The sequence below is a fragment of the Castanea sativa genome, chromosome 1, assembly GCF_040712315.1.
Source record: "Castanea sativa cultivar Marrone di Chiusa Pesio chromosome 1, ASM4071231v1".
NCBI classification, from domain to species: Eukaryota; Viridiplantae; Streptophyta; class Magnoliopsida; order Fagales; family Fagaceae; genus Castanea; species Castanea sativa.
The window spans coordinates 14,724,943-14,869,121 of NC_134013.1; the positions used below are offsets into that span (position 1 = coordinate 14,724,943).

The 144,179-nt window shown below is 34.8% G+C and overlaps 9 protein-coding genes and 1 long non-coding RNA gene across 12 annotated transcripts; 5 read left to right on the forward strand and 5 right to left on the reverse strand.

Annotated features, from left to right (window-relative positions):
- Positions 1 to 857: 857 nt before the first annotated feature.
- LOC142616924 (catalase isozyme 3-like) lies at positions 858 to 7,367 on the forward strand. The gene is made up of 8 exons (XM_075789667.1): positions 858 to 994; positions 1,241 to 1,337; positions 5,010 to 5,287; positions 5,504 to 6,280; positions 6,474 to 6,563; positions 6,779 to 6,846; positions 6,956 to 7,049; positions 7,143 to 7,367. The coding sequence occupies exons 1-8, from the start codon at positions 980 to 982 to the stop codon at positions 7,200 to 7,202; spliced, it is 1,479 nt and encodes a 492-aa protein (XP_075645782.1). The 5' UTR covers positions 858 to 979; the 3' UTR covers positions 7,203 to 7,367.
- A 924-nt stretch (positions 7,368 to 8,291) lies between these two features.
- LOC142616938 (uncharacterized) lies at positions 8,292 to 11,119 on the reverse strand. The gene is made up of 3 exons (XR_012840893.1): positions 10,639 to 11,119; positions 9,544 to 10,586; positions 8,292 to 9,403 (listed from the first exon to the last, which is right to left on the reverse strand). It is a non-coding gene; the product is annotated as an uncharacterized LOC142616938 (long non-coding RNA).
- A 6,346-nt stretch (positions 11,120 to 17,465) lies between these two features.
- LOC142616931 (catalase isozyme 1) lies at positions 17,466 to 22,381 on the forward strand. The gene is made up of 8 exons (XM_075789672.1): positions 17,466 to 17,733; positions 17,986 to 18,082; positions 19,531 to 19,808; positions 20,313 to 21,089; positions 21,252 to 21,341; positions 21,730 to 21,797; positions 21,901 to 21,994; positions 22,121 to 22,381. Exons 1-8 carry the CDS (start codon positions 17,719 to 17,721, stop codon positions 22,178 to 22,180), a joined length of 1,479 nt encoding a protein of 492 aa, XP_075645787.1. The 5' UTR covers positions 17,466 to 17,718; the 3' UTR covers positions 22,181 to 22,381.
- An 8,936-nt stretch (positions 22,382 to 31,317) lies between these two features.
- On the forward strand, positions 31,318 to 37,267 carry LOC142642091 (protein NLP5-like). Of its 2 annotated transcripts, none has more exons than XM_075816448.1 (5): positions 31,318 to 31,443; positions 32,329 to 33,268; positions 34,783 to 34,830; positions 34,918 to 35,746; positions 36,268 to 37,267. In XM_075816448.1, exons 2-5 carry the CDS (start codon positions 32,384 to 32,386, stop codon positions 37,083 to 37,085), a joined length of 2,580 nt encoding a protein of 859 aa, XP_075672563.1. In that variant the 5' UTR covers positions 31,318 to 31,443; positions 32,329 to 32,383; the 3' UTR covers positions 37,086 to 37,267. The 2 variants fall into 2 exon arrangements, with proteins under 2 accessions (XP_075672563.1, XP_075672568.1); XM_075816453.1 differs by lacking the exon at positions 31,318 to 31,443 and adding an exon at positions 31,671 to 31,732.
- Positions 37,268 to 47,591: 10,324 nt separating this feature from the next.
- On the reverse strand, positions 47,592 to 72,255 carry LOC142613607 (uncharacterized). Its single transcript, XM_075786034.1, has 39 exons — positions 72,072 to 72,255; positions 71,443 to 71,519; positions 70,943 to 71,042; positions 70,293 to 70,400; positions 69,602 to 69,718; positions 68,720 to 68,870; positions 66,905 to 67,152; positions 66,552 to 66,740; positions 65,639 to 65,715; positions 65,443 to 65,560; positions 64,481 to 64,564; positions 63,327 to 63,422; positions 63,014 to 63,115; positions 62,297 to 62,365; positions 61,120 to 61,215; positions 60,896 to 61,003; positions 58,282 to 58,395; positions 57,972 to 58,055; positions 57,675 to 57,803; positions 57,125 to 57,323; positions 56,864 to 57,007; positions 56,631 to 56,674; positions 54,847 to 54,930; positions 54,652 to 54,720; positions 54,486 to 54,562; positions 54,060 to 54,129; positions 53,696 to 53,845; positions 53,190 to 53,255; positions 52,896 to 53,040; positions 52,699 to 52,763; positions 52,543 to 52,608; positions 52,219 to 52,312; positions 50,199 to 50,235; positions 50,015 to 50,072; positions 49,776 to 49,886; positions 49,248 to 49,315; positions 48,877 to 48,943; positions 48,728 to 48,796; positions 47,592 to 48,003 (listed from the first exon to the last, which is right to left on the reverse strand). The coding sequence occupies exons 1-39, from the start codon at positions 72,156 to 72,158 to the stop codon at positions 47,926 to 47,928; spliced, it is 3,915 nt and encodes a 1,304-aa protein (XP_075642149.1). The 5' UTR covers positions 72,159 to 72,255; the 3' UTR covers positions 47,592 to 47,925.
- A 12,083-nt stretch (positions 72,256 to 84,338) lies between these two features.
- On the forward strand, positions 84,339 to 84,743 carry LOC142617142 (uncharacterized). The gene has a single exon (XM_075789895.1). The coding sequence runs from the start codon at positions 84,339 to 84,341 to the stop codon at positions 84,741 to 84,743; it is 405 nt and encodes a 134-aa protein (XP_075646010.1).
- A 455-nt stretch (positions 84,744 to 85,198) lies between these two features.
- LOC142617200 (uncharacterized) lies at positions 85,199 to 86,859 on the forward strand. The gene is made up of 2 exons (XM_075790000.1): positions 85,199 to 85,868; positions 86,063 to 86,859. The coding sequence occupies exons 1-2, from the start codon at positions 85,199 to 85,201 to the stop codon at positions 86,857 to 86,859; spliced, it is 1,467 nt and encodes a 488-aa protein (XP_075646115.1).
- Positions 86,860 to 110,319: 23,460 nt separating this feature from the next.
- On the reverse strand, positions 110,320 to 111,006 carry LOC142617289 (uncharacterized). The gene has a single exon (XM_075790103.1). The coding sequence runs from the start codon at positions 111,004 to 111,006 to the stop codon at positions 110,320 to 110,322; it is 687 nt and encodes a 228-aa protein (XP_075646218.1).
- Positions 111,007 to 114,839: 3,833 nt separating this feature from the next.
- Positions 114,840 to 119,264, reverse strand: LOC142625485 (putative serine/threonine-protein kinase PIX13). 2 transcript variants are annotated; one of them, XM_075799132.1, is made up of 6 exons: positions 119,059 to 119,264; positions 118,297 to 118,679; positions 116,988 to 117,123; positions 116,647 to 116,783; positions 116,347 to 116,470; positions 114,840 to 115,557 (listed from the first exon to the last, which is right to left on the reverse strand). In XM_075799132.1, the coding sequence occupies exons 1-6, from the start codon at positions 119,126 to 119,128 to the stop codon at positions 115,115 to 115,117; spliced, it is 1,293 nt and encodes a 430-aa protein (XP_075655247.1). In that variant the 5' UTR covers positions 119,129 to 119,264; the 3' UTR covers positions 114,840 to 115,114. The 2 variants fall into 2 exon arrangements, with proteins under 2 accessions (XP_075655247.1, XP_075655252.1); XM_075799137.1 differs by having other exon boundaries at positions 118,297 to 118,676; positions 119,059 to 119,263.
- A 9,106-nt stretch (positions 119,265 to 128,370) lies between these two features.
- Positions 128,371 to 133,391, reverse strand: LOC142612534 (pre-mRNA-splicing factor SLU7-A-like). Its single transcript, XM_075784616.1, has 10 exons — positions 133,208 to 133,391; positions 132,476 to 132,639; positions 132,226 to 132,338; positions 131,486 to 131,917; positions 131,184 to 131,319; positions 130,773 to 131,072; positions 129,968 to 130,184; positions 129,707 to 129,810; positions 128,914 to 128,982; positions 128,371 to 128,792 (listed from the first exon to the last, which is right to left on the reverse strand). The coding sequence occupies exons 1-10, from the start codon at positions 133,221 to 133,223 to the stop codon at positions 128,712 to 128,714; spliced, it is 1,632 nt and encodes a 543-aa protein (XP_075640731.1). The 5' UTR covers positions 133,224 to 133,391; the 3' UTR covers positions 128,371 to 128,711.
- Between the last annotated feature and the right edge of the window lie 10,788 nt (positions 133,392 to 144,179).

Below are 144,179 nucleotides of genomic sequence, written 5' to 3' on the forward strand. Positions count from 1 at the left end.
TCACTTTAACAAATATAATTTGGAATTGAGCAAGACTTAGGTACAGTATTTAGATGTTGTTCGTTAAGTTCATTTTTTAAGATTCTGCTATGTGAATTTTTTCTTATGCTATGAAAGAATATTTTTTTTATTAAGTAGCCACATGACTGAATCTTAAGAGGGGAACTTAAAGAACAACATATAAGGAACAGCACATAAGGTACTGTACCTAAATTTTGTCTTTTGAAATTTACATTGTTTTATGAATTTTACTAACGTGTGTCCTTAAGATATACATTAGTAAACAATTTTAGAAAATTTATTATGGGAAAATGAAATAGTAATTAACTATTTTGACAGATTTTTCAATTTCTCATAAATTTTTTTCAAAAATGAATGGTTAATGTATGTCTTTAATATATGACTTAAGGACATACATTAACTTGACCTTTTTTTATTTATTATTTCTTTTATAAAACTTATGTATTTTTTCAATTATTTAAGGGAGGTTAGAGCAAATAGTTTAACATTTTAAGGGTTAATCATTTATATTCATCTGAAGAAAGGTAGGTGTAGTAACAAAATAATAATAATAATTAACATTTATTTGTTCAAGGGTGGAGAATATTTTGAGATATGCCCAAAAAAAAATTGACAAACGTAGAATGTACATTGTAGAGAGAGGCAGAGACATTTTAAATTTTAATTTTAACTACTCGTGACGTAGCGAGACGCTGATTTCTCGGACCGGATTTTTCATTTGTCGGTGATGGAGAAGGATAAATGAAAGACTTATTTTTTATATTTTATTTTTATAAAAAAAAAAAAGTAAAAGTAAAAGAAATAGTAAAAGAAAGTTCAACCCCACTGCCACGGGGTTTGATACTTTGATTATAAATTCCAAATCAAGAACCAGCAGTGATCACACCCTCACTTCCACTCTCAAAAGTACCCCCACTTCTCTATTCTCTTTCTCTCTCTATTTCTCTTTCATATCCCCATGGATCCCTACAAGGTACTCTCATTCATTTGTAATTCCAGTTTCTTATACTAGTTTCTCTGTGATCTTTGTTTCCCAACAAGATCCATGAAAAAATATAACCTTATAGGATAATTTATGAAGTGTTTTCAGGATCTTTGAACATTTCTCATGTATTTTTAAGTAGAAAAGTGTGCAATTATGATCATTATAATGGTAGGGCTTTTGAGCTAACAGTTTGCTAAATATGGTGTCTACTTTTTCATGGTGATGATGATGCAGTATCGTCCCTCAAGTGCTTATGATACACCGTACTGGACAACAAACTCGGGTCTTCCAGTTTCAAACAACACCTCGGCTTTGACCGTTGGATCCAGAGGTATTTTAGAGACTCTATATATTTATAATGTTTGTCTATCTCACTATTTTTGTGCAACTATGTTGCATCTAGCTAAAAGCATAAATTGCGAGAGATCGATGAAGTGGTAAGCAGCCTCCGACAAAATAAGGGTGTACAAAAAAACAGGCGAGAAGGTCATTGTATTTATTAATGTACAAATGAATCCATACAACGTCGTCTCGTGTAATTGAAGCAATTAAAAACGAATCGTATCACATCATTAAAATTAAAAAAAAAAAAAAAAACCAAACTCAAACTCAACAACGTGATTTAATTCAAACAATTAAAAACCCATCACATCAATAATACGGTAACTCCCAACGTCTTTTTGTTTTTCTTCCCAAACTTTTTCTCTTATGTTATTTGATAATCTATATATAATTCACGTGATATTATTCCAAACTAATAAAAAATATATATATAAGTGATTTTTTTTTATAGTAAAAAATATAAGTGATTTAGTATTGTTTTGCAAAAATACATACACCTTTCTTTTTGGCCCGTGAAATAGACTGATTATTATTCAGAGCCTTTCTGTCACTTTGATGGACCTATTTGAGATACGATGGTTAGTGATCAAACTTAAAATTTATAACATTCATAGGAATTCAGACCGAAGTTAGATCAAATGTGAGATTATTATTTGTTTTTGGTTTTGTTTTTGTTTTTTTGAACGACTTTTTGTTTTTTCGTTTTTGATAAGGATAAAGTTTTTGATCTAAAATAACTGGGTATGTTTCTGGTTTTTTTTTAGAGAAAAGATAACTGAGATTATAAAGGTATTCATTTATGAAATATTTTTTGAAAATTTTTTATATGAAAAGAAAAAAAATTAATTTTTTAATTTTTTATATTTTTATAAAATTACTATCAAATTTTTTAAAATAATTTATTAACAATTACCTAAAAACCCTTAAACTAGACCATTATTTTTTATTTACTATTATTAGTTTTTTCTATATCTTATTGACAGTTATTGATTTTCTAAACTTAAATATTCACTTTAGTTATAATTTGTAACATCACATCTTTTTGATCTTTCTGGAGACATCAAGATCGGAAATCTTCATTCTAAGTAATCTTAAAGACAACATTTTTTACACTAGTTGAGTAAATAAGTTTTTAATCGCTATTATTTAGATCGGCTACTAACATAATTTTATATTTACCATTAAAAATTTACCACCTTAACAATAATATATTTTTTGAAAATCTCTGTTAAAAGTTATCATTATTTAAAACTTAAAAGTGAGATTAAAAGTTAAATTCAATTTTCATCTCACCTTTAAGCAAATAAATCTCTCAAACGTTCATCTCTAGTAAGTTTGAAGGGAGAATAAATGAGAAAGTAAGAGAGAGAAAATTATATATAGAGATTATATAAGACAATTATACTTTTTTATGGCGTTAAATTTAAGCATATATATATAAATATAAAAAGAAATATTGTTACTTATGGGTTGGGATGAAATTGACTAATAGTAATAACACTTACAACTTTAGATAAAATATGTGGTATTAAGCTGAATATATGTAAGGATTCTCAACAAAAAAAAAAAGTTGAATATATGTGAGGGATTTTTTCAGTTTGACTATCTTACGCCTTACTTTTTAAATTTAATTTCAATTTCTTGTTTAATTATTTGTCAAAAAAATTTCCTTAAATTTTTTTTTGGTTGAGAAAATCAATTTGAACTAAATAGTAAGGGCAGTTTTGGACATGTTGAAAAATTGTGCACCAAAATTCCTATTGTAGTTATATAAGGAGATTATTTATAAAAGATGATTATACATTTTTTATGGGTTAAATTTACAAATACATATTTAATATAAGATATAATATTATTTATGATTGGGTTCACAACCGCTTCAATATTATAATACTTTTTTTTTTTTTTTTTGAGGGGGCAATATTATAATACTTAATAATTTATTGTTGTTGAATAAGAGGTTTGATATTTGAACTTTGTCTAAATCAAAAACCAATTTATGTGTTAACTTAATGATAAAGAGTAATCATGGATGCCATAACCAATAAGTTAAAAGTTTATCATATCTTTGTTTTTTTCAAGAAAGTTCCTATAGAATGATTTTTTTTTCCAAACCCATAATCGAATTATTTTGATTTTTTACACTATTCATGCCTGCAAAATATTAAGATAATCAAAGATAAAATGACTGTTTCATTTAGATATGTTTAAGTTTCAATTTTTTTTAATATTTATTCAAAAGAAATGTATTTATGAATCTAATAATAAATAATATATGTATTTATATAAATTTTGGTATAAACAAAAAGAATATATAATCTAATAGTATTATTTTTAAAATATTAATTCAACACAACGTAATTAAGTGACATAACATTAACCAATAGTTAGATTAAACATTAGAATTACTTGATCCATAATTCCATACTCATTATTTAGTGAAATAACAAGATTAAAATTGTTGAACTAAAAGGAAACGTTTTTGGACTTTTCCGTTAAAGCGAAACATGTCATTTGTAATGGGCCGCAGCCCAAGCATCTTGGCTCCAAAGTTCAATCTTAATAAATCTTTCTTCTGGCCTAGTTCAAGTTCAATCCAAATCTAGCCTAGATTAGTTAAGTACAACTAGTGTCTATTTGGGCGCAGATTCAACTTTCTATTGCTGATTTATTTATTTAGTATTTGTTGGAAGTTAGTTATAAATATAATTGTACTTAGAAAAGCAAGACTTTAAAAAGTAGAACACACACGTTGGGATCATTGTCAGGGATTCATTCATGTAATTATTTGACATGTTTGGGATGGGGGACTCCACACATACTAAAGAATAGTCTTCTTTTGTTATGGTTTATAAATTAATTTACAAAAATTATGGGACAATTTTTAAGGTTTTACATTTGTTTTTTAAGTTACAGTTTAATCATACCCATATTATTTTTATCTCATCAAAATAAGTTATACAGTAAAATTATAATTTAAGTGATAGTCGAACAATGATATTATTTCTTATAGTGTATTATGTCATTGATTTGAGCCTCACTTCCCCCTACCCAACTATCTACTTATCAAAAAAATATGATAACATTCACCGACCAATAACCATGACTATTATGTTGGGGAATTCATAACGGATTTTAAAATTTTAAAATTAAGATTTAGTTGTTAGCTGTTGGGTAAAAGGAAAAATAAAAAAGATTAATTGAAATAAAATTTCCATTCCTCCAAATTTCCCAATTTGAAGGGATTGAAAATGGGAGATTGAAAAATTGGAGGAATAATTAAGTTCAATTTCCTCCGATTCCCATCTCTTAAAAAAAAAAAAAAGGATTTGCGAAGATGAGGTTAGACAAAAGGATGAGTTTAATAATGATGGAAAGCCAAAGCCATGTTGTATAATTTAACAGGCAAATGGCCCTGAATAGAACACAATGGACCCAAATGGTTAGAACAGAGATTTTTAGTTTTGGAGTTGATAATTGACATTACTTTTTTCGTTTCTTATTGGGGATTCATTTCTGTGTACTTTCTTTTTGTTCTTAAAAGGCATAACAAATTGAATATCTTAGGATGTTGTAAAATATATAGATTAGTTTAGAGAAGCTAGTATTGTATGCAACTATGCATTAATTTAGAATTGTGTTTCTGTTTTGTATTTGACAGGTCCAATTCTCCTTGAGGACTATCATTTAATTGAGAAACTTGCCAACTTTGAGAGGGAGAGGATCCCAGAACGTGTTGTCCATGCTAGGGGAGCTAGTGCAAAGGGTTTCTTTGAGGTCACCCATGATGTTACTCACCTCACCTGTGCTGATTTCCTCCGAGCCCCCGGGGTTCAAACACCTGTCATTGTTCGTTTCTCTACTGTTATCCATGAGCGTGGTAGCCCTGAAACCCTGAGGGATCCTCGTGGTTTTGCAACCAAGTTCTACACCAGAGAGGTGAATTCATGATTTCACTATATATATATACACACACACGTGACAATTAACATGATTAGTAGTATAACTACCGCCAATAACATAATAGATAAAAGGCTGAGATGTCAGTTTATAAGATTTATGTAGTAAAATTTGTAATAACAGAAATATTACTATTGTTCATAATATCTATCTTGACATGGTGGTTGCTTTTTTCCTTGTGCACTCAATGATCAGGGTAATTTTGATCTTGTGGGGAACAATTTCCCAGTCTTTTTTATGCGTGATGCAATGCAATTTCCAGATGTGGTCCATGCATTCAAGCCCAACCCAAAGACTAACATCCAAGAGATGTGGAGGATTCTTGACTACTGCTCTCACCTCCCAGAAAGTTTGAACACATTCACCTACTTTTTTGATGATGTGGGTATTCCACAAGACTACAGGCACATGGATGGCTCCAGTGTCAACACCTATACTTTGATCAACAAGGCTGGGAAGGTGCTATATGTGAAATTTCACTGGAGACCAACTTGTGGAGTCAAGTGTTTGACGCAGGAAGAAGCTATTAGGATTGGAGGAACGAATCACAGCCATGCCACCAAGGATCTCGTTGATTCAATTGCAGCTGGAAACTTTCCTGAATGGAAACTTTATGTCCAGACAATGGATCCTGATCATGAGGATAGATATGACTTTGACCCACTTGATGGAACCAAGACCTGGCCTGAGGACCTTTTGCCCTTGCAACCAGTTGGTCGCATGGTGTTGAACAAGAACATTGATAACTTCTTTGCAGAAAATGAACAACTTGCTTTTAACCCTGCCTATGTGGTTCCTGGTATCTACTACTCCAATGATAAGGTGCTCCAGGGTCGTATCTTTGCCTATGGTGATACCCAAAGGCACCGTCTTGGACCAAACTACATGCAGATCCCAGTTAATGCTCCCAAATGTGCTCACCACAACAATCACCACGAGGGTTTCATGAATATCATGCACAGGGATGAGGAGGTACTAATTATTATAAGCTACTTACTTCATCTTTTATTCAGACTTGCATTGCAAGACCTTTAGTACCTTGTACAGTTGTACCCCACAAATGAAATCTTGTAATTAAGATGCATGCTAAGGTGGTATTGCAATTTTATTCTTGTTTGATTTATGTAAAATAATCCTGATTAGTAATTGTGATCATAATTTTTAGGTCAATTACTACCCTTCGAGGTTTGATTCTGCTCGTCCTGCTGAAAGGTTCCCCATTAATTCTGCTATCATTACTGGAAGGCGTGACAGGGTAAGTCTCCACCAATTGAATCCTCTTTTTTTGTCACAATGTAAATTTTTCTATGGGGTTGTGGAATGGATTCAACATATGTGTGAACCATATACCTTATTATCAAATTTCATGAATTTTGTGGCATAAGTTAAGTAGGTGGTTTGCCAAATAAACATGACAAAGATGCATAAAAATGAACTGGAACTCAAAACATAATTTGTTGGTTTATGCAGCGCGTTATTGAGAAAGAGAACAACTTTAAGGAACCAGGAGAGAGATACAGATCGTGGGCACCAGACAGGTACTTGTATTGCTCCATTGTTATAAAATATATGGATGACATATATGTATCATGCATGTCATTTTTAAAGTATTGTTTCTTTTGCATTTCTCTTGTGATATTTTCCCAGGCAAGAAAGATTCATTCGCATATGGGCTGAGGCTTTATCTGATCCTCGTGTCACCTATGAGATTCGCAGCATCTGGATCTCATACTTGTCTCAGGTGAGCCTGTTTCTCTATTGTTTCCATTTGAATGGTAACATTGAAATTGTGATAGTGTGCTGATTTAATTATCTGTGTTGGAATTTACTACAGGCGGACAGATCTCTAGGTCAGAAGGTAGCATCTCGTGTTAATGTGAGGCCAACCATGTGAAGGGTGATGCAAACTGGATCTTTGAGTTGAAGAGAGTATATGTGAGATATGGAAATGAGAAATCAGTGCTATTCCAATAATTACTGTGTAATATCATATCTTGATACTTTGGTGTTATGTGGCTCTTAAACTTCATGCTTCAATCTAATAAATCCCGTTTGTATATTTTTAACTTGTAAGTTCTATTTATGATTTATTGAGTTGAATTGCTCTATCAATTTTACTTGTATGCTGTGATGTAATCAAAGGTGCTTGGGCACCTTTCAATAAGTTAATGGTTACAACATTTTTCACAAACCTTTTCACGACTGCTGACATGGCCTGTTGTGATTGGTGCATAATAAAAATGGTGTCAGTGGTGAATTTAGATAAAAGTGATGTTACTATAACAATCACAACAGGCCATGTCAGCAGTTGTGAAAAGTTTTGTGAAAAATGTTGTGTTCCTTAGCATTACTCAACATCTTTAGAGGCAAGAGTCTCAATGAAATTCAAGGGGAAATAAAAATTAAAAACAGAGACTGTAGGCTTATGAAACAGAACAAAAGGGGATTTTTTAGTCGACACCGCAAATGCCAAGCAAAAGGTTGTCTTTCTTCTTTCCTCTATTTGTGCTTTCAAGGCTATATCTGCAGTCTACATGAGGTATGATTCTTTGCCCTTTCATTATTTTCCTTCTCTCTATTTATTTATTTTTATTATAACATTATAATGCATTAGATAGTATGATTCAAGCTCATTACATATAGTAACTTTAAATAAGAATTTAGCTCTCACTTCGCTTGGACTGTTGGACAAGTGTATTTTTGATGCCTAATAGTCTAATACCTCGGGTGATATACAAGTATTCGGCATCTCAAATGATACATACACTTCAGGCTTTTCAAGATCACTCTACGACATAATGTAAGGTTGGGCTAAGTAAGGTCCAGAAACAAAGCCTACCGTAGGGTTGGGCTAAGTAAGCTCTAGAGATGCAAAGCATGGGACTCCACAGGTCTTTCCAAGGAAGTGGGCCACTAGAGAGAATTATGATATCAAGAGCCCTCGTAACCAAACTTGGCTGGGCTATCAAGCTATAAATGAAAATTGTCTTTTTTTTTTTTTGGATAATAAAAAAGGGTAAGCAGTTTCCCTACTTGTGATCATAGTAACAACAGACTTGCAAGTAGGGAACCCGTAAATGAAAACCGCCTTTGGGTGAAAACAGTAATCTGGAAATTTTTTTAAGGTAGCTAGATTTTTGTTGCAAACAAGCTCTAATAAGTAAAGCCTCCTGGCTATGGTTGGGCATTAAAAAAAAAAACCATCAAGCCAGACTATCTATCATTTGGAATGACCCCTGGATACCTAACTAGCTAGACTATTTAAACTAAACCCAGAAGTAAATACTTTTTGGTAACTTTAAGCCTCTTTGTGCTACGGACGAGCAAACAGACTAGCCCTACTATGTCATCTATTTACAATATAACTTGGCCCAAGTCCCATGGAAAACTCCAACATGGCCCCTTAAGGCCTTAGCGCCCAGAGCCTATCACATCTAAGTATGAAAGATTGGATCAAATCCATCCTTAATCCTAGACATAGAGTGGGATTTTCAGAGATGGAATAGCCCAATTCTAGGCCTTTCAAAGAATAAATAGCCCAAAAAATCCCAAGAATAGCTAACATTGTGGCCCACAAATTAGCAAGCTGGGCTTTCAAATTAAATTTTAGGCCCTTCAAAGAAGGCGTCCAGTCGTATTGGTTTATGGATAGGATAAGCGTAAAGATTTCATTGAATGTTTTTTTTTTTTTTTTTAAAGAATATCATTAAATGTAATTGTACCAATTAAAATGATAATAAATAAGCATTTGAATTACTTTTTGTCATCAGTGACACTAACGCATCAATTACAAAATATTTTTATAATATTTCTATCATCACTTTCATTATAAATTTTTAACAGTTGTATTTTGTTGTTATAACATAATTTGACTTTCTCCAATGCCGTTCTTTTTTTATTTTGGGCCAAATTGTGGAGGAAATCTTGTAGTTACAAGTGAGATATTGTGCCATGTTGCTAAATGTTGATAAATTTTTTAAATTACAAGATATATTAATTGTTAAACCTGTTGCATTTGAGAAATCATAACCATGAATGTTTGCTTCAGTTTACTGTTTCACTAACGACATTGAGAGGAAAAAAAAGGTTATGATACTAGAAAAGATAAACTCTAGTTGCCATTTTTTGGTGTCTAAGCCTTTCTTATTGATCATTGTTTTTTATTTTTTCTTCTCATGAAAGATTATTATAACAGTTGGCTGTAACTAGTCACTAAAATTAGAACAGCATAACACAATATGAAGTAGTTGAGTTGCATTGAGCAAAAATACATATTCTAATTCTGTTACCAGTCTCCATTTTGTACACCTTTTAGCAAATTCATTGTATTCCTCCATTGCAGGGAAAGAGATTGAAAGGATGAAGGTTCTAACATATCTTGAATGGTTCAGTCCAAAAAGTGAAAAGCAATTGGATATGAATGCGTGAAGTTTGCTGATGACCAGGTAAATGAAACTGCCTCATTTTTATGTTTAGCCTTAATGAATCTTCCTTTTTGTTAACTCTGCCAAATATTATGGGAAACCTGTATTTAGGAACCAAAAAAAAAAAAAACCACAACATTAAATAAGTTCTAGAAAAAAGCTAAACCAAAAAAACAGGTAATCTTATTGGCTTATTGCGAATATCAATTCCTACATGTAGACCACAAAATTTTCATATGAATTACAGTACAACCAAAAGATTGAAGTAGATAGTTTAGGGTGACCCCATAAAAGAGTTCCAATTGAAAGCAAAGATTATAGAACAGTTGAGTTATGTAGTTAAGAGGATGCTAATCCTGCAATTTTTGCCTCTATAAGATCTGAATGCAAATGATTATAATTACCATCAGACCAACACTAAAATAGATTAGAAAATCATATGCAAAAGGCACCTCATGGAGTCATATAGGCCTTGAAGAGATATTATTTGAACTAAATTTACAGAGGTTAATAATGAACTAACATGAATTCGATTCTATTAAAAAAAACATGTATTCAAACATTTTGTTAATTGAAGTTATTCTACAGATTTAAACTATAAATATTGTGGATGTCAGAGACTCAGAGGCTTAATTGGTCTTTTGCCTTCAATCTTCAAACAAAAGATGGGGATTCAAAAGAAAAGATATGCTTTGTTTCGTTTTTAATTGTTTTTTTTTAGGTAATCCACACAAAAATAAAATGGATAATGATAAAATAAAATCTTGGAGTTTGGCTTTAATTTTAAATTAAACACTAAAATTTAATTTTTGTCAATGTTAACCTTATAATTTTAGAATTATTGCAATATATACCTTTTTTTTTTAAAGTGTTCCAACTTTTGGCGTCCCGCATGGCAATGTATACCTTTATTAAGTCTTTATCATTGATCTTCTCCAAAAAAAAAAAGTCTTTGTCATTGGAAGGGGAAAAAAAGTCTTTATCATTATTTAATAATAACAAAAGCCTATATAAGTTTTACTTAAAATTTATCTAAGTACAATAACCTTATTAACGAATTGTAGGTGATACTTTGGAACTCAAAGTAGTAATATTTTTTGTAAAAGTAGTAACTTATAGTTCAACAAAGATATTGTTTAGTGCTTCAGTTTATTAGATGAAACACAATGAGGACACTGACAAATTTTAAATACTTTTATGCATCATGTTATGTCATATCAAATGCACTAGAATACTGGATGCAAGGCAAAATCTAGTTTTATATTACTTTTATTTAATAAAAATTTACCAATTGTAATGATTTTGAAATTATAGGTAGATATTTGATATTGCAGGAATCAAAAACTCTAGATGTTTTTTCTTTATTTAAAAAAAAAAAAAAAAAAAACTCTAGTAGCTCTCAAGGTTTTTAGCTTATTGGTTGATATTTTTGGATAGATCATGGTTTTAAAAACCGAACCGGGAATAAAACCGTTTTTTTCAAAATTTCCGGTTTTTGACCGGTTTTGAGACATATAACCGGACCGGACTGCACCGGTTTTTCCGGTTGAACCGGTCGGACCGGACGGTCCGGTCCGGTTTTTAAAACATAGGGATAGATGCATAGAATTTATACGCCTCTATACTGAACAGTGGCTGTGGTAGCCCAATGCCATTTAATTTTTTAATTTTCTTTCTCATGGGAGCCACCTAACCAGACCAAGCTTCTCTCTCTCTCTCTCTCTCTCTCTCTCTCTCTCTCATGGGATTAGATATATATAGCATGAGCGGTCCAAACCAATTGTAAGTTAAAGTATTTATAGAACAAACAACTTATGCTATGGTTGGATGTTGGGAGAAGGAGGGGAGTAGAGTAGAGGGTGGGAGAGTAATTAAATTACCTTCTTTGGATATATTTTAAGGAATGAGGGGGAGGGATTTGGAGAGACTTTAGAGGGTTTGAACTACTTCTAATCGCTCATTTTTAATTCCCCCAAATTAGAGAGATTTGGAGAATTGGAGGGAGAGTGAAGTATAAAAATACTTGACCAAATGAATTATCAAATTTTTCTTTACTATATTAACAAAATTATAAATGAAAAAACTAATTATTCCCTTCCTCCTTACTTAATTTTAAAAATATCCAAACAAGGTAGAGAATCACCATTCATCTCTACCCTCTTCTCCACTACTCTCCTTCCCTTTACTCTTCTCTACTCTCCTCTCTCTCAAAACTTCCAAACATAACATTAATTTTGAGTTATTAGTTTATGATTAGCTTAGGACTTTCACAACCTGGACATAAGAATCACATAAACCTTTGTGTGTGTGTGTTTTTTTTTATTTATTTTTTATTTTTTATGTTACCGCTCGTTCAATCATCACACACAATCAAACAACAAATTTAACACAGACAATCAACTAATTTCTACCCACCACCAAAAATTCCCCCAACATCTCTAGTGTCTAGATTTGAAACATAACAAAGACAACTAAAATCCCGAGCCACAAGGCACGCGGCAATGTGGTAGATTTTCCTTGCCTAAAGAGAGAGGCTGAAAATCTGAATTTGAATACCGACGCCAAACTTTATTAATAATATCCAACAATATTCAGATATTTTTGTGTAAACTTTGTCCTTTTTTTCTTTCACGCAAATGTTGTGTGTATTTCTCTTGTTCATTCACACAACATACAAGCATAGAATTTTCATGATATTAAAGTAGACATGTTTATCTCTAAACTATAGAGTAAGTAGTATCTCTTAGCCGACTTGTGTTACAAAAGTTTGGATTCCCTAGGGCTCAGCGTAGAAGAAAATGTGCTCTTCTAAAAGGTTTCGCCATTCACTGCCAATTGTTCTGTGTAAGGTGTATTTATTCACAAAGACTTAGCAAGCAATTAGTTCCTGTAATCAAGCTCAAACACAAATACACAAGCTAGTTAGGGTTGTAATCAAGTTGAGTTGAGTATTTGAGCTTGATTTGACCAAAAAAATTCAAAAGATTCAAGCCTGTAACAATGTTCAAATTTTAGCTTGGTCAAAAATTCCAAAAGCTTGAGCTCTGCCTAGCTCAAATTGATTTATTTGTCAAGTTGAGCTCAAGCTTAAGCACAACCTAGATTTTTTCAGTAAGTACACAAAACACATAAAGAAAGAGAGGGGTTTACCCTCTTTAACTCAAGGTAAGATCTAAGGATACAATTTAGTTAAGAGTAAATTTTATTAAAATTTAGGTCATTATCTATTTGGAATACAATTCAATTAAGTGTATGTATAAAACATAGAAAGTAGAGAGTATAACTATATAAGTTAGTATCTCTTAACCGGACCTAATATGATTCTCACAATTTTTTTAGAGACGCATTTTGTCACACACTTTGATACAACTTGTACACCTTAGATTACATCACATACCCATAAAGACTACCATTGTTGTGAAATTTAATTTCATCATTGCTAAACATGTGTATTAGTTGTGGTAAAGTGTGTGCAAGGGAGTGTCCCTAGATTTTTTGTGATTTGTGCTTCAACTTTATTTTTTGTCTTATTTAATTTTTTTGAGGTCTCTTTATTTGTCTTAATTTTGCTGACTAAAAATAAAAAATGTTGGGCCCATAAAAGACAGTCTTGACTCTTGTGGCTAAGCTCACCCCAACACGGCCCATGCTAATCTTATCGGCATATTACGCAATTAGCAGCTTTCACACACAACTCTTTTCTTCTTCTTCTTCTCCTTCTTTTTTTTTTTTCTAGACGTTTTCATGATATTTATTTTAATAATGATTGCTTTGATATTGCTAGAATTAAAATTTTTAAAATAATTTTTTTGGAAATATGTGAAAATAGTCCCAATTAATGTATTAAATTATATAAAAATGTTGGATTTTTTTCCTGATTCATAAATATTAAATAATAATACATTTGTATTTGGCTCTAAAATGAGTTGAATTGGCCTAAACTAAACTCTATGTCACCATGAATTTGATTTGTTTGAAACAGAATTGAGATATATAATACAAATGACACCATTTATAATTTACAAATTTTTTTAAAAAATTATTTTATATTTGAAATACTCTATATATATGAAAAATCTTCATAGCAATGTAACCATATTTTGCATGAATGCCATTTAGCATGCCAATATCATAGTTAATATTCCATGATTTCGGTATGATTATAATGCTATTAATATAAAGAAATTAATTAAATCAAGGCTAAAGTTGGTAAAAAAAATAAATATCAAATTAATGGCTTTACAAAGAAGTGTTCAAGAAGTACCACTATTGAGATACTGTAAGAAACTAATAATTTTTCATAAAATGCCACACTTTAAATTGTCACCTTAGGCCACAAAATATGTAGAGCCAACCCTGCGATATGCGTGACAAAAGTTTGGATTTACCAAGATTTAGTGTAGAATAAATTGTTCCCTTTTAGGCTTTCACCATTTGTTGCTAGTTAGTTATTGTAAAAATAAGTTCTAAGGTACATTCAGAAATGTCAGGTTCACGCAAGTCTAATAAGCAAGTTTCAACAATTATACTCAAATAGAAATACTCAAGGTGGTTTGGGTTGTAATCGGGTTGATCTGAGTTGAGTAGTGAATGTTCAAGCTCAATTTGATATAAAAATGTAATGTTCAAATTCAATCTAAGCTTGGGTTAAGTTTATAAACAATGTTTGAACTTAAATTTCTCAAAATTCAAAAAGTTTGAGTTTGGCATTCATTTATCAAATTAAGATTGAGTTTAATATCAAAATTAAGCTCAAGCATAATATAACTTGAACTTAAACACAACTTAAAATTTTCCAAGAACACACTAGGCAAACACACACATAGAGAGGTAATACTTACCTTTGTGAGGTGAGTATATAGGTACAATTCATTTAAGTGTGATCTAGTTAATTTTAAAATTATTTTTTTATATACTAATACATTGAATGCAAATAAATTAATTTATAACAAAATTGAAATTAATAATTTAAATATATAGGTATATATAAACTTATAAAGTTCTAATTTGGTATAGCTTAGTTTTATTAGTTTTGTTTTTTCTAAAACTTTAGAAATACACATATACTAAGAAAAATTGATTTTATAAGAGATTGTACATAAATATATAAATTTTAAAAAAAGAAGAAGAAGCAAACAAACCAAACAACCACATAGTTTGTCAATATCGAACAATATTGCACTTTATGGCTAATAGTCTATCAATAAAATTAAAGAAATTAATATCAAATCGCCTGATATGTTTCTACAAAAAAGTGTGCTAGCATATGTTGAAGCAATTCTCTCCTCGTCCTCAATCACATGCAAAGTAGATTATACTAGTTGTTTGTAATTATTACATGTATTTATTATTTTTTTCTCCATTACTTATAATCTATTATCACATAGGATAGTTATATGAAAGTGTGTAATATTAACATTATTATACCTCAAAATTAAAGATTGAGCACCAAGGAGTATATGGTAGTATTACTTACCCAAGCCCCAATATAATTTGTGCCTGAGCTTTATTTTTTGTCTTATTTATAAATCGTTGCTGATTTTTTTTTTTTTTTTGGTTTGCTAAACAACCAAGGTACAACTACACAGATTATTTTTAAAAAAAAGTACAACTACACAAACTAGCTGCCCTAAGCAGAAGCAAAAACAAAATTTCTTTAATTGTCTTGAATTAAAAAAAAAATGTTGGGCCCATAAAAGACAGTCTTGTGGCTGAGGCTGAGCTCACCGCAACACGGCCCATTCTAACCTTATCGGCATATTACGCAATTAGCAGCTTTCACACACACAACACTCTCTGTTTTCTCAAATGAAGCATATTCAATAGATACTTTTTTGGCTTTTTCTTTTGCTGAAGATACTTTTTTGGCTTTTGAGCACACGTTTCAAGGTCCCTTTTATGAGAACGTGGCAGTTCGACAGTGGTCCATGTCACACTCCTGCCATTCATGGTTGCGAATAAGTCGTAACAAAACACCAAAACCAGGATAAGGAACCATGAATGCCTCACCTTCTCATTTATTTTAACCCTTTTTTTCCACCTCATTCTTACTTATAATGTCATTATCTTTTTATATTTTATTATCCTTAAATAAATACTAAATATATAAAATAATGGTAGGTTCTTAATTTGTGGGCCCCACTCTCTCAATTGGCGAGGTTTTCAATATATCACCAATCACCCACCTTCACGAAAATTATTTTATATTCCGAGATTTTCATAATGCCAAATAAGTTTTTTTTTCCTTTTTTCCCCACATTTTTCTTGTTCTCTAAGATTTTTTTAAAAGAAAAGATTGAAAGATTTGAACAAGAAAAATTGTGACACTCTTGATTATTTGTGGGACAGGATAATTCATGCGTTGTGCAAGAATGTATGTATTTTTATATTTATTCCTTATTAGATAAATTTGAATTACATAAATACTTACGAAGAATTTTAATTATAGCTTAACTAGTTTTTTTTTTTTTTTGGGTTAGATATGATCACACTTTATTTAGGTTGGCAACACTAATTGTTTTTTTTAGTAAGAAGAATATTGGCCATTTAATGATAATGTATAGGACTTTCAATTTTGGTAGTTAGCACTATTTTTTTATATATAAAGAATGGTTGTACTTTTATTTGTTTTTTTTAGTTCCTACTATAATTGCAACACAAACATTTTCAATAATAAAAATTATTGTCAAAATTAGGATTCACAGCAAAATAAAAGATAATTTTCTTATAAATTCTTTGATTTTGTACATTGAAAAAAGAATTGATCTAACTCATAATCAATTATAGATGATTCTTGTGATTTAAAATAACATTGAGTTTCATTTTGATACATCACAAATGATTAAGTGAACATGTATTAAGAAACAATCAATTTATATATACTTTTACTTATATTTTGTTAATATTGAATAGATGCTAATGATAAGAGTCTTATAACTCAATTAACACATTCTTCTTATGCTATTTCCAACAAAGATATTCATGATCCAAATCTTCCTCTACTAACTATTGAATTATAACAAAAAAAAGGTTAATTTTGATTTTCATATATTTATCTAGTTTTGATTTTTAGTACATTCTTATTCTTAAATGATAACAAAAAATTCATGCTATGGTTCCCTAAGAGTAAATCCTCCCCCCTGGTTCCTATTCATTCGGTTTCCTTTATTGAATCTTATATATTGTTATGAGTTGGTTAACGGATTGTTTAGAGCATTTATTAATGGAACATTTTTTTTAAAAAAAATTGATACTATTTTTATAAAAAAAAATGTAAAAATTCGTAAAAAAAATCAATTATTTTTAAATTTTTCTATAAAAAATTTCTAAAAATATTCTTTAAACTAATACTTTTAGCGCATCCATTAAATTTTTCCTATTTTTATTTCTTACCATTTAAAAATTAGTGGAGGAAGTTTTTGACTTTGATAAAAACTATTTTTTTTAATTGATTAATATAAAAAGCATCAAGTATCATAAAATACCATATAAAACAAATTTTATAAAACCTCATGTTTTTTCCTAGAACTAATGAATTGTATGTTGTCATCAAACCTTACAAAGTATTACTAGTACTAGGTTATTGTATGACCAATATCTTGTAAAAAGAAAGGATAATAACTAAAAATAGTAAACGCATAAAAAAAAACTCGTGACGTAGCGAGACGATAGATTGCAGTATTCTCGGGCAGCATATTTAGTTGTCTGTGCCCAAAAAAAACGATAAGGTTTTTGAAGATTAGAATGAATTGAATTGAAGTACATATATATAAATATAAATTTATTTATTTCCCAAAAATAAATAAAAAATTGAAAAATCCTGAACCTGGTTTTGATTATAAATTCCCAAAGACAAGATTTGGGGTTTGCCTTTGCCACACGAATTTGACTCTCATATATAGAAGAGGCAGCTAAGCCAACCCAACACAAACCCAAACCCAAGTCTCACTCAATATTGTTACTTTATCTCTTCCTCAATTGCATAACATGGATCCCTACAAGGTACTCTATCTTGGGTTTGATTTCAATTTCAATTTTGTAATTTCTGTATGATTCTTTGGAGGTTTGATTTTGGGTTTCACTTTTTTTTTGGATTAATAATATTAGAGAAGTGTATCTAAATAAATAAAATGAAAGACCCAGAAACAATTGTGGGGATGAATTGGATTTAATTTTGGTTTGTGGGGTTATTTTCTATGTGATATGATATTTAAGCAATAGGAACGTTAAAGTTGTTGTGTTTATATGATGCAGTACCGTCCCTCAAGTGCTTACAATTCACCCTTCTGGACTACAAACTCTGGTGCTCCTGTTTGGAACAACAACTCCTCGTTGACCGTTGGATCCAGAGGTATAAATTTTGTCTCACTATTTTTTTTCTGTTGTTGTTGTTTTGAATTATGAGCTAGTAAATGTTTTAATTTTTAAATCATATATATGTGTTTTAAAGTTGGGAAATTTTTCTTATGATTGAGTGGGATGTGTATTTGTGATGGATTTTTATGTTGGATTGAATTTGTTGAATCCTTTTTCATCTGGGGTTTCAAATATGTATAGAATTTTTTGATGAAGTTCTATTTTTTGATAGAATAGAATAGAAAGAATGAACAAAAAGAATATGACCTTGACTGTTGAGTGGGATGTGTATTTGTGATGGATTTTTATGTTAGGTTGAAATTTTTGAATCCTTTTTCATTTGGGGTTTCAAATATGACTAGAATTTTTTGATAAAGTTCTATTTTTTTGATAGAATAGAATAGGATGAATGACCAAAAAGAATATAACCTTGACCGTTGAGGACTAAGGCTTGGATGATGTTGTTGTGAAATAGAATGATTATTCAAACCATTTTAGTTTCTTTGTGGCACCTTACCATCACTATTGTTGTTGTTGTTATTGTGCTTGTTGTTACTCTTGCTATGATTATTCCTAGTTTAATATCGTCACTTTTATTAATACTAGGTGTTGGATTTTTCATGATGGATGTGCTCAACTTTTGTGCGATGAGATGCTAATTTAGTGTTCAAATCCAAAACTTTTTAAAGGACTATCTGATTGAGATTGGACCAATTATGAGATTGAGAACGGCTTCTGTTTTGAAATTTTCGACCTTTCTTAACTGGGATTTTTTGTTTTTATTGTTGTTGACAGTTATCTATCTCTTAACTATTCACTTTATAATTTGTCACATCTGCTTATTTTTTCAACTTTTTGAAATGGTTTTATCTAGAAAAAAAGTGAAGTTTTAAAAAGTGGTACCTTGAAAAAGTGCGGTTTGAAAATGCATTATCAAACCGGCACAATTTTAGGTATTTCATTCTTGTATGTTTTGTTAGTTTTCATGAAAAGAGAATGGTTCAGCAAAGTGCACCGAACAGTATTAGGTTCAAATTTAGGGATTTGCACAGATGCTGTAAGACACAAGGGATGAGTTATGTAATGATAGAAAAGCCTTATTTCTGTATAAGTTAACAGGACAATTTCCCTGGATAGAGCATAATGGAAGTATACACTCTAAGTCATTGGCCCAAATGGTTAAAGATTTTATTATTATTATTTTTGGGTTGTTTCTTGTTGGGAATTCATTTCTGTGTACTTTTGTTCTAAAAAGGCATAATGGATTGAATAGCTTATAATATTGCTAAACTATATTTCAATAAGGGAAGGATATATTTAGCTACATCATATTGGAAAATGTTGAATTTTGTTGGTCTCCTTCAGGTGTATTTTTCTTTTCCCCATAAACAAATAGGGTTGAGAAGCTGCATTTAAGATTTGAACTCTGTTTCTGGTTTACAGGTCCAATTCTCCTTGAAGACTATCATCTGGTGGAGAAACTTGCGCAATTTGATAGGGAGCGGATCCCAGAACGTGTTGTCCATGCTAGGGGAGCCAGTGCAAAGGGGTTCTTTGAGGTCACCCATGATATATCTAACCTTACATGCGCTGATTTCCTGCGAGCCCCTGGAGTTCAGACACCTGTCATTGTCCGTTTCTCCACTGTTATTCACGAGCGTGGTAGCCCTGAAACCCTGAGGGATCCTCGAGGATTTGCAGTGAAGTTTTACACCAGAGAGGTCAGGGTTCATTTAATAGTGGATGTTATTAATACTCTGACTGTATTGGATGACATTATGTGTGTTGACCCTATTGATGATAGTGGTAGCCTTTCTTTTTTGTGTATGTTGTATCATGTAGATTTGATGAATATTTTTTTAGCAGTGTATGTAGCAGCTCCTCAAGGGGGCTCTGGCAACAATACGAATTGCCACTGAATTATAGTACTTGCAAAATTATCCATATTTTTTATACATCTTTCTTTTTTGTTTTTGGGGGAAAAAATAAGGGGGGGGGGGGGAGGAATGGTTTCTACAGCATGTAAAGATTTTTTTGAGAAAATAATGTTCCAAGATTTATCCAAGTGTAAAATGATCCTGGAATTAGTTGTTGCTTTTTTAAATAAAATTATAAATTTATATGCATACGACTGAATTTATTTCACTTTACCTTCTAATACTGTTTATAAGCATTCAAGTTCCCTGTTTTGTTCATATCTTGACCTTTGCTGCTTGTGCACTCAGGGTAATTTTGATCTAGTTGGGAACAATTTCCCTGTCTTTTTTGTCCGTGATGGTATGAAATTTCCTGACATGGTCCATGCTCTCAAACCCAACCCTAAGTCTCACATTCAGGAGAATTGGAGGATTTTAGACTTCTTCTCCCACCATCCAGAAAGTCTGCACATGTTCACCTTCCTATTTGATGATTTGGGTGTTCCACAAGATTACAGGCACATGGAAGGTGCAGGTGTTAACACCTACACATTGATCAACAAGGCTGGGAAGGCGCACTATGTCAAATTTCACTGGAAACCCACTTGTGGGATCAAGTGCTTGTTGGATGAAGAGGCTATTAAGGTTGGAGGAGCTAATCACAGCCATGCCACACAGGATCTCTACGACTCAATTGCAGCTGGAAACTATCCTGAATGGAAACTTTACATTCAGACAATTGATCCAGATCATGAGGACAGATTTGACTTTGACCCGCTTGATGTAACCAAAATCTGGCCTGAGGACATTTTGCCCCTGCAGCCAGTTGGGCGCTTGGTCTTGAATAAGAACATTGATAACTTCTTTGCAGAAAACGAACAACTTGCATTTTGCCCAGCCATTGTGGTTCCTGGGGTCTACTACTCAGATGATAAGCTGCTTCAGACTCGTATCTTTTCCTATGCTGATACTCAGAGGCACCGTCTCGGACCAAACTATCTGCAACTCCCAGTTAATGCTCCCAAGTCTGCTCATCACAACAATCACCATGAGGGTTTCATGAATTTCATGCACAGGGATGAGGAGGTACTTAAGCTAGCTACTGCATCTTTTAGTGAGTCAGACTTGTATGCCACCTTGGTGCCTTAGGCCCACAAATGGTGTAAGATGCTAAGGTGGTATTGCAATTTATGCTTGTTTCATTCATGCAGATTTACTCTGAAAAGTTATTATGATCACAATTTTTAGGTCAATTACTTCCCTTCGAGGTTTGATCCTGTTCGTCATGCTGAGCAGTTTCCAGTTCCTCCCACTGTCTACACTGGGAAGCGTGAGAAGGTCAGTTTCCACTTATTGCATCTTTGTTTGTCACAATATAATTTAGACTAGGGGTGGTTGTTGAATGCGTTCACCCATGTTACTCACAATTGTATAAGCCTTACACATTTGTTGGTTTGGCAAAGCTGTTACCTTGCTGAGATCATCTTCAAGCAGTATAGCATGTGCTTGATCTTCTTGATTGCATAATAAGAAACGTGAAAAAGAAAATAAAGCTGCCTTTCTTTCTCCTTCTCCTTGTCCTCAACTAATAGGAATGTTGAAAACTTGAAATTATCTTCTTTCCTGGATTTATGGCATAAGTAAATAGTTCAAGTTCGACAAACAAACATGAAAATATGGTCAAAAAATGAATTGGAGTTCACACTGAATTTGTTCGTTAATGCAGTGCATCATTGAGAAGGAGAATAACTTTAAGCAACCAGGAGAGAGATACAGATCCTGGGCACCAGACAGGTACCTGTGTTCCTTCATTTTTTTTTTTTATAATACTTGGATACCATGTATTTATGTCCATTTAATATATATTTTTCTTTTGCATCTCGTGATCTTTTTCCAGGCAAGAGCGATTTATCTGCCGATGGGTTGATGCATTAGCTGAGCCACGTGTCACTCATGAGATCCGCAGCATCTGGATCTCATACTGGTCTCAGGTTAGTCTCTCTCTATTGCTTCAAAATTTATAGATGTGATTATTGAAATGTCAAAATTTGAATGGTAATGTTGGATTAATTTTGATATTGCACTGATTTGATATTCACTGCTGGCATTGTCTACAGGCTGACAAATCTCTGGGTCAGAAGATAGCATCTCGTCTTAATGTGAGGCCAACAATGTGAAGGGTGTTGCAAGCAATGTTTTTAATTGGAGAGATAGAGTAAGAAAGAATACATGTGAGAGGATTCTGGTCATTTGGAAGGATAAATCAGTGTTAATCCTGCAATTTGTGTAATATTATCATATACTAAAACTTGAATGTTCGACTATTTAACCTGATATTCAATCTAATAAATGCCGGTTGTATGTGCATATTTTAGCTATGATTACTTGGAGTTGAATTGTCCTTTCATTTCCTTGTATACTGTGCGGTTGGGCTAAAGTAATATCCTGATGCATTCACATTGAGTCTTGCAAATGGTATATGTAGGATTTTAGCATCAAAACCATCAAAGTGTGCATTATCCGGTAATTGCAATTTTTTTTTACAATTGTGCTACAGTAGCATCTTTTATAAGATGCTACTGTGGCACAATGGGATTCTTAAAAATCATTTTTGAATTGTCTCTCCTACTTTTTGTTAATAATTCCAACAAAATTTCTCTTTCCTCCTTTTTGGGTTATATATTTTATTGCGCCGATCTATTATTTTAATGTGTTGTATAGAAAAATAAAAGTTGGGATGTTGGGTGTATTATAAAATAGTATGGTATAATTGATAAAGTAGGTTTTGAGATAGTAAAATAGAATTTTTTAAAGAAACCGGATGCAAATGCATGTGGTCATAGTAAATTGTTTTGTGAGAACAAGCAAGATTCAGGTTAGTCCATCCCTTAACAAACCGACCTTTCAATCTCGAAGGACTTTAAGCCCTCTATTTATCTGCCAAAGCTGTATCTCACAATTCATTTTAAAAGGTTTGTCTGGTTTGTTCCATGGTTTGGTTGTCAATGGGGCTTTCATTTTTGAGGTAATTAAGGTTGGAAATATTTTTAAGTTCATTATATTTATTGTTTGCCCACCAGATGATCTTGTTAACTAGGGAGTGTCTAGTCTTGAAGCAAGAATTATGATGGATTGCATTGTCTGCCTAGGGATCAAGCTCAAAATGAGAATGCCATTATTGAGGAGTTGTCTAATAGGGAAAAAAATGTATCTTATGAGTTAAGATACAGTTTGGTGAGACCTCTCTCTCACAATATATATGATTTATACAGTGAAGACTGCATATAATGTACTTTGTTCTCAGCAAGTTAATACACAACAGGGTTAATCCCTAAATTATAGAGAAGGTGAGCAATTTTGAAGGAAACTGTGGGGGTGTGCGGGTTAATAACAAGCTGAAAATCCTTAAGTGATAAGCATGTTGAGATAATTTGGACAAACGGAAAATACTTTAATACTTGACTTGTGAATATTGTGGAGCTAAGGCTGAAACGGTCGCCCATGCTCTTTTGATTTGCTCATATACTATAGAAGTTTGGCAAGCTAGTCTAAATAGAATTGTTGCTTTAGTTGTCCATAATGTTGTTTTTGAATGCAGTTGATAACTTTTTGAATGGTCTACAACAACCTGGAATTGGAATTTTTTTTATACAAATTGCATGGATGCTTTTGGTAGTATTTGGTGTACAGGAAATGAGATCAGAGTTGGAAAGACATTCGGAATGCAGTTGTTTATGCATCAGAGTACATGGAAATTAGTCATTCATCCTATATCCGAGATTTTGTTCTATTGATTTTTGCAAAGCTTGCAATAGGCATTCATGTTTTTGTCCTCATTGTGCTGAGCATCTAATTGCTTCATTTTTTTTTTCCTGATAGTAGAAGTTGTTTGGGCTTGTATCAAAAAGAAGTTATTTGGGCTTTAGATTGTTTGATATTTTTTTTTTGGGTTGGTTAATAATATTTTAACTGAATTGGGCTTGTGCATTGCTAAAACCCTAAGGGCATTTCCAATCAGGAAAATTTTCAACCAAATCTTAACTAAAAAAGTCGCTTTTTCTATTTTAGCTAATTATTTTTTCAAATAAGACTAACAAACTCTTTATTCTTTTCTCTATTCTATTAAATATTCATTAATACCATCACTCCTCCTTGGTGTGATGATCACTCTATAAGTATAAATGCTTGTGGGGTGTGAGGGCAAGGGTCAGGGTTCAAGTCTCCAGGAGGGAGCTTCACACACATATACACTTAGATTAGGCTAGAGTAGAAATTCTATCTTGTATTAAAAAAAATTATTCATTAATTAATTATTCATTTTTTTAAAGGAAGATGAGAAGAGAGGGGAGATGGATGAACATTTTATTTGGGCAAAAATATATGGCTCATCTATAGTAGCTCTCTTGGTGTGGCTGCCACTAAGTTCCCGCGTGATATGCAGTGCAACTTACTACTAGTTTTCTTTAATATTTTAATAAAATTTAGCTTAACTGGTTAGCACCTCAATTTTCAATAAAGATATTTAGGATTCAAATCTCTCCACCCTCAATTATCAATGTATAAAAAAAAAAAAATTTTAAAAATTTCTTTGTAAAAAATCGTAAACTTTAGATATTTTATAGACAAAATAAAAAGACACTAAAAATAGTATAGGGATTTGATCATACTATATGTATGTGTTTACAAATTGAAAATTGCATGATATAGTGGCTCATATAAATAGGTATGTTTCATGCCTAGTAAAAAAAAAAAAAAAAATACAAATATCCTTCAATTCTTTTTTTTACATTCTTGATTTTGTGTTACTAAATTTATTTATTTTTCCTTTCTGTTAGACATTGTTTCAATTGTTGCAAAAACAACTAAATTTGATTAAGAATACCATATTTCAAATCAATTGTTCTCTGCATAAAATAAAATAAAAAATCAATTGTTTCTCATATAAATTTTAAAAAAATGATATTAAAATTTTATTATGCTTAAAATAATCAATATAAAAAATAAACATATTTATTCTATTTGTTATCTTTCTAATTACATAGAATAAATACTACAATTTTAGTTCCACACACATTACATGTCATTGAAAGGAGTTAGGAAATTTAAAGGGTTAAGATTAATTTTAGTGAATTCATAGAATTTTTAATGGTTTTTGTGTCAATTGTTGTCAAAACAAATAAACATGAGGAAGAATGTCATATTCTAAATATATTATTATTCCAACTAAAAATTATTTCTTATATAGAGTTTATAAAAATAGTCATATGAATTCATTTAATATAAATAATTAGTGCACAACTGTAGATAATTAATATATTCATTTACTCTATTGGCTAATTCAATGAACTAATACTTTGATATAAATGCAAATTTTGTTGAAGTGGAAGACTAAATGAAGAGAACTTCAAGGAATTCGCCACATGGTACAACCTTATTAAAAAAAATTGTATAACATTATAAGACTAACATATTATAATATTTACCGTTAAATGTAGATTTCATTTTTTAAACTGATTAAATGATTATGAAATATTTAAGTAATAATTTAAAGAATAAAATATTTTTATATTCTAATATTACATAAATTTAAGCAACCTCTCAAATACTTTCTCAACCACTCTATTCTCACAACCAAATATGGAGACCTTAATCACAAACACTTAATTCATTATCTCAATGAAATTAAAGAAATCATTTTTTTAGTATCAACATAAAGAGAATGTGATTAAATAAAGAGAAATTGGCTAAAAACACATCAATTTATCAAAATTTAATTGTTTTTAGTTAGACTTCCGTATCCTTTAAAAAAAGCGGAAAATCATCAACAATTTTTATTTTTATCACTATAGTTCATACTGCACAAAATAGTAGTTAAAGAAACCTACAAATTATGAGTCCTAACACACACACACACACACACACACACACACACACACAAACTCTAACATCATAAATAATCAATTAGAATGTTTCTTTTTCTTTTTCTTTAGTTCTAAAACAAAATACATTTATAACTTTCTCAAATCAAAATCCTAAACACCCAAAGACTCAAAGCGAATCACAACCTTCACAAAATCCATAACGTTTGACTTCAATATCAAAACCATAAACTACTATTACTGAATAAAAAACTCAAGCCCCTTTACTTGGTCGTAGCCTACTCATATGGGTTATGATCAAATAGTACCACAATGTTGGAGTTATGTAGGTGTCGTTGAAAGGTCGAAGGTAAATGACATCGTTTTTTGTTTGAGTGTATTTGAGATGTGATGACATGAAGGGCTGTGGGCATGCGTACATAAAGGAGTAGAACTGAAAATGGTGAATGGAAATGCAAAGAGTTTTGTGTGTGTGAGAGAGAGGAAAAATCTTAAATATTGAACCAAATGAAACAAATAATAGTCTTAAGACGTTGAATAAAAAATGTAACAAAAAGTAGTCTTGAAATATTGAACAGGTCCAAAAGAATAAAGAGTCTCTATTTTAAAATTTGTTCTTATCTCTAATGTGGCTTAAGAATATATCAATTCTTATAATAAAATGAGCCATATAGCAGAACCTTATATTCTCTCGCAAAAGAACTTTGTTTATATATATATATATATATATATAAATTGATAATGGATGATTGATTAGGAAAACTAATGTTTGATAGTAATTTGTTGGAGTCTATTTTGTGGAATAGTAATCCAAAATTTGGATAGCCTCTTTATTTATTTTTTCTCTGTCTCATTAATATAATGTTTTTATTCTTTTTCTGAATGATTTTTTTCTCTACCAAAATCTTTTTATTTTTATTTATTAAATCCTATATTCTCCACCTTACTTAAATGAGAGAGAGAGAGAGAGAGAGAGAGAGAGAGATCTCCAAGGTCATGCGGCCTAGATCAATTGAGCATCTCCATTTTTTTAAAATCAATTTTGGGTCTTAATTAGCAATGGATTATGTGGTTTCCATAGATCAATTGTGTATGTGTCATTGGATATAGTGGATTCTAGATTGAATTATGGTTTTCCACAATTTTGGGATCGATTTTCTAGGTTGTTGTTTGGAAAAAATGGATAAATGAGTTCAGAGATATGCAATGACTTTCTGGGTGTGAACAGTCACTATAACAAAATAAAAAATTTAGAAACTGTTAAAGCAATTGTTAGATCAATGATTTTAAGTGACGTCTTAAACAATAAAGTGGGAAGGGTAGATAGAAAAGCCTGTTGTAGATGCTAAGAACCTCAGCAGCCATGTTAGCCAAAAGTAAATAAATAAACAAATAAAATTTGACTGTTGATTCAGCAAAAGAAGCTTGTGTTGTGGTGTACTATTATTATTAATGGGTCTCATTAGTGTTTGAAAAGAGTAGTAGGTTTCTAACTTTCTATATAAAGTGGTCTAGCTTCATATATAGTATGGCAAATCCTTTTATTTTTTATTCTATTTAGTTCTAGTTAAAGTGGTTTTCACGAGTGGTAAGGACTAAGGAGTGGCGTCACACAGAGCTCAAATAATTGAGGAGCTTTCAGGTAGTGTTATTTAAAGTGAACTAGGAATTCTTTTAAAAACCATTTATTCGCAGAATAGTCTTCTTATATGCCAATTCCAATCTTAATTTATTCAGCAAAAGAGAACAAAGTATTCCAATCTTAATTCGAGGACCACACATTTGTACATTTTGTTGTTATAATTGTCTTATGTGATTAACTGAGTAATGAAAAAAAATTTTGGGTTTGTATGATAGTAACAAATAAGCAATCACAATTTGTCACAAAAAACAGTTATGACAAAGGTAGTGTAAAAGTGCGTGATCCTAAAATTATTTATTTTTAGAATCTCAAACAATTCTAGCTCGGAACACTTCACGTAATTAAATGTGAGTGATGAAGAAAAAATGACAAATTTATGTGAAAATAACAAACACTTGATTACAATTTGTGTCACATAAATTAATTAGTTGTAACAAAAAAGAGCATGAAAGTGGGGGTCTTAGAATTATCCTTGGAATCTCAAAAAATCTTAAAGCGACTTCCACTGGGTTTTAAAAAAGAGAGTTCAACCATGAATCTTGATTATAATATAGGATGATGATGTAAGTGCAAACTAGTATCTAAAGTAAACATTACAATGATTTCCACTTGGTATTAAAAAAATCGATCTCAATCTTGATACGGAGATTATTATATTCACTTGCGTTGATCAAAGCGGAGCAACTCGAAACCGTGGTGCTGACGTTGTTATTCAAGAAAAAATCGAAGCAGTGCGGCAAGCACAAACAAAGACTTCAGTGAAAACAACTCACGTTTTTTCTTTCTTTTAAAATTTTAAATTTCGCAAAAAGACAATTCTGGTTGAGTGATTCTCAGTAATTCCAATAGCTATAGCTAATAGTAATACCATATTTTATAGCATACTTATATAAAATCATCTTACAATTGACGTTCTACCAAATGCCATTTTTTTTTTATTTACTTTTTAAATGTACGAAACATAGTTACCATTCATTAAGTTTTATATTTTAAGTTGTTCAATTAAATTCAACTACATTCTTTTTAATAAGAATATATATATGACAATAGGCCGGCACATATATTGGCAAAGCATGCCAAAGATATAATCAATAGTAATAATTTTCTTTTATAACATAGATAAAAGAAAATTCATTACCGATTGAGTCAGCTATTGCTTATAGTATACTAAATTTATATTTGTCTTAATAAAGTTACAAATTTCTTATAAATAAATAAAAATTCAACTACGTGGCTGGTTAAAAACTTAAAGTGTAATTACTCATAAAAAAATAAAAATAAAAACCTTAAAGTATAATATTTAAAGAACTGCACTTAAGTTTTAGGTAAAATTACGATTCTTCAGAGTAAGGATTAGTTTGGTTAGAAGAGTGAAAAAGTGGAAAGATATAAAATATTTAGTTTTCTTTTATATGTGTTTGGTTGAGAAGATGGAAAAGTGGAGAGATAGAAAACTTATTTGTTTGGTTGAGAAGAAAAATGAGAAGATGAAAAATGAAGTTGGTATAAATTTACAATTATGTTCCCATTAAATAAAACAAAAAGTATCACATTTTTTTATTAAAAAATTGTGTATGAATACTTCAACTAACATATTGGTATAATAGAAAAAGACAAAAACCAAAGAGAAAAAAAAGTATGAAGAAGAAAGAGGCCAAAGAAGAAAACGACAAACCCATGTGCACATTGCACATGGGTTTAATCCAATTTTTTTGTCTGTTTCTCTCAAATAAAATATTTATAAAATATTTTGATGGACTCAGGAAGAAAACATTTAGATCCCATCAATTTTCCCTCATTTCTTCTTTCCAACCAAACTCTCACAAAACACCATTTTCTTTACATTGTTCTCTCCCCCTTTTTCATCACCCTAAAATCTCCCCTACCAAATGGACCTAAAAGGGTGAAAGAGAGGAAAGGGGAGGAGAGGGAAGGCGTATCCTTCCTATTGTTTGGATTTTTTAATTTTAATTTTTAGATATTTTAAAAATAAAATAGAGGAGGAGAATAAAGTGAAATGGCCCTATAAATCAAGATAGTCAAGATTAGGATTTTACATAGGATTAGTGAGAAGGTTTTGTGGAATGAATCAAGAATCGGAAGATTCTACTTCTCACTAAAAAGAAAAAGAAAAATCATTAGTAATGATAATATATGTTAAAGAATCATAAGAAAAATAGAAAGTGCGACACAAATTACTCTCGAAAGGTACTAACTACTTAGTACCAAATTACCAATATGTGAATAAATTTCAAACCTACAAGTTTCAAGTTCCAACACCTAAAATATGCATAGAGTTCCAAATTAACAAATCTATCATTGGCTACAAAAATAAAATCATCCCAATTCCAAAGTTTCAAAGACTTTGCAAATATTTCAATTGTATTAACATAATAAGAAATGCCAAACCCTTCAAAACCCATTACAACTTAATCGATAGGACTAGACAGTCCTAATCTCACCATAGAGAGACCTAATTACAAATAATTATAATAATAAAATGGATAACAGTTTTGTTGTTTAGATGATATATAAACAACCTACATCGATTCAAATTGATTACAAAGCTATTCTGCCGAGTTCCTTAGAGAGGGTAGTCATGCGCCCGTAGGTATTCTCTACCTATCCATTCCTAATAATGCTGACATATAGATACCATCATTAATTCTAATAGATCTAGATCATTTTTATAGCTTGGGATGGTAGAATCTTAAGATTTTAAGATTGGGGATTGAGATTCTAACAACCATGATATAAATTAACAACTACTACTCTATTTTGCTAATTCTATAAATAAATTTATTTAAAAAGATATAAATTAACATTATTAGAGTTATATATATATATATATATATATATATATATATATATATATATATATATATATAATATAATATAATATAATATAACCCCTCTAAGGCTTTGAGCCTCTCATCTCCCCTCCTAGCGCTCTGTTTGTTTCAACAATGATGTTTTCTAGAAAATGAGTTATTTTCTAAAAAACATTTTCTATAAAACTATCTCATTTTCCCATGTTTGGTAGCAACTTTAATTGAGTTGAAAAAAATTTCTTAACTTCCCTTATTTAGCTTGTTATGAGATAGAGTTGTTTTCCAAAAAAATTTAATAGAAAACAATCTCTAAAAATAAGTCATACTTTTTATGTTGATCAAAGATAATTTTCCTTTGACTCATCTTTTTTTTATGCAACCAAACATTGAAAAATAAGGAAAATTATCTTTACACTAAGTTTTCCATTGAAACAAACGGAGCGCTAATATAGGATAATTTTCCTCAAATCCTTCCTCCTAATACACAAGGTTTTACCCATCTCAAATCCTTCCCTCTCACTCTTTAATAAAAAATCTAAATAAGATTCATTCAACCCTCTCCCATCACTTTCCCTCTTCTCCTCTTTCATCCCCCCTCCATCCAAAGTCCAAACATAATAGAGAAATCGGGAAGGATTCCATCTATGTAAATAAATAAAAAATAAAAAGGTAAGGACCACTCTTATCATAATAATAATACTAATACGAGTATACAACAGCTATAATATTCAAAACAGCAACATCATTGCATCAGCCAGAAAATAAAATCATCTCTCGTTCTCTCTCACCTTAAGCTGACTTTTCACAGCGGCAGTTCCAGGTAGCCATTGCGTACGTGCCTGCGTAAGCTGGTGTGTGAGTGTGTGTGGGGTCACCCTCTTGTAAACACCATAGCCCTCATTAATATCATATTTATAAAAAATGTGTAATGCTGTTGGATTAGAAAGAGTAATAATTACCATACGCCGCATATACTTACACTAAAATTTTGTATTATAAATAAGCATGGTTCATTCGGCTTCGAGTTTGTATCTTTGGATGTAATAACAGAGCAGACCGCTCTGTCTTTGTTTGGTGGAGTAGACAAGGTACGAGTCTCTTGAGGCTTTGACTCTGGAATGAAAAGCAAGCTCTTTTTTTTTTTTTTTTTTGTGTGTGTGTTCATGTTCCTATTTTTCGGACAGTTTTTTCTTGAGGGTATTTTAGGAAAAGTACAGAGTATAAAACGAAATTGCTTTAAAAAAAATGAAAGCCCACTTGGGTATCTCCGACTATGAGAATCTTTAATATGGTTATTTTGTTAGTTAGTATTATTAACTGATTCTTATTCTTTGTTGGGTCTCTTTTTCTTGTCTTCATTTAGTTTCTGTGTTTCAGGTAATAAAAAGAGCTTCAATTCTGCTATCATTGAATGTGATTTCTTTGTTTTGTTTTTTTGTTTTTTTTTTTTGAATTCTACTGATGGAAATGGGTGCTTCTTTTGTTGATGGAAATGGGTGTTTCATTTTGTTCAAACTTGAATTTTGAATATAGCTTTAAGTTGTGAAAGTTATTGTTGACTGACCATCTTGCAAGAATCTATGCGGCTTGGTTTTCATTTTTGTTCTTTTTGTTTATTCCTTTTTTAAAATTAATTGTAACGCAACTTTGTTGCAAATGAAGGCTTTCTCAATGGAATTTGACTTGAGTAGTGCTTTTGTTTGAAATATTTTTGATTTATTGGGTGAAAAAGAGATACCCACTCTTTCATAAAATATTGAAATGAAATCTTCTTTCTTTTTGTGTTGAACTTTTGATTAGTGAAGTTTCCAGGCCATTATTCTTTGAGAAAGCTTGTTGGTTATTTCTCCTGTAATTGTAGTTTTCCATGTTGATGATTCACTCTTTTGGATAGAGTTATGTTTGAACTCTGAAGAGTGGAAGTTTTCCTAGAACTTCGTTAATTGGGCTTCTTTTTTTTTTTTTTTTCTTAGCTCGTTTTAAATCAGCTTTGGATCCATACAGTTGCTGGGGGGTTTTGAGGTCATAATGGAAAATGGTTTTTCAGCACCAGGTACCATTTTGGGTGCTCTGCCTAATTCAGCTATGGAACTGGACCTCTTCGATGAACTTTTTCAAGATAGATGCTGGTTGGAAGCAACTGAGGGACTTGAATTCCTTCTTCAAAGTCCCTCCAGTTCTGGTTCAGTCTTAGGCCCTTCATTTGGATGGCCTGCTTTGGAGGCTCGTGACAATTTGAGCCGGAACCCATCTCAAACTGGCAATCTAGATGAGGCACAAAGACCATTGCCTGATGAAAGTCAGGAAAGAAGTCTAGTCAATGGACAGAATACGGTTGATGTTGTTGCTGGGTGTTCTAGTGAATCAGAAAATATTGTAATTGAAGGTCCTAAACTAGGCAGAGGGTTGTGGATTGCACCCAACATGAATCAAGGTCTTCCATATTGTGTAGAAGAGAGATTAATGAAGGCAATTGAATACATTAGAGAATTCACAAGAGGTAAAGATGTTCTTATACAGGTATGGGTGCCTGTGAATAGAGACGGTAGACGTGTTCTAACAACTAGTAATCAACCTTTCGCGTTTGGTTCCAGTAATCCAAGCCTTGCAAGTTACCGAGACATCTCTGCGGATTTTCATTTTGCAGCTGAGGAGGATTCCAAGGAGGTGGTGGGATTGCCCGGTCGTGTTTTCTTGGGTAAGGTTCCTGAGTGGACGCCTGATGTTCAATTCTTTGCAAAGAATGAGTACTTAAGAGTTGTTCATGCTCAACTGTACGATGTCCGTGGAACTCTTGCCCTTCCAATCTTTGAACATGATAGCAGTAATTGCGTGGGTGTTATTGAGGTTGTGATGACTGCCCAGCAGACCAAGTATGGCCCTGAGTTTGAAAGTGTTTGCAAGGCACTTGAGGTCTGTTTTCTTTGCTTGTTTTTTTTTTCTTGGGTGTGTTGGTTTCTCCCTTTCCTTGCAGCTGAAGACTATGCATGGAATTTAGAATTACTTCCAATACTTTTATGAGCATTGCCAAATGACACTATGATGTGGTTTTCTCATCACTATCAAACTTATTCTTATCGCTTGGTTCACCTTTATGCTCATATCCAATGGATATATAATATTTGTTTATTTCCCATGCTTTGGTGGCCCTAGCATGAGAGATCGGCCATTGTGGTTCATACTTGAACTGCCACAAATCATGTGGCAATGCTCTTGATTGAGCATTTCCTATCAAGGACAGGAACTTCACCTTAAAGAACATAACAGTCAGTTCATTTGAAGTCTATTAAACAGGAAAATGGGAACAGAGGACAGATGTATCTTGTCTACTTTCTGAGGTTTATTTATATATATTAATAAAGAAATTTTTTTCATATTGTGTCTTTTGCAGATAAGCTCAACTATTCTGCTTGGTTAACTCAACAGAACTTGTAGATTGTTTGTCTTCTCTTGTCAAAGCTATTTTTTCTTAAGGGTGCATCACTCAATAACTAATATTTATCCTGAATTTTGTACATTACTAGTTCCTTTGCAATGATATTATATCTGTACATGAGCTCATAGCATTTAGAAGATAAAAGTAGATAATATCTTAAAATTTGCAGCCAGGATCACATTTTGTTGTAATCTCCATAGGTTATGTCTAATAATATACCTTTTTGTGAAACTAGAATGAAATTCCTTAGAAAATCTAAATATTTTGTAATATTATTTATTTGCAAGCTTACATTTGCAATTGTGATGGTCAATTTTTTATTGAAGAAAATATGGAGATACAGCTTGAGTAGTGATTTTCAGTTGCTTTATGTCTTCGAATATGAAAAACAACATAATATGATGCATACCTACTCTTCATAGGTGTGAGGTGTGGTGTCAAATGAGATCCCTTGTTGAGCTATGCTCATTAAGGACTTGTTGATTCTGCTAGGTTGATTTCAACTTCTCATCTTGGTGTAAAACTCTGAGGAATTCAGGAATTTAGGAACTTAAATCTAAAGCTTGATCATCAAAAGTTTGAGGTGTTGGTTGAGTAAAACATTGGAATGAGTTTGTATGTGTAGTATAGCAAGATCAAAGATCATTATTGGGAAATTGTCTTGTATTGGTCATTTTCAGGAGAAGTTGCACTGCTACTGATTATTTTCCTCTCTGAAGGATGGAATTTATCCTATTCTAAGTTTCAATTAGTTCCCCCCCCCCCCCCCCCCACCTTCCCCCACCCTCCTCTCTAATCATATAAATACCATTTTTCTTTCTGGGTTCCATTTTCAGATTTGAAAAAAAAAGTATAGGTTTGATTCTAGAACCATGAGGAGATTGTAGCTTCTCTTGTATCATTAACATATTTATAGGCCAAATGTGAACATACAATGCAGAATTCATATTTATCCTGTTTCTCTAACTGGAGCCAACTTGTTAATATGTAGGCTGTTGATCTTATGAGTTTTGATGCTTTGAGCATTGAGAATCTAAAGGTAAATGGACAATTGTTGCAGAAGGATTTAATTAATTAAATGATCCAATTTTCTTTTAAATCTCATGTTTATGATTCTTTTTTGCAGGCATGCCCCAAGTCCTACCAAGCTGCATTACCGGAGATTCAAGAGGTTTTGAGATTCGCCTGCAAGACACATAGACTGCCCTTAGCTCAAACTTGGGTTCCATGCATTCAACAAGGTAAAGTGGGGTGCCGGCACTCCAACGAGAACTACATATATTGTGTTTCCACTGTGGATCGTGCTTGCATTGTAGCTGATCCCAATATGCAGGAATTTCATGAGGCTTGCTCTGAGCATCACTTGTTAAAAGGTGAAGGCATTGTTGGGGAAGCATTTAAGACCAATCAAGCATGCTTCTCAAGTGACATAACATCCCAAAGCAAGACAGAGTACCCTTTGTCTCACCATGCAAGGTTGTTTGGGTTGCATGCAGCTGTTGCAATACACCTGCGAAGCATCCACACTGGTACAGATGACTTTGTCCTGGAGTTCTTCTTGCCCACAGATTGCAGGGATCCTGAAGAACAAAAGAACATGCTTAATTCATTGTCCTGTATTATACAGCAGGTTTGCCGGAGCTTACGAGTAGTAACAGACAAGGAGCTAGAGGAGGATACTAATTTGCCAGTTACTGGGACTGGGAAACTTTGTAGAGAAGAGATATTAAAAGAGAATTCCTCTGAGTTTTGCCAACCTCATCAAGATTCTAACTTAAAAGTAAATGTTGATTGTGGTGAAAAGTGTACTATGCATGGTAAGGGTAACTTCCCAAGTGTGGGTAAGGCTAAAACAGGAGAGAAAAGACGCACCAAGGCAGAGAAAACGATCCCTTTGGAAGTCCTTCAGCAACATTTTGCTGGCAGTCTAAAAGATGCCTCAAAGAGTATTGGAGGTAAATTTTCATTGCAATTGAAGCTATATTTCGATGCTTTAGAGTCCTCCCGCCAAACAACCCCCCCCCCCCCCCCCCCCCAAACACCCACACACACACTCAAAAAGAAAAAAAAAAAAAAATTCTCCTCAAAAAAGGAAAAAAAAAGGGAATCAAAAAGAAAGAGAAGGCATGACAATGGGTCTGATCTGCACTCATCCCGGGGTGCTACGATTTACTGGATTGTGTATGGAAGTTTTGAAAATTATTGATTTTTTTTTTCACTGTTTTACATTGTGGTTATAGGCCTGTCTATATAAGTTGTATCTGTTAACAACTGCTCCAAAGTAAATTCTCCCACAATTGTAATCAGCATCAGTTTTGCTGAGTGCTTCATCACTCAATGCCTTTTAAGTGCTTCAGAATGTCTGCATCTGGGTTATTTATTTATTTATTATTACTTTTCCTTTCAGGTTGATTATGTGATCATTTCCACTATCAAGCTCTTGAATTTAACATTTTTAAACATCATTTACTTTCAGTTTGCCCGACGACTTTGAAAAGAATATGCCGACAACATGGGATTAATCGTTGGCCTTCTAGGAAAATTAAGAAGGTTGGTCACTCCTTAAAGAAACTCCAGCTTGTAATCGACTCAGTTGAGGGTGCATCTTGTGCTTTACAAATAGATTCCTTCTATACAAAGTTCCCAAAGCTAGCCTCTCCAAATTTATCAGGAACCAACCCATTTTCAGCTTCAAAGCTCAGCAATCAACCACAGCCCATTTTGCAGCCTGAAGGAGGCATTTGCAGTCCTGAAACTGCTGCATCAAAATCACCCTACTCTTCATGCAGTCAGGGTTCAAGTTCAAGTCATGCTCCTACTAGGAACGTTGTTGGTTGCGTAGATCCTATAGTTGGAGAAAACTTTAGTGATAGTGCACTACAGAGGATCACAAGTGAAGCAGAACTGCATGCCTCAAGTCAGGCACCAAAGCTGCAGCCAAAACTTGAGAGTCTTAAATCTTTTAATGAGCACCCTAGTGCTGAGAATTTTCCACCCTTACAGAAATTAAAAGTCACATATGGGGATGAGAAAATCCGTTTACGAATGAAAAACAATTGGGGATACAAAGATTTGCTGCTAGAAATTGCTAGTCGATTTAATATACATGACATAAGTAGGTTTGATGTCAAGTACTTGGATGATGATTCTGAGTGGGTCTTATTAACATGTGATGATGATTTGGAGGAGTGTATTGATATATGTCGATCACTACAGAGTGACACTATCAAACTCGCCCTCCAAGTTTCTCGTCATCATGTTGGAAGGTCTTTAGGAAGCAATGACACTTCTTGATTGTCAGATGCTCTTAAAGCAAATCAATAAGGTCTTTATAAGTTCAAGTTCAAAATGGTTGCAATCCTGCCATTACTTCTTGGTTTGTGTTTGTTAGATATATTAGGACCCTTGGGTTCAAATCTGTTGTAAAGCTCATTTTTGTAAGATGCTTGATTTGATATAAGCATGAAATTAGCATGCCATCATAGCCTCTTTGACTTCTTTCAATTTAAAACTTGCTAATTAGTGCAATTGTGAATAGGTAACATGAAGTGGTAGGTTGCACAAAACAGAAAATGTCAACCACTAACGGTCTGACGCAATTGGAAAGTTGCAAGAAGCAATTAACCTCACCAAAGCAATTGGAAATTTGCAAGAAGCAACCTTACCAACGCAATCGGAAAGTCGCAAGAAGCAAAATATATTTGTTTCAAGAAAGTTAACCTTGAATCCACAAGGAAAGTTACTAGAATCCACCAGAAAATAGGAAAAAAAATCTCTAAAATTTTATTAAATTGAAGTTCTTCAACTTTGTTTAGCTTAAAGGCCAATTTAAAGGCTTCGTAAAACTTGGCCAACAAAAAAAAAAAATTTTAAAGTAGATCCTAATAGATATCCTACCATAATTTGACTTAAAAAATCATTAAAGATGCCTAAAATCAAGTAAATAATAACCCTAAACTTAAAATTTCAAAAATTACATAAAAAAATACCAAAATTAATAAATAAAAATTTTTAATTGTAGAAAAAAAAAAAATCAGACCTCTCCACTTGGAAAAAACTCATCCTCAATCTAATATTTGTGATTTGAAATTCTATATGTCAAGCAAACAAATATTTTGGAGACTTTGGCCCCTTGTTCTTCTTTCCATTCTTTGAAATTCTTTTTCCTTAGTCTTCATGCAATCGTCAAGATTCACCAAATAAGAGTTGATGGTTGAATCAAATCTTTTGATCCTAATAAAATCTAATGTATTTCCTTCACTAAAATAGTAGGATCTTGAGATTTGCAATCATCTGAGTTGACTTCATCGAGATCTTTGACAATTTTATTTGCAATTTCAATCTCACTGGCTTTGGTTTACTAGAATCTTCATCAATTGTCTTTAAAACATCAATCTTTTTCTCCATAATCTACATTTAGGATCTTTTTCTATAATGAGATCTCCATTAATTTCCTAAAAAAATTTCTGTATTTTTTTCTTTGATTTTTGCATAATCTTCAAGAAAGATATCTTATTCAACATGCAATTTCTCCCGTTATGGTGGAATATAGCATTCTTCCAAATAATTCATCAAGTATGAATTTTTTGACCAATATTTATGCTTTGTACATGACAATATTTCATTATAATCCAAATGATAAAATTAATGGCAAGATCTTTTTCATCCTAAGCCATGCTGCTGTGTCACTACTCACTTATTAGCAACAGACCAAGATAAGGATAGGACTCAAATACCAATGGACGTAGTCGGAAAGTTGCAAGAAGCGATACTGGTTTGCTTCAAAAGAGGGGCTCTCAAACAGCCTCTGTGCAGCAAATCGAGGGTTTTGGTGTCACTGAATCATGGGCATTTTCCCTCCGTGAGAGAAAAAATAAACCATAAATCCAGAAAGGTCTCTCAAATCCACAAGGAGAGTTACTCTAATCCACTAAAAAATAGAGAGACAAAATTCTGAAATTTTATTAAACTGAATCTAAAAATAATAACCGTAAATCTAAAATTCCGAAAATTACATTAAAAAAGTAAATATAAATTAAATTGTAAATTATGTTCTACATCACAGTTGCATAAGTAGTTGTGAAATTGTGTGCATCTAAAATTATTCATACAATATTGACATTTTGGACCCCAAAAAAAAAAAAGTTTCTAGAAATTGGAGTGCACTTTAGTTGGTGGAATTTGGAAGGGATTCACAATTGCATGGCTGTAGTCAGCAAAAAGTGGATGTTATAAGAGGTCTGAAACAGGAATCTAAGTATAATTTATTCAAGATGGTATTGTAATGGGGGTTGTCTAATTAAGTTCAGGGAAATGGATGTGCTTCATTCGAAATCCAGGATACTGAATCTTGTAAAGTCAAACATCTTTCATGTCTCAAGAGAACAAAAAGATACCACATTAAAAAAAGAGGAACTTATGCTTCATACTGCTCGCTAATTGGTTACTTGCTGTATATTTTAATTTTGGAATCTCCTAGGCGAAAATTGAAATGAAAGTGAAATTTCTCTGCTTTTTTTTTTTCTCCTGAAATGCAAGTGGACATTATTATTTTTTATTCTTGTCCTCTACTTGTATTTTATGGTCTCCAATTCATGGCATACGTTTTAAAGTTTCAGATTTCTTGTAGGACTGAATTATCGGTGGTGGGTAGTGGCTCTGGTGTGGAAGTAACTTGAATTTATAAATATTTGTTCACTCTTACGTCAATCCTGTCAATTTTGCAATGTAATGGAGGCAGGTTTGCCCCCATTTTGATATACTATTCTTCTTATGCTGACTTCACTGCCCTTTTAGTTTCTGGGTTTTGTTTCAAATACAAGCAATTTCCTACTGGTTGGTTGCTATATAACTATATATTAACATTCACATCAGTATATTCAATTTTTGTTCTTGTTGTCAATTTTAACATAAAAACATATTTTTCTATTATAGATTATCACTTTTAAAAAAACACTTGCATCATATTATTTATTTAAAGTATTTTTTTTATTACTCTCTAAATAATATATTTGCATGTGAATAGTAATGTGTATATTATACCGTTATTGTAGCTTACATCTTATTTTATGCAAGTTTATATGAACTTACGTGAGTGATTTTTAGAGTTGAATGTACAAAATTTACCCCTTATTTTATTATACATTAACTGATATGAGTGCTCAACTACGAAGCTGTTTGCGGTGTCAATTTTCCAAGTCTGATTACACTTAAAAATGAAAAAAAAAAAAACCAAAAACCAAAAACAAAAGGAATATTCTAATTCTAGCATGCTAGATAAATATTTTTATTTTTCCGAGAGCCGTCATGCTAGACCAGATACTTATTGGTCGCTTATTGAGTGGTTTACAAGGGTGCCTAATGGCAATTCTTAAAGCAAATCACTAATGCTATCTTAGATCTTACAAATCTTCTCAGAAAAAAAATCTTAGATTTTACAAAGAACACAGAATTATGCTCTCCACTTGTTGAAGAGTAAGGCCCACACATGAGCATTATAATTTGGCTTGTTTATTTGTGAAATTAGTTTCAAATCTATGTGATGTGTGTGAATAAATAATTATTTTGTATTGTAATATAATGTATAATTTTTTCTCTAAAATTTTTTGAAGACAATTTGTTCTCCTTAAAAATTAAACAATTTCTATTTGGTCCAATTATGTCTACTTTGGTCCAATTTGGTCCACTTAGTCAATTTCAGTTCCCTTCAATCCATTTTAGACTAAGCAGGCCTTAAATTGATTCTTTTTGTAGGTTTTCTTTTCAAGTTTAACTCAAAAATTCCTTTTTTTTTTCCCCTTGATTTTCGATTTGAAAAGTATGAAATTTTATTATATTTGGACTAAACTCTTTAGTTTTGAGTTAAAAAAAAAATACAAAGAAAATACTAAAATAGACATTAGAAATTAGAAATATGAGCCCTAAAAATGTAATAAAATTGATAAATATTCAAAGGTGTTATTTGGTCCCCAATGTTTCTATTCAGTCCATTCAGTCATCATCGGTCTAATTTAGTCCTATTCAGTCCACTTTAGTCCATGATGTCCACTAAAGTTCTATTTGGTCCATTCAATCTACATTGACCCTATTCGGTCCACGTGGTCCTATTCTGTACACTTCAGTCCCATTTGGTCCATCATGTCCATTTTGGCTTTATTTGGTTCTATTCAGTCCATTTTGGTCCTATTCGGTCCATTCTATCCACTTCAATCCATTTGTGCCATTCGGTCCACTTTGGTCCTATTTAGTCCATTTTGTCCATTGGTTCTATTTGGTCCATTATGTCCACTTCGGTCCCATTCTGTCCATTTGGTCCACTTTGTTCCATTTGATCCAATTCAAACTATTCGAATCACTTTGGTTCACTTTGATTTATTTTTGTCCACTACATATATATAAAACTCATAATCATTGTTTTAAAAATCGGACCGAACTGGTCGGTTCAACTAGTTCAACCGAGAACTAGGCACTAATTCGATTCGATTCGGTCCTTACCGAAAATCGAAAATTAGAGAAAAAACAAGTTTAACTAGAAACTGCCGGTCAGACCATGAACCGGGACGGTTAAACTAGTTTTCAACCATTTCAATAAATTGAGCAAAATAAACCACAATCTTCCTCATGTTGACAGCAAAGTTGGTGCTTATCTTTCATTGAAGGCAACATGGCTGCTTGTGAGTAAGATCTAAGATGAGATTTGAGGAAATCTGAAATTTGTGGGTAAAATAAGATTTAAAGAGGTGGGAGGAGCAAAGTGAGAAATGTGGTGCTTAAAAGAGTTAAAAGGAAGAATTTTTGGTTTTAGCCTTTTAGGTGATGAATCGGTTCGATGGAGAGAGAGAAAGAGAGACATTGAATGAGACTTGAGAAAAAAATTTGAAATTGTGTTACTAAGGAGATGAGAAGTTACGCTATGTTTGGTTGAAGTTGAGGGAAGGGAAGAGAAAGGAAAAGAAGAAAAGATGAGAAAGAGAAAAGAAAATATTTTCCTTTGAGGTGTTTGGAATCTTCAGATATAGGAAGGAAAGGAAGTAAGAAACGATGAATATTTTTGTATGGTTTACAAAAAGAGGGGAAAGGAAAATGTGTATTTTTGCATTCATGTCCCTTGAAAAATTAAATAGTAACATAACTTATGAGAGACATTTTAGTAATTTTATGATATAAAAAGAAAAAATCATGCATATTTTTCTCCCTTTCCCCCTCTTACCGCCCAATTTGGGCTAATAGCAAAATGTTGGGTCCCATTGAACAGATTTCACTCCAAATTAGCTCCTCTCCTCTTCCCTTTTCCAACCAAACCAAGGAAAGAGCTACTTTTATCTTCTCTTCTTTTCTTTTCCCTCTTACTCCTTCTAATCAAACATAGCCTTGGCTTGAAGGATTAGGGAAAGTGGGTGGGTGGATAGGTAGGTGGGAATGGGATAAAAGCAAAATTAATGACACAAAAGACTAAACATTAACAATGGGTGGGTTTAAGGGGAAAAAAAAAGATACAAAAATACTACTACGTTGCTTATGTTTTATGCTATGTTTGGTTAAAGTTGAGGGGAGGGAAGAGAAAAGAAAATAAGAAAATATGGAAAAGAGAAAAGAAAATATTTTTCATTTGAGGTGTTTGGATATAGGAAGGAAAGGAATTAAGAAATGATGAATATTTTTGTTTGGTTTACAAAAAAAAAGGGAATGGAAATGTGTATTTTTACATTCATGTCCCTTGAAAAATTAAATGGTAACATAACTTATGAGGAGCATTTTAGTAATTTTATTATATAAAAAAGAAAAAATCACGCCATATCTTTCTCCCTTTCCCCCTCTTTCCACCCAATTTGGGTTAAGACAAAATGTTGGGTTCTACTAAACAGATTTCACTCTAAATCAACCCCTCTCCTCTTCCCTCTTCCAACCAAACCAAGAAAAGAGCTACTTTTTCCTTCCCTTCTTTTCTTTTCTCTCTTAATCCTTCCAATCCAAACATAGCCTTAAAGCCAACAAAAGCATGAAATAATAATAATAAAATACTAATTGCATTTACATGGGAATTGGGAACTTTGGGTGATGCACCTTAACACATGGTAGCCATATGTTCTTGTATGTTTTTTTTTTTGGTGTGTGTGTTAATATTGATTGGTAATGATATATAACCTTTTTATTAAATATTACAGAATAGTTTGTATTTTAAGTCATTAACATCTAATTTAACACCCTTTTATTTTAGAATATATCTCTACAAGGAAAATATATAAATCCTAAGTCGAGGGAAATTCAATTAAATTATGTATTCTTAATTATGTTGTAAAAAAATTATATTATTGTCATCATTTTTGTAACGTTAATTTAATTGTTTATACTTCTTTGCCCTACCCATTTATACATAATATAAAGTATGGAAACTCATTTAAAATTGTTGGTAAATAATATGACAAGTTATTTTTAATTTTTTTAATTTTAAAATTATTACTTAAATGATTTATGACATCACTGGTCTGACCATCGGTCCGACTCCAGTCCGACCATAAAACTGAGAACCACTTCCTTTTCTGGTTCTTTCACCGGTTTGGCTTTTAAAACCATGCTCACAATATTTAAAATATTGAGCATAACATTTATTGTTGTTACGTAGATGTTGAACCATATTAATGTAGCATTTTAGTCCACTTTGGTACGACTAAATTTAAGTGAAAGTCTTTCTAAACATAAAGACTATGAATATACAAATGTAATCTTTAGGGAAATTATTCTTTTGTTTTAAAGTCGTTATTTTTAAATAATTTGTTTGAGGTTTGTGGGGTGTCCGAGGACCAAGAAGAATAAGAGGTGGGGTATCATGCACCAACTCATTTATAAAAGCGCATTTGACCCAAGGAGCTGGTCTACCCAAGAAGAGAATGGAGTGGAGACATAGCATCTTATGAGAGCTTGGCTAGGAGGAATGCAGCCTTGGGAAAGGATCAACACGGTGGAAGGAAGCTTCCTGAAAGGGTATACCTTCCACCCTGCATTAAATGCTCTATAACAACCTTATTAGCTGCATTAATGAGGAAGTGACCCTTGAACAGTATTTTTACAACTAACAACCCTTTCTACCCCCTTCATTAGAGCCCTGATGGGACAAGTATCCTAAAAAGAGCCTTGGGGCATACAAGTGAAGGGTTAGGATGCAAAGAAGGGGGATATATAAGAGGGAAGGAGCTCCATAGTAGTAGGGGGAGGAGATTTTTAGAGATAGAAAAGTGAATAGTGCATTGCTTGATAAAAACCAGAGTCAGTCATATATAAGAACTCTTCCTCGAAAGTGACCAAAGAGAACTCTTTTCTCAACAACTACTTGATTCATTGTTTCTTGTTTGGGCACCACTTCCTTAGCCCTAGGCTTAGCTTGCAACTCTATTGTAATAGTTTTCCCACCTCTACACATAAAAATTCTATTGTTTGAGCTTGGGTTAAAATAATTCTAAGTAGGCTTGGGCTGCCAAATCGGTAGTTCATACAAGATTGATTATACATTTAAGCAAAATAAATAAATATATTTATGTATGTATAATTTTTACAACTTAATTAAGTATTCTTAATTATGTTGTTCAGTTAGTCATGTTTCTGACCTTATTGATAGCACCACCAACACTTGGAAAGCTAACTTAGTTAGGAAGTTATACCCCCACCAAGCTGCCATGGAGATTCTGCAGATCCCCCTTCCTAAGACGGATGCTGGGATTGATAAGTTAGTTTGGAAATATTCCACTACAGGTGAATATAGGGTGAAGAAAGCTTATGATATGCTGTCAGGTACTCCCACTAGGTCTGTTGTCCTAAAGCTGTTTGGAGTACAATGTGGAAATTAAAGCTCCCTGTGAAGAACATCACTTTCATTTGGAAATTTCTCCATAATTGCCTTCAAGTGAAATCAATCTTACACAATAGAGGTATTACATCTGAGCCCACCTGCCCTCTCTGCAATGAAGATGAGGAAACTATATCCCACTTGTTCCTGTTCTGCCACTTTTCAAAGGCTGTATGGCACGGCACCAACCTCTCTATCCATACCTCGGCTTTAATCCAAACAAATGCCATACAGTGGCTCTCGGGTTGCATGCTTAGGAATGATCTTGGACCCCAAGAGAAGGACTCTTATCTCCAAACCATTTGCACCACTTGCACCACTCTCTAGTCTCCGTGGAATCACAAGAATAAAGTGGTTCATGAAGGAATCAACCCGAGCCCACTGGTGGTCATTCTCACCTCTCAATCTCTTGTGTGCAGGTTCCAGGAAGCTTTTAGGAGGGTTGGTTGTCACTCTCAAGATCAAGACAGACCTGCACTGACTTCTGCTACCACCAGAAATTGGCAGCTCATTGTTAAAGTTGCAGGCTGCAAGAGAAGGAAGTGCAAGCGAAGTGGCTATGCTTATTAGGCAAAGGACTAGGAAGGGAGATCAGATTTTCAGTGGGGGAGCTAGCTGCCTATCAACCTCCTGTTCAGTAGCTATTCAGAATGCAATTGTGGAAGCAGCTATAAAGGCTACAAATCTTGGGTTTAGACAAGTTTTGTTCCTTACCAATTGCAAAAGAATCACCCAGGTTTGCAATGGTATTAGTCAACCAAGATGGCAGGAGTCTTCAATGATGACAGACCTTCACTACCTAACGCAGCAGGGTTTAGCCTTTTGTACTTTTTTGTTCCTAAACTTATCCTATGTAATGTTTTAGATATTGCATCTTTAGCTGTCCAAGCTCCGATCAACTACTGTCGGATCTCTCCTAATGTTACTTAACGTTGTTTGTTTTGCTTTGGTATCAAAAAGAAAACAAAAAAATTATGTCGTAAAAAAATTTATATTATTGTCAGTATTTTTGTAATGTTAATTAAATTGTTTATACTTTTTTGCCGTTCCCATTTATACATAATATAAAGTATGAAAACTCATTTAAAATTGTTGGTAAATAACATGACAAGTTATTTTTAATTTTTAAAATTATTACTTAAATGATTTATAACATCACCGGTCTGACTATATCGGTCCAATTTCGGTCCAACTATAAAACTGTGAACCACTTCCTTTTCTGATTCTTTAACCGGTTTGGTTTTTAAAACCATGCTCATAATATCTAAAATATTAGGCATAATATTTATTATTGTTAGCATTTGTTGAGCCACATTAATTTTAGTCCACTTTGGTATGACTAAGTTTAAGTGAAAGTCTTTCTAAACATAAAAAATATGAATGTACAAATGTAATCTTTAAGGCAATTATTCTTTTGTTTTAACGTCGTTTCTTTTAAATAAATTGTATGAGGTTGATTATACATTTAAGCAAAATAAATAAATATATACATATATTAATGTATGTATAATTTTTATTTAAATAAATAATTCAAATTATTCATTCTCTTAAAAGATATTATTATAATAATCAAAACTCATATCAAATTTATACTGAATATGTATAATTTATTCTTTAAATTTTATTGTAGAGAGAGAGAGAGAGAGAGAGAGTACTTGTGATTGAGAACTAAAAAAATACAACACCAAAACAAATGAAATCAAAATAGAGTTTTAAAAATCATAATGATTCATCAATAAAGCAGAGTTGCAAAAAAAGAATAAAAAATCAAGAGAAATAAAATAACCACTTTTCAAGAGAGAATGTGAGAGAGAATAATAAGAAATTTATTGAAAAAAATATAAGAAGAAAAAAAAGTAAAACTAAAAAATATAGTAATAAACACCAAATTATCCAAGTTATGTTATGTAATAAAATGACATTATATTCGTATGTACGATCCTTATAATGCAATATGATAATATATATGAAATCAAAGAGAATAACAAAAATAACAACTTAAAAACACAAAACTTAATCACATGAGTTCCTAATAATACAAAAATTCAACAATGTAAAGTAGAGATGCAAGAAAAACATTTTAAAAAAATCCACCAAAAATGAAAAAAAAAATGAAAAAGAGAAAGAGAAAGAGAAAGAGAGAGAGAAATAGCATTTTTTATGTAAAAAAAAAAAAACTATTAATAGAATGGAAAAGATAATTGTAAATTTATAGTAAGAAGAGGGGAATAAAAAAAGTAAAAAATAAAGGAAGCAAAAGGGATATAAGAAAAGTGATATTAAGGTAAATAGTAGTGGGGAGATAAAAACGTAAAAGAGATGAGAAAAGTTAGAGACAGTATAATAATAAGTTGAGAAATTAATAAGAAAAAAAAAGAATTAAAAAAAAAAGGATAGAATGTTGAAAATAGATGAATGATATGGCCACTCAATAGGTGTGTGTATAGATTATTCACTTCTACGGGAGAGGAGGGAGGACTTCGGCTGCCCACACATCCAATGAGAGGAGGCTAGACTCCTCTCGTAGGAGTGAATAATTTCTCTTTTGCAAAGGTGGAACTTTTAACCTTCTATGATTTCGTCTTCTCTCATGCTTAAATAGATCATTAAAGTGAATCTTTGGAGACGGTAGTACATGTCAATTAACTGTTTCATTTCAACTACTGAGTTAATTAGATGTACCCAAAGGAACTTAAAAGTAGTGAATTGTACCATCTCCAAAGACAATTAAATGGTCCAGAAATTGGAATCCTACTTATTTAAACTAATTGAAAGGGCATTATCGATTAAAACCATTTATTTGCAATTGCAGTTTTTTTTTTTTTTTTTTTTTTGAGTTAGAAAACAGGACATTAGGAAATAATGCGATAATTAAGGAAACAATAATAAGCTGTTACTGTAAGTCCACTGCACAACTCACAAGGGATATTTGCAAATGAAACAAGAAAAAAGGAAACCAATTCAAACAACTTTAACTCATTCTTTTATCAATGTCACTAATAAAATTTCTTCCTTTCATCTTAATTGTACATCAGAGAGGAGATACTATCAGCCTTGATGGACCAGAAGCCAAACCAAAGTTATTGACGCTCTCATTCTATGTGTCAAATTACTAAAGTGAGATGTAAAGGAAGGTAAATTTTTCTTACCTTTTTTTCCCTTTTCTTTTTCCTCATCACTAGAAAATTATATACTACACTTTGGAAGCTATTTAAATATCTTCTAGCACTGATGATACATGCAATCTCACTATAAAAGAAGACATTAACAAAAAAAAATGGTTTCCTACAGCTGTTATGAAGCAGATGGATGATCTTCACCCTGCTCGACAAGCACACATCTCGAAGGAGGACCAAACATGCTCAAAAATACCTGCAAACATAGAAGCTACAAAAAATGACTTTCTCCTTATATTATTAATTTCTCTCATAGGAGTAGCAGTGGAATACATTTGGCTGACATTGATTTTTCTATTAAAGATCCATAGCTGACCCCAAAATTTTGAAAATAAAGCTTGGTTGTTATTGTTGTAGGTGTATCAATGGAAATCAATTTTACTTTAACTGTCTAGAATTATTCATTGTCTTTACCCTATTTTTTTGGGAGAGAGGGGGGGGGGGGGGGAGATCGGGTCATAACCATGAGCCTTATAAGGTGTTTGTAAATCATTCGACTTTCGAAGAAAATAAGGCTCCCTATGTGCTAACACCAACGGATATCATGAAAACTCAGAATAAACATTTTTTTTTAATAACTGATACATGGAACAAATAAGATCATGCAACAAAACTAGAGGTATTTACTGACTTTCATGTGGCAGGCAACAGCAAGTCAAAACATCCAGTTATCATCATTTGTTATGTTGACATACTGGCCAAAATGGTGCCACTTTCTTGTTGCCATCTTTATTTTAACGTAATTTTTTGGTCCTTCTGTTGCTATAGAGTGCTTATTGGAGTCAAGATTTTTTATGATCCTAGTATCCTCCATGGATACCACAAATCACCAAGATTGTTCATGATTTCATTACCTACATGGATACCACAAAGACGAAGACATTCTACAAGAAAGTAGTGACAGAGTATCTTGGACTTACGGGTAAGAATACAAGTCCATGCAAGAAACCAAGAAGCACCAGTGCCAGGTACATTTTAAAGTAATAAACCTGCAAAGCACAAGCAGGGAAGATATTAATGACAATGGAAAATATTGGCTTATTCAAAATTAAGAGGGAGCAATTATTACCACAAAAACTTCTGTCCTTGAGAAACAAAGAACAATCACTCCAACTAGCTTTGTCAATGTGATTCCACTACAAAATTATGTCGAAAATTTGTATATTTGTTATTGAGAACACTTTAAACTGAAATCAAACTTACAATGGAATTTCAACAGGTAAGCTAGGGCTAAATATTTTGCAACAGGGTCAGGAGGAAACCATGGTTTAATGGTTATCCACAAAATAGGAGGGAATTTAGACCATGCAATTAGAAGCTGAATTCAGGACTACAACTACAGCTATGTCAATATAGCACAATAGTCCGTTTATGTCAAAATTAATGCAAATTTTTCAGTAATCTGGACATTAGCTCTTTTGACTGAAAATAATATTTTACCTGAAGACAGATGCCCCCATTGTACCCAGAGCCTCCTTTGTGCGTTGGTCTTTATCTCCACTGCTTACCTGTACAAGAAATTCCTCTATTATGGCACTAACAAAAACAGTAAAGCAAGAAAATAAAATGTCCCAATATTTGGAAGAGGAGCTATCAGCATCTCATCTCACCAGTCATGACTTTCAAAATAAATTAAGTTTTCACAATGAAGAAAAGCATTCAAACTTTCAAAGGTTGGAAGTTCTATTAGTACACTTCCTTGCATAACACTTCCATTTCGCTTTTCAAAGAATATTGTAATCATATCAAATAAGGTATTTGATATTGTTTTCTTTTTAGAGGTTTGTATAAAAATATTGAAAATAACTTTAATCAAATGTGAGAAATTGAATAGCTTGCAACAAAATTTATTTTATGATTCATACCTTTTTTAGAAGGATATTTTCATATTTGAAAAATATACATAATGTAATATGGAGGAAACAAACTAAGTTTGCAATAGTCCATCAAGAAGCCAAGGGTACCAACCGAGAAAGCATGCGTCACATGCACACAAAATTCAACAGCAATGCCCACTGACATAACAAGGTTAACAACAGAGACTGCATTCAATTGGATCTCCAGAATTGCCATCACACCCTGTACAATGTCATCTTGTAAGCGATGTAACAGGAAAACAACATATGGTCAATTCTAAATTAATTAAAGCAAAATTAACATCACCATTGCAAATGAAAAGTTCAATAATTATCAAGGAAGAAAATTACCATGAGATCCACAACAATCATTGCTAACACCAGTAAAATAATTGCTGAACTCCAAAAACTACAATTAATAGGCAAAGAATAAGAAATGAGATCAGTCATTCCAGAAAGATTAAAACTCACTGACAAGGTGCAAAAATACAAAGGGCTATTATCCAAACCGATAGATAAATATGTTGATACTGACCTGCACGTGATAATTAAACAAACAATAAACACTGCACCTGTTACATCATCAAAGAAATACAATTAATGCTTCTAAAATGTAATAGATTATTACACAAGTCACTATAAAATCTAAAATTTAAATTGATCAAATAAAAATATTTAGACAAATAATAATCAAATAGCACAACACACACCCATAGAGGAGGGTATTATTGCAATACAGAAGTAGCAGGCACAATCATATCCTTAGTTGTTTGATGGTTTCAATGTAGGAGTTGAAGTTGAATGCCTTAAACTCTATAAGGAATAGTCTTAACTTCCAAAGTGAGGCTACATTTAAGAGTGATCAGAGTCGTTTTGTGGAGGTTTTGTGAATTGTAACTAATTGGGCATCACATACATAATTTTTGTTCATCAAGTTCTTAAAATTCAATGTTTTAAAGTTTATGATTTCTAAATTGATCCTCTAGCTCTTATTTTAAAGATGTTTTCTAAGCTAAGTTATTTTTAGAATCTAATTGCATTTTAAACTAACTTTTCCAAAAACTTGTTCTTTGAAATTTTTAAATCTAAGTGATTTTAAATTTATATTCCTTGGTTCCAAATAGTACTTAGAATGTTTGTCACTTGTCTTTTATTAAATTGTGTTTATAAGCTCTCCAATCCTTATGTGCTTCATGGGAGAGGCAAGCATCCTATGTTTTACATTCAATTTGATATCGTGCTCTTGCATATGTCAAAGATTCTTATTACTTAGTAAATATTTGTAATCTGCATAAACTTCACTTATGTTATGAAATATGATATCTGAACCATAAAGTGTTTTAAAAGTTGATTAGATATATGTGTAAGCTCCCTCATATGGTGGGGAGCACTTAGGGTTGCTTGGAGTCAACACCAAGCAACTGGAGTAGGCACCAGTTGTAAAACTAAACAAACATTTATTATCAATCTCAAAACTGTCTTACAAAGCTGAAAAAATGTGCTTAAATAGAGAATGATAAAATGCATAAGAAACCTTAATTATTAAATGATTGAGCTTGGTAGGTCTTCAAGCCCATTATTAGCAGGCTCCATTCATAAGGCCACAGGTTGGGCCATCTTCTTTTTACTTTTATGCCCGTAAGTATGAATAATTGGAGGTCTAAATTTTGTAACCAACATCTCTCTCCATTAGGGGTTAGATGGTGGTGTCCACTCACAAGGAAGTATGTGAGAACGTGTGATACGCGTGTAGGAGAAGTATACCGGTCAATTTTTTGTGTGTTGTTGAATGATTTTAAGAATTTAAATGCATATATTTTAAGGGATTTAATTTTGAACTAAATTTAAGACTTTTAAGTTGATATGGTTATTCAAAATATTCATGTGTAGTATGACTCTATTCCGCCGTGTGTCATGTATAATTGCTTATTGTAGTATGAATCTGTTCTGCTATGTGTAATGTATAATTGCTTACCGGGCTATGTAGTTCATTCCTTCATCGACAACTTTCATATTAAAGTTTAACTGAGAGCTGTAGCTTTGGAACACTCAATAAAGTACGCAATTAGAGCTTCGTAGAACTTAGGCAAATTCGATTGTGATTGGCTTTATCTACAGGATATTAATTATTTCTATTTTGTTTCAGATTGTAAGAAATTTGAATTTCTTTGTAGGAGATTTATTTGACAGTTTAGTAACTTTAATTGACATTTGCTAGAACAATTAATTAGTCATGTACCTAATTTTGCGTTTTATGGATTTGGATCATTACAACATAGGTCCCAGTTAAGTGTAATATCAATACTGTCGTTCACACACACAGACATACATATATATTGCAAGAGGTTATTATTTCAATATACAAGTAGCAGGAAAAATCATATACGGTTCAGGCTGTGCAACAAAGTATTTTGTGCAATAAAAATGAAGACCACTTAAATGCTAAATTTATTAGCACAGGACATAGATCCCATTTAAGTTTCTAAAATCAATGCTGTACTGAAAAAATAAGCACTCCAGTTATTCAAATGATAGGAGTTCTCAAATTCACTAACCAATTGCTATGGCAAGGTTGATCAGTGCTGTCCTCCATATATCAAGGTATTGCTCAAAAAACATATAAAACACTGAATATGGGAAGATCTCAATCTGCACCAAAAAAGTAAAATTTCACTTCAACAAATGTAGCATGATTAGTACAAAGCCCATTCTGCAAAATGTTGCACCTATTTTAAGAGAAAGGAAAATAATTCTTATTCATTGAATGGATAGAAGATTCACTATTCTTACTGTTCTACCATCAATAATATCGTAAGAACTTCTACCCAAAACTGGGGCAAGAAATATTTGTATAGAATTGAGAAGCACTGAAATATTACCTTCAAAGAATCAGAAACCTTTGAACTGAACTCTCGAGCAGCCCTCATTGAATTAACATAGTCAACCTAAAATAAAAGAAAGAGGAGCTCTCTTTAACACAAGGTGAGAAAGAAAACAAATAGCATTCTAACTCATGATGAAAGGAACTTTCATACCTGCTTGTTTAGGGGGGTATGATACGTACGGAATGATGATGCTTGAATAATGCCATTGTCATATCCTGATGAAGTATGATTAATTAGCTACTACCAAGTTTAGTTTTAAAACAGATACTATAGGTTCAATCAATAAATCATTATATGTTAATTTCCTGAGAGTAATAATGGAAGGACAAATACTAAATCCAACCAACCTTCTAGTTCCACACTAGTAGTGTAAGCCCCATGGCCACCTTTAGCACAATCAGCAGAGGGTAGAGCATCCAGGAACCATGGAAGCTTCTCCTTAAATTGCACTGTAGATGGACGATCATTCTGCAAATCTGAGTGACGGAAGCACTGACAATCTCCACAATTGTTAGTAATTAAGACCTCTAAATTTAAATATGTTAAATAGACAAACAAAAATTGAATTATACTACAAAACAATTAGACAAAAGATTCATCCAAAAGATTTTTTTTCCCCCAATCTACTGTGCAAAATTTACCGTGGTACAGTCTTTGCATACTCCATTCACGCCACAAGAAACATCATTTGAAGAACAGCAAGGAGGCTGGAAGAAAACAAACTTCAGTAAATTCAATGGGATGTGCTTGGTACTGAACAAGATCAGTATTAATAGCTGAGTCAGTTCCCCCAAAACTGATAGGGAAGCATGATTGTTTATAGCACAATCATTGTTATATTCTTACTACGAGAAGTCATGCGTAGTTAATCATGATATCCCCTAAAAAAGACAACTTATTACTTTGAGTCTCACTACTCTTAAAGTTGGAAAATAGCAATTCCACAGTTCCATTTTGAGAGCTCATTTTGACCTAGCCATTATATAATTTCAAACCTTTTTAGTATTATTACAAATTCCAATACTGCAAATGAAATTCTAATGTTAACCTAAAGCAACCAGAAAACAGAAAATGTGACAGAAAAGATAGGCCATTATAGGGAAAAAAAAACATTATTATTATGCCAATGGACTTATTGGGTCATGACCTGATCATCAGGGGGGCAGTAACTCCCATTTGTGAACTTCCGACAGCACCCAAATGCTTCTGGTGACATCCACACAAGAAAATCATCAAGCCATGATGCAGCTGGCATGGCTATGTAACTTGATTCTGGTGTTAAGGACGCTCTTGCAATCTACAGAAGCAAAAGAGACACAATTCATATCAAATAGAACAAACTAAGGGGACAACCAAAGATATAAAAAGACAACAAAACAAACCAGTCATATGTCAACCTCTACAAAAGATTCACGTTTATATGAAAGTGATTTACTAAATCAAAAGTGTGTTATAAGAAAAACATTGAACAACACACCCAGACTTTTTATGTCAAAGGAAAAAGTTTTTACCTCGTTTAAAAGGGAGTCTGAATCACATTGGCTAATGGAGCATAACTGGTTTGTATGTCTTGATTCTGAGCTGAGGAATAGATCAATATCAGTATTGTAGTCTTAACTTAGTGACAAACATGGATCTAAATCAAGGTTCACCCTTCAACCCTCCTCTTCCTCTTCCTTCACAGACACATGGTGGTAAAAAATTCAGGTTGAAAAATCAACAGTAACAAAAAAAGGCTTCATCAAACACCAGTAATTAAATTTCTGAAGATTAATTTGTATAAAATACACAGGAGGCATGCGCCTTGGCAGCTGGCACTTGGTCCTTTCTCTCTTTTTATAAAGGTGGAGAACCACAAGTATGATAAGAAGAATAACAACATAGCTACAAAGGTGATTAAATTGGAACAAAAAGGGAATATAATGACACTATGATACCTATAATTATAGTTCTTCACAACAAAATAGAGTGGTGGTCCAATTCTGAGATACTCTGAAACATTATTAAAATACCCCTGTATAAAACAGAATTTTAGTCTTAGCATACACCAAACAAATAGTTCTTTTCATAATATATAGGCAATGAGGTGTAAAGTAGTTAAACCTGAAGATAGGAGTCTCGGGGAAGAACAATTTTCTGTTCCAAACCAGGTTCAATCCTAGTGCATAATGCCTAAGAGATGTAAAGCAATAAAAAATTAATTAAGATGCATAGGAGGCACAAACAGATAAAAGGAGAATCTCACTGAATGTCAAAAGATAATGATTTTTTTTTTTTCAAATATCCACAAAAACTCACAATGCTAGCCAATGCACATCCAAGAAAGAGAGAAATGACAACTATTTTCACTCCCCAAAGACTGAGAATAGGTGCATGGACTTCCTGAAATGCAAATCAAAGCTCAACTGGATTAGACATTAAGGAAAGACAACCATATAAAGAAAAAAAAAATTACAAGAAAAAAGAAATTCAAAATCACCACACAAAAATGACCCTATTTTAAAAAAAATAAATATTTAGCATGAATGACTCCTCAAGAGTGGAAAAACAATGTTTATCATTAATGATCACAACCACAATAGCATGTATACTATACTCAACAAAGCATCATGCCATGGCCCAAGTACTAAAGGTAGATATCATCATGCATTTTACAGTCAAGTTTCACAAAACCTCTAGTCTCAGCAATACAGTTACCAGTACAACATGGAAAAGTTGTAAACCTTCAGAGTGCAGGTTGGTTCAACATCACTGCTATCAATACTGACCAAGACAGCAGTACTAATATAAACATGCCTAAAAGTAATGTTCAAAAATCGTACATGTTCAATTATGGTGTTTTACAAAATCAAATGATGCACCCTTAACAATTACATGTCTTAGTGAGGCATGTGAGCAACAACCTCCACAAACAATGGTGGAGGTTTAACTTTTGTAAAGTTACTTTATCTTAAGGTACAAATAAATTGCTTTGAAATGCATAATATTGACAAATTTAAATATGTCAAAAACATATCATATGCATGACATGCACACTGAATGATAACCTAGGCATGCATAAAATTTTGCTGACGGTCAAGGAGTATAACGGGCCTACCAAACTAAAGAAAAGTAACCAATCTCCACACTCTGCGAACATATTCATATTATTATGACTATGTATGAGATGGGTAAAATTGTGATATCAATGTAATTACCCACATATAAAAGAATATACATGTGTTAAGATAAATTAATAAAACCTAAACACACTTTCTGAGAACATGGTATAAGAAACATAGGGGGCATCAAACTAAGACATGTGATCAAACTATTCAATTCTCAAAATATTAATCTAATAAAAAGTTTTGATAGGTTGATGGCACAACCATAGTGTGGTTATGGAGTGGTTGATGGAGTTAGTTATCATTCGATTTTTTTTATGCTTTATTTGGTTATTCTAAAGTCAAGGTTACTTTTGTAATTTTACTATTGTTGGGTATGGGCGATAATTGTGGACCTTGGATTTTCTTTTATTAATAAGTAAGTCTTATTTAGTGTAGTATTTAAGTGTGGGCTTTGGTTCAATTCCATTAGGGTTTGGTTTACTAGTCAAAGGAGTTCTAGTTCTAGTAGGAGAAGTGTGATATTGTACTCCAACAAGTTAGAGTTGATCAATAAAAAAGGAATGTTTTGCATATTGAGGAAAAACACAAATTGGGAAGAAATTCTATTTCCATTTCTTTTTCCCCTTTTATCAACCCTAAATCAAATCGTTTCCCTTTTCTAACCCAAATTCGTTCTTAAACCCTAACCCTCCTTCTAAAGGTTCTAAACCCAAAATCCAAAAATTATCCTAAACCTTAACTCACCACATGCGCATGTAAGACAAATTCTCCAAATTGTCCCATGTCAGTGGTGTAATGTCACAAAGAGTTACAATGATCACGTAACCGTACATGTGAATTCTCAATTACAGAGGACATTGAGGGTACTTTCCATTGAATCCATTGAGTATAAAATCGGATCATTGGTCTAAACTATACAAGATAAGACTAACATAAAAATTTTGACAAACAAAAAGAAAGAAAGAAAATAATTACCTTCATATATCGAACCAGTAATCCAGGTTTTCTGTGATCAATGCCTGTAATTTCAGTAGTTAGTCTTAAATTAGATTTAAGTGCAGTGTACAAGAAGAGATGAACAGCTAAAAAATGAAAAGAAAACACACACACACACACACATATATATCATGCAAGGAATTCATGCATCAAAAAAACTATATCAGAGGTATGGATCAATTAATTGTAAAATATAAAATAACCAAATTTACCTTTATCAGAGTCAGCATAAGATGAAGAAACTCTTACACAAGGAAAGCAATCAACTCTCTTATCCTCAGCTCGGAGAAAGTCAAAAACAATCAAAGCAACAAAAGCAGTAACTTGCAGAAGGAAGTCCAGGAGAACAGCCAATGCTGCAAAATAATGAGCAAATGGAATTTAAACAATTGACTAGAAATAAATCATGACAATAATAGAAATATAAAAAAATATTTCCCACGCAAAATTTGGAATGCATGAACATTTTTAACCTGCAAACATGGAGAACACACGGCAAGCTGGCATAGGAATAAAACTCCCAACTGCAAAGGCTAAAACCTCTGAAAGACTGGCTAGTGTTATGGATGGTCCAACTTCCACAAGTGCATTGCTTATCCGTCCTTCTAAAGGCAACTCTAAAGGTTGCCGCTTAACAGCATGCACCAGAATACACATATTATCCACCCCAACCTGATATGGCAAAACACCATCCATATAAAGATACAATGTAAAACAGAACAATGGGGAGAAATGGTGGAATTCATCACTAACGATAGACAAATCATTGAGTGATCTTCATACAACTACAACAAGGATGCACCCAAAATCGTTTGTATAGATACAAAAGGGCAATCAGTTAACTGTATATGGGTAAAAAATTAATGAAGAAAAATCTTCACAACTAAGATATGACATTCTATATATAGAGAGTACTAAGCACAACAAAATAAGATTGGTGTGTCTCCTTCCAGTCAAGAACATTGTAATCACAAATATGACAAACATATAAATCTAGAAGATACAGGAAGGGTAAGAACTTACAGCTAGAACGAGAAATGGAATAACTTCCATAATGATTAGTGTAGATTTAACTCCAATGGCGCTAAAAAATCCAACAGAAGCGAGAACGGACAACATGACAAGCATAACTCCACAGAGACCAAGCAATACCTGGAATCCAGTCATCTTATAATATCAATTATACAAAAAATAAGATAAGATTTCCTTAGCAGAAAATTTAACATTTCTAAAACTAAATAGCAATAGAGCATTGCTCCATAAGAGCATAAAGGCCCATCATGATATAGAAGAACATCGAAACCTTGGATGAGACCATACCTTAGATGAAATATAGAAAGAAGATAAACGAGGTGTATCACCCAAAGTAAGAGAAATGTAAGCAAACATCACAAGGTAGCTTATCTGCAACCAAAAAAGGGAGCAAATATAGACAAGAAATAAAAATCTTCATGTAAAAGTGCATTTAAATATAATATAATATAAGGGAAAAAGAAAAAAGAAGAAGCTCATCCACAGGACTGTGGACAATCAAGAGTTTCATTATAAATGAGTTTGGAAATATTTCAAAAGGTATAGCTAAAACAAAACTTTCTTACACTCAAAGACAAATGGGGAAAGAAAAACTTACCACGATAGTAATAGCATCTGCAGTACTTTCTCTTTTTAATTCTTCCTCAATGGAGCTTTCCGATGAAAAAGAAACCGTTAAATTTTTAGATAGCACCATCGGCAGCAACTCATCCTATCACACGGAAGGAAACACGTAGAAGGGATCATGAAAAATGGAGAAAAAACAGCTCTAAACCATTAAAAACCAACAAACTAGTAATGCTAATGTGTGAAAATGCATATAATCAAATCATATCAACTCAGAAACCCTACTTCCTAAATCACAGAATCAAAGGCAGAAATACTCTATACCAACAATTTGGGTGAGCTAGATAAATCCTTTCCCACCATTTTTCAACACATAGGGACATATTATTTAATCATAGGCTGCCATGCCTTTCCTCATATCCTTCATTTATTCCTTTGCTTCAAGGAAAGAGTTGGTATGTTTCCATTTAGAATGCAGATGAGAAAATGCACATAATCAAATTATGTCAACAGTTCAGGATCAGCTATCTTGGTTCCTAAAGCATGGTATTAAAGACAGAAATGCTAAAAGCCAACAATTTGGGTTAGGACCATATGTTTTAATCATAGGCTGCCATGCCTTTCCTCAAAACCCTCATTCCTTTCCTTGTTACAAGTAATAAGTTGGTATGTTTTATAAGTAAAATTTCATTAAATAAGCTCAAAAACACAACGTAAGATCACTGGATGTGTAAAAAGGGTACACACAAATTAAACACTAAGAGTACATCAATCAAGAAAGTCAGGAAAAGCAGAAAAAGAAAACAGACCCAAAGCATTTATCCACTCAAACAAAGTCTTGAGGAATAAAAGCTTCTATTCATGTACTTATCTCTCACAACCCTCACATGTCCTAGAATTCCACTCCCACCAAATACCCCACATGAGGCAATGTGGAATCATACTCCAAATCGCAGCAGTAGCATACCTGTTGAGGTTGCCCTTCCAACTAGCTAAAAGCTCCATTAACACCTTTGGGCATAACCCAGTAATCCCCAACACAAGAAAGAGAGATGATTTACGGTTTCCTTATCCCTCTTACACATGCAGCACCAGTCTACAACAATTAATCTTCACTTTTGGAGGTCACTGGTAGTAAGGATCTTCCCCAAAGCTGCTGTCCAGAGGAAAAAATTGATCTTTGTCATATCTTCAGGCCAACATAAATTCTTCCAAGGAAAGGACTGATGAGAGGTCAAATGCAACACTTTATAACATGGTTTGATTTCAAAAACATTCCGTGAAGATGGAATGCAGCAAATGTATTTATTCTGCCTCTTCTTATCTGCCAAGTATAAATCAGATCCATAAAATTGGCAATTGATTCCAGGTCCCGATCATGGACAGGGCAAACAAACCTGACATCCTGGTGGTAACTATCCCCTACAAAAGACAAAGCCCTCCACAAAAGCATCCTTATCACTGCATTAAGAAATAGTTCTGGGAAATTGTCCCTTAGAGAAAGCCCCCCACACCATGAGTCTTGCCAAAACCTAATTGAAGAGGCATCCCCTACCTTGAAAGTGATAAACTGCTTCAACCCTTCCAACCCTTTTTAATGCCTTCTAGAGGCTTATCCCATACAGCCCAAAAACTTTAGTCTAATCATAGAATACCATGACTTGGGTGATCTAAATTTTGTTGCTATGATCACTAAATGTCATATTTAAATTGTCTTGCATATAATTTAGAATGATTTAAATCAAATAAACATGAATTTTAAACTAGATTCTAGCTTCAAATTGTAGATGACTTCAATGCACTTACTTGAACTTCATAAATCATAATAAATAAATAATGACTTATAAAAATGTGTTATGCTTTGTAACGAACAGGAATGGACAATTTTATATTAACGGATGATTTACCAAGTCATTAGGAAAAAATTGAATACAGTAAAATTGATGCAGGACAAGGAACTCCAAAAAGGGAGACTTGTTTGGGAAACCCCCAAAAAAAAAGAATAAAACAAAATGGACAGAACCTAGGAATATTATAGCACCTAGGGTTTCATGGAATCAGCACCAAGCAAGAGATCATGATAGTTACCCAAGAATCAACACCTGGCTTACTTGGAATCTGCACCAAGAACTGGAAGAAAACTCCCAACCCAAATTTCATTAATCAATGAAAAAAAACATCTAAAATAGACAGTTTTGATCCTTTTAAATAGGATTCTCAAGATATATCATACATTGAAAGAAAATAAACTAGAAATGAGACTACATAAGATATGGAAACAAAAATCAAATAGAATTAAATTCCTCTGATAGCATTAGTCAGAGTCAATTAGCGTCAATCACAATCAATCAGTTCTAAGAAAAAATCAATCAAAATTAATAAGTCAAATCTAGTTTCCACACCAAGAATTTCCTAAACACTGCCAAAAACCAGATATTCAATAATACAGTCACTAACAAAATTCTCAGACTATGTGAAATGGTATAATAGGACTTACACGGATATATTGTTATGTAAATTCCACATAAAATGCATTTTTCTTATAATCAAACTTTTGTAGATGTGTCTAATACTTGAGAGTAGCGCATAGAAAAGAACAATTGCAAGAAAAAACTACTGGAATGACACTAGTGCAGTGAACAAACCTTCACTAACTGAATAAAAGCTTTCTCCCAAGCCACTGCCTTTTGAGTTTCATTCCCTTCTTTATCAATAGCATTGTTTACAGGGTAAGTTATTATGAATGCAGAAGCCTGTCATAGAAATATCACTGTAAGGTTACCTAAGAATAATTGTTCCCAGGGGAACCTCCTACGCAGTCATCTAAAATCCAATCAAGTTTGCAACCTCAAAGGGATGAAAAGATTACCTCAGAATAATTGTTCCCAGGGAAACCTCCTAATGCAGTGCTTGGATCTAGAGGACCTTTAAATGCACTCATACATGTATCTGCAGAAGAATAATGCTAAAAGGATAGAAGTAAATAAAGTGTCAGTAATTAAGATGGGCAGAGGAGGCTATAAAGCCATGACATGAGGTTAAGAAATCTATTCATAGCTGTGGAAAAAGAGTCTCTTCAAAGCCATTGGATAAATTTGAAAGAAATAGACCAAGAAAGTATACAAATATATGAATGGACAAAACTAAGCACACTAATATGTGAAGCTGGTCATCCAATTCAGGAATGAAAACATTGCTGCAATTATTTTCTTTTATTTTAATAAGCATCTAAAATTTGATAACTCTTAAAATGGCAGATCAATTTCACATTATAAGACTACCCAACATCACATTCATTATATCTGCTCAGATATATATTAATTACTTTGGCATAAAAACAAGTGCTCAAATTACAGTGTCAGAGCCAAAAAAAATATTCAGGGGGGCAAGCAAAATATATCATTAAGAGTAGACATCATAGGTTGAAACTCTCTCTAAAAAAATAAAAAAATAAAATAAAATTTTGCATACACTTTGACTTAATGAGCTACATATGGCATAAGATTAATAACAGGGGAAATATATTGCACTAATCATTTACATAAATGTAGTACAATTTTTTTAAATCTAGGTGGCCATTAGTTAAATTTTATATATAAATTCTATTTTTTTATATAAAAAATAGAGGGAGTGGGAGATTTTCAAAATCTGCCCCCTCCCCGATCCTCTGCCCTGGTCCAAAAGATAATTTCTTTTGTGGGAAGATAAATTTCAATACATACATTCATCACCCATCCACCTGATATTAAGTAAATATCAAGCAGTTGGATTGGAAACATATGTACAAGTACCTATACGATTTAGGCCTACTATTACTTTGAGTATACCAATCCCAATCCTATGTATCTATACAAGCAAATATAAAATCATATTATCAAATTGATTAAGATTGTATTGTCGCTGGCAACTTATCTTGAAAATGAAAAGCCTAAAGCAAATGGGAAGGAAAACTTTATCAAAATTCCAAGCATGTGAGAACAGACAAATCAGCAGAAACAAGCTCTCCGGCTTTCAACAACATGAAGATGGAAATTACCACAACATACCTCAAAACAATACTTAAGGTGTTCAACTCCCCCATAATTATCGTAATTTTCTGGATCCATCTTAAAATACTGTCACCAAGAAGACAAAAAAAAAAAAAAAAAGAGAGGAAGAAGCATGTTAATTACATGACTCTAAATATCTTTTGTTAAAAAAAAAGAGCTCATGCCATCAAATATCAAGGTTCCCTAGCCATAATGAATAATTAATATCATGCATCACTTCAACAAAAAGAGATTGTAAACAGTTTAAGATGTTAACAAGATGCAATGACAAGTTGTAAAATAGAGATATGGTATTATTGCACAACTAAAAGAGAAACAGAATGTCAATGGCAGATGCTGCCCATCAATGAAAGATTAAAATAGCTACTTTATATTTTAAATTAAACAAGAAAAGGATATATTAACTTGGCAATGTCTAACAAAAAAATTGCTGATGATTCATAAAGAAAATAAAACAAATAAATAAAGCAAAGCAAAGGCTAATAGACTATTCCCAGTGACTTTAACATAAGTACAGAAAAAGTGTATGTATGAAAATAGCATGTCTTTAAAATACTTGGATTAGACTTCCTTTGAAGTGCATAAAATTGTGCACAGCACAATTAAAATTAAATCAGGAATATTAATTGCACATGAAAATAAGAAAATAAGATTTTGAAAGCGTCATCGGTCATCACTACAGTTCATAGTATCCATTACCCAAAACAAGTTTACCTGCAGAACACTTTGAGTGGCACAATCCTGGTCTAGCGGCTTCATACAAATATCACTGAGACTTATCATTGATCCTAAATAATTTGCACGAATTCCATCAACCTGAATTTTTTTATAGAAAATACGGAAGAAAAAAAAAACACAAATTTTTAACCACACTTACCCAAAAATAAAAATCGAAGGCAAAATATAATTACATACAAATTTTTAACCACGATTACACAAAAAAAAATGAAGGAAATATATAATTACAAATTAAATCACAGTCCACCACATCTAGTTACAACTAAAAAGCTTATAACAGAATGGATACCTTCTTTTGTATTTCAAAAAGTAACTTAATGTTGTTCTCTGTCACTATACTTGGTAATTTGCCATCCACAGCATCTGGAGTTGTTGCTAATATAAGCTGGATAAAGTTAAAAATAAAAAGGCACAGTTAACTACATCAAAATTAAATAAATACTACAAAACCTCCTGCTATAATATTAGTCTCAACTTATCAATTCCCTGATGTTGTATCAAATCACATAATATTTAGTCTCATCTACTCCCTGATGTTGTATCAAATCACAAGTACTATTTTACCAAGGGTCTCAGTATTGGAAAAAAACTGAGACAAATAAAAATTTACAAATACAGTAAATTACAATGACGCTGATTAAGGCGCATAAAACCTATGTATATTATTCTTTGAAAGACAACAACACTCCCCCACCCGCACCCTCACAAAGGAAAAATAAGTCAAAATTAGGGGGAAAAAATGTTATACAGGAATTATTCTCTGACAATGCATGAAAGGAAAGAATAGGGGCATAATGATATATATAGTAATAGCCAAAACTTAGAGAAAATCCAATTAAATTTCAATTGGATTCTCAATTTTGTGGCACGTGTCCCATCTACTTTTTCATTTTTGTATCAAGTGAATTATTGAGTGTAAAAATCGAAGAGTTCAAATCCAATTAGATTCTAAATTGGATTTTAATTGGAGTCCAATTTTGTGCCACATTTCCATCTAATTTTTTAATTTTTATGGTAAGTGAATTATTGAGCGCAAAAACCAAAGTCTAAATCCAATTAAATTCTAAGCTATATGTATAATGAAAAACCGTTACATATTTTAGAAATGTATAGTTTAAAAAAATGTGTAAGCTAATATTAATAACATGTATAATTTGAACTTCTACTAAAAATATATATAATTTGAACTGTGTAATTGTGATTATTTTTAATTGTACCCTGTGTATATGCACAAGCTTACACACTAGTAATAATAATAATAGAGGCATATATATTTATGCACTCAAACACAATAAGATGGGCAACATCTGTTAAAAGCACAAGCAAAGACTGGATCTTGGTCTCCGTAAGGCCTTAAAGACATTAGATTCCTTCTAAACCTAATGAAAGCATGCTAAGTTGACAAATAAATAACTATACACACACAGACATATTATGTAGAACCTGTTCAATTCTGTAAAAAGGCGCAAGGTGGCTGTCAAAAAATTGCTTTTCTTCTGCAGCTTTACTCCCAGGCCCTACCCACAGCTGAAACAGTGTACAAATCACAGTTAAGACGCTTATAGGCAACACATATATGTTAGTGAATATAACACACTAAGAATGATTGCATTGAAAGTGAGAAGACTTGTGAAACAACTAAACAAAACCTGTAATATTGCACATTGATATTGCCTCTGATAAAATATAATCTACTCTCCCCTATGATAGTAACGCCCCCAAACTTTTTTTTCTCTGTTTCTTATTATGATGCTTTTGTAATTTTTGCTGTCTTGAATCCCAAATTTGTATTGGTATCTCCATAAACATTCTCCCAGTAATTCATCAAAGATTCCAAATTCTTTTATTTTTAAGAGTCTAAAATTCTATTAAAATGAATCTCATTAACAGTTGCATAAAAACCTTGAAGCCAAGGAAATATTTCAGTATAAAAAGACCACTAAAGGTTTGAAAATCCGAGATTCCCATGTTTCTTAAGGCTAAAATCATAAAAACAGACACAAATATTGCATTTAAAGTCAAAACAACCACTCCCAACTGAGGAACTAGAAATATAAGCATTCTATAATTGTGTTGATGAAAATGACCATAGGAACTTTCAATTGGCAAAAAACCATTTCATGCATTCATCAGTCCAAGGAGCTTAACATGTACAAGAGAATCTATGTCTCTCAGTGTGAGTGAGATAATTGCTCTTGGAATTACACAAATTATCTTCCTATCATGAATATATGCAAACCGCAAAGTTGAATTCTGACTACAGCAGAAGTGCTGTGATGAGAAAACACAAAGACTTAATTCCAAGAGGAAACTCGAGCAGATTTGACAACAATGGAAACCAACAATAAGGCCTTAAACAAGGCACCAGGAATTAAAAAGAAAGATCTTTAAGCTCCAAATCATACCTTCTCAGGCCGTGTTTCCACCTTGAAACGGATTAGACCCAAACAAAGCACAAGAACTATTGCCAATGATGAACACAAAACTAAGGTTGGATTTCTAGCAACCCATGTTCCATATCTCCTGAACATGAAAACATATACACAATGTCAAAGATCATTCTGACTGTACCAATGTGAGCATCAATGGCATTTCAATGACCTATAGAAGTTTGACATGTATCCTTGCACTACTGACAGTTGGACCCCATTCCTGATTTGAGGATGATCTTCAAGCATCTGACAATCAAAGAAACTTGTAATTATATAAGCCAATGGAAGAGACAGATAGTAAAACAAAAAAGCAGGGTGGGGGGGAGCATAAATTCTTTTTTATAGGTAATATACAAGAATTTATGTTGGTTGCTGACACTAATTCTTCATATTCATACAAACAAGATTCAAGCAAAAAGAAGACGCATGTGCATGAATGTGGCAGGTGACTTCAGGTTCCCACCTTCTCTCTCTTTTACTAAGCTACAGCATAAATAATCCACAAGATTCACCATTGAAAATATGAAGGATACTAGAAACATTAGAGGTAGAAACCCAATTAAGAACATTATTACCATTTCACAGTGGCAGAAAACACATATTTCGCAAACAGGACACAGCAAAAGGGACATTAAAGAGTCAACAGGTAGAGTTTGAGACAATAAAAAAAACAGCAAAATAGGGAAGAAAGAATTGATTGAACAAATACAAGGCAATAATAAGTCAGCTAGCCCATGCTCTAACTATATATATACATATACATATTACTCTTATTTCTGATCCAGTGATTAGGACATCCAGTACACATATAAATAACATTATCTAAAATATGGAAACCATGGTAAAAACTCCCAAAGGGTCAGAGGACATGTGGGAGCTACCATAACTCTAAATTACTGGGTCTATACACACTCCTTCAGGAGATGCCCAATAATTTTGGAGAATGGACAGTGAATAATTTTTCTTTCATTTTAGCCAAAGCTAATGAGTGAGAGCCTCAAACTCAAGTCAAGTTATAAAATTTAATTACTATAATGAGGATGTCAGTTAAATCATTAGAAGTGGGTGGAAAATGCATGCACCTGCATAGGGAGGTTTTCATCCTTTTGCCTGTTAACAGAATGTAGTTGACCACCATCGTTGACATTCAAAAATGATTTTGTTCTAGAACGTGGGTTCCTTTCTCTTGTCCGATGAAACAAACCCCATCCTAAAAACATAGAAACCAATGTGATATACAGGATTGCTAAAGCACAGTCAATACATTTGGCCTGCAGTTGGCAAACATGGAAACCACATTAGCAAAGCCATTTATGTTATAGAAATTCACACAAATCCAAAAAGAAAGAATGCCCTACAAAATTATGCATCTAGAATAAACAAGTAAATGAAAGCAACCACTCAGGTTTGGAACTAAGTACATATGTTCTCTCACCTTTAGAGACCCAACTCTCACTGAACAGGAACCTGCTTTGTGGTGAGCAGGAGGAGCTGTATTAGAGCAGACTGGAGATGAGGGGCAATCACCACAGGAGCAGCCCAATGAAATATCACCACATGAGTAAATAGAAACATTCATAGGTTTCATTCCTGATGACTCAGTAGCATTTGAAAGGAATTTGATGGCATATGGTGAACCAGGCGTGTGCAGTCCAGCCTGTCTACCAATAAAAGCAAACCACTCTGCAAAACAAAAATCACAATAAAAGCACTAAAACTAGAACACAACCTGAATAATGAGTAAATAAAGAAAGAAATAAAAACATGCTCCAGCTTCTTTTTATAATCCCAGACGTTTTATATAAGAAAAAGAAGAAGTGGCTTTTTCTATCAAATTATTTTTGAGTTATCACTTTAAGCAGGGGAAACAGAAAAACAAAAAGAACCATCAGCAACAATTTTTTCTAGTCATGGACACCTAATAGACCTAGGACTCATGCATCCCTTCCTTTCTCACTTCAAGTCCTTAATGATTAAAATTTCCTTTTAAAAATAAATAAATAAATTAATTAATTAATAATAATAATAATAATAATAATTTGTATTAAAAATCAAAATGCAAGATTACAAACGTTGTTTAGGACAGTGAGGTACTAGGTGTGTCTGTATACCCAAAGAACTCTCAAAAAAATGCAAAGATCTATAATTTCTACAAATTATTTGGTATATCCATCTTTACTGATAACCAATTAGATAAAGAGCTCGCAACAATTGATTTGAACCTCACAGTTGACGACTCCTCTGCCCCTTAAAAGTTCTTCTATTCCCCTCCCTCCACAAAAATCCATATCAAACATGATGGTACTAAATCCCATGCTCTATGTCTGAAGGAGATTGGTTTCCTTCTCCAACCTCATCAAGTGCATAAAGTTTCACCCATCAACCTCCACACAACACCCAAAAAAAACCCCATAACCCATCAAAAGTGCCTCTTTATATTTAAGCAATCACACAAAACCTCAAAACTCATTGCTAAAATAAGACTGATTCCACTCTTTTCCCAAAGTTATGTACTCCCAATTTGGATCAATAATATGGCCAGAATAACTAATTTCATTTACGTCATCTGTACCAACCAATTATTGGGCTCATTTAGATGCAACTCTCTAACCAAAGAATATCTCATTCTGCAATACTGCCATCCAAAATCAGTTATGATTCTAAAAGGAATACTAATAAAACCATATATTCTTTAAAGTTGACTAACAGCTAGGGACCATGTATTCAGTGGTGCTATCAACTAGGTCTTTCATCTATCTCAACCATAGAGTAATGCCTTTTCTACCCATGGCAAAACTGATTGGAAAGCAGTCAAGCACCATACTACACTAAATACATGCTTTTAATGTCTCTGAACATATGATGGAATAAGAATACAGGTAATCATGACTAATTGACCATCTGCTTCCAAATTCAAAAGGTCTAAAATAGTCCATAAGTTGCACAAATTTCTAATCAATTAGAAAATTTTCAGCAAATTAGTTTGTTCCAAACACAGAGGGGTCTATAGATGATGGCTAAGCCATTCTCACGTAAGCAAGGACATGGGAAACCTTTAACATCTCTTGTATACTTCCCATGTACTTGGATTGTGGCCCTTTTGCTCTTCTAATGAATATTTTTTACTTGTCACAAAGTTTACACTCAAAAACATGATTCATACAGTAGAAGTCTCAATAACTATCCCCCACTTTAACAAAAACCATTGCACACATATCCTAAGGATGCAATTTTAGAAGGATCAGATTACCTTTAAAATTTTGAGCACCAGCACCAATAAATTGTATAGCCCGAGAATTCATGGTACCAAACTTTACGTCCTTGCAAGAATCATATAACCCTTCACCAAAACTGTCAGTTACGTAAAAATCAATCCCATCCACAGTCATATTGTTATTAACCTGAAAAAGGAATGAGTTTCATAAATGAAGTTAAATGTTTACATGCACCATTATGTATCTATCTCCAATAAGACACACACAGGGGTATGTATGTCACAATCAACTCATCAAATGAGAACAAATACTTTAAAGACTTATTTGCTGAAGCAATTCCAAACTTATATCCAATTAAAGATATTGAAGCAAACAACAATAGAATATACAGGAAACCTACGGGGACACAGTAAGACCAGATATCTAGTAGATGTTGCTGTTAAAACATGTGCTCTGACTACTCAATTTAAGAACCAACAACCATTTATAAATAACAAGATTCCAAATGAATTTATAAGATGCACTTGTTGCAAACAGTTTTGAATTTCATTATACAATTGAAGCACAATGAGGCGCTGGTGCAGACACCAAAATTAGTGCTACTTTGAATTTCCAATGATGTAAAAACTTATTTTATAGGGGATCATAAGAAATTATGTTTTAAATGGTTTTTTTTTATTTTCCTTGTTGATTTATTCCTTATTTCCAATTACTGGTGACTACTCCTAACAACCTAGTTGCTGATGCCTAGGTTTTCCTGCTTGGTGCTGATTCCTAGGATCTCTTTTCTTATTCTACATTCCTTTATCTCCCCTTTCCTATCCCTTTGAACCTGTTCTGCATTGGGGGCATAACAGAATGATAAAATAAAGAGCTATTTTTCAATTTTTGTAAGGAATGATAAGCGGGATCCTGACCTTGGAAATAACAGTCACATTGATAAATAAACTCTGATTTGGAGAGCAGGTAAGCTCACAGAATAGATTTAAGAAGTTTCTCAAGCATGCTGGACAACCTACAAGAAAAGGGATCGCCTGCAAGAAAGGATAAATGTAAAACACATATATAATGGATATTATTTCAGGGATGCAGGACAACTTGTAAAGAAAGTGCAAGAAGAAGAACAATATCTGAAGAGCTCAGCAAGGCACACTCAAGTCCAAAACAATTAATGAAACCAGTAAATATGTGGACTGTTGGCACATGTACCAACAACATTAATAGACTAGGAAAAAAAATCATCAGTGCAGTATATGTGAAAATATTCATCAACTCAGTTCATATGCATCTATGAAAAACAGAACATTTTCCAATTCTAATTCCATTTATGTGAAACATAAGCCTGCTGGTTTCAAATTTAAAAACAAATCTAGAGAAATTAATATTTTTTATTCACACTCTAACAAAATTCAGGCGATATATAGACTTTGGACAAATAAAACAGAAAACCAAGACTGCCATTGTTATGAAGACAAATTAGTGTTAGGCTTTCCCAACAAGTAAAAAATATGAATTATCACATCCAATATCATATAATGCCTGGTATAATTCAGGAGAGGCCAATATTAGCCAAAAATACAAACAAACAAGACAAAATAAGAATCTTACTTGCTGGACTTGTTCCCGTAATGTATTAAACTGAGCTTCTGTACAACAAACATTTCCAGTAATTGTAGGACATAAACTTTGGATCTTTGATGAAAGCAACTCATCTGGCTGGCAAGCATAAAAATATGAAACCGTCAGGTAATAACAGCAAAAGCTTAAAACTAACAGACCCAGAAGTAAGATAGACTGCTACCCACCCTGCTACTGAAACAGGGGTTAACCAGAAACCAAAGAACCCCATATGTTGGATAGAAAAGTTCAAAGGAAACGACTAGTGCGCACAAGCTATTGCACACAAAGTTGTGAGTAATAGTTTTTTAAGTCACGATTTCAGTTAAAAAACAATTTACACACAATTTTGTGTGTAATAGGCAGTGTGTAATAGACATTACTCGAAGTTCAAAGAGAAAAAAAAAAAAAAAATACACACCCACACACATAGATGTAGATTAAAAAAAGAAGAAGTTATACCCCTTTAATTTTGGAAAGGCTGATTCCCACACACACACGTAGATACAAGGATAGAATAACAAACAATAATAATAATAGTTGTAATATTAGTGATGTAACTTCTGTGGTGCTGAAAAGCTAAAATATAAAATAGAGGTTGACAACTCAACCAAAAAAAAAGAGATAATTGTAACAAATACCTTCACAGAAGGGGCACCGTATGGACAGTTCAATAGTTTTCCATCCTCACGTTGTCCACAGATGTCATACATTGCACAATACTCTTCAGAATGCCTTTCCCTAAACAACATCAACAACTAAAAAATCTCAATTTTACGAAGCAAAAATCGAGTTCTTTCATCATATACAGTAAAGCTACTGCTAGGAACAAGTTGTTCGAATCTTGCGAATTTCAACAATCAGGACTCAAAGCAAATTAAATATTATAAATTTTGCAATAATAAGGAGAAAAAAAAAATCAAGATTATTCTTCAGCATATTCAACACTCAGAGTGACATCAAAACAGCATTAGCAACCACATCATTTTAGAAACTGAGCAATTTTATATACCAATTGCAATACTTACTGTGATTTGTAGTTTATCATTTTAAAAAAATAGATATAAAATTTTTTAATTAAAATTAAAAATTAAAAAATAAAAAATAAAAAATGAAGAAGAAGAAGAAGAAGAAGAATCACCCTGATGTGACAGAAGAAGTCAAAAGAAGCCGTGTATCAGGCCTCTCTGCAGTGACTATAGATAGTGTAAATAAGACCTGCACAGACATATATTTTCAAATTTAGCAAGATTAGACACACAAATTCTCCATGAAGCTAGACACACACTGACACACACACACACATGTATATTAAAAGAAGAGCACACATAACATGCATGTATAAGATAACTCGCCAAAATTCACTTTCCAAATTATTACTGTATTATTATTATATAATTTTAAAACTCCGTTTGGTTACTGAGAAAACACTACTAGAAGTTCATCAAAAAAAAAAAAAAAGAGAGAAAACACCACTAGAAAATAAAGAAAGAAAGAAAGAAAGAAAGAAAGAAATTGCTCTGTTTCCACTTCGATTTTTCTTTAAAAAATTCTTTTTATTTGAAAATATTTAAACGATGTAAAACAAGGATTTCTTATAATCATTCATTAATTTTCTCTACTGTAATTTCCTGAAAAGGAAACAGAAAAAAGAAGGGACCGAGAAATCAGGGAAAAGTAGAGAGAAAATCAAGAATCGAGCAAGAACAGGAGGATGATGAGGATGAGGATGAGGATGAGGATGAGAAGCATCAAATCTCTTCTTCTTGCCTGAAACAAGGAAACCGAGAAGAGAAACCCTAGAAAAATCTCCATTGTTGTCCTTCTGCTCCAGATTTCCGTTTGAACACGAGTCATGCGCTTTGTCTCTCTGTTTCTTACTCACAGAGAGAGAAGCTCTGAGTGGAAAAATAATAAAAGCGAGCCGTTGAAGGGCGTTAGAAACGTGTTTTATGGAGTGAAGAGAGTCAAAATCGTGTATTTATAGTAGCTTACTGAGACAGTGAGATGGAATTTAATTCAGTACAGTCCTACTGATGTTGCCAACTTTACTGTTCTCGAAAAGAGTATTTTTTTTACTTTTTTTTTTTTCCTCTCTCAAAATCTACGTATGACTATAATTTTACGAAATTACCCTTGCTTTCGGTCGATTTGTCTGGAATCTAGATGGTCATTTTTTTTCTGTTTCTTTTCAATCGATGAATTTGATTGTCTTGGTTGAACATTGGTCATTGGAGTGAGTATGTTTATGGGAGTGAGGATGTTTCAGTAATTTGGCTTATTAAGAAAAGGACTTGCTACTTTATGCGCCAGTTCTGTGCAAAAGTCAGGCGCAATGCCAACAGAACTCAACTCTGATTCAGATCATGTACACACTACACTACACTACAGTAAAGTTACTATAACTTTGTTAAACATTTATAAATTAAACATTAGCTATAAATGCCTCCATTAAAAACACTAATATTAATTAAGATAAATACAGTTAAATTTTTTTTTATAGGAAGTATAGTTAAATGTTATAATTGAATAATTTCAACTAAATTTAAACAATTAACATTAAGGGTCCGTTTGGATAGAGCTTATTGCTGAAAACTGAAAACTGAAAACACTGTACCAAAATAAATTTTAAATGTATGAATAGTACCGTGGGACCCATTTTTAATAAAAAAAATTCTGTAAAGTGAAGTTTGTGGGTCCCGTGAACAGTACACGGGACCCACAAATGTGCTGAAAAGTCAGCAAATGCGGCTACTGTTCATGCACAGTAGCATGAACAGTAACCACTGTCCCCCCTGACCCGTGCATCAGCAGAAAAAAAAAAAAAAAAAAAAAAAAAAAAAAAAAAAAAAACGCAGCAGCAGCAGACGCAGACGCAGATAAGCTGTATCCAAACTCAGCTTAAAAGCTGAGATTATATTTAAGGAAGGATAATTGTTTAATTTTCCACTAGTAAGTTTCCCTCTTTTAGCATGAATGATAGGTTTTATTATTACGTCCACAACATTTTTATAATACTTTTGCAATAAATTATAAGTAATAGATTTTTAATTTGAATTTATCACTGGAATTACTTTCTTACCCACAAATAACAACCTGTTACATAGAATTTGTTATGAAAATATTGTGGACGTAGTCATGCAGCATTTCTCTTAATTAATAGGACTTACTATAACTTGAAGTGAGAAAACATTTTTACTCAAAAAAAAAAAGTGAGAAAATTATTCTTAAAATACTAAATATAAAATACTAGATACAAAAATTTATATTTGGCCCTCAAATTGAAAATTAGTCATTTCAAATTGTAAACTAACCCAAAAATTTTAAATATTAAATAATCATGTTGACTTATATGCGTTCGTTATACACCCAAAGTTAAAAGTTTGAGATTTTGAATTTTAAGTGACATTGTGCTACATTTCCACTAAGTGCTTGTTATTTTTTTGTCCATGTGTTGTTTTGTCTCAATTTTCAACTTAGCAACACTAACTATTTTTTTTGTAAGAAGAATATTGGACATATATCAATGATAAATATGATTTTCAACTTTTGTGGCTAATACTATTTTATATGTGAAAGTTTTAATTTTCATATCTTAATTTTTTTTTTAATTTTACTATATTTCTTATTATTGAATGGTTAAAATTTGTTTTCATACCTTTCATTTTAGAGGTGAAACTACAGTGCATGACAAGTAAATTCCATCCAAAGCAATAGGTGGTAGGTTTTATAGCCCAAGAATCAGCCTCTAAAAAAATTAAAGATATGGCTAAAAGTCATCACCTCTCCTAAACCCCACAAATATAAGAATTTTGTTCATTGAATACAATTTTTGCTGCACCCCTTCCCCTCAAAGCAATAGTCTTGGCTATGTCCTTATGGCACCTTTTAATGTTTCTGTGACAACCAAGGTTCAAATCTCTCATCCTCTATTGTAATTATCAAATTATTAAAAAAATCAATTAATTACATGGTTGTATACTTGTATTGCATTGAGTAATAAATCACTTGGTTAAAGTTTATTTATTAAAAAAAATACCACATCTAATAAATTGTTTTTGTTAAGAGCCTTATAGCTCAATGACATTACCCAATTTTCCTTTTAAAGAACTTGGGTTTGAATCCCTCATCCTTCACTTAACGTAATGGGAAAAAAAAAAATTGCACCTAAGCTTTCCCCATAAGACATTCCAATGAATTAAAGAAGTTAGTGGCCAATTGTTTTAGTTCATAAAATACTTTGATAAACTAGTCACTAATAATCAATACAATGCACATGAAAATTTAACAAAATATATTTTTTTCTCTCTTTTTTTCTTCTTTTTCATTAATAAGAATCTATTGATAATAATAATAATAATAATAATAACAATAATCTACTGTAAACGAGTCCAAAACACCAGAACCAGCAGTAAAAAAACGCTGTAAAAAAATTAAATAGACCCCACCTCCCCCTTACTAGCAGATTACACCCAAAAAGATAAACCTGCTGGCTGCAATCTCTACCAGCAAACCTACTACACGCCAAAGTAATTAGAATCTAAACTAAACATCCCATCTGTTCCAAAACAAAAAGATGTTACCTCATAAAATAGATTTGCCACCAAACCTGCTACTCGCCAAACTAATGTTTTTTTTTTTTTTTTTTTTTTGAGAATAAACGGCAGACACGCCAAGCTAATGTTGTTTGTTCCTTAAAATTGAGAGAGATATTTATTCACTCGTTTTAACTTATCTCGTACATGAGAAATAAATTGTTAACATATAGTGTGTACGCCGACGTCACGTCATTTAATCTAAAAGGTTTATGTTTAATTATATTGTATTAAATTTTTTTTTTCTTATTAATATTCCATATGAGACTTCACTGTTTAACCAGCCATACTATTTACGTGAATATTATCATACGGATTAAATCATTTTCTTGAGATGATATACATAGTTTAAGGAATTTTTAGTTGTGCAGTAGACCAACAATTTTGCATGCAGTCCCAGGATACAAACAAATCCGACCGCTTGACTATATATACTTATACCTTTACAAGTCTACACTACCTGAGGGATACAAAGTTTTCTTCTAATACTTTCTTTTACCCATAAATTTAAAATAGAAAAATGTGTATATATATATATATATATATATATATATATATATATATATATATATATATATATATTTCCCCATAAGAAGAAGAGTTTAACCAAGTAAAGTATTTGGAAGGATTGCCAAATTTGATTTTTAAAGTCTGATACTAAAACTGAAAGGATGAGAAGAAAAAAAAAATAAAAATTTTAATATGTCACTTTCATTTTGGCCGAACATGAAAGCCTATAAAATGAGTAATTTTTAAGTACTCTTGGAAAGCATGGTAAATGGTGTTCTTCCTCTGACATTAATGGTCGGGTCCATTCATTAAATTTATAGTAGAGCCCATCATGAATGTGAGAGGAGAGAAAGTACCTAAGTATTTTCTTTATAAAATAACATAGGAGTATATTCCACTTAACATCATTTTAAATGGGGTTTAAAAATTGTCATGATATTATATATGAAAAAGGAATATGTTAATAAAGTAATTCGTAAATAATTTTGAGTTTGTTAAAGAAAATAAAACTTAAACATGTAATATATAATTGAGTTGAAATTGAATTCAGCTCTTGCTCGAAATAACATTATATAAACAATTCTTAACATTTAATATTGGATTCAAATTTGAAACTTGTAATGTTTATTAATCTACAGTCAACACATTGTGAATAAGCAATGACTAGCTTCACACAATACGGTGGGTTTGGTTCATCCAAAAAAAAAAAAAAATGGTGGGTTTGTGGCAGGGACAGTTTTCACTTTTTTCACCCTTTTTAAATAGGGAACTTTTTTGACCTTTTTGCTTGCTTCAGGAATACTAAGTACTAACCTTTGCTCCTCCTAAGGGTTTCACTATTTTAGTGTTTAGTACTTAGTGTTAGTATGTTACTTTCTAGTTTAGAAAAAATAATAAAAATTACGCATTTAAGGTTGACTCATCTTTAACAAAAAAAAAAAAAAAGGTTGACTCATCAGTCCAATGTTTCGGTTCACAAAACCAAAGGCGATTCTATCTTCTACTCTTCAATTCCAAAAACCAAAATTCAGAAGAAAAAAAGATGTGCAATGTGCTTTTTAAATAAGCTCTAATAAATCATATTGAAAATGACTAGTGTTGGTGACTTGTTGGGCAAAAGATTTAGGTATTTGGAAATTATAATTACTCCGCAAAGCGGGGCCTTTCTAGCCGTTTAAAAGAAGCACTACAATGGTGTTGCTTCAATATGCAAGCCACTTCACAGGGTCATGATTGTGCACAAGAAAAGACTAGGATAGTTGTCAAGTTTAGAAGGCCACTATATTAAATTATTGATCACAATTCACACACCTATATAGATAGAGATTCCTTGTTGCAAGAAGATTTCATGGCACCAATTAAGAAGCGGATCAATCACCTAACCCATTCCACTGATTTTACAAACTTAATGGAAAGTATAATTATCTTTTATTCCGTTCAAACTTTCAAGTAATACTATGTTCATAGTAATTTCACAACAAATTTTAAGTGATAATTGTTATTATAAATAAAACAATGATTGTTAATAATATATCCAAATTAGAACTAATAACAGATTACCAATAAGGTTTGTTATGAACGTAACATTACTCATTACAATTTTCTTGATCAAGTTTTGACTTTTGACATATACGATCCATTCATATAAGCTAACAAGTCATTTACTTCACGCAAGAAACAATAATATGTCCTTTTCTCTAAAAAAAATATAAACAATAATACATGTCCAGCTCAAGGTATCCCGAGATAATTTCACCCAACAAGGAAAAAAATGGATCTTGATGATGCTTCTCCAGCTTATCAACTTTCTTCACCAGCTAATTAAGCTAACAACCAATAGATAAGATAGCTAACAATTATCACTTTAAAATATAAAGCTTTTTATACTTCAACCAGCAGAATGTAACATGAAGAACATGTTTGCACTGCCGTCACCGTTCAATGTAGATCAGCCTGTTCCTTTCTTCTTCTAAAAATAAAAACCATATTAACTCAATAGATACACCAATTCTCCTTTCCATTTCAACTTCTTCATATTTTCTATTAAACTAGTCACTAAATCGTGCAATTTATGAAAAAGTTATATATATATATATAATCTAAAATGAAATTTGATAATTATTATAACAAGTATTGTAGGTGCTCAGAAAATAAAGGTCCAAGGCCACTAAGAACAATTGTACCTTGCCCTTCAAATCAAGCCCAAACAATAATATTTCTTTAGAGAATGGAAAAATTACTTCAAGTGCAATTTTAAGCTAAATTCAAGCCTAAGGTCGAAGAGCTCAGAGTAACAGAGAGGTGTGACACAAGTGGTGAATGAGAAAAAAGGCTCTCCTCAGGCTTGTCCGAGGATCTGTTCCTTATATATATATATTTTGTTCAAGTTCTACACTAGATAATACACTATTTACTTTTTTGTTTTTCTATTTCTTAAAGAAAATGTCCATATTTTTTTCTGGGAGGTTCCCTCCCTTTTATATCATTTTTCCTTGCATCATAGCCCTCTACCCGTATGCCTCAGGGCGTTCCTCGGGATACTTGTCACATCAAAGCCCTACTGAAGGTGGTAGAAGGGGTTGTTAACTGTGAAATACTATTCATGTGTCATTTCCACAATAATGCAGCTAATAAGGTTGGTTTAAAGCATTCAATGCGGATGGGAGTGGTATCCCTTCAGGAAACTTCATCCCACAATCCTTGTTCCCATGATGGTCCTCTCTCTTCTCCCTAGGCCTTCATGAGATGCCAACTACCTTGTTTCTATTTCCATCCTCGGGTCGGCGAAGTCCTTGGAGCCTACTTATCTCTTTGGGCCGAATTATGCAAGCTACACTGCGGCTTAATCCTCTTTGGTCCTCAGACCCCCCATAGGTATATATTATGTATGTATTTGTATATTGACATATATATTTTAATATTAGGCATATATTTGGATTGTGTTTTTAGTTGAACTATATCTCTTAACATTGATAGAAAATATGATATGCTAAGATTTTAATGAAAGTTTAAATATAGAATAAAATTTAAATTCAATTAAATAAAAGAGAATTATGACTTGTAAAATTATAAGACAGCAAAAGTTTGTGTGGCAATATTTAAGAGTTCAACAAAAAGTTAAACATCTTTTATTTATATATATATATATATATATATATATATATATATTAATATTAGAATATAGATTAAACACACCACGTTGTAGGGGTGTATATATACGGTATAGGTTACAATTGAGTTCTTTCTAAAAATAAAAATAAAAAGTTACAATTGAGTTCCAAATTTACCTAGGTAAATTATCGGGCACAATTCATTTAGGTCGTGTAAATTTGTTAGCTACTTAAAAAAAAAAAAAATCAGGGCACTTTATTTTGGCTGAGTGAAAGAAGGCATTTGTAATCATACATGAGCTAGACACATCTTGTGTGAGACTGATTTTTTTTTTTTTTTTTTTTATATACAAGATAGAATTCTACTCTAACCTAATCTAAGTGTATATATGTGTAAAACTCCCTCCTAGAGACTTGAACTCCAGCTCTTGCTCCTCACACCCCACAAGCGTTTATACTTGTGAAGTGACCATCACACTAAGGGTGTGCAGTAGTATGTGAGACCGATTTATGGTTCATATCTATGCTAGTGCTAGAATTATTGGTTAAATAATTATATTTATTGTTTCCCAATGTCTTAAGTTTTTTTTGGGGAACTAGTGTTAAAGTAGTTCTTGTGTATGAAAATATGAGTTGTTTTAAGTAGCTCAACCGATGTTTATCCTCAAATATGAGACTTGGGTACACAAAATAGATAATTCAGGTCTGGTGCCCTTCCTGCAAAATAGATAACTCAGGCATGAGAATTTTTCCACATAAACTTCTATGCAGTCTCTTTTACGCTCTTTGTTTTACACACCATTCACTCCGAAATAACAATCAAATGCCGTGCTAATACTTTGGTAGTATTACCATACATATAGGTGATATATTCCAGCGTTATAAAAAAAAAAACGCAGCCACAACTCCTTAAAGTCCCGGTTTAGTCCAAATGGACTTATGCCAGCATTTATAGGAGCTATACTGCTATACCCGCATTTTTGAAGCGCAAGTAAAAGCTTTTTTTTTTTTTTAATTGTTTGTTATACGCACTGTTACACAAAACTTATTTGCCCATACATATTTTCCTTATCCATCCCACCTCATCCTAGCTATCACATTCACAAACGACACATCTAGCGTGCTTTTGGATTGGGCGTTTTGCCTAATTCGTGCGTTCACGTATTTTTAGTGGGTCCTTATGGTGCTGTTCACGTACCATCAAATTCATTTTTTTCACTGATTTTTAGGTAAGTTTGGGTCCTACAGTACTGTTCACATCTTTAAAAATTATTTTGCTACGATGTTTTCAGCAATAAGTTTTCAGTTTTCAGCAAATAAGCAGTATCCAAACAAATCCCTAATCCTATTTCTTGTCATTTACCTCTCTCTCTTTTTTTCCCTCTTATTTAATGGAGCCAGATTTAGAAATGGATTTTGTTCGATGAAGACTTTGGACGTAAGAGGGAGCCTAACATGCCATTGAGCCAAGTGACTTAGTAGGCAATACGTATTAATTTATTAACTCCACACTCTTATACCGAAACAAGAAAAATAAAACAGAGAAAACAATGAGATATACAATGGGAAAAGATATCTTCTTGCTTTTATCAGCAAAAAGGGTCATGAATTGGGTTCATGATACACGTTGGAAAAAAAAAAACACTCTCTTCACAATTTCAAATATTTATGACGCAAAGTCAAACTTGGATACTGAAATCATAAGAGTTATCTCACGGCAACTAAAAATTCATCATAGTTAACTTCATATGGTCCATATCTGGCAGATTATTATTTGTTTGCACTTTTTTTCAAAGAGAAAATATATCATTGTTTGTGTTGTCTTTTATCCGAAGAGCAATCTCATTGCTATCTTTCCCTAATAGATCATTAGTTACCAAGGAGTGTGTAGAAAGGGTCAAACAACTTTTCCCCAAGTCCAACACAACAATTTTCCTCTAACAAGCACTAGGTGTCAAAACTTTCATATTAATAAAGCTTCCTTGTAGTTATTTGGTAAAGATAAGTAGGTATTAGTGCAATCAGTTATTGGATTTTAGCATTTTATTCCTCTTTCACGTGTCTTTCACCTTATATTCAAGGTATGAAAAGGAGAACAAAATGGAAAGATCTAACCTTTCTTTTTTCTATTTTTTTGAAGTTGAAAAATGACTCTTTTTTTCTTCTTTTTTTGAAGTTGAAAAATGACTCGGGTAAAGGGCAAACATGATACTTATATTCTTTTTTTTTTTTTTTTTTACTGAATAAAAGAAGAGGATCTTAGATGTGGACTCATTGACCTCAAGCCGCGTGATGGTAATGAGTAAATACCACGTATACCACACGAACCTTATTAGGACTATCGCTCGAACCGCTCCTTTCTGAGTACTAAAATAAAAACTTCTATCATCAAGTCACACTTCATGTTATAAAATGAATAGGTTTCAGTTTCAACCAGTTGGGGTTGAATAATAAGGAGAATTTGGTCAAATAGTAGTCTAGAAACCAATCATTTTGGAGCTTATAGTATGATTTGAAAGGATGGGCATTATAATATTTAGAGATAAAGTTGGATGCAAATTGAGAATTTAAAGGGACATATTAAATGAGGGTAAAGAGGAGTAGGGAAGATAAGGAAGTGGGAGTAATGATGCTGGGTGTGATGGTGGGGGCTACAAAGAGTCATTGAGGAAGAGATTCTAGATGCGGGGGCCAAAGACCAAAGAGACACTCATCCATATATATGTACTAAACCAGTTATGGAAGAGCAACACATTTACACAGCCACAGGGTGAAGCCTTTTTGGGGCCTTTGGTTTTGGGGGTTTGAGTTTGTAAGACTAAAAGAAAAAACCCATTCATTGTCATGATTATCACTCATCTGATGTTATCATCACCCTCGGCGCCACGCCTCGATCATGCAAAATTTGCCACACGCCAATTACACACATGGCCCTTTAGAAAGCAGATTCTCTCTCTCTCTCTCTCTCTCTAAAAGGTTTCACAATGTGAAGTCAAAAGTGTTAATGCCAGATGGGTTTTTTTTTTTGTACATATGCTCTTAATTTATCTTTTGCCCTTCAAGACCTATGTGCCATGAACAGCTATTATGTGAACTCAAAAGCTCCACATGCAAACAGTTTACACAAAAGCCAACAGGAAATCAAACATTTTTTTTATTAAATTATAGTTTATACCCTTAAAATTTGGGATAATATTGATTTTACTTCATTAAAGTTTCAAATTTAAATATGTACTCTTAACATTACAAATCGATTGAATTTAAGCCCTTTCATCCATGCAATGTGACATTAATATCATCTCGATTCAAAACAACATAATTTTGTGAATCTAAAATTTGAAACTTTAGGAGATAAAACTAAAATCACCTCAAACTTTAAGGATGCAAATTATAGTTTAGTCAAAATGATATCTAACACCTATCTTTTATCTCAAAAAAAAAAAATGATACCTAACATGGCTTTAATTCCAAAAATATATATATATATATATATATATATATATATATATATATATATATATTTGTACGGGATATAATCTCAAGCCCAGTGGATCTTGGGTTGTGGCCACACGGTACATTGTGCAACCCCATGCCCATTGGGCCTTGGGCCTCGGTTCAGACACACTTCAAGGCTCAACATCAACCCAGACACCATAGTAGGTATATTCGATCTCTAGCGTATTTGAAGCGAGCACATGCCAATCAATTCATAACTTGGTCGGGACTGCGCTTGCTCGGTACAATCTATGTTCTCAGTAGCCCGGTATTGCCTTGGGAAGTATCACTACTGAACAACATTTTGGAGGCTGGTACCAGATCCAATGTCATTATCACCATCCCCGATAGAGCATATTCTTACAAGAAATGATAAGATTGAACCCCCTTCGCACGAGTGAGATCAGGAAGCAATCATAACACCTCCATCCATCTCAAACTTTAAATAGCAGAATAGAACGTGAGGAAGGGGGTTGGCAATCATTAGAGAGGAAAGCACCCCGGAGAGGAGTTCACGAAAACTAGAGAGTGTTATTGGGTCGCCTGGTAAGGAACTACCCATAGTAGGAAAAACAAAGTCCACTACACAGATAAGTTGTGAGCCTAGATATAGGCCCAGTCCGTTATACCTATTTTGGGTACGCACAATTGGAGTCGTATGTGGGAATGTCCTACACAGCTGTAGTTTGCCAAGACTCACATACAAGGAGAAAGTCTGGGAGGCAGTTGGAAGTTATGCTGAGAGTGGCTCTAGAGGATCCTCTCGAGGATCCAGTTGGTGGGGAAGGAGGCAAAAGAGGCGCAAAGATAGGGAGTATGAACAGGGAGAGGATCAGTCCGGCCTTGGAGAAGGGTCGTTTCAAATACACTGGACATGAAGGGACGAGGAGCTCGAACACTTGCGTAGGTTGGTAAGGGATTTAGAGTTAGAAGTAAGAGGGAAGCGTCGAAGAAGAAACTATGAAGAGCGTGTAGAGGGGTCGACTAGTGTGGGAGGTGGCTATGGAGAGGCGTCCCATCAATCCGGTTCCCGTCGACACCAAGATCGATCTCAAGAGTATGCAAACCGGGAATCAATCTCCCTAGAGGGGCACTGACCCCGCAATACCGCCATGGATGCTATGAGCAGAGCATTGCGTAGAGCTGCTAGATCACCGTTCTCGGCATATATCAAACGGGCACCAATGCCGAGTAGATTTACTAGACAGCCATTTAACTCCTATGATGGGAAAACGGATCCAGTAGAGCATGTAAGCCATTATATCTAGATGATGTCTTTGCACAGTCATAACGATGCATTAATGTGCAAGGTGTTTCCTTCAAGTCTCAAGCCCACCACTTTAAGGTGGTTCAATGGGTTGAGGAAGGGCTTTATTCATAATTTTGCCGAACTGGTTCAAGAATTGGGGGTCTGGTTTATGACCTGCAGCAGGGTACCGTAGCCTGTGGATGCACTGCTATCAATGAAGATGGGAGCCAGGGAGACTTTTCGCAGTTACACTAGCCGGTACTGGGAATTGTACAACAAAATTGGAAGGGGTAATGAAAAAAATCGTAGCAAGCACTTTTCGATTAGGATTTCCCAAGGATTCCAAATTATGAGATTCGCTGACAAGGAGACCTCTTGAGGACATAAGGCAGTTAATAAGGCACATAGAAGAGTATAAAAGGTTGGAGGATGATTGGCAACAGAATAAGGATAAGGCCCCAGCCACGAGCCAACCTCAACAAGGGGGCTTCCAGTCAAGGCCCCAGAAAGATTTAAGGATCCAGGAACCGGGTGCGCAAGCGGGGGAAGTAAACCTGACGTTCAAGGAGCCAGTGCATAGGATTGTTGATCAAATTAAGCACGAGCCGTACTTTTGGTGGCCAAACAAGATAGGGGGTGACCCATCGAGGAGAAATCAGAACTTGTACTACACTTATCATAAAGACAAGGGGCACACCACCGAATAATGCAGGGTGTTAAAAGATCACTTAGAGCAGTTAGTAAGGGCGAGGTACTTGAAAGAGTTTGTTGTCGACCCGAGAACACAGAAGGCCGGTCAGGGTACTTGCCCTCGGGGGAATCCCCTCCCACCTCCTTTAGGAGTAATAAAGGTCATCCATGTAGCTTCCAGGGGTACTCTAGTGACCGAGAGGAGAGGGGTACTGTCAATGGTTTCGGTAGAAAGTTGTTCGAATGATCATCTACCCGAGAAGAATTTGAAGTTTACCCGGGAACCTATTGCCTTCACGATGACGGCTTGGAAAGGACGATCCAGCCGCACGTCGACGCTTTGGTGGTTACAGCTCGGATCAATGATTTTATAGTGAAGAGGGTACTGATGGACCAAGGAAGTGGTGCCGAAGTAATGTATCCTGACTTGTTCAAGGGACTGGGATTGAAGAAAGAGGACCTATCCAAGTATAACACACCCCTAGTGGCGTTTGATGGCCAGATGGTGATCTTGGAGGGGCAGATTACTCTCCCTATGAACATGGAAGGCAAGGAAGTCATGGTGACCTTTATAGTGATTAATTCATTTTCTCCGTACACGGCGATTCTCGGAAGGCCATGGATTCATGCGATGAGGGCAGTTCTGTCTACTTTGCTTGTTAAAGTCAAATTTCCCATCGAGCATGGTATCGTCGTAGTAAGAGGGAACCAGCAAGTGGCCAAGCAATGCTTGGTAGCCGCAGTTAATCAAGAAATTAAGCAAAAGGAACCAGCCGCGCAAGCTTCATTATAGCAATTACAGGAACCCTAGGAGGGAATGGGGGCTAGCTGTGCCGAGGACATAATAAGAGTGAGGATACTGCCGAATGAGGATAGGAGTTTCCAAATTGGAGCCGGTATAAAGGACGAAGATAAGGTGGAGATATTGTTGCTGCCTGTACAGAATGTGGATGTATTCGCCTGGAGCCCATACGAAGTGCCCGGGGTAGATCCCGGGTTTGTAGTTCACAAGCTTAATATGGATCCACTATTTCCTCCCAAAAAGCAGAAGCTGAAGAGGTCGGCTAAAGGACACATTGAAGCAGTTAAGCAATAGGTCAAAAGGTTGAAAAAGGCAGAGGCAATAAAGGAAATTTTCTTTTCGGATTGGCTTGCGAACACCATGTTTCTAAGAAAAAGAATGGTAAATGGAGGATTTGTGTGGATTTCACTGATCTGGACTGGGCGTGCCCAAAAGATCCTTTCCCCATGCCGAAAATCGACCAGTTGGTGGATGCTACGTATGGGCACCAAAGGATGAGTTTCCTGGATGCTTTCCAGGGTTATCATCAAATTGCCCTAGTTACCGAGGATCAGGAAAAGACAACATTCATCTCACCTGAGGCTAATTACCACTATACTGTGATGTCGTTTGGGCTAAAGAGTGCTGGAGCTACTTATCAACGGATGATGAAGAGGACGTTCAGGGATAAGATTGGGTGTACAGTGGAGGTGTATATTGACGATATGGTGGTTAAAAGTAAACAGGAGAAGGGGCACATTGATGATCTTAAAGAAGTGTTTGAAGTACTCCAGCGGTATAAGCTGCGCCTCAATGCTGACAAATGTGCTTTTGGAGTGAGGGTTGACAAATTCCTAGGGTATATGATCACATGCCGAGGAATAGAGATCAACCCCGACCAGATTCAAGCTGTCGAGCGCCTCGAGTTGCCGAGTAACCCTAAAGAAGTCCAAGTGTTGACCGATATGCTAGCTGCCTTAAACCAGTTCATTTCCAAATTTACAGACCGGCATCACCCATTCTATCAACTACTGAAAAAGTGGAGGGGTTTCCAGTGGAACAAAAAGTGTGAAAGGGCTTTCCGAGATTTAAAGGAATATTTGGTGCGGGCACCTATGCTATCAACCTTAGAGCCCGGTAAGGATTTATTCATGTATCTTTCGGTCTCCGAGCATGCCGTGAGCACCGTATTGCTGAGGGATCAAGGCGTGTAGCAGCTAATATACTATGTTAGCAAGACGTTGGTTGATGCCAAGACGAGGTATTTGCCCTTGGAGAAGTTAGTGTTAGCACTAGTGCATGCTACAAGGACATTGCCCCATTATTTTCAGGCCCATATCGTCTATGTATTAACCAAGAATATCCCTTGCAGTCGTTGTTGAAAAGATCTAATTTCACAGGCCGAATAGCCAAGTGGGGAACACGGTTGGGCTTTTTTGACATTAGGTACAGACTGAGAAGCTCGGTAAAAAGACAAGTTCTCGTTGATTTCGTTGTAGAGTTTTCCCTGAGAGGGGAGATAGAGATAGTTTGCCATGTAGAGGTGCCACCGTGGAAGGTATTCGTGGACGGTGTGTCTAGTGCACTGGGGGCTGAGGCTGGGGCTGGAATTATCATTATCACCCCAGAAGGGATAAAGTTGGAGTATCCTTTCAGATTGGATTTTAGGGCTTCCAACAACGAAGCTGAGTATGAAGCCCTACTTGCCAGATTGAAGGCTGCCCTAGGTCTGGGCGCTCGGGATGTGGAAGCTTGCTCGGACTCTTGGCTGGTGGTCAATCAGGTACAAGGCAGTTTTGAGGCAAAAGACACCCTGTTGACGGAGTACTTACAATTAGTAAAACAGACCATAAGCCAGTTCCAGAAACTGAAGGTGGTTCAAATAACCAAGGGTCTAAACCATCACGCCGACTCTTTGGCAACGTTGGCATCTTCTCTGACCGAGGAGGTACCCCGGTTGATCAAGGTAGAGGTGATGACGAAACCAAGTATTGATGAAAAGACAAGTGTTTCAATGGTGACGAGGCCTGAACCATGTTGGATGACTCCAATCATAGACTTTTTGGCAGAAGATCAGCTACCAGCAGATAGGAAGGAGGAATACAAAGTACGCCGCATGGTTGCATGATACTGGCTGTTAGTAGATCACGAGTTATACTAGAGGTCTTTTGGGGGACCTTATTTGCGGTGCCTACCCCCAAGCAAGGTTGAAGAGCTCTTAACTGAGCTCCATGATGGGGTATGCAGTAGCCACGTGGGAGGGCGTACGTTAGCTCACCGGGCAATGACTCAGGGATTTTGGTGGACACAGATGTACAAGGATGCCACCGAGTATGTTCGAAAATGTGAGCAATGTAAAAAACATGCCCATCTGATCCATCAGCCGGTAAGGAGTTTGAATCCTATCAAGAGCCCGTGGCCCTTCAAGCAATGGGGGTTAGACATTGTAGGTCCATTCCCATAAGCTACAGGAAACCAAAGATTTGTTTTGGTAGTCGTGGACTACTTCACTAAATGGGCAGAGGCTGAGGCTGAGGCATTGGCTAATATTCAGGATGTAGACATCAAAAAGTTTGTGTGGTGAAACATAGTCACAAGGTTCGAAGTACCAGAGTTCTTGATATTTAATAACGGGTTGCAATTTAATAGCAAGGCTTTCCGTAAGTTCTGTAGAGATCTCAGCATCATAAACAAGTATTCCACTCTAGCATATTCGCAGAGTAATGGTTAAGCTAAAGCCACCAACAAGGCGATTGTGAACGAGTTGAAGAGAAGACCGGACGGCGCTAAAGGTAAGTGGGCCGAGGAATTGCCCAACGTTCTGTGGGCATATAGGACAACTCCCAGAAGGTCCACGTGAGAAACTCCCTTTTCTTTGATGTATGGAGTGAAAGCAGTCATACCAGCCGAGGTTAATTTGTGCAACGCCCGGGTTTTGAGATTCACCCTTACCGAGAATGATGAATTAATGGTGAAGCCACTGGATTTATTAAAGGAGTATTGGGAATCAACAACCATTCGGCTTTGCAAAATATCAACAAAGACTTGCTCAGCGATACGACAGAGATGTGAAGAAGAGAGAATTTAGCGTAGGAGACTTGGTACTACGCAGGGTAGTGGGAAGCACATGTGACATTAATGCAGGAAAATTGGCCCCAACCTGGGAAGGCCATATAGAACTACTGCAATTTCTGGAATAGGAGCTTACTACCTAGAAGAATTGGACAAGAGACCACTTCCTAGGCCATGGAATGTTCATAATCTGAAAAAGTTATATCACTAACAGTTGATACGCAATGTGTGATCAATGTTCAAGCTGTGCATGTATAATGTTATGTAATACGTAATCAATGTTTATGTCTGTGAGTACATTCACATTTAATTGCGTTGTTATTAATTTGCTAGCCATATAAGGACAGAAACCTACTCCCGGTTCGATCCTAATCACCAAGCAAGTGGAAACCTTATACTAATGCTCCAAGGACAGAAACTTGCTCCCGGTTCGATTCTAATCACCGAGCAAGTGGAAACCTTATACTAAAATGATCTAAGGACAGAAAATTTCTCCCGGTTCGAACCTAATCATCGAGCAAGTGGAAACCTTAGAATAAAATCCTCCAAGGACATAAATTTGCTCTCGATTCGATCCTAATCACCAAGCAAATGGAAATCTTATACTAAAATCCTCCAAGGACAGAAACCTGCTCTCGGTTCGATCCTAATCACCGAGCAGGTGGAAACCTTATACTAAAATGCTCCAAGGACGGAAACCTACTCCCGATTCGATCCTAATCACCAAGTAGGTGGAAATCTTATACTTAAATCCTCCAAGGACAGAAACCTGCTCCCAGTTTGATCCGAATCACTGAGCAAGTGGAAACCTTAAACTAAAATTCTCCAAGGACAAAAACCTGCTCTCGATTCGATCCTAATCATCGAGCATGTGGAAACCTTATATTAAAATTCTTCAAGGATAAAAACCAGTCTCGGTTTGGTTTTAAATCAACAAGCATGTGGAAACCTTACGTTAGATCCCTCTAGGGGGACTATGCTCAGTTCGATCCTAATTCGAACAAATGGAACCCAAGCATTTATTTTTGTTATATACACGATCAAGTGCTCGGTTCAACTCTAATTACCGAGTGCACACAAACTTAGGTTTATTTCTCCCAAGTACGAAAACTTGCTTTTGAGCTGGTCCCGGCAGCCGAATGGGTAGTGACAATCTGTCCTTTCCAAGGACAAACGACAAAGTAATCTTTTACTGCTTATCATCACCCATAACAAAGTAATGTAACACAGAAGTAATTCAACAAAGATACACCAGTTATTTATAAATATAGTTAAAATAGATGTCTAGTCACCATTTTAAGATGACTAATCAAACAAAACCAAATAAGCACAAGTTAAAATGTAGTGTTTTGTCACCACACCCCGGTGACCATAGGTAAAAATTGGACAGAAGAAAAATAAATGACAAAAAAAAATAATAATAATTAGGGAGTACGGCATGGAAAGCAACTTTCTTCAGGTTTGGGCAGCAGGGTTTGCAGACTGAGATAGGGTAGGATCCTCGGCTGTTCGCGGTGGGAAATCCTCGGCGGGTTGATTTGCAGCAAATGGTTATGCTTGAAGGTCGTTGGTAGGAGGGGTACTGGGTTGCACAACATTAAGGTTACTAGAGATTTCAAGGTCAACCAAATCCACATGGGTGTCGATCTCGCACACCAACTCCCTCATGTTAGGGGTGTCCTCCTCGTCGGCGGCGCCAGACTGACTCTGAACGAGGGGAGGAGGTAGGGGGAAGGGAATCTGCTCCGGATACCTTAACGGAGAATCGTCTAGCATTCCCATGGCTTGCAGCGTGGCCATCCATCCTTCCCCTAATCCGTGTTGTCGAGCTTCGTGGACAATGGGCTCCAAAGAATTTTCCGCGTCCACGAAGCCATTGTTGTACCACTTCTCCTCGCAAGCCTCAAGGACCACCTTTAGGTTGGCAATCTCGTAAGCCTGCACCAGGTTTAAGCTTTCTACCTCGGCTAGCTTGAGCTCCGTCCCCCCCAGCTTTACATCCAACTTCGTCAGCCTCTTCTCCGCCAACACTCAAGCCTTCTTGGATGCCTGGCCCTTCTTCTCGACAGTCTCGGTAGCCTTGCTCTTGTCCTTTGTAGTGGAAATGGTGACATCCTTCAAAGCCCTCTCCCGTTCAATATCCTCGGTGGTCTCCTTCAATTGCTCATCGATAACGTAAGCTAGCTGCGTGGCCTGATAACACGACGACAAACATGAAGACAAAGAAAGTACGAGTTCACCTATATGATGAGAGAGAGGTAAGATAGTATACTACTGCTATAGTATGCCACTGCAGCCGGTTAGCTAACGATTCATTAGCTTCGCTTAAGAAGAAGTGCACGTTCTCAGGAAGGAGGAGACCCTGTGCTAAGCTCCGAGTGACACGTCCACCTTCGCCCTGTGCCCATGTTCTAACACTGGCAGTCACTAGAAGGGGTTCATTATTGAGCCTAGAGGTGGCCTGCCAACCCACTTCTTGCTAAGAAGAGGACGCCACATAAGAACCAACCTGGGCAGTTAGCCCTGTGTCACTGATTGGTTCTCGGATTGTAATCCCGCCAGTAGGCCGGGGAGGTGTGGTTCGCAGAGGAGCCTCACCCTAGGCCCTAGGTTGTTCAGTGGTTCGCTACCTCTTACGCGAGCGACCAGAAGGGGGGAGTTGGGCTTCCGCCTTGGGGTTGTTGTTGTTGTTGCGCTGTAGGATGGGCATCGGGCAAGAAGCGTCCAATGGTTAACGATCGCCTTGACACCATTTCTCTTTCGCCTTGATCGGCTTCTGCTTCGTATGAATGAATGAATTCGGCTGCTTGCTCGATTGGACAAATTGGGGCTTGAGCTTGAGGCTCTTCAACAGATCTATGGACGGCGCAATTTTGGGAAACTAACTGGGCTAAAGCGTCTCTAAGAGGTACTAATGATTCTGCTTTGACTAAACGAGGGCCAAGGTCCCTAGCTTCACTGACTGTTAGACGAGGAGGAAAGAGATTGGGAAGCTATACATCTATGTACGATAGTAGAGGGCTGTCCACTAATAATGCCTGGCTGAAGGGCTACCAGGTGGTGTACCCGGGGGTGTAGCCCAGTATGAGATAGGATGCTCGAAGTTGTCCATCAAAGTGCACAAATATCTCTGACCTAAGGACAAAATTGAGATCACTCACGTGCATGACCCTAAGGTCTAGTCTAAATCTTTTACTGTCTGCATCAAAACAAGAAGAAATCCGATTTGCATGGGGTGAGGAAAGTTAATACAAGGAAAACTTCGGCTTCAAAACAATTAAAGGCATTCAGTACCAACCAATGTCATACGGCAAAGTTGGACAGGGGAGCTGACTAGCAAGCTAATTACTGCTCACCTGAACGAATTCTCCCGCTGAATTTCTGTTAGAATCGGGAAGGCATGATATAAGCCATACCCATACGTCCTTAACCTTTAAATAATAGTCCAACTTGATGTTACCACATAAGCTATACATAAAGTTTATGTTGTGGTGGTCTAATTGAAGCCCATATATTTGGTTAAGTCTACTGACACAACTTACAACTCGATAAAAATTGGGAGGAAGCTGGTCAGGGCATAAACCATAAAACCTAAGGGTGTTGAGTATAAGAGGGTCCACGAGAAGCCTAACCCTTTCCTTTAGAATGGCCATCAAAGGGAAAAATACTACATTGGGACTAAAGCGTCTCTGGAGAGCAATATCACCCTCTTGGCAGCAGGCGATATCAACATCTCCTAGAACGTCATAAATTGCTCTAAAATTAGCCAAAGACGCTTTAGAAGTAAGAAGATGCGAATAACCCATTCCAAATACTTGAGGGATGAAAAGAAATCGAAGAAAAGAAAAAGGAAAAAGAGAGGAAAACTTACTGGGGCTCTCAAAGGTAATGCTCTTGGTTGGAGGATCAACGCACAGGAGGAATATGCTCAGTGGAGGGAAATTCGAAGGAGTGGGAAAGAAAAAAGTAATCTGAAGGAGTGAAAGGAACTATTTCTAGGGTGAAATTGAGGTGGGAAAACTTTTCTGCATTCTTTTTGTAACCCCCACACGCATGGCCTTAGTTCACAAACCATCAAGTTATCATTATGGTTAGACGTGACAGCTTGGCGTAACGCTCCTTTTGAGAAAAGATTAATGGCCACCTTGTTCACTCAGGAGCTAACGATTGGGCTTCCCAAGGATTCACTAGCACCAGCCTCGTTGTCCTTAATTCGTTCCCGGTAGCCGGGCAAGAATTAAGGGGGGGCTATTGTACAGGGTATAATCCCAAGCCCAGTGGATCTTGGGCCATGGCCACACAATACATTGCACAACCCCATGCCCATTGGGCCTTGGGCCTTGATTTAGACACACTTCAAGGCCCAACATCTTCCCAAATACCATAGTAGGTATATCTGATCTTTAGCGTATTTGAAGCGAGCACATGCCAATCAATTCATAACTTGGTCAGGACTGCGCTTACTCGGTACAATCTATGTTCTCAGCAACCCGGTATTGCCTTAGAGAGTATCGCTGCCGAATAGCGTTTTGGAGGCTGGTACCAATTCCAATGCCATTATCATTATCCCCAACAAAGCATATTCTTACCAAAAATGATAAGATTGGATCCCCTTTGCATGAGTGAGATCAAGAAGCAATCATAACACCTTCACCCATCTCAGGCTATAAATAGAAGAATAGAATGTGAGGAAGGGGGTTGGCAATTCTGGAGAGGAAACAAAGAAAGAGTGATAGATACAATGTCATTAGGGAGGAAAACACCCCAGAGAGGAAAAGGAGACGAGTTCACGAAAATCAAAGAGTGCTATTGGTTCACCTGGTAAGGAACTACCCATAGTATGAAAAACAAAGCCCACTACACAAATAAGTTGTGAGCCCAAATATAGGTCCAGTTCGTTATACCTATTTTGGGTACGCACAATATTAATAGGCAAACTTATAGAAAATTTAATTAGATTCTACAATTAAATCCAATTCTACACCATGTGTCCTAAATTTTTTTTTTTTTTTTATACAAGATAGAATTTCTACTATAGTCTAATCTAAGTGTATATGTGTCAAACTCTCTCTTGGAGACTTGAACCCCGGTCATTGCCCCCCACACCCCACAAACCACAAACATTTATAGTTCTGAAGTGACCACTGAACCAAGGGTGCGCAGTGGTCCTAAATTATTTATTTTTAGAGACAGTGTTATTTCTTAATTTTGGAGTTAAATGTAGGATCACATCATAAATATCCATCTAAGTAAGTTATTGCATACAAAAACCAAAGAGTTTAAATTTATGAACATAAAAAAAAATTTAAGTGGATAATTTACATTTTCTACCTAATAATATTCTTACAAAACTTTTTGAAGAGTTAAAAAAAAAAAATAAGAATGACTATCAATAATATTTAAATTATATATGTAAGAATTATACTATGTATCTTAATGTATATTTTTAAAATTTATCTATGCATATGCATGAGGTTACGAGCTAGTGATAAAATGTCATGGGTACGGATCAAAATTTAAAACTTGAGGGGACAAAATCAAAATTACCCTTAATGGTAAAAATTGCAATTTAGTCATTTTTAAAAAATAATTCGTATATTGAGACAACACAATATGAGTGAAGGGTAATAGTTAAAATAAATAAATAAAAAACTATCCTTGAAAATTTTTTAGGTAAAATACAAAAATCACCCTTGATTTGGGCTAATACCAAAAAGGTATTACCAATATATTTTGTTTGAAAATACCTAATTTTCTCCTTAAGTACCAGTGGCACTTAACACTGATTGAAATTCCCCTACTCCTCCAAATGAACTTTCAAACAATGTTAAGTGATATTTGTATTGAGATAATAATTTGAATATTCTGAAATTTTTTAGTAGCACCGAATATTAATCCAAACCTCATAAACTGTTTTGGTATTTTAGCCTAAAAGTCATTATCCACCACTTATGATTTATCACATCAACGAATTGTATTAATTAAGTAGTATCTATAGTTATTTGATTATTATCGAAACTCCCATTCCTTCAAGAAAATGGACAGTAAAACTATGCGCACAGATTTTCCCTTACACTTTTTCACAACATGTTCAACTAGCAAGTTGTGATTAGTAACTAAAAATAATAATAATATTGGTGAGCACGTATTAAAGTAGTTTGTACTTTGTAATTGTATCCCAGATATTTTTCTTTTTAAAAATTAATGTAATTTTATTAATTGTACTTTGTAATTGTAATTACAGTAAATTTTGTAAATCCCCAGTTATTTCTCTTCCAAATTAATTTGTACTTCACATCTAGAATTTTTTCTAGTAGGGTTTTAACATGCGCAACTATGAAAGCAACTTGAAATCACAATGGTAAATTATCAATCTATTAGAGCATTCACATTAGAAATGACATATGCTATAAGTTGAAAAAATTTAGCATAAAAGCCCAAAACCCCCTATACATCCAGATTTATAAAAATCAACTATTGCAAAAAAATTTGCAATAGTACTACAGTGCAATTCTACATTTAGAATTGCACTGTAACTCAATTCTTAAAAAAATAATATTTTATTCATTTACTTTATCAATTCCTCTCTCTCTTACCGAGTTTTTGGGTTTTGGGTTTTTGTTTTTATTTGGGTTTTTGGATATATTATTTTATTGTGTAAAAATATTCTTTTAATGTGTTGTATTGTAAAATAAAAGTTAGAATGCTGAGAGAATATTGTAAAATGGTATGATATAATTGATAAAATAGCTTTTTAAGATGGTAAAATAGGATGAGATAAAATTTTGGGTTCTGAATGCTCTTAATGAAATGAACTTTTAACATGTTTAACAGTCAGTTCAAACAACAAATAAGAAACTCAAGAAAAGAAAAGGCTTAACAATCCAAAACTACAAGGGTCAATTACTATACATTCTCTAGTTGTTTTGTCCGGTCACAATTTATTCCACAAAAATTCTCCATTGTCATATTTGATTCTCTATTTGGATTAGAATACTCCAAATTAACAAAATTTATATTTATGGGACATACAGCTTACCCATTGTGGTTTGACCCAATTACAATTTAGTCTTACAAACTTTTTCAATTATTAAATTTTAACCTTAAAACTAAAGTTTGGATTCAAATGTAATCTTTTTTTAGTTTTGAACGGAACTCTAACAATTTACATTGTTCTCCAACCCTTAAATGATTATATTTAACAATTGAAAAAGTTAATGGACTAAATTATGACAGGGTCATTCATAAAAGAGAAGTTCTACATCTACAGCATTTTTACAATAAATCATAATTGTTATATTTTTACGGGTTTATAATTTGAATTTACAACTGAAATTATTTTATTACCTATTAACAACAAATAACAACCCATCACATAAAATCTGTTGTGAATATAGCATTTAAAAAAAATAAAAAAAAAAAACTATGAGAAGGCCAAACAACAATAGGGTAAATTGTAATATTCCTAAAAAGATATTGCTAAAGTACTTTTGAAAATTATTAGATAAGAACGAGGGGAAAAAAAAGAGCTTGCTAATTCGACATAGGCATGCATGATGTGTTTATAACATGATGAAGAGCTTGAAAAATAGCAATCATGGTGGATTGTTTTTCACGAAATGCATTTAATTTTTGTACAAGGGAGTCATTGATTACTGATGGTTACCACACATAAGCAAAGGCCGCGGCACCAGACTACTGCCGGATTCTTAACGGCTATAATGTAGGACAAATAATTTCGAAAGGTCCACCGTATCATTTCTCCTTTTATTTGTGAGAGAGAAAGATTAATGAATACTCTAATAATACTGATTTAAGAATAGAAATTTTTTATACCACAATTATAAATGTTTGTGAAGTGTGGGACAGGATCGAGATTCAAGTCTTCAAGAAGGGGCTTCATACCAAGGAAGTCAATACCGTACCGGATGCTGTACCGGTTTGGCCACCGGTACGATATATTTCGGATACCGGTCAATACCGGTGTACCGTTTCGGGTTTACCGCTATTTTATATATATACACACACATACACACCAAAATCTCTAGAACCATGTTTATAAGCATATAATATTTCACTTATATTATAGTAAATATAAAAGTTTATCATAAAATATTACCTCAATTCAGAACAAATTATTCATAGTTTTAGACTTTAGTATAAATTAAAAGGGAAAAAAAAAACACAATATAAAAAATAGAAAGCTTAGTTGTTCATTGCATACTAAGAAAACAAATAATACTAATAAGTTAATGTAAATAAGTTACCATTATGCCCTTACAAATTTCAAAAATTACAAAACTAAAAAAAAAAAAAAAAAAAAAAAGCTTTTTTCTGTACCGGCCGGTACGCCCGGTACCGGCCGGTATTGCCCGAAATTGGCCGGTATGGCCGGTACGCGGCCGGTACGGCCGGTATTTTTTCCGGTACAAAATAAAAGTGTACCGGTACCGGTGCACTGGCCGGTACGGTATGTACCGGCCGGTACGGCCGGTACCGGTACGGTATCGGTAACCTTGCTTCATACACCTATACACTTAAATTATGTTATAATAGAAATTCTATCTTGTATAAAAAAAATAAAAATTTTTTATGAAAAACGAAAAAAAGTTTTAAATTTTTTTACGACTTTTTTTTTTTTATATTTTTAATAAAAATAGTATAAAAAAATTTTAAATAATTTATTAACATTTTTTCTAAAAATATCGGTTAACAAAAACCGATTTAGAGTAACAAATATGACTACCATCAACTAAACGAAGACAACTGCCCCTTTATTTCCTAGGTGCTTTATTAGTTTATTGTCCTGGGCCCAAATCAGTTCTGCTAAATTATTATTATTATTTTTTGGGCAGAGGATTTGGTCCATTGTGGTTGAATTCTAGGCCGCACCAAGATATCACTATTCACTAGCCGTCCGAGCATTGTTTTTTGTTTTTTTTTTTCGAGAGAGTTTCAACCCATAGCGTCCGCTTTTGATAATAACTGTTTATCATCAGATCAAGACACCAATCAGTTTTTGGTGTAGGCAGGGATTAAACTCTAAATCTCTTATATAACTGTAGGGACATAATTTTCAGACCAAGCCCAAAATGTAAGGGATCTTGGCCCAGTGAACCTAGTACAATAAATTTGTAAAGAGTGGGTCAAAGAGCTAGGTTTTAGTGCTTGGATAACAGTTAATATGGTTTTGAATGATGAGCCAACAAGAATTGAACCCGGTTTGTGCGAGAAAGTTGGTTCTTGTCACAGTCCGAGGAGCTCTGTTCTAGCATATATTGGATGACAATTGTTACAGGAGTTGTTGAGATTGCTATAATACTTTCTCTTCTCCTTCTTTCATCCCCCCTTCTCTGGGATTTCTACCCTTATTTATATTACATCTCTCCCTTCATCCTTACCCTACATGTGGACCATATGTGAACAGTTGATGGTTGTCTCATCAGCCCTCTCTAAAAGTCTTCTGGGGTGGCTGTAAGGCTGCCATAATACTGTTCAGAGGTCACTTCCTCATTAATGCGGTGGTAGCAGTTTTTCCTCAGATATTTTTGAGTCCTTATCCCTCTTGTACGTTCATGATGCTTGTTGCTATCATTAGAACTTCCTGGAAGGTCATCCATGATCATTAGGATCTATACCAGATTTGCGTTTGGCTTCATCCGAGGAGATAGTATTCCTCGGACTCAGACTCGGACCACCCATGCTTCTCGGCCAAAACTATATGCTCTCGGCCAAAACCACATGCTCTCGGCCAAATCCCAAAATCCATGACCCCACAATAACCATCAGAAATTTTACCAGTTAAGCTAACTGAAACCCACTACGTCCAAGCATTGTTAAGCAAGCAAAACTGCACAACAATTAATAAGTGCTAACCTTTTTAGTGTCAAAAATTTTTACGGAAAATTATTGAATACTTCGGGAGTACCATAAATGCGTACTCTTCTATCTCACATGAATTGTGGGTCCCATCATAAATTTAATTAGTAGGATCCACAATTATGTGAGAGGAGTGAGTACAAATTTATGATACTCTGGAAGTACCCAATAATTACTCATTTTTTACTCATTCCAATTTGAGATTTACATGTTTTCTCCTTAATATTATGTATTAAGAACTACTAATACAACCAGAAGTGTCATGAATCTTAGTGGTCCTATTTTGTAGCAAAAAAAAAAAAAAGTGTATTTATGTTATATATATAATTTTTATTTTGAAAATCTAATTTATAAGTGGATAAAGCAATTTAAAAATCAACAGAAGAGTGACTATTTTTTTAGGTAATGTTTTAGTGGGAGTTTGAGTTGTATTTTTACTGGATTGTCCTTTAGTTTTGTCTCTACTTAAACATAGAGGTGTAGTGGCATTTTTGAACCAAAAAAATATGAAATCTAAATGGAGAAGTCCCTTAAATAATAATATAGATAACCAGACCCTATGTTTAATAGTTAACTTGGTCTTAATTTCTTTCAATAATAATTTGCAGATAGATATCAATCAATTCAAGGGATCGAGAATGCAAAAGTAGTTTTAGTTCAATTATTTGCAGGGTGGGAAAAATATGGGCGATCAAAGCCAGCCTAGACCTAAGACATTTTGGACCTCCAAGAAGATCCTTAAAATATATATTAGACCAATAAAAGACAAATTCAATTAAAATCCTAAAAATAATAATTTTTTTTTTAAAAAAAAGTGATGTGAGTGTGTGGAATCACCATTGAAGATCAATTTTTCTTAAAAATTTTGAGGTTTTACTTTGAGTGAAATAGTATCCCATGTGGCGTACTAAATGAAGTTACAATAATATCTTTAATAAATTAATTTTTTTATGTTTTTAGAAAATTAGTTATTTTTCAAAAAATATTTTCTATAAAATTATCTATTTTTTATATATTTGATAGTAATATTGAATGAGTTGGAAACAATTTCCTAATTTTTCTTACTTAGATTGCTGTAAAATAAATAAGGTGAAAAACAATCTCTAAAAAAGTTACACTTTTTATGTTAATAAAAAATAATCTTCCTTTAACTCATTTTTTTTAACGCTACCAAAACACTAAAAAATAAGAAAAGTTACCTTTAGGAAAAATTTTCATCAAAACAATATTAGCCGTTATACTATTTGGCTTGGTTTGGATACGGATGAAATATTAGGCATCTGCATCTTCAGCGTTTTTCTCTTCTTTTTCTCTTCGTTTTTTTCTTCTTTTTTTCTCCTTCTACTGCACGCGTTTCAGAGGGAACAAAAATTACTGTTCATGCATTGTTTACGTACTATTCACGGGACCTACAACCACTTTATTTAGAAAAAATATTAAAAATGAGTCCCACGGTACTATTCACACATTTAAAAATTATTTTATTACCGTATTTTCAGTTTTCAATTTTCAATTGTATCCAGACCTTTGAGCCAGCCCCATTCCAGAGTACCAGATCTGTTTTTTTTTATTTTTTTTAATTTTTTTATTTTTTTTTTTATGAATGGATAATATTATTCAAAGAAAAAGAAACAGAACTACAAACCAACAAAGCACCCAGCCTCCTACCTAAAAACCTTAACAAAACAGGAAGGGGTGTTACCAAAGTCAAAAGATTCCAGAGAACCAGATCATGACTATTTTTTTGTCTGATAATATTTGTACATTGCATGGTCCAGAATAAATATTTATTTATATTTAATATCCTCTATTTTGATCAGTTGGTGCGTTGGCAGTGGTCCCTTGCATGTGCAGTCTGCATTTCAGAAACATGCAGTTGCTAGAGATCCAAGGACCACTGGACTAGGATCCTGTGCTCCTGAAAAATTTTAGATAGGTTTGGGAGTAAATGTATATCTTGAGCCTCGAAGAGTCTCCCTCTGTCAGTAAAATGTCACAGGCCTATGTTAATCATCACAAAATCAACAAAATGTTCTGACTTCGAGGATGAATATTGAGAATTATTATTGGCTGAAAAATATGCAATTTGTTTATATATATAAACGAGTTGTTTTGTACCACAAATTTAGTCACAGTTTTCTTACATGATATATTGTAATTAGTTATATGTTATTTTTACATAAATTTATTATTTATAAACAACCACATAAGAATTGAGATAAAAATTGTGAATTTATTTGTAGTACAAAGATTTTTTGATAATGAAATTTATCTAAAAGTTAAAAAGAAGAACCAGCTAGCTGAGCAAAAAAAGTTCAAACAAGACCAAGAACTTTTTTTATTTTTCATTAAAAACTATCTAGAGTCTAAACCTAGTGAGAACAATTAGAACACGCACCCAAAAAAGTTTGGACCCAGTGGGGGGAATCTCTATAAGATTTTCAATTTTCCCACTTTAGGATTGAGCCACTGACCAAGCCGAAGTGAAGTAATATTCAATACATGAATACATCTAGACTAGTTTCATCGACCCAAAAAAAGATATCCACGCTAAAACCTCATGAAGACCATCACTTAATCATTATATAATCATGATTAAAGTTAAACAAAGGCTGGCGCTTGAAATTCATGCCCATTTGTTCAGGCACAAAGGGGTCCACATAAGCCTGAGCCTATTGTGGAATATGTCAGAGACCCTTTTTAAGGTTTAATCTTAATTAGTAGAAATTAATAATTATGGAGAAACAGCACTCCTACTAAAAGCATGGGCAGTGAAGGAGGGGCGTGCAGCATGTGAAATCATATTTCTAATTGCGTTTACCAAAATTTAAATTATTAAGATTGGACTTAATTAATTATATTTGCATGGGCACTTAGAGCTAATCATTAAGTTTGGGAATAAATATAATTTTTTTGGGGCAATTTGAGGTTTCACGTGGAGAAAGACGCGCTTTACAGAAACAAAAGTTACATAACCATTTTTTCAAAAAAAGAAAAAAGGTTTTAAAAAAAAAAGCAAGAAAAAGGGTTGGTAGTCACAAAACCATATGATAGGCTACACATGAAAATGCTTAATTTTTCTATATATTAATTAAATTGTTCCTTCTATAAAGAAAATAAAAGGATGATTCAAAATGAACATATTGTAATCTCTATTGAGCAAAATCTCAAGCAGAATTATCAAAGGTTTTCCATCATTATGCTATGATGTGCCTGTAGCAATTTTGGAATATTATTGGTCATTTAAGAAGTTTCAGGATTATTCCGGTCATTTTAAAAGTTTTGACATATTTTTAGTCATTTTAGAGGTTTCAGAGTATTATTGGTTAATTTAAATGTTTCAAGGGTATTTTGGTCATTTTAGAGAATGCATGCTTTTTTTTTCTTTTTTCTTTTTTTGTCATTTTAGAGGTTTCAATAGTATTTTTAGACGTCTTAGGGGTAGTTCGATCATTTTGGGTAATCCAGAGGTACTTTGAGATTCAAGGAAAATTTGGCATTTCTAGGTGTTGAGACATTTTCAATCAATTGATTAATACAATAATTTTAATTTTTTCTAAAAATGTTTATGAATCAAAGAATTGACACATTTCTGTATATTCAATGTAGAAAATTTTCGAAGAATGTATACAATTTTCAAGAAATGTACATTATAAGGACACAATTTGCACCTAAGCCCAAATCAAGGTAGGTGTAGGCCGAAATAGCCCAATACAATAAATTTGTAGAGAATGAGCTCTAACTCTGGGTTCTAATGAGTTGAGTTAATGATGACCACAGGTTCCAATTATAGTGGGATGAACATATAACAGTATAAGTGTTAAGATTTGTCCTCGGACTCAAGCCGAGGAGATTGAGTCTTGTATTTCTTTCTTTTAAAGATGAATTACATATATTGTTCTTGGGTCTACAGTATTTTTCTTTTTCCCTCCCTTTTTCTTTTTTCTTTCTTTTCTCATGGGGGATCTTTTACCTTATATAGACATTTTCAGATGATCTTGGCCTACCACCTGTTCCTTGCGCAGATCATCACCCATCTTCAAATCTTATCTAATATCTTCTTCAAGAACCTGAGAGATGTGGCATCCAAGGCAACACTATTCACAGGTCTTCTTCATATAAATGCGGCCAAAAAATACTGTTCAAATGTTTTCTCCACATAAATACGGCCAGAAGGTTTGGTGGGATGCATTAAATATGGTGCAAGTATCTATCCTTTCAGTCCCGTCACTGCCATTTCCACTTCCAAAGCCTTTTCTCCATAGTAGAGCCTCCTCTAACAATGCATTGCTGACATGATCACAAGATACAAGGACGTGACATCCTCGACTCAACAACTGTCCTCCTCAGCCAAGTGTGATAGGTGGTGCGATCTCCTTCCTCGGAATTCTATACCCCACAATAGCCCCTAAAAACTCCAATTTGTTTCCTCCCATCGAGAAGGGAAATGGGGTTTTGACCATAACCAACTAATTTCACACGTGTCTCTAACTCCCACGTGTGAGAATGTCATTTCACGTGTCTTGTAACTGTGCTTGTCGCTTTGGAGTCCGCAAGGCTTCATTAAATGTTCCAGGCAGCACCCTGTTCCCCACATCCAATGGTGAGATGAAAATCTCACGGCTAATATTTCTCATCGAATTTTAGGCGAGATAACTCCCACCCAAATCTTGCCTTCTATATAAAACACCTAAAGAATTCATTTCTCCTATTTCGCACACCTTCAAACTCTCTAAGCTTCCAAGATTTCCTGACCCTTCTCGTTCTCGAGACGTTTCTGAGGCGCTCCTTCTACTTACTTTCGTAAATTCAATTTTTTATTCTTTTAGACTGTTTTCTCCTCGGCCAGTATTCTTGGCCTTCATTTTTCTATATTCTTTCCTTAAACATATCCTTCTCTTCTTTTTAGCTTGTTTAAATGGGTAGATTCAAACATCTTGTTGATACCCTCGTCGGTATGGAGGGTTTTAGGGCTAAACACCACATCCCTCTAGGAGTCTCCCTTCGATATTGCGCCCCAGGGGATTGGTATACCGATAGAAAAGAGGGGGAGGTTGTCATTCCCATGATCGTCTTCATAGAGGGGGGAATGACGCTTCCAATGGGTAGTGTAACTAGGGACTATCTGATCACCCACAGAATATGTCCACATCAATGTGCGCCTAATCTGTTTAGGGTCCTAGGTAGCGTAGATGCCTTTAATGCACACATGGGCCTGAAGCTCACTTGGCACGACGTCGTCTAGATGTATGAGTGTCATTCATTTAATGACGTGGGGTATTACCTCAAGTCCAAATCTTTAGCCGTCAGGCTTATTTTGTGTTTTCCCAAGTCCAACAAGGGCATGAAGGACGACTATCTAATTGTTTCCGGGGAGTGGCATGACGGTCTTCACTGTCCCATATTGGAGGGGGAACCAAGTTGGGTACCTTAGTTATAGGTTTCTCGTCATGAGGTTTAGTTTTGTGATTCTTCCTCCCCGTTTCTTCATGTTCGTCTTTCTGGCAGTGGATTTTCTTCTCGGCTGTGTTTTGCAGATAAAAGCCATGTGGCCCCTAATATTAGACTAGTCAATGTCAAAGATTTGAACAAGCTGCTCAAATCTGAGGTGTTCGTAAGTGCAGATAGGCAATTGAGGGCTATTCACCTCATCCTCAATTTTGAGCCACTGTCCGATACCTTTTAGGACATAGGCAACGCGATTCTTACGAGCGATCCTTGACTCAATTATATCGACGTTACAGTGCAAGGTTTTCTAGCTCTAAGAGATGTAGTGCACACTATTCGACAACGACCTCTCCCAATAGCAGAGATCCCAAGGGAAGAGACCACTTCTTCTTGGCTATCACTTGAGGAGGAAATTGACCAATTCTGAATTGAGGAAATAGAGAAAAAGCCAGAAAGCCATGTTGTCTACATTTCGGAAGAAGAGGGCGAATCAGACAAAAACTCAGGTGTTAGGTATCCTGATCTCGTTGTTGCACGTGCAGAGAGCAGCGCTGAGGAAGAGGAAGAAAATATGTCCCTGCAAACGAGGAGAGGCTTGAAGGCTATTCTTGCAGACAGGGGTAAGGAGCAGACTATAAAGGCTGCTTCGGGGTCTCAGCCCCCTGCCAATCTCCCACCCCCTCCTCCTCCTCCAAGTAGTCTGCTTCCCATACCCAAACTCAAAAAGAAAAGACAAGATGAAGTTGAGGAAGGGGAGTTGGCTCGATAGAAGGGGCCTAAACAACAAAAAACAACTAAAGGCCAAACCCGAGCTTCTTCTATGGAGAGCAAGGAGAGCCATGAAGTGGCTGAGGTGCGTCAACCTCAGACCAATTGGGCCCCTCGGCTGGAGTTGGGCAGGGCTGCCATTCGCTAAAGCTCCACCATAAGGGAATTTCAAAAAGGGCATGCCCATTACTTGGCCAAGGCCTTAGAGCAGCCAATCCTTCTGCCTAAGGATATGGCTGCCCTAAGGAAAATGAGGCAACAAGAACTCTTCTTGTCCTTAAAAAGGGACTTGGCTTTGGTAAGTTTTATTGCCAGCATCAATAGCTACTAGTTTGAATATTATACGTGTATGTGTGTGTGTGTATATATATATATATATTTATTCTTCATGTTGTGACATGCCTGTTTGTTATTTTCGTGCAGACTATCCAGGAGGTGTTTGTAGCCGCAGAATGGGTAAATGATGCTCAGAATGAGGCCAAAGCCCAGGCCAATCTTCGGGCCAAGACTGAAAAAGCATTGGGTTTAGCCAAGCAAGAAAATAAGGAGCTCGTTGAGAAGTTGGTAGAAGAGGGGAAAGGGAGAAAGAGTGTTGAGGTCAGGCTTAAAACTGCCGAAACTCAAGCGGAGGAACAATGTAAAAAACTCCACTACAATGGCATAGAACTAGCCATAACCTAACAAAAAATTCTGGACTTGAATGTGGAGCTAGCCCAGGCTAAGGAAGCGGCTCACGCCATCAAAGAGACCATGGAGGCTTCGTCACTAGCTTCCTACAATTGCAGGGTCGAGGAAACAGAGACTCGCCTGGCCGAGGAGCTTGCTGAGGTATGTAGGGATTACTGCCAAATGGTATGGGCGGAGGCCCTTAATATGGTAGGAGTCCTTGCTACCTTGGAGTGGAGGAAGACTAAAAACGTATGGTTTCCCCATCCGTGTGATTCCAGCTATCCTTCCACCTCCCACTGCCCCCAGTCCATTCTCCCCGTGCAACTAGGCATCACCCAAAGCTCTCTCCCTCCTCCTAAGGTCTCCACAGGGCCTGATCAAGCAGGTGACCAAAGTGAGAAGGCTAAAAAGGTTCTGAGTGAGGGCGTTGGTCAAGGTGATCCTCGGCCAGGAGAGAAGGACAAGGGCAAGGAGGTTGAGATGCTATCCGAGGCCAAGGTTCTAGATGTTTCCCTCAAGTTCAAAAAGGTGGCTCCCAAGACCAAAGAAGTTGATGCCAAGTCAAAAAGGGCTGACCACAAGACAAAGGAAACTGTGACTAAATCCAAGGAAGACCCTTCCCCAAACACCAAGGCATAACCTAGGACTCCCTTCTCTTCTTCCTCAGTTATTTTGTTATAGCTTCATCTTGTTATATGTTTATTTTTATAATTTTATTTTTATTTTCATCTGTAATGTAATTATGATCATATATGATGACAAAATTAAGACTCTTATCTTGTTTTAATTCTATGCACATTTATATTTAATTGAGATATTTACATCTGGCCAATAATACCCTTTACTGGACTTTTAGTTTAATAATGTTCCTATATGTAGTGTGAATGATTTATTACTCAATTAAACAAGGTAGGACCTTGTAGATGACTAAATAACAACTCTGACCTATATGTACTAACGAATCCTTAAAATGTTTTTACCCACGATTTGGATAAACCATCTGCTTTCTTGAGATAACCAATATACTGGAATTGCACTCTTCATAAGATTAACAAGTGTTAGCTAGTAAACAAATATTGAAAGTCATCAATTTCCCCAAGGCATGTGGTCCGAGGGGCCAGGCATAGCCAAAGTTCTGTTTGATACCTAGAAAAATGATGAAAAATATCAATTTTTCCAATGCATGTGGTCTGAGGAGCCAGACATAACCCAGGTTCCGTTTGATACTTAGAGAAATAATTGAAGATATCAATATTCCCAAGGTATGTGGTCCGAGGAGCCAGGCATAACCCAGGTTCTGTTTGATACTCAGAGAAATAATTGAAGATATCAATTTTTCCAAAGTATGTGGTCCAAGGAGCCAGGCATAACCCAGGTTTTGTTTGATACTTAGAGAAATAATTAAAGATATCAATTTTTCCAAGGTATATGGTCCAAGGAGCCAGGCATAAGCCATGTTTTGTTTGATACTTAGAGAAATAATTGAAGATATCAATTTTCTCAAGGTATGTGGTCCGATGAGCTAGACATAACCCAGGTTCTATTTGATACTTAGAGAAATAAATGAAGATATCAATTTTCCCAAGATATATGATTTGAGGAGCCAAGCATAACCCAAGTCCTGTTTGATACTTAGAGAAACAATTGAATGTAGCGCATAAAACAATAAGCTATATATAACAGAAAGATTTTCATTAATAATAATACATTTGCAAGTTATTTACATTCCAGAGACGTGGTACAACATTTTCATCCAGGTTTTCAAGATAATAAGCTCCTACTCCAACTACTGAGGTGACGCAATATGGCCTTTCCTAGTTTGGCCCTAATTTTCCCCAAGCTGGATTTTTTGCAGTACCTCAAACCTTTCTTAATACCAAATCTCCTGGTATTAGTGGCCTCAAATTTACGTGAGTCCTCAACTTCACGTTTGAGTCATAACCCTATTTAAGTCTGTGCTGATAATATGCTAATTGAACCATGACACTTTCCCTTCATTCTTCAACCAAATCCAAACTCTTTTCTAACAACACATCATTGTTGCCCAGACTAAAAGAGCTTGTCCTTAGCGTTGGGAAACCTGTTTCGAGAGGAATTACGGCCTCAACCCTATAAGTCTTTGAAAAAGGGGTCTCTCCTGTGGATTTGCGAGGGGTAGTCCGATTTGTCTAGAGAACATGTGGCAGTTCCTCCACCCATTTTCCCTTCGCATTGTCCAACCTTTTCTTAAGCCCGTTCACTATCACCTTATTGACAACTTCAGCCTATCCGTTCTCCTGTGGGTAAGCTGGGGTGGAATACCTATTCGTGATGCCCAGGTTTCAGCAATATCTTTTGAAAGCTTTGCTATCAAACTGTAGTCCATTGTCTGAAATGAGAGTGTGGGGAATCTCGAAACAGGTGACAATATTCTTCCTAACGAATATTTTTGCGTCTAGGTACCTGATATTTGATAATGATTCAGCTTCTACTCATTTGGTGAAATAGTCCATGCCAACCAGCAACCAGCTCTTATTCCCTACCGCCTTAAGGAAAGGCCCTACAGTATCTAAACCCCATTGAGCAAAAGGTCATGGGCTGGACAAAGGATTAAGGACACCTCTTGGTTGGTGAATGTTTGGGGCGAATCTTTGACACTGGTCGCAATTCGTCATATAATCCTGTGCTTCCCTTTATATATTTGGCCACTAATATCCCTGAGTGAGGGTCATATGGGCCAAAGACTTGCCTCCCATGTGGCTCCCGCAAATCCCTTCATGTGACTCCTCTAAAAGCAACTCAACTACTTTAAGGTGTATACAAAGCGAATATGGGCTAGAGAAATAATGCTTGTACAACTTATAATCCTCGGAAAGCCAAAATCGAGGAGCTTTTCTGCATACCTTGTCAGCCTCTGACTTCTCCTGAGGTAGGATATTTTCTTTCAAGAATAGTACAATGGAATCCATCTAACTAGGCCCCGCTCTAATTTGATGACTGCGGACCATATTCACACTCACATTGGTAGGCCTGCATAAATCTTCTACCAAAATGACCCGAAGTAAGCTCTGTGCTGGGGAGGTTGCCAGGGTGGCTAGAGAATCAGCATGAGTGTTTTTGCTTCTGGCGATCTGTACTAAGGTAAAAAATTCGAATTTTGATTGATAATGTCTAACCCGATTCAAATATTCTTGCATCCTCGGATCTCTGGCTTCCAGTTCCCCTTCCACCTGGCCTACAACCAGTCTTGAATCCGAGAACATCTCCACTGTCTTCCCTCCCAACTTCTAAACAATAGTCATTACTGCCAATAGAGCTTCGTACTCGGCTTCATTATTTGTAGCCGAGAAGTTTATCCTCAAAGATTTCTCAATAATGATATTTTCTGAAAATATCATAACTAATCCTACTCCTGATCCTTTTTGATTGGCCGCGCCATCCACGTACACTTCCCATGACTGAGGTTCCTTTAGGGAGATCACGCCAACTGATTTTTCATCCATGTCCGATCCTTTAGCATTTTCTTCTAACGAGGGCTTAGCGAACTTGGCCACCAGGTCGGCAAGGACCTAACCTTTAACAGAGGTGCGTGGCATATACTTAATATCAAAAGCCCCCAGCATCGTTCTCCACTTGGCAACCCTTCCTGTATAATCAGTACTCCCAAGCAGAGACCTAAGCAGAAGTTGAGTCAAAACCACCACTGTGTGTGATTGGAAGTAATGGGGAAGCTTACGTGTGGCGTGCACCACTGCTAAAATAGCCTTTTCTAGTGGTAAGTAACGAACTTCAGCTTCATACAATGATTTACTTACATAATAAATTGGTCTTTGTACACCATTGTCAACCTGTATCAGTACCAAACTGACGGCATGTGAAGCCATAGCAATATAAGCAAACAAAACTTCATCCTTCTTGGGCCTGGACATAAAGGGTGGCTAAGATAGGTACTCTTTAAGCTGTTGAAAAGCCCAAGGCACACTTCTCCATCCATTCAAATCCCTTTCACTTATGTAATAGTTGGAAGAAAGGTCTAAATTTGTCCGCGGATCGAAGGATGAATCTGTTTAAGGCAACAGTCAATCCTGTCAATTTCTGAACCTCTTTAGGATTCCAAGGTGGCTGCAAGCTGTTTATTGCTTTAACTTGATTGGGATTGACCTCAATTCCACAATGAGTGATCATATACCCTAGAAATTTGCCTGATCCAACACCAAGGGAACATTTGGAAGCATTAAGGCTTAACTTGTGTTTCCTTAATACCTTAATGATGCTTTCAAGATCCTCCATGTGCTCGGACACTACCTTAATTTTTACCATCATGTCATCTATATAAACGTCAATGCTTTTACCTAGCTGTGGCTCAAACATCCGAGTCATCATCCTTTGATAAATAGCCCCTGCATTCTTCAAACTAAAATGCATCACTTGGTAGTGGTAATTTCCTGTCGGAGTGACAAAAGTTGTTTTTTCCTTATCATCCAAGGTCAGGGGTATTTGATGATATCCTTGGAAGGCATCCAGAAAACTCATCTGAAGATGCCCCGCAGTGGTGTCCACCAGTTGATCTATATGAGGCATTGGGAAAGGATCTTTAGGACAAGCCTTGTTCAAATCTATGAAGTCTACACATACTCTCCATTTTCCATTCTTCTTTTTCACTACCACTGTATTAGCCAACCACTTAGGATAAAACACTTCCTTGATAGCTCCAGCATTTTTGAGCTTGGTTACCTCTTCTTTAATAGCATCATAATGTTTTTTAGATGAACGCCGATGTGGTTATTTCCTCGGTACCACCGCCGAATTGACGTTCAGATTATGGCAAATGAAGTTTGGGTCCACCCTAGGAGCCTCATAAGAGTTCCAGGCAAACACATCAATATTCCTTTTAAAAAATATGACCAGCTCTTCCTTTTCCTGTGGAGGCAATTGGGCTCTAACCTGAAAAAATCTTTCAGGATCACCATTAATAAGAATTTCCTCCAGTTTCTCGCACGTGGGCCCTTCTAATGCTATCTCTAAAGGTATATCTGGGATCTTTGATTGCTATGAGCCCCCCTCAGTAGAGGCCGAGGACTCAGCTTTAGGTTGACGCAAAATTTCAGCCGCCATGCACTGCCTAGCCATGGACTAGCTCCCAATCTGCTCTTCAATTTGGTCTCCCGATGGGTATTTTACCTTCAAATATAGAGTTGAAGCAACGGTTCCTAGGGCATAAAGCCAAGGTCTTGCTATAATGACTGTGTAAGGAGAGTAGGCATCAACTATGATAAAACCTACTTCTACTACTTCTAAACCTGTTTGTATAGGTAACCTAATCTAACCCTTTGGAATGACAAATTTCCCATCAAAGCTTATTAATGGTGAATCATAAGCTGTTAAGTCCTTGGGTTTCAAATTTAGCCCTTTGTATAGGTTAGGGTACATAATTTCTGCACCACTGTCTTGGTCTACCATCACTCTTTTCACATCATACCTACCTATTTTGAGCGTAACCACCAAAGCATCATCATGTGGCTGTGTGGTCCCAACCTTATCTTCATCTGAAAAACTCAATGCCGGTCGGATATCTATTTTGGCTCTCTTCAACCCAGAAGTAGATTCCTTGTGCGAGTGTTCGTGGCACAGATATCACTCTGAAAGGACATGAACCGGCCTTTCCAAGAGCAGCAAAGATGACATTAATTGTGCCCAAGGGAGGCCTTGAGGAAGTGTTCCCTTGTGTTCCCGATCCCGTCTAGCTCCCTTGCTCGTTGGGCCGATACAAAAACTATTTTAATCTTCCATCCCTGACCAATTGCTCCAAGTGATTCCATAGAGTCCTACAATCCTCGGTAGTATGTCCCCGCTCCCAGTGGTATTGACAATGTAGACTTTGATTGCTCCTCATAGGGTCCCCCACCATCTTGTTTGGCCATTTGAAGTAAGACTCATTCTTAATCTTTTCCAATACTTGATGCGCCGGCTCTTGGAACATCGTGTTAACCATCTGAGGAGCCATAGATCCAGATTGACCAGTAAAATCTCTTTGGGGTCTATTATTGTTGTATCTATTCAACCTGGAATCCCTCCTTTCCTGAGGGATAACCTTCATTTTACCCTTTCTCTGCTGCTGGTCCTCCTCAACTCGTTTATACTCATCAATATGGTCCATAAGCCGGCACACACTCCTCACAGGTTTCTTGGTCAATGATTTTCTCAAATCATGTTCGACAGGTAGGCCGACCTTGAGAGTCCTTATTGCTACATCATCAAAGTCTTCGCCGATTTCATTAAACATCTCCCAATATCTGTCTGAGTACGTTTTGAGAGTCTCCCCTTCCCACATGGTCATAGACAACAAGGAATCTAAAGGCCGAGGAACTCTACTGCTTGTGATGAAGCAAGACCTAAACGCTCGGGTGAGCTCTTTGAAGGAGTCAATAGAACCTGCTCTCAGACCATTAAACCATCTCATTGTCACGGGTCCCAAGCTACATCAAAAAATCTTGCACATCAAGGCCTTATTCCTAGAGTGTACAGCTATCCTCTGGTTAAAGTGGCTAACATGCTCCACAGGGTATGTTCGGCCATTGTAAATGGTAAACGTTGGCTGGGTAAATCGCCGTGGAAGTTTTCCTCTTTCAACTCAATGCGTTAAAGGTGTCCTGGAAATCTGATTTAATGCTCTACTCATAGCATTATCTCTCAGGCCTTTACTAAATGAATTTTTACTTCTGTGGCCATGAAGGTTATCCTCCTCATATGAGAAAGACTCACTAGGGGGAGTCCTTGATCTAGGCCTGAAACTCCTGTCTTTACCCTCACTAGAAGAAAGGTAAAAAAAAAGAAAAAAGAGGGAGTTCGTCTCTGCCGCTCATGGTGTAGCCTTCTCTTCAAACGATCAATCTCCAACTGCATGGCTCTAGCCCTTTTCTCATGAGAGATTCTGCTCCCACCTCGTGACTGACTCCTACTAGTATGGGTGGTATGTATACTTCCCTCCCGGTCCCTACGTTCTTCAAGATTCAAGAAATCATCTTGATGTTAAGACCCCATCGATTCTGCCTGATGCGGACCTGATCCTACCATTATATTCAACTTACTACACACCAAGAATTACCATAGACAGCGCCAATTGTAAGGACACAATTTGCACTTAAGCCCAAATTAAGGTGGGTGTAGGCCCAAAGAGCCCAATACAATAAATTTGTAGAGAGTGGGCTCTAACTCTTGGTTCTAAGGAGTTGAGTTAAGAATGACCACATGTTCCAATTACAGTGGGATGAACATATGTATAAGTGTTGAGATTTGTCCTCGGACTCAAGCTGAGGAGATTGAGTCTTGTATTTCTTTCTTTTAAAGACGAATTACATATATTGTTCTTGGGTCTACAGTATTTTTCTTTTTCCCTCCCTTTTTCTTTTTTCTTTCTTTTCTCATGGGGGATCTTTTACCTCATATAGACATTTTCAGATGTTCCTTGTGCAGATCATCACCCATCTTCCAATCTCATCTAGTGTCTTCTTCAAGTTCCTGGGAGATGCAGGGTCCAAGGCAACACTGTTCACAGGTCTTCTCCATATAAATGCGGCCAAAAAACAATGTTCAAAGGTCTTCTCCACATAAATACGGCCAAAAGGTTTGGTGGGATGCATTAAATGTGGTGGCAGTATCTAGCCTTTCAGTCCTGTCACTGCCATTTCCACTCCCAAAGCCTTTTCTCCATAGTAAAGTCTCCTTTAACAGCGCATTGCTGATGTGATCGCAAGATACAAGGACATGGCCTCCTCGGCTCAACAACTGTCCTCCTTGACCAAGCGTGACGCGTGGTGCGATCTCCTTCCTCGGAATTCTCATCCCCCACATACATAATTTTGTATATTCAACATACAAACGTTTTCTAAGAATATACACAATTATGTATATTCAATGCACACAATTTTATATATTTAATGCAAGCAATTTTTCAAAAAATATACACAATTTATTATCTTCAAAGTACACAATTTTCAGATAATGTATAAAATTTTGTGTATTCAATTTTAATGTATACAGTTTTTGAGAGAATGAAATAGAATTTCATACATTCACTATTCGAAAAATGTACATAATTTTGTACATGCAATACGCAAAATTTTAAATAAAATAAAATATAAAATAGATAATTTGATTTGATGTTTTGGAAAAATGGTTAGATATAATAAAAAATGTAGGTTATTACGTGAAAATATATAAAAATTTCTGTACAAGCTGATACGAATCCTGTTAGCATTGGAAGTGCCACAAAATATGGAGGTTAGATGGAAATTGGGGAAGTCATTCTATTGATTGGGTAAAGCTTATTGTGGATGCTGCTTGAAAAGAAGGTAGAGCTAGCAGCCTAGCATGGTGGTTTTATCTATAAATCATAGTAGAAGAAGCTTGAATTCTAATGCACAAAATGGCTCATTAGTGTCTGCTTTGAAAGCTAAAACACTTGTAGTTTTTTTGACAATCAAAACACTTGCCGTTAGGCTAGCTAGCGGTTCAGGTTGCACTCAAAGAAAGACTTCTTAAAGCAACTATTGAAGGGAATGCCAAGGAGGTCTTAGATACAACGGTGCAGTCCTTTGAAATTGTTGATACCCAAAAAATCATAACAACCCAACTCGAGGAACTAGACCATGGGTCTTACGTGAATACAAAGGACCAATTGTTTTATAGAGACACTCTTGTAAAAGAGGCTGAAGAACCATAAAAAATGAGGCAAAAGCCTATTAGTAAATAAAGAGAGAAAATGACCTTGAATAAGGTGCAAATGACCCAAGAAAATGGTCATAAAAAAGAGTCCTTGGAAAGTTTAGCAAAAAAATAGTGCAAGCCCAAAGGAGCCCACCAAGGAACCAACCACCAGGATTGAGTTCCTTGGTAAGAGAAGAATGAAGAAGACGCACTGTGCTCCAAAAGGTATTGAAACTTTGGAATTGAAAATTGACTAATCAATAGGAAAAGATTTGAGGGACCTCGGTCAGAGGGGGATAGCAGAATGAGAAAGATGCTTGGGAGGTTTTTGGAGTTCACCCATCTCAAAAAAACATTTAAACTGCTTTCAAGAAAAAAAGCCAATAAGAGTAGTTGGTAACAGCCCAAGGAACCTTCGAAATTTGCCTTTCTCAGCCTTGAGAATGGGCCCTTTCCTTGTTGAACTCAAGTGGCATCTGATACACACTTCCTATAGAGAGAAAACAATTAAAATGCTTTCAAATGCGAGTTCCTAGGAAAACAAAATAAAGATAGAAAAGGGAAATAAGACCTTGAACTCCTTCAAAGTTATGGCAAAAAGCCATGGTTAATCTAGTGAACTAAAGGCTGCCTCGTTTTGAGAAACTAGAGCATGCCCACTATAAAAAAAACCATCAAGGTAGATTTAAAGGTGGGAGGAAAAACACTGAGCATCTAAGATCTACACAGTATCAGGAAAAATAAGCAAGAAACAGCAGCCCAAGTCAAGGACCTTGGGAAGAAATATTGTGTGATAGATATTTCAAACTTGTAGAAATACTTGGGAGCTCCACACTACTCTAAGGTCTCAGATCTCACAAGTCTTGTATAGTCTCAAGGACCTACTTAAATTTGTGAAGTCTGATTTATAGGCTTTGTGGACTTTTCCCCTAGACTCTCTAAGAAAAAGAAGTATTGTAGAAGGAAAATCTATACTTCAGAACTTGTATTTTTGAAAACCACATTGATCTATGCCTTCAAATCTCACAAGTCTTGTGGATCCTAAAGGGTCTATTAAAGTCTGTGGAACTTGTGATTTAAAGGTCTTGTGGTTCTAGAAACCAATATTTTTGGTTCCACAGAAAATAATAAAGTTCATCGAAGCATTAATTTTTTTTTTTTAAACTTTTCTTAGTTCCTTTATTTGTATATATGTATTGTTGTGTCATGGGTTCCACGAATTTAAAAACCTTGTAGCTCTAGGAACCAATATTTTGAGTTTCACAAATAAATAATCAAATCCATTAAAGTTTTTTTTTTTTTTTCTCTCTCTCTCTCCAACTCTTTTTAGTTCCTTCATATACATATATGTATTTTTCACTCTTGGATTTTTGGACTGGTGTTTGTGCACATGTTGGTTATGAGAAACGGATTTATCCTCCGCGGTGGAACCAAACCCAGCTCACCCATAACTCTATTATAGCCTTAAAGAGCCCAAACCCAGAAATAAAGTAAATTATGATAGATTAATCCATATCAATTTTACTGTCTAGTTAGTTTTTGATTGACCAAAAAAAAAAAAAAAACAAACAAAAGCAAAGAACTGATACAAACGAAAAACAACAAGGCCAATTTAATTACCAAAAATAAAAGCCTACACGGTTCTTAAACCAACATGATACAATTCTATTATGTTTACACAAAAATACCTATGCCCCTGATTTTGGCATGAGACCAGGTCTCTTATCGGTTATAACTTATAACTTCAAAGCTTCATACTAATAAGTCCTCCAAAAAAAATACAAACTTATACATGAAACAGTAGTCACATGCATTTCACCAGAGACATTTGTAAGAGCAAAATCTAGCTTCAAACTAGTTATTTACGCTCTAGCTCCAGCTCTGTTAACACCACGCTTCGGCTGAATTGGAGACTTATGATAGTTATGGTGACGCTGGTGTCTATCTTCTTTACGTTTATTGGGCTTAGGATTGGGCTTTGCCGCGGCTACTTTTTCCTTAATAGCATTGATCTTTTCCAGTTCCTCCAAAACTTCATTCATGGATGGACGATTTTTTGGGTCAGATTCCAGACATCTCTGTATTAGCTGGGCCGCACAGAGCGCACCTTGAATAGGGTAATTTTCACTTAGCCTTGGGTCGATTATTTTCTTCAGTTTCTTTTTATCAGAAAGAGATGGTTTGGCCCAGTCCACCAAGTTTTGTTCACCGCTGGGCCGGTTTGTGTCGAGGGCCCGCATGCCCGTTATCATTTCGAGCAAAACGACGCCAAATCCGAAGACGTCACTTCTTACGTACAAGTGGCCTGTCGATTCAACAAGTGTTATTTTTTGTTAGTGAAAGTTTAGTGACATAATTATTATTTCAGTAATTAATTTGTTTTTCTCATAATTTTTATATTGTTAAGTCAATTATGATATGGGTGATATAATAAAAAAAGAAAAAAAATATCATTTTAGTTTCTACATTTTGAGGTCATTATCAATTTGGTCTCTATAGTAATCAGAAACAAAATTAACTGTTATCAAAAATAAGATATTAAATTAACAATAACTCCAAAATATAATGATCAAAATGACACTTTAATCAAACAAAAATGATATAAGTCAGCTGGGTTTACGTGGAATAGTGAAAGTGATTACTTCCCCCCCAAAAGAGAAAATAAAGTGACTACTACTGGGTTTCTCAACCCAAAAAAAAAAAAAAGGTAATAAAGTGACTACTAGTCTCACAAGTTATGAAAATAATTGTGAAATAAAATAATGTCATTTTCTCTTATTTTTATTTTATTTTTGTTAATATTGCAAAAGTGCATTGGAGCTGACTGAGTTATATGCTTGACTTTTTCTTTTTCAATTTTTTTTTAATACTAAAGTTATATGCTTAACAATCTCTAATCAAAGACTCGGGTTGAATTTAGCACTAGATCACCAGCCCAACTATTTGAACCGATCTAGAATTAATAACTATGATTCTAAATTTCTAATATCATTATCCAAAAAAAAAATTAAAACAATATTATTGAGTAGGATTAATTTTCTTTATTATTTAAAATTTTCTTGAAAAATAAAGTAAATGAAAATTTGGTAATTACCAGTTGCAACGTATTCGGGAGCGGCGTAGCCATAAGTACCCATTACCCGGGTTGTCACATGCGAGTTCCCGTTTACTGGGCCCAATTTTGCGAGTCCAAAGTCTGACAGCTTTGCGTTGAAATTCTGACATTTTATTTTAGAGCCAAACCAAGCAATCAAAGTCAAAACCCCACAAGAAGATATATAATTTGTTCTCTTCTCAAATAAATAAATATTTATTTATTTATATATGAAATTTGTTCCAGACTTCGTTATAAAATATTTTAAAAAAGAAGTTAGAAAGAGCTTAATATAATTACCCCATCCAGCAATATGTTGGATGACTTAAAATCGCGGTAGATCACCGATTTTTCAGATGAATGCAAAAATCTAAGGCCTCGAGCTGCTCCTATTGCTATTTTGAGCCTCACATCCCATGCAAGTGGTTCTGCACCCCCTATTATTTCATCATAGAGTTAGATCAAATGAACTAAATAAATTAATCTTATCCATTTTTATTAGTATATATAAAATTGCAAAGAAAAATCCATATATATATCCTTTGTTTTTATTACTATCATTCATTAATCTAGTTAGAAATGTAATATATATATATATATATATATATATATATATATATATATATATATATGCTTCTTACTTCTGAAGAGGTGGTTTTCGAGGCTTCCTTTCTGCATGTATTCGTAAACAAGGAGATATTCTTTGTCTTCCCAACAATAGCCGAGGAGCTTAACCAGGTTGGGGTGAGAGAACTTCCCCAAGAATTTTACCTCCGACTGTACCCACAAATTAATACATGTAATCAACTTCAACACTATCAACAAATTGATTCACTTCTATCTTATCTTGTGTTTTCATTGTTTTTCTGTAGTATATACAAGTCCTCTCTTCATCTCATAAATGTATTGTTTATAATTAAATTTGCATAGGAGGAAAATAAAAAATATCTATGTGCTTTCTAAAATTTCAAGGTCTAAAGTGATTTCATTGTAACAAATAACAATTATTATAAGAATATTTAAAGGTGTGTTTTATGATTTTTTTTAAAGTCAAGTTGTATAAAAGTATAGTATACCTATTATATTTATCTTAAAAAAAAATGAGTTTTTGAAAAAAACTATATATAAACTTGGGATGAGAATAAGCAAGGATTTTCAAGCTAAAACAAACATTACCTAAAAGGGAAAATCACATGAGATAATATGCATATTGTTATGATTATTCTTTTAGCAGACATGTTTGTGAAAATGAAATTGGTACAATTAATGTACTGATATAGCATAGTTATATATACATTCATTTCTCAAAGTAGAACCACAAGTGTTTATACAGCATCTTTAAGATTTATAGAATCATTGCCAATATGAGTAAAAATTGAAATACTTAGGGCACAAAAACTGTTTTAAAAACAGCTCAAAAAACAAACGAAATTGTAATTCAAAGTCACGAATTTCAATGTCAATGTTTGCCTCTGGAAAGATTCCCATGCTCATGTGGGTGTGTACAATTAGAGAAAACTTTTTTTTTTTTTTTTGATAACCTGTACAATTAGAGAAAACTTGTTAAATTTAATAAAAAGCACTAGTATTTCTACAAAAAGTAGCACGGAAAAATTTAAAAACATGTCGCAGTGAGCCTTCCCAATTATTAGTTGTAAAGACTTTTGGTATCAATAAAACTCATTTCTCACCACTAAAAACATTAACAACTACAATTAAAAACACCAATCACATGTAATAGAAATGCTAATTCGCTGTATAAGCAAAGAAAAACGGCGCCGGTTCTTTTGAATTGTACCCAATTAATTTAGACTCTTAAGAAAAGTATCAATGAAACATAATTATACTTTTCTGCATTGTGCCTCCAATTTCCAAGTCAACGTACGGTTTGTATATTAAACTTGTAAATGAACAAAAGAAAAAAAAAAGTTAATTAAAATTTATAATTACCTGCCATTCTTGCAAACCTTGAGGGCTATCAGGGCTGGATTTCTTGACTGCAACAGCGATTCCGATACCGACTTTTGATGGTGCATAGGTGGTCTCGTCGACCCAACCTTTGAAAACTCTTCCAAAGCCACCTTCACCTAGGACTGTGTCTGGTCTGAAATTTCTTGTGGCACTCTTTAGCTCTGCCAAAGTGAACATTTTCAGGTTCGGTGTTATGACCCTGCCGGTGATCGGAGGAGGAGGAGGAGGAAGAGGCATTTCCTCCACCCTGTTGATGTTCTGGATTTCGGCGCTGCTGTTTTGGGTGGTTGCATTAGTGCTGCTGCTGCTGTTTATTGAAGACCACAAGCTTGGTTTGCTATTAGTGCTTGATGATGTTTCTGCTTATTATTCACACGTAAAAGCAAAACTACGTGTCAATCATTCAAACAATAAAGCTTAAAAACTATCAATAATATGAATCACAGTTATATATATCTCGAATATATAACCCAAAGTAACAAAGAATATGATTTCAGATAAAATAAAACGATAGACAGACAAAAGAAATACATGTAATAACCGAACTTTAGTAGTTGATTGAGATAATCATTATCGACCACTAATTTCGGGACATAGAAACATAGTACTACAACGTATTACTGAAATAAACTCTCTTTTATCTTAGTTTTCTTGGAAATTTAACCAGCTAGAAATAACAAGAAAACCAAGAGGAGAAATGGGATTGATTGGTTTGATATATATATAGGAATAGGTAGGTACCTGGGCTTGAATGTTTGGTGTTGCTTGGGCTGCTATGGTTGTTTACACGAGCTCCGAAACAATTTCCCATGATGATGATCTTAATCTACCAATCACTCTATTTTTTTTTCTGGGTTTCAAGGTATCTAAGCTTCGATGCTGTTAGTTATTTATGTACTTATCCGTGATGTGCGAGAGTACCCAAGTCCCACGAAGGAGGAATGAAAGTACCAAGAAATAGCTAAAGCAAAAGAGAAAAGTATAAAGACTTTCTCTAAGGAGTTTTTTTGGACTCTCTCTCTCTCTTTTTCTCTGTCTCTCTATCTCTTGAATTTGTCGCTAATTACTATTATTATCTTTATAAAGCTAGTCCAAATTTTCTGTCCCACTTTTCCTGCTCTATTCTATACTCCACCAATAAAAACTTGCAACGTCTTCACCTAATTAATTAAATACTATTATTAATTAATAACGGTAAAATTAATAAGTCAATAATAATAATATTTAATTAATTAAGTAAACACGTGATAAGTTTTTATTAGTAAAATATAGAATGAAGTAAAAAAAGTGGGACAGAAGACTCTTATAAAGCTACAATACTTTGTTTTTTTCTTGCCCCTAATGCGTGCTAAATAATTAAGGGAGAGAAGAGAGAACATAAACGTAGAAATAAAGCTAGAGTCCGGTGAGAGAGGTCCATAAAATAAACTCCCCGTAGTCAAGGGCGTGTCAGCAAAACCAATCACTGCACGTAGATTCCTTGAGCTGTTGGGCCCATTCAAATAACTATTGATCCAGTTCTGCATATTCTTTTTGGCCCAAAAATAAAAACATCTAGTTCTGCATTTTCCTTTCTTCTCATTTGCCAAGATGTGAACACATCTAAATTCACGAATGAGGGAAGGGGAGAAAAGTCAAGGTCTTCTCCATGCTTCCACCAAGTATTTTTGATAATTGAATATTAGATTTTAGTCTCAATCATGAGTTTTATAATTTAATTGACACTTATTAGTATCTTAATATGATAAAAAAAAAAAAACAATTTTCATTGAAAGAACATCATAAATTTAAAATCCTTTAATAATATATATCTTTATTTTAAAAAATGAAAAAAATTATCTTATGATAGAAGTTAAATATTTTTTAGAATATAAAAATATATAGTGCCACCTTATTTAGAGTTAAGTATCAATATAACCTCTTGGGACCACTCACATAGAATTCCTCCAAGTAATAACTTGGTGTATGCGAGATAGTGCATATATCTGAGAGAACATTAAAATATTTGAAGAGGTGTGGATACCCTCGTCTATAATTTAAAAAAAAAAATGTTTGCAAGATTAAAAATAATATTTAAAATGGGCACATTTTTAAATTTATTAAAATTTTACTTTTTTTTTTAGTTTTCTTTTTATTTTTTATTTTTTATTTTTAGGCCCTTTGTGGATTTCAGTTAGCTTAATTGATAAAGTTTCTGATGGTTGTATAAGAGATTTGGGGTTCGATCTCCACCTACACTAAAAACTGATTAGTGTCTTAGTTTGATAATAAAAAACTATCGATAAGAACGGACGCTATAAATTAAAATTTTAAATCATTTAACCTTAAAACTTTGAGTCAATTCTTACAAAATAAAGTTTGTGGGTCAATCTAGATGGGGTCATGTTTTTATGACAATAAACTCAAAAAAAAAAAAAAAAAATATATATATATATATATATATATATATATATATATATATATATGGCAATGTAAGAAAACATATATAAAGTGATGAAAAATGGTTGTAAATTGTGCAAACATGAAACACCTTATCCTAGATTTGGAATTGATGAACTCCAGTCAAATGTTTTTGCTAAAGGAAGTGAATCAAAGTCTAATCTTTCTTATTTATTAGATAGAAGACTAGAAACAACAATAGTACAATGTCAGGGCGTGGAAAACGAAACAACCTTTTTAGTTGTACTACGTTACCTCTGATAGGATATACTAATTAACCAGATTAATACGTTGTGTAATTATTATTACTATTATTATTTTTAATTCGTAGGGTGTAATTGTGGCTTGTGGGAATGAAAAGGAAACAACAAAAATTATCTTTCCTCATGTTTGTGACGTTTCTCAAAAATCTAAGCTGAAAAACAAGCATAAATTTAAAAATTAATCAATATTGGAAGCACATGAATGATGAATGATCTTTCTATAATTTATATATATGGTTTTGATTCTTTTGACTGTGATCAATAAATTATAAGCGAAGTAGGTGCGTTCGTATTTAAGAACCTTCACCTTAATAGAGCTTTGAAAAAAAGAAGGATAAAAAAAGAACATTCACCAATAAAACTGAAGTATAGGATTTTGACTATTATCAGAAAAATATAAAATAGAATCAGTGCAACCCTATTCAAGAACATTCTGAATTTCTTAAGGCCAAATACTCTGCCAGCACTTATTTATTTTTAGATAATACTTCCCTTTCATTTCATCTCTCTCCCTCTGTGCATCTGTAGGTTGTTGACAAAGTCTGAAAGGCGAGTCAACATGACTTTTCATGTGACGTTCACATTCATATTTCATACACACACAGATAACTAATTGGACAGGAAGTCAACGTCATTTGTGACCTTTCATACACAAAAATGCAACCTTGTTTAAGTTCAAGAAAATAAGATTCAAGTGGCCCCGAGAAATTGAAGAAATGAAAATGAAATCTTATAACCAAGGAATAGGGAATTCAAAGTCATTGCTTAATGTTCTTGACTCTTAAGAATATTGAGGCTCACAGCTGTAAGATCCTCAATAGTCATATATAGGACAGTAGGACTTAATCAACACTCATTCCTCTTAATAAATAAGGAAGATAGTACCTTATTTTTTTATGACAATTAAATGGAGGTTCTTAAATACCTGAGCTACCCTGTAAAGATAAGGTAGTTTATGATATGTTTAATGGGTCGACTCATCACGTTTCCCTTAAAACTACTTGGATAAAAGAGCCATTGAACGTGATTAAAGCTAGCAAGTAGCAAAGCTAGGTAATATACATGAGTACATGACCATGTCTCCATGCCATTGACCTCAATCGAAAATTAATCGACACTTACATGAGGTTATACAGTTTGGTAATGATAATCTTCTCTTTTAGCTTCACAGGTATAGAAGACGGAATGCTGATTTTAGTTTACTTACAATTAATAATGGTCTCCAACTCTCCATCATATTGGGCTTGGGAATTGGTATACCTAAATATTAATTAGAGTAAGATTGCAAGGCAAGCTACATGCGCGCACGACTAATTATATAGAGTCATTTGCAGTACTGTAATATATATATTTGTTAATGGATATTTTAAGGACATTTGTTAATAAATCATTTTAGAAATATTTTTATGCAAAAAAGGGTAAAAGCTGAATTTTTTTTTTTTTTTTTACTCTTTTTTTTTTTTTCTATTTTTCATAAAAGTGGTATTAAATTTTTTTTTTCAAATGACTCATAAACAAATGTTTTGAGAACACTCATTTACTGGACTCATATACATTTGTTCTTACAATAAGCGAAATAGGGAAGTTTCGAACTCAAGTTCGCTCTATAACAAGAATCGGATAATCTCATTTGACCTACAAAAGTTCAAGAGCAGCCAAAACAGTATTAAACCATGTAGATATCTATATAGACCAAGGTTGTTATGCACCGTTAATTAGTTGTCATACATATGTGATAGTGAGATATACAAAATAGTAGAGAGATATTCTTAGAAAAGAGACAGTTCATAATTCCTAATTAATTTCTTTAGCTCGTAATTCACGTTTCAGACAATAAATAAAATGACATCCTAAATTCCCAACCAAATTTTACTCTGCCGGCCAAATGTTAACTTCCCATGTGAATAAATCAAAGATAACAAATACGGAGCAATGTTTAGTTGTTTACCCTTGCAACAGCGACAGGCGTAGGCACCTTGCCTCAAAACTTTTGGACTTTGGACTTGGAGATTATTATTAGTATTATTATTTGGGTCAAATCAAATTAAAAAAAAAAAATTATTAAGTAATTAACATCTGAATCTTGAAATAGAACCATACCAACTTTTGAATAAATAGTTGGAAAAAATAGGCATTTGTCCCTTTCGCCAAAACTTTTCAACAAAATGCCCCATATCTGAAACTAATTAGGGAAATGTTTCTGTTTTGAAACTCGATTTTCTAAAAATCGAGTTTCAATTTAAAACTCGATTTTTGAACAATCAAGTTATAGCAAACTGAAAAAATTTTCTTTTTTGCTTCCTTGAAAAAATTCAAGTGGAACACAAGTTCCATGAACTCGAGTACTTTACATGGTACTCGAGTTCATGGAACTTGAGTACCAAAAAAAAAAAAATCATAAATCCACGTTCGCTATAACTCGATATTCCAAAAATCAAGTTTTACATTAAAAACTCAATTTTTAGAAAATCGAATTTCAAAACAGGAGCATTTCGCTAATTAGTTTCAGACGTGAGACATTTTGCTGGATTTTTTAAAAAGAAAGGGCAAAAGCCCATTTTGGCTTAAATGGTTACATAGTCTTTTGACTACTTCATATTACAATTGTTGAAAATTTATTATTTATTCCAAAAGGTTAAGTTAAAAGAAAATGATTAATTTAATCATTTATTTATTATTTTAATCCACTTCCCCTAGTGTATATTAGTGGGTCTAACATGTAAAATTTTAATAACATCGATCGTGTGTTTTCATTACATGATAAACTACAATTTTTCCTAATTATATGTTTAGACTAAAATTTATAATAAAAAAAAAAAAGCATTTTGCATTATAAAAAGTAAATTTATTTATTTTAGGTAATCAATTTTACAACACACCATACATTATATTCTTTATTTTGTATTACATCATAGTAAAATAATGTTTTTTTAACATCCACCAGCTTGTACTTTTTTATACATGAGAGAGAGAGAGAGAGAGAGAGAGAGAGAGAGAGAGAGAGAGAGAGGTGGATAAAAAAAACACAAAAAAACTTAACATATGATGCTATAGTAATATGTAAATTTAAATATTACTATAGCATGTTGTTAAATTTAGATGCAAAATGTATGACTGAATGTAGTGTAGTTTTGTGCTTTTTGTGTGAATAGTATTATCTATAATGCATTTTTGTGGGTTTTGCATAACCCAATGAGAATGCTCTAATAGTCTATTAGGATATAGTTGATTTGATAACTTGAACACGTAACCACGTAACGCCAATAAACCATCCACCTTTGTAGGTGAAATGGTACTTTTCCATGTACGAAGTGCTTGAAATTTTAGGAAACTGGGGTTTGTGTTGCACATTAGCAACATATTATTGGATATATATTTAACAACGTCAACAAATATATATGTTGCCGGTTCTTCTTATTCTTATGTTAAAAATAAGAAGTATAATCTCTCTTTTAGTTTAAATATTGAAGACCCTATATTGGTTCTTACAAAATTTGGAGTCGCATTTTTAGTATTTTTAGGAATAATATAAGCTTAAAAAAATGGTGACAAATTATATGATTGATCAAGTGGTCAAGTTTGGGGGAAACCAATTGAAACCTCGGCTAATGCCTAATGGAGGAGAAATTATAAAGTCCTCATGGTGGACCACGTCATTTGTTAGAGGTTTAATGCATTAACTTAAATTTATTCATTAGGGAATAGGGATGCGTCGTTTACCTGGTCTTAATTAAAGTTCAAGTGGTGCCAACAATAGGGAGAGGTTGTATAGAGCCTATAGTAAATTGACAACGGATACTATTATTTCCAAAAGCAACAGTCAAACACTGGTCAATCATTGGCTTAAATCATGCCCTCGTTCTTCAATGTATAGTGGGAGACCAAATCCATTTAAATTTGCAAGAGACATGGGCTACGGATCCTTTGAAAGAGGATGGTACCTACTTAAAAAAATCAAATAACATGATCATTGTGTTTATGCCGAGCCAACTCCACAAATGCGACAACAAAATCCACCAATATCAGCCAATAAGACTTTGAAACATATGCTGTATAAAATCACACATGAAATTCTTGCGAGTAGAATAAGGCCTATTTTGTCAAAAACAGTTTCTCCATGGAAAGCAGCATTCCTTCATGGAAGACTGGAAGACAGGGCAGCTTGATGCATTTGGGGGCTTAAGGCAAACATTAATTATCATGTTTTAGATACAAAATTACTACTAATTAACATGAACTACGTAAAATTTTTTCGTTTTTTAGAAATTGTATAGACAGAAAAAATTTGACAAAATTTTTCATACTTGTTGATGTGATAGATTGATAGTGGTAAATAAAAGAGTGGTATTAGTGGTAAACTTAAATGAAAATTAGTAAAATTTTGATAGCTAAACTCTTCTTATTATTCTTTTTTTTTTTTAGAAGTGCAACATTTACAATATTTTTTACAACAAATCCTAGGTTTTAAATTACTTTTTGTTTTTTATTTGAAAATATTACTATAATTATTATTTTTTTGCTATCAATAACAAGCTGTAACAACTTACTAATTAGCATTAGTCGTAAAAGTGTTGTGAAAAATATTATGGACATTGCTTTTTTCTCTATCTTTATTTGTTTTTCATCTGGTAAAAAAATATTATTTTATTTACTAATTTTAAATAACCCTATTGGTTAAAAATTGGGGGCCTTTTCTTTACTTGGGGCCTTAAGCGACTGCATTTCTTGCTCAACCATTCAGCCGGCTATGATGGAAGATGGATAATTCGAGGCCTTTTCTTTCTTGTCCTCTTTTTTTTGTAAGGGTGAAAATTTTGTTACGTAGAAATGTTCATTATAGAATAAACATTCAAAATTGAATTTGTTAATATTATTCAGTTGCTAAGAAATAGGAAAAGAAATCTGGAAAGCTAGAAACCAACAGGGGTGGCAAAATTAGACATGACCCGCAAACCCGACACGACACGAAATTAATAGGTTATGGGTTGAGGTTTAATGAGTTAATGTTATATTCAGGTTGACACGACTGACTCGTCACCCGTTTAATAAACGGGTTAGGTTAGTTTCCATTATATGAAACTCATTTGACATGTCTAACCCGTCTAATTAAATGACATTTTTCTAATATAGCTTTCAAACCTTAGGTATATAAACTTATTAGTTGTTGTGATTTATTTTCTTTGATATATTATGATTGATTATTTGTGATATTGAGATATGCTTTAATCTTGAATGATTATTTGTGATGCAGTTACTCGTTAGTTTTGAATTTTATATTGAAAAATTTATTTGTTTGGTTTTTCATAATTCATATTAATTTGGTTAATACTAAAATTAGTTTTTTTTTTTCGTTTTGATAAAATCTAATAAATAGGTTGTACATAACACCACTAAGGCATGAAAGAATGCATATGTGGTTGGATCTAAACCTTACACGTGGAATAGCTATGAACAAAGGAAGAGGAAACATTGGCTAAAAGATCTTATTCTTGGTCTTTGCCAAAGGTGTGACTGTCTTAGGAAGGAAGTAAGATAAGCATCTGACATGGTACTCAAGCACTCATAAAAAGGAAGATAATGACTTTCTAAGGCCAGCAACTATGAGGATACTCCTTATTGGTTGAATGCATGTTGCACCACTTCAGAGACATGTTTATCATTCATAGCACTCCTGATGTCCTTCTCCATATCCAAGACTAGTTTCCCAAGAAGTGGCAAAGTCACCTATTCACGGGTCCCAGTGCCACGTTGGTGCAATTTCTATCTTCTAGTCAGTGGATAATATCACAGCTGTGAAAATGTCCAAAATAGAGAAATGATGACTTAACACCTGTCTTTATATTTAGCCATATTTCTCAGACTATAAGAGGAACATGGAGCTGTATTTTTAGGATAAGAATCCAAGTAGGTATTTGTAAAAGAGAGTAGAAAGTCGAAAAGATAGGAAGATAGAAAACAAGGTCTCTCTTTAAGGAAGAACACTCTTATTGTACAAGAGTGGCCTCTTTTTCCCACATAATACAAAAGCTGAGCTGAGCAAGAACATTCCATTCTTGCTCAAACAGTAGTTTTTCATCTATTTTCTAGGGTTTTCCACATACATCTTGTGTTCTTTTACGTTCTTGCTATCACTTTCTTCTTTTTTAACATGTGTCATGTCAAAGCTAGCGTCTCTTTTACTTAAAAGCTTTTTTATGTAAATGTATTGTTAGATAAGCTCAAATCTAACTTGCACGTACACAAGTCGACATGACTGACCCGTTTAATAAATGAGTTGTGTTAAGGTTAAAGGCTCTTGACCAGACTGACTCGTTTAATAAACACGTGGGGTTTAATGCTGTCCACACCCACTTGTGACCCGCAAAACCCATTCGATCCGAGGAGAGAGGCGTTTGGCAACGGGTCTTCGAGGTTCAAAATTGATGTCGACAAGTCTGCCAGCAGATCTCCTTCTCCAAAACCCAAGCCACCTAATCTGATCGGCTAAAGGCCAGATCTACCTCCAATTCAGCGAAAATATACTTATTTTTGCTCAGGTCCAATGAAGATCTTATGGTTTTTGGTCAGATCTCCTCTTTTTCGCTCATATCTAGCTATGATCTACTGGGTTTTGCTCAAATACGGCACAGATGGTCAGTTTTTCTCAAATCTAACGAAAATCTGGTAATTTTTTGCTAAAATCCGGTGGGTTTTCCTCAAATCCAACAAAGATCTGATGTTATTTTGCTTAGATCTAGTGGATTTTGCTCAAATCCAACAAAGATCCAGCTAAAAAAATGTAGTTTGCCGCCAATTTGAACCTTCGGTAGCATCTTCTCAACTTCGACCGACCTGACCACTGACCAACCGAGTCCGATCCAACTTCACCTTTGGGTTTTTTCGATCGGCGACAGGTCTTTTTGTCGGAAACCCGATGTCATCAGGTCAGTCGCAGGTTGGGCATAAACCCAACCCGAACCGACCCATGGACACCCCTAGTAGGATTAGAGTTGACCCATATAGTCGAATACTCATGAATTGACAAGACACGAACTCAACATACAAACACAAATTACCACCCCTAGAAACCAATAGAAAGTGGGCAATCCATCCCAAGTACCCCATCCTGAGAAAAAACGCTCCCACCTGAGAGCAGTGTGCGTCCAATCACCTGACCCCATGGCATCCTAGTTCATTTCAAGTGAGATTCATATGAAACTGAAACCGAAACCAACCCAACCCATGATCAACCTAATTACATGCATCTAGAACCCAATATCCATACTATAGTCAAAAAATTTATTTGTTACTGGTGGAGGTACTTCAACAAGATAATCACATTATGATGGTGGAAACTTTATAGACTGGCACATTTCAAGGAAAGGAATTCATCATTGGTGAATAGTGAACACATCTAAAGGATGGCCTTTTCTAGCTACAAATATTCTCCACATGGAATTGAAGTGACATATAAGCACTATTCAAATAAACAAATGCATGTCAGCATTCCACCACAACTCTCATGATTTGACGGACCAATCAGAGAGAATAGCTCTATTCATAATGGAATACAACCGCGCAATAGGTGCACGAAGCCAGCTGGTGAAACTGCATTATAACACAGCTGGCATGTAATTCTCCTTGCAGCAGAAAGAGAGCTTCAAGGCTTTGTGATATAGAAGCTCCATCACCCACTTTATTGCAGATCTAAACCTAGTGTTGTGGGAAGTTATTCATTGGATCGTCACGCTGGAATCTCTTCATCCTGTAAGCCTCCATCTGCTCAGGTGTAACCTGCAATTGATCATACAATGGTGAGAAAATCCACAACAAGCTACACAAACAATCCAACACTTGCTTTTTTTTCCTTTCAAAAACAATCTTGCAGTCAACCATGGAATTTTAAAGATCTTACCTCATCATTCCATGTAACATTATATTTGCGCTTTCTCTCATCTTTCTCTTCTCTCTTTCTTTGATCCTCCTGTCAAAGCCAAGCAAATTTTAGAATTGAATAGTGTACAAGTGAAGCAATGTTCATTAACTAATCTAACTACAAATTTAAATGTACGACTCTGAAGTCTACCAAGCTCAACTCAAAATTGGATGGCAGAGACAAAATTTAAGCTAATCATACCAACACTTCATGCCCTTACTGGATATAGATTGCCCCTAATCTGTTACAAACGCCTACCTACATACCACCTGAGCTATACCAAGACCCTAATAAGAGTTATAGGCTGTTCGATCAAGTTAGGGAAACTCGATGGAATTCATAACCATTTCAATGTTTTTTTTTTTTTTCCTTTCTTTATTTTGATTGTCAGAATAATCAAGAGCTAAGACCATTCCTTCTCCCCAATTTGAGATAGGTTGCAGCTATAGTCAAAACTCCAACTGGGCCAATTGTGCGTGCGTGCGTGTGTGTAACTCTTATTAGGGTCTTGGTATAGACAAACACCTAACTCCATACCACTTGAGCTATACCAAGACCCTAATAAGAGTTTTATAATGGTTAGAAATCCTACATTACTACTCGAACCCGTTCCCCCACCCCCTGAACCCCAAGCTCTAAGACTAGGGGAGGTAACATCCCGCAAACAGGCAGGTATCCCAAATTAGAGTTATATTAAAGAAGAAGTAGAAGTACAAAAGAATATTAAGAACAAGAGTTAGATAACAAACACAAAACATAGACCCTCTGTCACCTTTTTAAGTGCTTCTGCAAGTAACTTCTCATCCAAAACCAAGTCATCTGGGATTTCTGTTCCCCAAGTAGCCACCCTTTTCTCCTCCAGTAGTGTAGGCGTCTCTGTTTTCAGGTTCAAGATACAATGTCAAGTTAGATCATATACCACGGCCTTTGAAGGAGCAATAGAACAAATTGAAAGCCAACACAAATTTGCTTTTTATTTCAAAAAGAATATTACAAGGAAAAGACACAAAAAAAGCCTAAATCTAATACACACCTTCAGTAGCTTCTTTACGAGCAATATTAGCCTTCATAAGATCTGTTGCAGCCTCAGCAGCCTCTATTCCAGCAGCACCAGTGCAATAGCTGTTCCGGATTATCTGCTTGCAGCACTTGTAGCCCCATTGGTGATCCTTCCACCATGAACCCCATACGCTTGTGTGGTTGTTAATATAAACATCTTCTTCATACTTGCTTCTGGGAAGTGCCTTCTCCTGCAAATGCAATAAAGCATGCTACATAAGTATGCAAGAAAATATAACACAAAAGACCAACTTTCTTTTGTAATTGAGAATTTTACTGTCTAATACAAAAAATCAGAATTTCAAGACCAACAATGCCAATGAAAAGTATTCATTGCCTTAGATACAAACACCAAGTAAAATAATTAATCTCACTGAAAACAACCATAGAACAGTGCAAAGAGGCAATTCATTCTGAAAATCCTAAAACATTGTACATTAGATCATAATCCCAGATCTAGATCCATTTCATAGCCATTGAATCACCAATAATTTAAACCCAAAAACAATTTGGAGCAAAATATTCCCAAGGAAAACACTCCATATGGCCGCCTATCAGACTTGACAGGGTGATCAAAGAGCATGGAACAAACTCATGTCCAAAAATGCTATACATATTGCAGACCTTAATCATGCATTTCACAACTAAATGCTAAACATCAACATTGTTCAGAAACCCATGGCTCTTCATTCCAATCATCTTTTGCTCATCAAAAGTTTAAGTTTAAAACTTAAGAGAGTAAGTTGTAAAACTAAGTAAACCATTGATACACATCATACCTGCCCCTTTATGATTCTGCCGGCACGATCATATTCAACTTCTCTTTCACTCTGTCCTAGTAGAAGCTCCCTTGGAAGTTCTCCTTCAGTAGCTGCGTTTCCATACTTCTCCAAGATGTCATCTTTTGTTTGGGACTTCAGCTTCTCCTTAATGACCTTATAATTTTTATAAAGCAACTCAGCTTGCGATGGAGCTGCTTGCATGTGCATGTCTTGTCCCTTATCAAATGCTTCCCATGAATGGATGTTAAGCTGCTTAAACTCCAAAGCTTCACCGCTATTCCTATATTGATTATCTCCCTATAATAAAAGAGTCAAAGAAACCAAAGTGAGATAAATACATATTATAAACTTGCAAAAACTGCACCCAAAGAATTCATAAAACAATATCTAATGTTCAAAGAAACTTACCCCGTAGAATTTCTCATTAGGATCTGCATCTGGGAGAGGATCTTCACGCATGGACCGGGTTTTGGGATCATAATGCGCAGAGTTGACATCAAGATTCAACAGATATTTTGCAGTGTCCTCCCGAATACGCAAGTTCCTGAAAAATATATGCTTCAGAATAGTAATATACAACATCCAACCCACAGGTGGGAATAAATTTCTACATAGTTGTATACAAGACCAGCAAGCACAAAAGGAAAGCATTTATTTCCATCTTCCATTAAAATGGCATTAAACTGGTGGAAATAGAAGGGAGCTCCAACCTGACAGTTCCTGTGCTTCCACCACCTGTTGTACGCACACGCTTTTCAACCTTTGCAAAGTCCATTTGTTTGCTCTCATCAACCTTGGCCTCATCTACCCTTAGATCATCTTCATCATCATCCTCATCGCTGATTCCAGCTTCACCAGCTTCACCATCTTCACCATTTTGGTTATTGTTTTTCTCCTCAAGTTTCTTAAGCTGCTGGTCCTTCAGGAATTTCCTTCGAGCTTCATCTCTTGCTTCATATCTCTCAATGACACGGGAATAGGTAGATGCATCATAGCCATTCCATCGGTCCCGTTTGCCATCATAGTCAAGCTCAAAGGTCTCTATTTTTTCATCAGGTGCAATGTGTTTGCTCGTCCACTTTGCTCCTACTTTACGGGGCCTTTCCATACATGCCTTTGAATCATGAGTCATAGCTCCACAGCTGTTGAGAAGCAATTAAAAAAATTATTACCCCACATATGCAATAAAGAGAAAAAAAAGAAAAGAAAAAGTAAAAACGTGGGCTTTCTTTTTTATGGTAAAAAAGGGATGGTACAAAATCCAACTAGTCAATTTTGAGGCATTACCACCAAAAGACCTCTACAGGATGCATAGCTAGTCTAAGTTTTTCTTTTTCCTCTTTTCGCTGTTGATTGCTATCTGACTTGAGTTTAGGAAATATGTTGATTCTCAAATGTGGGTGTGCATTGGTGGGTGGGTGGGAGAGAGAGAGAGAGAGAGTTCACTTACTTTTCACATGCACCCTTCCTGTATTTGTCAGCCTGGTAAATTTTGGCACCTCTATCATACCACGATTTTGTATAATTAGGATCTGATTTCCACTTCCTTTGATGTTTTAAACTCTGAAATTCAAATAACAAATACAGAGAATTACAATTTTTGCTTTGTTTTTTGCAAGTTATGCACACCAGTCCGACAATAAATCAGGGAAGATGAAGAAGTTATGCACGGCAGTCGTCAAAACGATAAATGTACTTACAGGTCTCTCAGCATTGAGATACCAAGGTGCAGATGACATATACTGCGGAATATGAGGATTGATCTCCTTTCCATCCTCATCAACCTCAGCTGGTGCAAGCCCAGCTTTACGTGCTTCTTCCAATTCAATTTGCTTCCTATGGTCCTCCCTCGATTTAAATGCAACTGCAACCCCATAAAACACAACAACAAAACCTTAGTCCCAAGTTTTAGGGTCGGCTATGGATATATATAAACATATTTTTCAATGATTAAAAATGTTCATCACTCATCAGCTGCCAATAACGAAATACACCATTTTCACAAAACAATGAATTGAACAAAGTACCACAAATTTGACGATGTAGCAAAGATATCCAATTTATCACAATCTATTTCAATGCACAACCAATAGGCATACCAATACTGCAAAATTTCTCACTCGTTTGCAAGCCAAAACAAAAAAGCTAGCTTTACCCCCCCCCCCCCCCAAAATACTGTTATAATAAAAATTGAACAATCCCAAAACAAACCCTAACCCTAAGGAAGTCATAAAAGATGTAATTTCAGTTCCAAAACGATCAAATTCAATGAAAGAAAAGCAATCCCCAAACAAACCCTAACCCTAAAAAGTCAATTTCGGACTCCAAAACGATCAAATTCAAAGGAATAAAAGCAGGCAACAAGGTGATTCAAACGAATCAATCAGAATAACCTAGAGAAACAGAAGCGGGGAATTAAAAATAACAAGTACCTGAAGCGGTCGCCATGTTTGGCCGGTGGAGCGAGAGCGGCTGAGCAGCGGCGGAATGGGCTGACAGGCGGTGGTTTGGGAAGAGAGAGAGGAAAGTATCGCAGAATTGGTAGAGTAAAAAAATCTAATGCGTCGATAGCCAAGGTGGCTCAACCATTGGCTGGGTTTGAGTCTTACTATTTATACGGAAAAAGTTAGTGAAGTCGGTTTGGGGGATTTGGATTTGATTTCTATCAAATAGATCAACGGTCTCAAATGCTCCAACTCAGATCAGATAATGTGTAATACAATATTGTTTGCAAATTGCAAGGGAAAAGTATGGTATGGCACAATGGATAATAGAATAGTTTGACCTCTTTTATTGGCAGATTGAATGTCTTATTTATTGGTATTTAGTGTAAATTTTTTAATTAAGTCTCAAAAATGTAATCCATTGATATTATTTTTTAAAAGGGTAAATTTCACTGACATATCTTGGAGTTTGGATTAATGCTAATCAAGTCCAAAACTTTATAAAATTAGTCAATTTGGTTCCTAAGTCAATTTAGTCTCTAAATTAGTTGTAAGGACCAAATTTGTTAGTTTTAAAAAGTCTTAGACCTAGTTAGCATTAACCCAAACCTCAAGAGAGTAAATGAAATTTACCCTTTTAAAATATTATTTTCATTTTAAATGTTGTGCATTCTATTGATATGTTTTATGATGTTTTCGGTAATTTAAGAGAGTAAAAGTTATCAATCTCTTTTGAAAAATTTACTCTTCCTTTATCTCTCTATTAAAATAAAAATTATAATTAATAGTTTTCTAAACAAATTCATTATTCCATTGTTCAATAACTGAAGCCCAATAGTGTCAAGGGACATAATGATCATCTCAGGCATGATATTTATTATGATATTAATTTTTTAGATTGATTTGTTTAGAATTAAAAATTTTAAAATATGTTATATAAATAGATGAAAATAGTCCAATTACAATATTAAGTTATGTAAAAAGGCTAGATTATTTTTCTAATTCATGTATTGCTTATAAAATAATAACAAATAATACATCTTCCATTTGCATGTGTAGAAAGAAGCTATCCAAAATTAAATTTAATAAAATTCTATTTAAGATAGAATTAGTGATATTACTAATTAAACATGAAATCTTAGCAGAAGTTGAAGATAAAAGCATAATTAATAGTAATCTTGCATCTTAAAAAGCAAGAAAACATCAACTGGTCCCCCCCCGGCTTTAGGCCGATACAAATTAAATGTGGATGGGGCAGTATTCTCCCAAATCAAAGCAACTGGTCTGGGTATGGTCATTCGTGATGATGCGGGGCTGGTTGTTGCAGCCATGAGCAAGAAGATCTCTATCCCATTGGGCCCGCTAGAAGCTGAAGCGAAAGCTATGGAAGCTGTTATTCAATTTGCAATTGATATTGGGGTCAAAGAAGTTACTTTTGAGACTGATTCCCTTCTCCTATACAATGCCCTTCAAGGTACCACTGCAGCTGCCTCTTCCATAGAGAATATTGTTTCTGGTATTCTCTTCCAATCCCAGAATTTTAGATCATCAGATTTCTCTCATATCAAAAGGCTTGGCAACATGCCTGCCCATGTACTTGCTCAGCATGCTAAACATGTTGTAGATTTTGTGATTTGGCTAGAGGAAACTCCTAGCCTTATTGAGCACATGTGTGCACAAGATGTAATCAACTTGTCTTTTGTGTTTTAGTTAATGAAAGTTTCATATTTCCTATCAAAAAAAAAAGCAAGAAAAATAGATTTTTAAATGAAAAAAAAAATCATAACATAAATGTTATTCAATTAATATTTAAAATAAGAGAAATTTGCACTAAAAACTCCAAAATGTATTGAGCTGGTCTTAGACTAGACCCTATTATTGCAGAATATGAATTTGTGCATGGTTTGAAATTGAATTAAGGTATTTGACAAAAACAACATCATTTAAAATTTTTACAAGTTTTTTAAAATTTATTTTATATTTAAAGTGCTTTATGCATATGAAAAATCCTTATAGCAATGTGGTCATATTTTGCATGAAAGATGTTTCATGGTTTTAGCATGATCATCATATTATTAGTACAAAAAAAATTAATTCAATTGAGGCTAAAATTGTTAAAAAACAGAAGTATTAAATTGATGGCTTTGCAAAGAAGTGTTTGCCAAGAACCACTATGACACATTGGAAGAAACTAATAATTATTCTCATAAAATAAATTATAAGAAAATGCGAGCTTTATCCCAAAATGTATTTGATTAGGGCTCTCACCAACATTATTCACATTGTTACATGCACTTTAATTGTACAACTGTTATAATAAGATTAGTTAACAACTGTTATAATAGGATCAATTATGTACGACAGTTAAGTTAGTTATTTCCTCCTAATATCCCTGCTAGTGTTAGTGTAGTATATAAACATGGTTTGTAATTATTTATCAATTAAATTAATGAAATCAGTTTTTCACAAATATGTTATGATATCAGAGCACTAAAAACACTCCTTTATTTTTCTCTAAAATATCTATGGTTTCATTTTTTTGGTTTTCTTTGCAAAAACTTGAAAGTTCATCAATGGCTTCCATTGTAGCACTTTCATTTTCAACACCTCCTTCTATGCAAGATCCAACTCTTGTGGAAGATGTATCAAAATCACTCTTTCTTCACTATGGAGAAAACCTTGGTGATGTATCAAAATCACTCTTTCTACACTATGGAGAAAACCTGGGTGCCATGCTTGTTTCTCAGCCATCATGTAAAATAGAAAATAAATTTACTAGAAATGTAGTATAAAGCATAATTTTTATACATCTAATAAATTAATAGTGATGTACCACATCAAATTTGCACAAATAAAAGGATAAAGCTACATAACCCAATCCCAACCATATACAAACACGCCATCCACCAGATATAGAGGATGTTATTGTGCCGAGAAGCCTCCAACAATGTTAGACATCGGAGAAACTGCGAGCATTGGGCAAGAGAACTAAGTAATTGTTCATAAAAAATAAAAATAAAAACTTATTCTATAATATATGAGTAAAAAGATGTGTTCGTTTCAAACTATCCCCTTAATTCCATCCACCACACCTCTGGTAGCTTGTCATCACTGATATAGCTACAGTTGCGGCTTGCCTTGGTGATACGCTAACGCATGAAGTTCAAGGGAAAACATACTATGAAATTCTATTCCAAGATGGGGTTATTTGATTATGCTTACAAAAATAGTGAATGGATGCCCCGACTACTTTTCCAAAACCAACGACCTTGTTAGAGGCTTCTCAACACAATGGCATCCTTAACGGCATCTTCTCAATTAAATGGCATCCTTTAACGACATCTCTACGTGCAAGGAGAAAGCTCTAGTTGAGATTTAATTATGTTTTGATTTTTTTAAGGGAAGCTACATATTTAGTTTTTGACTTATACATCTGTTACCTATATGCTAGGAAGCACGGACGCGGCGCCGGAGGTGCCGCACCCGCGTCCGACGCGGCGCGACGCGGCGACGCGCGAGGGACGCCGGCCGCGCGTCGGTGCCGCGTCGGGGCGCGTCGGCCACGGGTTGTCCTTTTTTTTCCAGCCGACTCGCGCCGACGCGGCTTGAATCTCGCCGACGCGGCGCCGATTCGAGCAGATTCGGGCCGATTCGGCCAGAATCGGTCTGTTTCGGCCGTATCGGGACGTATCGGCCGGCGACCGAAACGGCCGAAACAGGCCCGAAACAGGCCTCTAATCATGCTGCAACAGCCGAAAACAGCTCTAAATGAGACCCAAAAATCCTAAATCTATCATTCCTTAATTTTATTTTGAATATTTGTTGCTTTTTTTGTGTTTTCTTTTTGGTTTTGTGTTGTGTTTTGTGTTTCTTGCTTTTTTCTTTCTTTGTTTTGTGAATCAAGGCATAGTAAATTAGTAATATGTTTTTTAAGAATATTTTAATAGTAAAAATATATAGAAAATATAAATAAAAATATTTTTAATAATTTTTTAATTGCCGAGTCCCGCCGCACCCGCACCCACCTTTTTCAAAAATTGCCGAGTCCCGCACCCGTACCCGCACCCGCACCCGCACCCGTGCTTCATAGCCTATATGTCAATTTGGATCTTAACGTTTTATATGTGTTAATTTAGTCCCTAATTTTTTAGTATTGTGTCAAAATAGTCGTTGCTATTAAATTACGGATGAAAAATACTCACATGACTAATGTTTAAAATAAAAAATTATTTGTATGTCACATTAGATTATATATTTTCTGCCACGGTGGAATTAAATTATATAATATATATAATATATAAAACAGCAATACCAAAAGACAGCTTACATCGTACTTGTAGACTTGTAGTTTCTTCTTCATCAAGATCAAAAACAACACCCCCTCAAAAAAAGATCAAAAACAACAACTAAAGACTGAAATTGGACTCTTTCTTTCAGCCCTACGTTTTATTGAACACAGCATATAGTGATAGTGTCCCTTTAATTGACAAGAATGAACAAAGAAAAGAAAAGAAAAGAAAAAATCTAAAACCTCAACAGCATTAAAGCCCAGTAATTCTCTCTTTGTAATTTTCTCACTAAACAAACAGTACATGTGCAATCTTCTTCTAAAATTTAAAAGAAAAAAATAAATAAATAAAAATAAAGGTTCTAAAATATTGTGAATACTTTGAAATATTGGTCGGTGGAGTCTTGAAATATAAATCAGACCATTTTAAGATATGCCATGTTTGTTTAGTTAGAAGCAAATGAGCAACAACGACAGTTTTGCATTTGTCCTGTTTGTTTAGTGAGAAATTACGAAGAGAACAATATTGGGCTTTAATACTGAGATTTTAGATTTTTTTGTTCCTTTTCTTTTGTTCGTGTTCTCGGCAATTAAAGGGACACAACGTGTTGTGTTTTAGAAAATGTAGGGCTCAGAGAAAGAGTCCAATTTCAATCCCAGTTGCTGTTCTTGATCTAGATGGAGAAGAAACTACAAAACGAAATAACCGTACTGTTGCTTTCTTTTTTAAATTTAATTCTATGTAGTAATTAACTTGTCTATGTGGCATAAAAATAATATTTTATTTTGGTCATTGGCTACATCATTATTTTTCATCTATCATTCAATGATGGGAACTATTTTCACACAATATCAAAAAATTAGGAACTAAACTGATATATTTAAAATGTTATGAATCAAATTGACATATAGTGTGAAGGTCAAAAACCAAATATGCAATTTGCCATTTTATATATATATATATATATATATATATATATATATATATATATATATATATATATATATGTTTTTGTATGAGTATAATGCAAGGTGACAAAACCCATTCTTTTATTTAAATTTGACGTGTCACATTATTATTGATGGGTGTAAGTCCCCTTTTACAACAAATGATCTAATTTCAATTTTAAATAACAACTTTACTGAATTTTATTTTGTTGGCTATGAATTATGATACAATGGATATAGGATAGATGCAAGTGAGACTGTTGTAATTCTTCTTCCATAGCATATAACCGTTTTTTACTCTCAATTTTATATAACCGTTTTTTCTTTCGATTTTTCAAGTTTAGACTTATTTTATGGCCATCCTTTCTCCACTGTATCATGTATATCTCGTTTAGCACATGTTGATATCATTGATTAACTAAAATCAATGATCATCAATTGCCCTTGATTTTAGTCCAATCAAGTGATTCTCCTCAATTAACTTTGGGTCATATTAATGGATGTCCATAGGACATTTGTTGATTAATCATTTAAGAAAAGTTTTTTTTATGGGAAAGATAAAAAAACGGTCAAAAAATTAGTTTTTTTTTTTTTTTAAATTAAATTAAATTTACCATAAAAATTTTCTAAATATATTTCCTAAATCAATACTCTTGAGACATCCACACCATCGCGCACCCTGGGTGTGATGGTCACTTCACAAGTATAAGTGCTTGTAGGGTGTGGGGGCAAAGGCCGGGTTCAAGTCTCCTAGAGGGAGTTTCACACACATGTACACTTAGATTAGGTTAGAGTAGAAATTTTATTTTGTATAAAAAAAAAAATAAATAAATAAAAGTGCATCCACTAACTCCTAGTTCCTATATATACTTGTAAGTGCACAATTGCACCTGGACCCAAGTACAGTTATGGGCTCAGGCCCAATGAGCCTTAAACAATATGAATTTGTAGAGTGTGGGCTTGAAACCCAGGTTAGAAGTGTATGAGGATGAAATGACAAACTAAAGATTGCAAGTACTTGGAAACAAAAAGGAGTAATGTAAATAGGCCTCCTTATTAAGCCGAGAGCTGTTCTTATATTATATCTCTCTCTTTGTCCTTTTTCTTTTTAGGTTACAAAAAGTTCCGTCCCGTTTCCTGCCCAGTCCCTCCTTAAATACTCCTCTTTAATACTTTATCCACGCGTTGCCCCCAATTCCTCCCTTAGCCTAGATATTTCTTTTCTTAGTGCCTTTGAACAAGAATTCAGAAGTTTCCCTTCTCGTTTAAGTGTCACTTCCTCATTAATGCGGCCGGGTGGTAGGTGCGGGTCTTTAATGTGGAGGTAGCAGCCTTTACCTTTGATATTCTTCCAACATCGGCGCTTCTAGGACATTCAAGGGTTCTCTCCCTTTAACCATTGGTCTTAACCGTGTCATTCCCTAACCTTTACCATGAAGTCTCAGGTTCTTTGATGTCAGTCCGAGGGGAAAACCATCATCGGCTGGATCCTCGGATCCTCGGCGTATAGGCCGACCCATAGCAACAACAATCTCTAACCCCAGGGTCAGGTCGGCCTTCCTCAACAAGGCCCAAAAGGCCCACGTTCCCACCAGGATCCTTTTGCCCCACACAATAGCCCCTCAAAACTCTAATTTTCGACATCCGAGGAGAAAAATAGGGTTTTGATCTGACGAGGATCCCGTCTACACACTTTATAAGTGATAGCACGTGTGGAAATCGTTTCGCGTCCCAGAAGATGACACTTGGCGGTTTTATTTTAAAAAACGCGCGCATTTATTACTGTAAGTTACTCTTTCTCTGCCACGTTCAACGGTGAGATGGGCATCCAACGGTTCTCATTACTCCACGAAATTTTGGGCGGGACAGACATAATTTTGAGGCCGCCTTTTCGCACGTCGTGACGCTTCAGGAACCCGCGCCTTCATTTAATTCCTCAGGGGGTAATCACATCAAGACATCAGCCATCATACCTTACTTTGCAGAAAACCATGGAGATTTGCACACCTTCAATCTTGTAAGTCCTTGCTCCTATTCTTAACCTTTTCTTCTCGATATTTGTCCTCGGCTATCACTACAAACACTCTCTCTTCTAAAGTCTAGTCTATCGTCCTTCTGTAATGGGAAAATTCAAGTGTCTAGTTGATACCGCCGCTGGGATGGAAGGCTTTAGAGCCAAATACCATATTCCCAGCGACGTAGGGTTAAAATACTGCCCGCAATAGCCGTGGCCGGTTCTAGGACAGAGGAGAGGTTATCATTCCTATGATAGCCTTTATAGAGGGTGGGATGACCATACCAATGAAACCCTGTAACTAGGAGTACCTCCGCAACCATCGGTTGTGTCCCGATCACTGCCTCACAAACGTTTTGAGAGTTCTAAGTAGTGTAGATGCTCTAAACGAGCAGATGGGTTTAAATCTCACATGGCACTATGTCGTGTTCCTATATGAGTCCAATAAACTTTCTAAGGTAGGTTATTACATTAAATCTCGGTCTAGCACCGTTAGACTAATCTCTGCCTCGCCCAAATCAAACAAATGCATGAAGGACGACTACTTGATCGTGTCCGGGAACCTACGACGGCTTCCATCGCTTGCCTGAGTGGGGGGATCCGGGTGCGACACCGTAGGATTAATCTCCCCACAACTCAACTTCTCTTAACACATACACACGAAATGCGTATTCACACTTGCTTAAATTTGTTAAACTTCTATATAAATCGACCAAGTTTGTTTGTTTGATGTCTTTTTTGGCAGATAAGCAACACGTGCGTCCTCGTCTAGTCACCGTAACGTCGTGCATCTAAACCGGGTACTTCGCTCCGAGGTGTTCGTTAGTGAAGACACCGCAACTCCGAGCCGCTCATCTTATTCTAGGGTACACCCCCTTTCCAAAGACTTCCAGAGATGGGGAGGACGCCATTATTGCAGGCGACCGAAGACGAAAGAGGATAAACGTAGCTCGGCCCCATTTTTTGGACGATCGACCTCCCTGACGCTCCTAACACCATTCTGTCTACAACCGGCGATAGCAGTCCCCTTGCCGTGCACTCACAAACAACTGTCATTCCGGAAGAGCAGTGTCTTCTTCACACACACTCGACGACGAGATAGATCAATTCCATCTCGAAGACACCGAGAGACCCTCCGCCGGGAACCAGCCAGTGGTACTTTCCGACTATGAAGAAGAAACCACAGAGTCTTCTGGAATTTCAGGTCTTGTAGTTGACCTTCCCGATGACGAATTTGAATAAAACATGCGACGAATTGATGGTCTTATCACTAGTAGGGCTTCTAAGGTTGCAGAGAAGAAGAAAGCGGGAACGTCCCAAGTTCCCCGCCTTACCTCCTCCTCCTCCTCTAGCGAGCCAAAATTGCTAGCCGAGGACCCCAAGAAGAAGAAAGTGGGATGATGAGGACGATTACTGAAAGACCCCAAGAAACCACGCCAACAACTCCCACCGGCCCACAGAGGCCGGATGCGGGCAGGGTAGAGCCCGTTCAACATGAACTCGGAGAAATCAGTGGACGAGGCAGAAGGCGCCGAGCACCGACCACCGGTCTCCCGATCTAAGGCTGGACGGCGCCTCCCATCTCCCGCTGGGCCCAAGAGGTGGCGGTTCAACAAGGCCATGCCCACCACCTGGCCGAGGTCTTGGAACGTCCTCTTCTGCTGCCCAAGGACATGGAGACCTTGGAGAAGATGGGCCAGCCACAACTATTCCTCTCTCTAAAAAGAGACTTAGCGCTGGTAAGTTTTTCTACTTTTTTAGGAAGATTCCACCTTTAATAATATTTATAGGCAAGTTTGTTTTTTTTTTTTTTTATTGCTCCTAACTCCATCGTACTTTGTTTCAGGCTATTCAGGAGGTCTTTGTAGCTGAAAAGTTTATTGAAGACACTCGGAAAATAGCCGGCCGAGCTTGAAACCTAGGGTGGAGACTGAGAAAACCTTAGGCATGCGCCTCGCTGCCGAGAACGAGAAGCCGACCTCTGGAGGTAGCAGAGCTGAGGAGAGAGAAGAACGGGGTCGAGTCAAACTTGAAGACCATGAAGACCAGTATAGAAGGACGCCGCAAGCTCCTTCGTGAAAGAGATGAAGAGCTCTCCCAAGCTCAAAGGGAGTGCTCGGATCTTAAGAAGCAACCGATGCTGATGAAGGAAGAAGCCGGCTCCTTCCAACTCTCTCTTCAAGCCGCCAAAGGCAAGTTTCGATGAAGGGGTAGCCACTACCGAGGGAGCAACGATGAGGAGTTCGCGGCTTTATGCCGCGAATACCGTCAAGTATGGGGGAAGCTTTAAACGTAGCAGGAGTTCCTCAATCTTCGGATTTGAGGAAGTCCGAGAACGTTTGGCTTCCCCAGAAATACAGGAGATTGAAGAAGCTCCTGCTGCTACTCCTACCCCCAGACAACTCTTCCCGCCCTACCTCCGATGGTCCCACAAAGAAATTCCTCGATCCTACGTAACCTTCTCGGTTCCAATAAAGAGAAGGAAGGAGGAGTGGATGCAGAGAAGGACTTGAGCCAAACAATGGAACCCATCGTCCTTTCAACAACGACGATGGATAAAGGAAAGCATTATGACTCCTTTTGAGCTGGAGTTGAGAAAGACCGAGGGCACTAGTACCTCTCAGCAAGATCCTCCTCCAACAGCTTAGGACTTAGCTTAGGGCTTCTCTTTTTCCTTTTTTTTTTTTTTTTTGAATTATATGTAATGCATACTCAATTGATTAATGAAGAACGATTTCATTTACTTTTCACTTGGATTGTCTCTGTTTCTACTTTACTCTTTTTTTGTACTTATTACAAAAGTTTCCCATTAAGTCATATCAAAAGTTTCTCAGAGTATAAAAATCTAACTCCAAGGATTGCACAATCATAACTTCCACATAATCATGCGTATATTACTAAAGATTTAATACAAGGTGACATAGTTAATACGTTTGAACAATGCCTTGATTAAAAAAGGAAAGAGGACTTCATATAACGATTAAGCCCTTATAATGCACAACACTGTTTCTAGTAGGATGTAAGATCCGAGGACCATTCCTTACACAAATTTACTCAATACTTAAAGATATAAAACTTAAGATCCAAGTTAATAAACAGTAAGGTATTAACATCCAAACACAATCAGAAGTTAAGTTTAATCAAAGTCATAGTCCGAAGATAAATCTTAAACAATCTTTCGCTTAATTCTTCAAAATTGTAACTGTAAATGATAAGACATCAATTTTCACAAGGTTTGTGGTCCGAGGACTACACTTAACCAAGTTTCTGTTTGATTCTTAGAAATTGTAACTTTAAATGTTAATTTTCCCAAAGTAGGAGGTCCGAAGACCCGGCATAACTAAGGTTCTGTTTAACAAATGACAAGACATCAATTTCCACAAGGTTTATGGTCCGAGGACTACACTTAACCAAGTTTCTGTTTGATTCTTAGAAATTGTAACTTTAAATGTTAATTTTTCCAAAGTAGGAGGTCCGAAGACCCGGCATAACTAAGGTTCTGTTTAACAAATGACAAGACATCAATTTCCACAAGGTTTGTGGTCCGAGGACTACACTTAACCAAGTTTCTGTTTGATTCTTAGAAATTGTAACTTCAAATGTTAATTTTCCCAAAGTAGGAGGTCCGAAGACCAAGATAACTAAGGTTCGTTTAACAAATGACAAGACATCAATTTCCACAAGGTTTGTGGTCCGAGGATTACACTTAA

Excerpts from the sequence above, each read along its gene's own strand:
- LOC142616924 (XM_075789667.1), top strand. Across the intron at positions 5,288-5,503 it reads CCAAGTTCTACACCAGAGAG|GGTAATTTTGATCTTGTGGG; the intron begins GTGAATTCATGA and ends CTCAATGATCAG. Across the intron at positions 7,050-7,142 it reads GGATCTCATACTTGTCTCAG|GCGGACAGATCTCTAGGTCA; the intron begins GTGAGCCTGTTT and ends AATTTACTACAG.
- LOC142642091 (XM_075816448.1), top strand. The coding sequence starts at position 32,384 with ATGGAAAATGGTTTTTCAGCACCAGGTACCATTTTGGGTGCTCTGCCT. Across the intron at positions 33,269-34,782 it reads GTGTTTGCAAGGCACTTGAG|GCTGTTGATCTTATGAGTTT; the intron begins GTCTGTTTTCTT and ends GTTAATATGTAG. Across the intron at positions 34,831-34,917 it reads TGAGCATTGAGAATCTAAAG|GCATGCCCCAAGTCCTACCA; the intron begins GTAAATGGACAA and ends TCTTTTTTGCAG.
- LOC142625485 (XM_075799132.1), bottom strand. The coding sequence starts at position 119,128 with ATGGGAAATTGTTTCGGAGCTCGTGTAAACAACCATAGCAGCCCAAGC. Across the intron at positions 116,784-116,987 it reads CGAAAACCACCTCTTCAGAA|GGGGTGCAGAACCACTTGCA; the intron begins GTAAGAAGCATA and ends ATGAAATAATAG. Across the intron at positions 115,558-116,346 it reads TCCCGAATACGTTGCAACTG|GCCACTTGTACGTAAGAAGT; the intron begins GTAATTACCAAA and ends TTGAATCGACAG.
- LOC142617142 (XM_075789895.1), top strand. The coding sequence starts at position 84,339 with ATGGACCAAGGAAGTGGTGCCGAAGTAATGTATCCTGACTTGTTCAAG.
- LOC142616931 (XM_075789672.1), top strand. Across the intron at positions 21,798-21,900 it reads AGATCCTGGGCACCAGACAG|GCAAGAGCGATTTATCTGCC; the intron begins GTACCTGTGTTC and ends ATCTTTTTCCAG. Across the intron at positions 21,995-22,120 it reads GGATCTCATACTGGTCTCAG|GCTGACAAATCTCTGGGTCA; the intron begins GTTAGTCTCTCT and ends CATTGTCTACAG.
- LOC142617289 (XM_075790103.1), bottom strand. The coding sequence starts at position 111,006 with ATGAGATGGTTTAATGGTCTGAGAGCAGGTTCTATTGACTCCTTCAAA.
- LOC142617200 (XM_075790000.1), top strand. The coding sequence starts at position 85,199 with ATGCCGAAAATCGACCAGTTGGTGGATGCTACGTATGGGCACCAAAGG. Across the intron at positions 85,869-86,062 it reads GCTATCAACCTTAGAGCCCG|GCCCATATCGTCTATGTATT; the intron begins GTAAGGATTTAT and ends CATTATTTTCAG.
- LOC142613607 (XM_075786034.1), bottom strand. The coding sequence starts at position 72,158 with ATGACTCGTGTTCAAACGGAAATCTGGAGCAGAAGGACAACAATGGAG. Across the intron at positions 61,216-62,296 it reads ACCTTAAGTATTGTTTTGAG|CATTATTCTTCTGCAGATAC; the intron begins GTATGTTGTGGT and ends CTATCCTTTTAG. Across the intron at positions 53,256-53,695 it reads ACTGCCCCCCTGATGATCAG|CCTCCTTGCTGTTCTTCAAA; the intron begins GTCATGACCCAA and ends GTTTTCTTCCAG.
- LOC142612534 (XM_075784616.1), bottom strand. Across the intron at positions 131,320-131,485 it reads GGAAGCACAGGAACTGTCAG|GAACTTGCGTATTCGGGAGG; the intron begins GTTGGAGCTCCC and ends TATATTTTTCAG. Across the intron at positions 130,185-130,772 it reads GCAGAATCATAAAGGGGCAG|GAGAAGGCACTTCCCAGAAG; the intron begins GTATGATGTGTA and ends TTGCATTTGCAG.